Source organism: Megalobrama amblycephala, linkage group LG2 (assembly GCF_018812025.1).
Source record: "Megalobrama amblycephala isolate DHTTF-2021 linkage group LG2, ASM1881202v1, whole genome shotgun sequence".
Classification (NCBI taxonomy): domain Eukaryota; kingdom Metazoa; phylum Chordata; class Actinopteri; order Cypriniformes; family Xenocyprididae; genus Megalobrama; species Megalobrama amblycephala.
This window is the reverse complement of record NC_063045.1, coordinates 58,033,792-58,177,970: the sequence shown is the minus strand read 5'-3', so window position 1 is coordinate 58,177,970 and position 144,179 is coordinate 58,033,792. Positions and strand designations below refer to the sequence as shown.

The 144,179-nt window shown below is 38.2% G+C and overlaps 10 protein-coding genes, 1 long non-coding RNA gene and 1 pseudogene across 16 annotated transcripts in view; 10 read left to right on the top strand and 2 right to left on the bottom strand.

Annotated features, from left to right (window-relative positions):
- The window catches only part of ccdc62 (coiled-coil domain containing 62), a 13,358-nt gene extending 9,673 nt beyond the window's left edge, over positions 1-3,685 (bottom strand). Inside the window, 5 exon segments of the mRNA XM_048181209.1 lie at positions 213-379; positions 1,336-1,528; positions 1,679-1,798; positions 3,145-3,185; positions 3,268-3,685. Coding sequence (XP_048037166.1) covers positions 213-379; positions 1,336-1,528; positions 1,679-1,798; positions 3,145-3,185; positions 3,268-3,328 — 582 coding nt within the window. The 5' untranslated portion in view covers positions 3,329-3,685.
- Positions 3,686-3,846: 161 nt separating this feature from the next.
- On the top strand, positions 3,847-9,292 carry denr (density-regulated protein). 3 transcript variants are annotated; one of them, XM_048181213.1, is made up of 8 exons: positions 3,847-3,958; positions 4,830-4,940; positions 6,973-6,992; positions 7,140-7,224; positions 7,371-7,478; positions 8,560-8,676; positions 8,767-8,906; positions 8,987-9,292. In XM_048181213.1, the coding sequence occupies exons 2-8, from the start codon at positions 4,841-4,843 to the stop codon at positions 9,029-9,031; spliced, it is 615 nt and encodes a 204-aa protein (XP_048037170.1). In that variant the 5' UTR covers positions 3,847-3,958; positions 4,830-4,840; the 3' UTR covers positions 9,032-9,292. The 3 variants fall into 3 exon arrangements, with proteins under 3 accessions (XP_048037170.1, XP_048037168.1, XP_048037169.1); XM_048181211.1 differs by having other exon boundaries at positions 3,897-4,062; XM_048181212.1 differs by having other exon boundaries at positions 3,919-3,943.
- Positions 9,293-10,541: 1,249 nt separating this feature from the next.
- LOC125262443 (hydroxycarboxylic acid receptor 2-like) lies at positions 10,542-12,899 on the top strand. Its single transcript, XM_048181210.1, has one exon. It carries the CDS (start codon positions 11,341-11,343, stop codon positions 12,271-12,273), a length of 933 nt encoding a protein of 310 aa, XP_048037167.1. The 5' UTR covers positions 10,542-11,340; the 3' UTR covers positions 12,274-12,899.
- A 6,792-nt stretch (positions 12,900-19,691) lies between these two features.
- On the top strand, positions 19,692-21,476 carry LOC125262437 (hydroxycarboxylic acid receptor 2-like). Its single transcript, XM_048181204.1, has one exon. The coding sequence runs from the start codon at positions 19,995-19,997 to the stop codon at positions 20,982-20,984; it is 990 nt and encodes a 329-aa protein (XP_048037161.1). The 5' UTR covers positions 19,692-19,994; the 3' UTR covers positions 20,985-21,476.
- Positions 21,477-21,992: 516 nt separating this feature from the next.
- On the top strand, positions 21,993-29,722 carry LOC125262438 (annotated as a pseudogene).
- LOC125262440 lies at positions 28,903-33,597 on the bottom strand. The gene is made up of 3 exons (XR_007183563.1): positions 33,502-33,597; positions 29,235-29,313; positions 28,903-29,034 (listed from the first exon to the last, which is right to left on the bottom strand). It is a non-coding gene; the product is annotated as an uncharacterized LOC125262440 (long non-coding RNA).
- LOC125262439 (B-cell CLL/lymphoma 7 protein family member A-like) lies at positions 32,931-40,972 on the top strand. 2 transcript variants are annotated; one of them, XM_048181206.1, is made up of 6 exons: positions 32,931-33,149; positions 34,223-34,304; positions 34,395-34,488; positions 35,364-35,513; positions 39,798-39,898; positions 39,986-40,972. In XM_048181206.1, exons 1-6 carry the CDS (start codon positions 33,058-33,060, stop codon positions 40,055-40,057), a joined length of 591 nt encoding a protein of 196 aa, XP_048037163.1. In that variant the 5' UTR covers positions 32,931-33,057; the 3' UTR covers positions 40,058-40,972. The 2 variants fall into 2 exon arrangements, with proteins under 2 accessions (XP_048037163.1, XP_048037164.1); XM_048181207.1 differs by lacking the exon at positions 32,931-33,149 and adding an exon at positions 33,547-33,676.
- Positions 40,973-45,895: 4,923 nt separating this feature from the next.
- Positions 45,896-47,496, top strand: LOC125262989 (granzyme B(G,H)-like). Its single transcript, XM_048181825.1, has 5 exons — positions 45,896-46,099; positions 46,195-46,345; positions 46,456-46,600; positions 46,891-47,142; positions 47,228-47,496. Exons 1-5 carry the CDS (start codon positions 46,039-46,041, stop codon positions 47,381-47,383), a joined length of 765 nt encoding a protein of 254 aa, XP_048037782.1. The 5' UTR covers positions 45,896-46,038; the 3' UTR covers positions 47,384-47,496.
- Positions 47,497-57,455: 9,959 nt separating this feature from the next.
- Positions 57,456-92,504, top strand: LOC125262435 (mast cell protease 4-like). Of its 3 annotated transcripts, none has more exons than XM_048181201.1 (5): positions 57,456-57,815; positions 90,556-90,706; positions 90,825-90,972; positions 91,603-91,854; positions 91,941-92,504. In XM_048181201.1, exons 1-5 carry the CDS (start codon positions 57,755-57,757, stop codon positions 92,091-92,093), a joined length of 765 nt encoding a protein of 254 aa, XP_048037158.1. In that variant the 5' UTR covers positions 57,456-57,754; the 3' UTR covers positions 92,094-92,504. The 3 variants fall into 3 exon arrangements, with proteins under 3 accessions (XP_048037158.1, XP_048037157.1, XP_048037159.1); XM_048181200.1 differs by lacking the exons at positions 90,556-90,706; positions 90,825-90,972; positions 91,603-91,854; positions 91,941-92,504 and adding exons at positions 65,157-65,307; positions 65,433-65,583; positions 65,845-66,090; positions 66,176-66,412 and having other exon boundaries at positions 57,461-57,815; XM_048181202.1 differs by lacking the exon at positions 57,456-57,815 and adding an exon at positions 90,211-90,437.
- A 3,174-nt stretch (positions 92,505-95,678) lies between these two features.
- LOC125262436 (cathepsin G-like) lies at positions 95,679-97,267 on the top strand. The gene is made up of 5 exons (XM_048181203.1): positions 95,679-95,825; positions 95,926-96,067; positions 96,193-96,337; positions 96,689-96,937; positions 97,023-97,267. The coding sequence occupies exons 1-5, from the start codon at positions 95,762-95,764 to the stop codon at positions 97,173-97,175; spliced, it is 753 nt and encodes a 250-aa protein (XP_048037160.1). The 5' UTR covers positions 95,679-95,761; the 3' UTR covers positions 97,176-97,267.
- A 15,720-nt stretch (positions 97,268-112,987) lies between these two features.
- On the top strand, positions 112,988-127,648 carry LOC125262432 (mast cell protease 4-like). Its single transcript, XM_048181196.1, has 5 exons — positions 112,988-113,136; positions 126,199-126,349; positions 126,478-126,622; positions 126,889-127,137; positions 127,223-127,648. Exons 1-5 carry the CDS (start codon positions 113,013-113,015, stop codon positions 127,376-127,378), a joined length of 825 nt encoding a protein of 274 aa, XP_048037153.1. The 5' UTR covers positions 112,988-113,012; the 3' UTR covers positions 127,379-127,648.
- A 4,428-nt stretch (positions 127,649-132,076) lies between these two features.
- LOC125262433 (mast cell protease 4-like) lies at positions 132,077-134,479 on the top strand. The gene is made up of 5 exons (XM_048181198.1): positions 132,077-132,196; positions 133,204-133,354; positions 133,480-133,630; positions 133,905-134,147; positions 134,232-134,479. The coding sequence occupies exons 1-5, from the start codon at positions 132,136-132,138 to the stop codon at positions 134,385-134,387; spliced, it is 762 nt and encodes a 253-aa protein (XP_048037155.1). The 5' UTR covers positions 132,077-132,135; the 3' UTR covers positions 134,388-134,479.
- Positions 134,480-144,179: the final 9,700 nt, after the last annotated feature.

Here is a 144,179-nt window from a genome sequence, read left to right as displayed (position 1 = left end):
CACTTTCAAGGCCCAGAAAGATACTAAAGACATCGTAAAAATAAGCTCAGATTTCGCTGTACCTTTCTCGGATTTCATCAAAAATATCTTACTTTGTGTTCTGAAGACGAATGAAGGTCTTACGGGTGTGGAACGATATGAGGGTGAGTAATTAATGACAGAATTCTGATTTTTGGGTGAACTAACACTTTAAAAAAAGATTTGAACTTCACCTCCAAGTCCTGCTCATGTCTGCTGGTGTTCATCTGTCTCTGGCTCAGCTCGTGTAGTTGCTGTTGGGTGCTGTTGAGCTCTCTGTGTGAGTCTTTCTCTCTCGTTTCCGCCAACTTCGTCCGCCTACTGAGAGTTCTGATCACCTCATTACGCTTCTCCAGCTCATCTAGGTAACCACGAACAGTCAAATACAATATACAGGTGGAGAAATGACTTTTAAATGATACTTTTATTCAGCAAGGATGGACAAAAATGATCTAAAGTAATAGAGGCATGACATTTATAATGTCACAAAAAATTCTATGTTAAATAAATGCTGTTCTTTTGAACTTTCCATTCATCAAAGAATCCTGAAAAAAATGTATCACAGTTTCCACAAAAATATGAAGCAGCACAACTGTTTTCAACATTGAAAATAATCAGAAATGTTAAGATATTAAGATATTTTTGATAAAATCCAATGGCTCAGTGAGGCCTCCATTGCCAGCAATATAATCAACACTTTACAGGTCCAGAAAGGTACTAAAGACATATTTAATACAAAAGTCAAAGTCATGAAAAAGTCAAAGAAACACTTATGACGTAACATTTACTGAAATCACGTGACTTTGGCAGCTTGAAACACGCTCCGAACCACTGATTCGAAACAAAAGATTCGTAAAGCTTCATGAAACAGTGTGTTGAAATCACCCATCACTAGATATTGTTGAATAAAGTCATTATTTTGTTTTTTTGGCACACAAAAAATATTCTCATCGCTTTCATAATCATTAAGGTTGAACCACTGTAGTCACATGAACTGTTTTAAATATGTCTTTAGTAGCTTTCTGGTCATTGAAAGTGTTAATTATTTTACTGTCAATAGAGGCCTCACTAAGCAATCGGATTTTATCAAAAATATCTTAATTTGTGCTTTGAAGATGAACAAAGGTCTTACAGGTGTGGAAAGACATGAGGGTGAGTAATTAATGACAGAATTTTCATTTTTGGGTGAACTAACCCTTTAATACAGAGGTCTTAAAGGTACAGTACCAAAAACAAGGAGAGAAAAAAAAATGAAATGGTCATTTAAAACTACATAAGTGTTTTTGGTGCAAAATTATACACTGGATTCACTGTCACCTTCCAGTCGGGTACATCTCTGTTCCAGGATCAGCACTCTCTGACGGTCCTGCTCCCAGGACAGCAGCTGCTTGTGATGGGCGGCTGCCATGACATTGAGCTCCTGGTCGCGGTCCTTTAATTCTGCTATGAGAAGCTGCAGCTCCAGCCGCTGCCTCTGCATGGTGGAGGCCTCCAACCCATTATCTGGTGTCTAATAACGTCACAAAAATGAGCCAGTACTTAATTAATAAGCCACAAATCCATCCAAACCAGTTTTAAAATGAAACGGGAATTATCAAGCAATAAGCAGCAAATGTGGGAAATCATTTTAAGCCATTTCAAACAAAATGTGTTACTGTACCTGGAAATTCTGCGTTAATGAAAAAGAGGACGTTGGTTTTGAGAGATCATGCAAACTCAGCGCTGCTGGTCTCGTTCTGGTGTAGGAAACATCTGGGGTCTCGTTAGCAGCAAAAAGATTCTAAAGAAATGAGTATCATAACAAGAGCATCGAATCTCTGTAAAGTTGTAAAGTTGAATTTGAAATGCAACTGCTCAACAAGAAATCCCAATTACAATAAATACAAAGAACATTTACACATTGCAATATAGAAACAATCTACAATGTGCAATGTTAAAGGGTTAGTTCACCCAAAAATGAAAATAATGTCATTTATTACTCACCCTCATGTTGTTCCACACCTGTAAGACCTTCGTTCATCTTCAGAACACAAATTAAGATATTGTTGATGAAATCCGATGGCTCAGTGAGGCCTCTATTGAGAGCAAAGCAATTCAAACTCTCAAGATCCATAAAGGCACTCAAAACATATTTAAATCAGTTCATGTGAGTTCAGTGGTTCAATATTAATATTATAAAGCGACGAGAATACTTTTTATACACCAAAAAAAAACAAAATAATGACTTTTCAACAATATCTATATGGGCTAATTTCAAAACACTGCTTCTGAGCTTTATGAATCTTTTGTTTCGAATAAGTGATTCGGATATCCTATCAAACAGTTTAACTGCTGAAATCATGTGACTGGCGGTCTGAATCACTGATTCGATTCGTAAAGCTCTGAAGCAGCGTTTTGAAATCGGCCCATCACTATATTGTTGAAAAGTCTTTATTTTGTTTTTTTGGTGCACAAAAAGTATTCTCGTCGCTTTATAATATTAATATAGAACCACTGAACTCACATGAACTGCTTCACATATGATTGTAGTAGCTTTATGGATCTTGAGAGTTTGAATGACTTTGCTCTCAATAGAGGCCATAGGATTTCATCAAAAATATCTTCATTTGTGTTCTGAAGATGAACGAAGGTACTACGTGCTGTAGAACGGCATGAGGGTGAGTAATACATTACATTATTTTCATTTTTGGGTGAATTAACCCTTTAACAATGCAAACAGAATGTAAAATACACATTAAAAGTGTAAAAAATATGCAAGATTTACAATAAAAGTTGGGGAAACTACTTTAGAGTTTTTTTCCCATAATATAGGCCACTACTCATTTTTAATTATCTCTAATTTCCACATTTTAGAATAATCATAAATGCATCAAAACAATGAAATAACACAAATGCAAGGGAAACATATAGTGACTAAAAATGTCCAACAAATGAATACATATTATTTTAGCTTTTTCAAAGCTGACATCCGTTGTCTATATTCATTCTGTACACCCTCTCGACCAACATCATGGGATGCTTTTAAAATAGGATTGAAGGAGTTCAGGTGGTCCTTCACTATACACCCACCTCATCCAATAATGAGTGATACTGTACATAAAACAATTTAAAAAACAACCAACCAACCTTTTTTACAGGAGTACTGTGCCAGGGCTCCTCTGGATATCCTGTAAAATCATTAAGTTACTTAATGTAATCTAATAATCATCATGTTTTGAAATTCACTATTGTTTGCATGACGTTTATCACCTTTTGATATCGAAAAACTTCCAGTTTTAGAGTTTCTTCTGTCTTGTAAACCCTCCATCATCACATCTCACACTGGACAAACTAATAACACTGACAGATATCTCAAATTACATCTAACTTCACTTTAAATGAACAAAACATCAGCGTCAAAATCATGCCGATGCACAATATCACAGAGTTCAGTCTAATTGTTTTTAAAGATCCATAATTTAAGTGTAAACAAGACACTCGAGATTAAAAATAAACAAATAAATGTAATTTAAACATTTTAATTCCTAATACAGACCACGATTAATTTATAAAAATTAACAAAAAAAAAATGTTTAGTCAAAAAATTTAACTCAGAATCACTTTGAAATGTATATGTGACAAGACGCGGGTGATTATGTTCAGAATTCTCAAACTGCATGTTGTGATCTGCGCTGAACGAGGTGACCACCGCGATGCCTGGTTTAAAAGATTCCTTCAAAAATAACTTTATACGTATTAATTTTATGAAATTACATAAAATGGCTTATCAAAACAATATCTTGCATATATTAAAATTATTTATTCACTATAACCCTAAAACACCCCACCACGAAGTGTGTGCGCAATACGGCATAGGCACAAACGCAGTTGTTGCTGTGCCTCAGAGAGGCGTTGTCAGGACCCAAAGCCAAATCAGACAGTGAAGGTGTGCTGAGCAACAGTCAGTGAAACTCTTTCACCCTTTAAAGAACATCCGCACGAGTTAATGTAATAATGATCAAGGTGTTACTCAAAAGCAAGTTGTACTGAGATTATACCGACGGGGTATGTATGAGCTTGAGCGCGTGGCGGCTGTAGGAGAGCTGTGATTAGCAGTGGTGGCTAATGAATGGGAGCTCAGTGGTGTGGATGGATGATCATTGTGCGGAGGCTTCATGATTTAAGTCACTGTCAGTGGCTCTAAATGATTTTAAAACTATATCTGCATGCGTTTATTAGTGTAATAAGAAGAAGCTTTGATCAGACCCATTGCATCTGATCTGAGTTTGCTGGATAGTATCTCTGAAGCACCACTAGGGTGCTGCTATTACATGACATTTTATATGTTTACATGCGCTTGAATGCTTTTTGTGTGATATTATGAACCAAAATAGGATGTTTTGAGAGTTTAATGAATTTAAAACTATTATAAGATTTACCCAAGGTTGATAAATAGTGCATATGTGGAAGATCTCTCTGCTGTCAAATGGGCCTTTTGTAATTTAGATGGACAGATATGCTCTTTTTTTGGTTATGGCAGGTTTTACTTTAAACCCAACAGCTTATGCCTGATGTGTAGTTAGTTATATCTGTTGTAAATTAAGTATAATCATCATTAGACAGACCACATTTCTGTATGCATAATGAAGGCACCATATTGTTGGTTTTGACCATTTTTTTGCAAACTAAACACTTTCCTCAAGCTGTATGTGATGAGTATGTGTTTTTCTGTCTTTCTTAGAATTTAAGCTATCATCATGTATCAGTTTGTTGGTCACTGTGCATCAGCTGGTTGAGTTATGTGAAATAACCCTTCTGTATGGTTTGTGCAGATTCATGTAATATGGCTACTACTGAGAATGCAGAGTCAGGTTTACCAGAAAATAAAGGGGATCGGGCCGACCCAGATGCAAAATACCCACTGAAAGTTCTCTACTGTGGAGGTAAGAAAATACATAATACCGGTATTTTGGGAAAATGCACTGCATTTAAAATGCTAATTTTTAAATTAAATGTTACTCTCTTAAAGGGATAGTTCACCCAAAATGTAAAATTATCCCATAATTTATTCATCCTCAAGCCATTCTAGGTGTATATGACTTTCTTCATGTTATATTATATAACATCCTGGCTCTTCCAAAGCTTTATAATTGCATTAAATAGTGCCTAAGTTTTTGAAGCTCAAAAAAGTGCATCCATCCATCCATCCATCCATCATAGAAGTAATTCATACGACTCCAGTGGGTTAATAAAGACCTTCAGAAGCAAAGCGATGGGATTTTGAAAGGAAAAAATATCTATATTTAAACTTTATAAATGATAATCACTGGCTTCTGGCTAGTGATCGACCGATTATTGGTGGTGGTTTTTTTTTTTTTAGAACCGATACCGATAATTTGTGTTTATGCAAACCATTTTATTTATAACAATCACTCCCTCCTTGCATAGAAAACAAATCTTATTTAAAAAGCATCAGCAGCAACAATAGGCAACAATAAGCAAAATCAATGTAGAATGTGTAATGTTTTCAAATGGAGCAAATAAATTAAAGACAGGAGTCATATCAACTTTGTAGAAATGCAATACTTCATTTTAAACTACAGTTTTAGTAGATTTATAAGCTGTTTAATAGGCTAAAGAGTGAAGAATAATTTGCTGGATTATGTTAAATAACTGAATAATCTGTGGAATATTGGAATATAACAAACAAAACATCGTATTTTATTGCATTTCTCAACTGGTATGTTATATCAGAATTATTAATAATATTTTTGTCCTTCTAGATCATGAAATATCTGCTGACAAAGCGCTGGCGCTGTTTATGCATTTATGCAGAACTATACTCAAACTGTGATCGCTCAGAGATAATAAATAATTTTCATAGAGTCGTGTTTATTTGGATGTTTATGAATGATTAATGGTTATATAGTAAATGTTTATATATTTATGGTGTTTTAACAAGATTCACTCATTTAAAAGTTACATGCGGTGGCCGTGGAGCATTTCCTGAGCATCAACCCGCTGAGTGAACAGCAAAATGCAGATGACTTCAGGAGACTAATGATGAGCACAGACAACAGAGAGAGAATTAAATTCAGCACTTTTATTTCCAACATGTGCTCATTCATGGCTGTATTATTTAATTCATGCAAAGCTATATCTGTATTGGGTGAGGACTTGATGGATTATCTTACGTGAATCTGTGAGCTTGTCTCTATTTCTTAGAGACGAGCTGCATAAACTAGCTACATTTCAGGCATTAATGTAACACATCTAATTTGTGCATTAATGGCTGTTATGTTAAATAAAGTTTACTAATTACAGCAAAGCAGGTAAGTATACTTTACATGTGCACACCGTTGTCTCGTCTCCCTTCAGATGCGCTGTAATGGCGATCCTGCACGCAATTCTCAAAACACCCACAAGATGGCGGTGTTTATCGGTAAATCCGATATTACAAAACCGATCTGATTATGATAAAATGCTTAAATATTGGGGAAAATATCGGTAAATCGTTATATCTCTAAAAAATGTCTATATTTAAAACTTTATAAACTGTAATCGCTGGCTTCTGGCAACGGTGGTGCACGAGTCTAGATAAAACAAATGAATGTTCAATTATTCACTTAGTCTATTATTATTATTATTATTTATTAACAGTCAATCAAGTGTAAGAAATTACGTTCAGTTGGTTTTATTATGCACTAATTTAATTTCTTACGCATTATATAGCAAGCTATGCATATTTTAAATGAATATTCATATATACTCAAGATAATCAACTGACAGTTTGTGGAGACCCGATTTCGAGGGAGGACCCGATTTGTCATGACACTCGTAAATGCGCATATGGCCGTTGTACTTGGAGCTTCAAAAACTCGGGCACTTTTCAGTGCCATTACAATTATTGGGTGAACTATTCCTTTAATATTTTGGTTTCACAACGGTGTAATTTCTGTCTTCTTTTACTTGCAGTGTGTTCCCTGCCTGTAGAGGTGAGTACATAACACGTTAAAAATGATGACTTATTTTTTATTACTTCATTCTTGACGTAAAGTTTTTAGAAATTATTCTGTGAAATCTTCATACGAGTATGTTGGTAGGAAGTGAATTAATAAAACATTTCTGCTTCGCTCTGCTAGTACTGTGAGTACATGCCTGAGCCAGCCAAATGCAAACAGTGGCTTGAGAAGAACTTTCCTGATGTGTTTGCAAAACTGACTCTTGGTAAGTCGATTTTCTTTCACAGCAATCTCTGAGTGTATTCTTTTTCATATTGGACATTGAGGGATATTTGGTCTGCATCTTTATGACATGCACTGCTGTATCAGTTTGCCAGTATTTTGACAACTGAAGTCACTGCTGTTGTGTAGGTACAGCACCCAAACAGGAAACAAAAGGAGGAGGAGGAGGAGGAGGTGGCGGCGGTGGAGAGGCGCCCCCTGCAGGAGAGGAAGAGGAGAAGAAGAAACAGAAGAGAGGTTAGACATTTATTTTTATATATAGACATCTATAAACATAAGCATTTGCATGTGCTCATGATGGTGCTCCCAAGTTTGAATCTGCATTATTTTTTGGATCCACATTCAGAACTTAATCTCTTAACTGTTCAATTAAAACATTTATTAAGCCACGTTTCCGCTGCAGGAACTAGGGACTTTGGGGTGGTACTTGGTGTGGCAGGGACCAGGGTCGAAATGAAGTTCCCGGTAAAAAATTTGCCCCCTCAGAAAGTCCCTGCTCACGATGTAGTCCTTTTTCAAAGTTTAGGAACTTTCAGGGGTGGGACTTGGGTGCTGAACATACTGATTGAGTTCACGCAGCATTTTATTTCAACCACCATTTTTAAAACGTCTGTTGCAGTTACAGTGCGTGCAATAAGAGTTGTTTGCTCTTCGATTCAACAATGGAGTTGAAAAAATACGACGATGGGCCGACGACAAGGTTCAGGCTTTATTAAGCTTACATGCGGAGGACGAAATCCAGCGGGAACTGGAAAGTCGCGCGCAGTCCCATGTCACTTGCCTAATCTTCACGGTATTTTAGACCGCAATGGAAACCCAGACAGCAACAGGTCTGGGGGAAAAAAAAGTTCCTGAGACAAATTGTTCCAAGTAATTTTGGGGGAAACGAGGCTATAGAATTTTTTTTTAAAGTGTATTTTGGTTTTATGTCATTGATTATAGATATGATCTTCATTACTAGGCTACTTTTAATTTTTATGTCAAGATTAATTCAAGCATATCTCAGTGTTATTTTAGTATTATTTATATACGATTTATGGATTTTTTTTTTTGATATATATTTTCAGTTTACTTTTAGATTAAGTACGTCATTTTGCAATTATTATTTTTTAATTTCTATTTATTTTTATTTCATTTTTAGTACTTAAACTAAACTTAAAACATTTCTAAATCAGTTTTTCAACTAATTAATATATTAATATTTATTTCAATTACTGAAAATAGTTTTTAATAGCAAAAGCAACACTGGCATTTGGCATGATTTTTTTTTTTTCTGGCTATGAAAGTCTTTATTATTATTTTTTGTTCCCTTTGCAAGGTGGAAGAGGTCAAATCAAACAGAAAAAGAAGACCGTCCCTCAAAAAGTCACGATAGCAAAAATCCCAAGAGCTAAAAAGAAATACGTCACGAGGGTGTGTGGCTTGGCCACTTTCGGTAAGGCTGTGATTGTAGCAAATAGTCTGTCTTAATGTTTGTCATGTATTTTTACCCTGTGGTAACATGTTATTCTGTGGTCCACATCAGACATCGACCTTAAGGAGGCGCAGAGGTTTTTTGCTCAGAAATTCTCCTGCGGTGCCTCAGTGACAGCAGATGATGAAATCATCATTCAGGGAGACTTTACAGATGACATCATCGACGTCATCCAGGAAAAGTGGCCTGAGGTGAGCAAACATCCCAGCGTTAAATCCGACCAGATGAACCATCATCGCAGCTTTTCTTGACATATTCTCTAACCCGACAGGTGGATGACGACAGCATTGACGATCTTGGAGAGGTCAAAAAGTGAAGCCCCATATGCACTTTTACTGAAACTGATGCGACGTGACACAGCAAACCTGGCCAAATGTACACATCGACATAAAGCCCTTTTATATCTATTTTATTTACTGTATAGAATTTCCATGGACTCGGCTTCATCCTTGGGGTTTTTCAGTTCTTGATAGCTGCTTTGTCACTAGGTTGGTTGCCAAATGTCTGGAATGATGTGACTCAAAGCATTTCACACATGCAAACAATAGACTAATAAATTTCGGTCTCATTCGACACACTTCTGTTGTGTATCGTTTCTTTTATCATCGCATCCAATGCAACACTGTGGCCTTTAGTTTGATTTATAAATGCATTTTGAAACTGTATTCATATGTCATGTTTGCTAAAAAATAATAATAATTTACTCACCCTCATATTCCAAACCCATTAGACTTTCTGCAAAACACAAAATGGAGATCATTTAAGGAATATCCAGTAGGGTGAATTCAATACAATGTCAGTACACTGTGTGTTACAATTGTGACTTACTTTACTGTTTCATTAAACACCCAAAAGTGTCTGCAAAATATCCATGTGGCTTGCTGATCATTTCCCAAGTGCTCCAATCGGTTCTGTTGAAAAACAATGTGATGTTTAAGCCATAGTACAGAAAAATCACAGCGGCTGCCATTTCTCTTCTTCGCTTTAGTCCAGTAGGTGGTGAAAATCCTTTTATGTTTGCCAACATCCATTTAAAATGTCAAAAATGCCATATATAACACACGCTGAACCAAAGTTCTAACACGCACATATAACTCCTATACTCCTCCAATGCTACTAGTGCACAGCTGGTACAGTAAGCAGTTCAAAGACCCCCGCTGATTAGATTCATACACTCCTGCTCAGTCTGACGGACTCTCAAATCCTCTGGTACCAATTTATTCACAATGTTCTCCATTGGGAGCAGGTCCTTCAGCGCAACGGCCCCTAGATGCTGGAACCCTCTCCCCCTGCATCTCCATAAAATCTCCTGCCTTCACAACTAAACAGAAAACATTTGTTTTCTTGGTGATGTTGAAATGTTCTGTCTGAAATTTTGCCTTGTTTTGTTTCATTTGTTGTTGTTTATTCTGCTTATTTTCTTAAATTTCTAGTATCTATGTCATGTACTTTCTCTTTTTATTTCTCTTCTAGTTGTTGCAGTTTTCCTGTTCTTGGGTTTGTAAAAGGTGCTATATATATATATATATATATATAATTATTATTAAGTATAATTAAACCAGATATGAGAGATCAGTTGATCTAATAAAAAAAATTATTTGGTTGGTGAATTTTTGGATGCATAGCAAACAATTTTTATCTTTTCCCTACTAAAAGCCTTCAAAAGAACAAAACCTATTTTGCATTTAAGATTTTTATGAAAAAAATGTCAATAATGGCCCTCACAAATTTCAGTAGCATATTGTAATGCAAAAAAATCTTGGTTCTTATTATAATATGAAAAAATATATATTTAAAAATAAATATATATTTTATTTAAAATATATATTTAAAAATGTTTAAAATACATATTTAAAAATAAAATCCCTTGTTATATTTCGCCCCCCAAAATAAAAAGAGCTACATTTACTTACAATAATGTCAGTAATGGCCCTCACAAATTTCAGTAGCATACTGTAATGTGAAAAAAAATGTTCTCATTACTATATCAAAAAAATATGTTTCAAGTACATTTGTAAAGAACAATTGTGTACATCATGATAGTATTTGTACTTTAGTATCTGCTTATTTTATAAAATATTTGCTTTTTTATAAAAATTGTCATTAATGTTACAATGCAAAAAAAAAAAAAAAAAAACCTTTCTAATCATAAAAGTTATTTTTATTTTAAAAATATATATAATAATTTTGAATTTTAAAAAAAATATAACCTGGACATTTCTTTGCGAGATTCATCCAAACACTTCCATCAGGAAAAACAAAACGTGCAAAATCATGTTCAACAAAAACAAAAAGTTCTTTGTTAATTGTATTGTTCAGTTTTTCATTGTATGCCCAAGTGTAAAGTATCCTACACATAATCACTTTAATGGTGCTTTTGGAGAGTCCCAACTTGCAGCGCGATGTGATTATTAAATTCATAAGAGGCAAAAATTCCTCTCGAGACCATTTACCCATCACACCTGGGTTTTTTGTTGTCCATGTGCATGCTTACAGCTACACCATTCGCATGTGAGCAAACATCTTAAGAACAAGTCTCACGGGAATCATTGCCATATGAGGCGAAACAGTGAAAAGATCTGAAGTTCTCCGACTTTTGTCTAGTTTCACAGCAGCATCATAATCATGAACAACACCTCAGTGTGCTGCACTTATGAAACACCCATGCTGGACCAATACCTTCCCCCTGTAATGTTCACGGAATTCATATTGGGCCTTATGGGGAATGTCCTCGCCCTCTCGATGTTCTTCTACCACAGGGACACCTGGAAGCCCAATTCTATTTATCTTGCCCATCTAGCTCTGGCGGACTCATTGGTCCTTTTCTGCCTTCCATTCAGGGCCGACTACTACCGCAGGGGCAAGAACTGGGTCTACGGAGACGCTTTTTGCCGTATTTTGCTGTTTCTTTTGGCCACCAACAGAGCTGGCGGTATATTCTTCCTCACTGCCGTCGCCGTGGATCGGTACCTGAAGATCGTCCACCCTCTCAACCGCATCAACCGCATGGGTCTGCGCTACGCCCTGTGGGTGTCTCTTGGCCTTTGGGTTCTTATCATAGCCATGACTGCCTACCTGTTAACAGATGAACATTTCTACTATCTAAACAACCACACGCAGTGCGAGAGCTTCAACATCTGCTTTGGGAGTAATTCACGGTTCACCTGGCACAATGTGTTCTACGTTATCCAGTTCTTTGTACCCACGGCCATTGTAATCTACTGCACAACCTGCATTACATGGCAGCTGAAGAGTAAGACGGTGGACAAACAGGGCAAAATAAAGAGGGCGGTGCAGTTTATTTTAGCAGTGGCTGTGGTTTTCATTATATGTTTCTTCCCGAGCAACATCTCACGTATCGCCATGTATGTGCTGAAGCTCTGGTATAATGAGTGCCACTATTTCTTTGAGGCAAATGATGCATTTAAAACCACTGTCTGCTTTACCTACTTCAACAGCGTGCTCAATCCCATCGTCTATTACTTTTCAAGCCCCGCGTTCAGTGGATCCTTTCGGAGAATCTGCATGAAACTTTTAGGAAAGAAAATTGAGGAATAATTATAGTTCTGTGACAATATTCAGGTAGACACTGTCCCTGTCCCAAATCCTAAGATCTCGCAGTTCATCAAAAAGTCCACAGTTTGGCAAAAGTGCTGGTGAGCATGTTACTAAAGCCTAAAATGACACATTGGACACTCTACAGTCTCATGGACTTATACACTTGCACGCAATCACAAAAAAAGTGAACATAAAGGGTGCCGTTTGGGACAGGGCCACAGTGTGGTTTTGACATTATACAGTAGGATATATATTCATTTAAATGTAAACGATGCCTGACAATATATATTCGTGTAACGCATCTATGTGAGACAACCTTCAAAAAATGTACTAACCAAAACGGTACACATTATATATATATGAATTTTTCATCACAATGAAGGAAAAAAAAAAATATATATATATATATTATATATTTATATTATTTCTAAACATTTATTGGATATTTTTCACTGTCTGTTTGGAATACTGACTTGTTTCTGGTTATTCAATGCTCCATAAATATGATTATCACTTTATATAGCCTTTTCAGTGCAGTAAACATATTTATTTGTAATAATCTCCCTAAGCTTATGACTACATTAAAACATTTTCTACTGCATAGGCAAAATAAATCAATAAAGCTTTTAATAAATGTCTTCAATTGCCTTCTTGGTTTTGCTGTGATCTCAGTGTTTTAAACTGCCTTTTTTTTTTGGGGGGGGGGGGGGGGGGGGGGGATATATTATTATATTAGAATATTCTTCTCATTAACTGATGAACCAGTTTCAATTGCATGCTCTTTAGACAGATATCTAACAAAATTGCAAAGAAACTGTTGAATGAACAAACATTTGCAGACATAAAATGACTGTTTATGTTGTACAATTTTGAAATTTGAAAGTCTGGCTTTGATCAAATTTCAGACACTTTTCTGATCTCATGAAGAACAAATTTGTCTCCTATATCCATGATGTATATCTAATCCACAAAGTTTTATGCAGAGTTTGTAATCAGTATGAGTGTATCCATGTCCTACCACTAAAATCCAGAAGAGGGCGTGTCACAGACAGATTATGAGCTTTGAAAGGCTGAGAGCAGGTGGATCCTACAGGGTAATCATGCAATTATGAATTCATGTTAAAGCAGATAACAGAATAGAGAAAGTGTTTCAGAGGAAAACATGAAAAATATATATAATATATTGCAAAAAAAAAAAAAAAAAAAAAAAAAAAAAAAAAAAAAAAAAAAAAAAAAATATATATATTGCAAAACTTGATGTGAGTGTTAAATCTGCATTAAATTTCCTACATCTTTCTGTTTCTCTCCGAAGAACCTGCAAAAAGCATTTTGTATATAAACTATTTTGGATCCAACTTACTTCATTGGAGAAATGTACATGTTGTCTTGAGCTGTCTTTTATATAAGGTTTATAAGTTATTGTTAAAGCATAGACAAAGAGATGGACGACGCACCTTCACTCTCTTCCATTGTAGAAAAGTGAAGCCACCAATGTCCCAATATGGCACCGGCATCTTGCGTTGATTTGGGACTGCAGTAGTGAGCGAAGTGGAATCGCAGTATCAAGGTCCCGTCCACACTCCCGCAAAGTAAATCGCAAGCAAGATCGGTTAGTACAGTTTACTGCAGAACAGCCCATTATGTCGCTGTGAAATAAACAGTTATGGAAAATGTAGAAATTAAAGTTATAGCTCCAATCTCCTCCTGAATGCCCCGAAAAAGTATGTTGGTGCCTCAGTTTGCTTAGAGAAGCTGTCAATCTCAGCTGTCAATCATGACGTCACACTCCCGTTTTCATAGCATCAAATAATTAACTAAAACCAACTTAATTTAAAAAAATGAACACTTGAACTTACATCAACGTGATAAAAACTACATAAAATGACAAATCATCTTTGGAAAAAAATTATTTGAAGAGTAATTTAATTGTTTAGTTTGTCTCATGTCCCATTAGATTACAAGGAGAGAGTGGGGTTTATGACCTATACTGGGACCAGCCACCTGAGGGCGATCAAAACGTTTTGGCTTCACTTTTCAGGACTTGGTTAAAAGTCAGTTCCCTTTCATAGGTTCACTCAACACTGCGTACCATCGCTATGGGAACACCTCCGGTGTGACAAATGTCTGAAGCCCTTATACCATCAGGCCATTTATTGGCACCGCACGAGACGGATGCTTGGGATGACGTTTGCGAGCCGGAGCACATGGAGAGTAAGCAAACGGAATTTTCTCCCTTTCTCTCACTCTCTCCAGGCCACTTAGACGAGCGCTGAATAGACCCAGTTGTCTTTGCTAATGATGATTTGTGGCCTAATCCCAGAAGCTCGTAATTCGATTTATTTGGTTTGTGAACCATTTGATGATGACGTGCTGTCAACAGTGGCCTCTAATTCTGAGGAGCTTATGTGTGATTTGTGCAGTTCTCTCCCTCCAAGTGGACAAGAGAAACGCACTTCCCCATCTTATAACGAGTTGTAGGATATAATAAAATGGGACAGCGAGCCAACTCAAAATCAGGCCCAGTCGAAACTGGATGACCGATTTTTGACTAGCCGCACCCCCTTAAGCCTCTACCCTTCTTCCAAGATCTCCACCAAGAGGTTTCAAAGTTTTGGAAGCAGCCCTTTTCAGCACGTATTACACATCCCATTGTTTCCAATATGGCGGAGCATGGCTACATGGTGATGCTGGAAGAGACTCTGGAAGAGACTCTGAAGGCCCATCTTGCGCCAAATTCGGCTCCAGCTTGTGTAGGATTACTTATGCTTTAGACTGGAAATCCTGCATGGCCGCTGGACATTCCTCATTCTGTGGCTGTGCTCCAAGCTTATTTAGCAGACGTGCTGGATGAAGGAGAAGGCCTGACTCCAGAGCCTGTTAAGGAGCTCAGATGGGCTACTGACTTGGCGCTTAGAGCTACAAAGCATACTGCTCGGGCAATAGGCAGGTCCATGGCGGGAATGGTGACAGTTGAGCACCATCTTTGGCTTACTCTAACTGACATTGTAACGAGGTTAGTAGATATGGGAAGAAGGAGGCGGGAACCGGCGAACATTCAACAAAAGTTTAATTCAAAATAAACAAAGAACAAAACGAAAGTAATGCCGGCAGACCCTCGCGGACGTCTGCCGGCCACACAAACATAATAAAACATAAAATAAAGTCCAGGCCTGGTCCTCTCTCGTCCTCCACGGTCGTCGCTCCTCCTTTTATGCTCCCGGAGCTCCTCCGTGAGGGAATCAAGGCCGGTGCGCCTCCCAGGTGTAGCTCGTTAACTCTCGCGCCACCGGCCTCGCGCCGTTCCCTCACGGCTCTCGCCCGCCCTGGTCGCCACAGACATCAAAGAAAAGGACAAAACGTTTCTTTTAGATACCCCCATGTCCAAGAACAGCCTGTTTGGAGAATCCGTTACTGCTGTGGTGGAAAAATTTCCAGCAGCCAAGCAACAGCCTGCTGTTTTTCGCCAGCTCATCCCACGCAGGTCTAGAGAGGTTGAGCGGCAACCACCTGCAGCTCATTTGTGCTCCTCTTCTCTACAGCATCCCCGTGAGGTGCAGAGGAGTGAGCCATTGCCTATGGAACCCCCTCGCAGGGACTGGGGTCCTAGGTCTCATCCACAGCAATGGAAATGGATAGACCTGAGTTTGACAGCCAAGATCTCTCGTTCTCAGGCCCCCAGGATCTCCTCCTTTCAGCGAGATTCTTCACACAACGGTGTCCTTGGGCAGTCTCAGCTCTGAGTCAGGAGATTGTCACTCCTAGAGAAAGGAACTATAGAAGAAATACCCCCACTCAGATGGAGTTGAGCTTCTACAGCTGTTATTTTGTTGTGACCAAAAAGGATGGTGGTTTGTCACCTAAAACTTGCGCTCAAGAGTGAGCAAATTCAAGATGCTGATGTTAAAGTCCATTTTGTCTAGTATACGAACCAGAGACTGGTTTATGACTATCAATCTAAAGGATGCATACTTCCACATCCAGATAGTCAAGAGACACAGGAAGTTCCTCAGGTTGCTTACAGGGGGAAGGCTTACCAATCCTGTGTTCTTCCATTCAGACTGGCTCTGGCTCCTCGAATGTTCACAAAATGTATGAGCGGCTCTGGCCCCGTTGCAGCTCTAGGGCGTCTGGATTTTGAATTACCTGTACGATTGGCTGATATTAGCTCAATCACAGGATTTGGCGATTCCTCATCGAGACTTGGTACTCGATCATTTGAGGAGCCTAGGATTATGCGTAAACCTGCAAAAGAGTGTACTGCTGCCACATCAGTAAATGACTTTTCTGGGCGTAGGATTCTCGCACAATGCAGGCACATCTGTATGTTCAGTCATTACGGACCTGAGTCAGTTCAGAACAGGGCGTCTAGTCCGCGTAGGTTTATGCCACAGACTGATGGGTCTTATGGCAGCAGCATCCCCTGTGGCTCAATTGGGCCTGCTCCACGAGGCCAGTCAAAAGATATCACCTCATTGCCACCTGTTCCACAGAGTTATGAGACCTTTGCGTACATGGACAACGCTCCATTTCCTTCGCAGAGGAGTCCAGCTGGGGGCATTTTGTCATCGCAAGAGTATCATGACAGACACATCCCTCACAGGCTGGGGGTCTATCATGGATGCCCGACCTTTGGAGCTTGGACATAGGTACATCAGGGCTGGCACATAAATCGTTTGGAGATGCTGGCAGTGTTCCTGGCACTCAAACAGTTCTTACCCTATCTGAGTGGTTATCACATATTGGTCAGGACAGACAACATGACTGTAGTTTCGTACCCGAATCGCCAAGGGGGACTACGTTCTCGCCCTCTGTGCAGACTGGCGAGGCATGTTCTTCTTTGGGTGGAGACCAAATTTCTGTCAGTCAGAGCAATTCATCTCCCAGGTCATCTGAACTCCCAGTACACGTTAATGTGTACTGGGAGTGGACCTACTCTCGAGGCAGGGCCTGGAGCCCAGAGAATGGAGGTTACACCTTCAGGTGGTGAGCCTCAAATGGTTCGGCCGAGTGGAAGTGGACTTGTTTGCTTCGAGCATGACTATGCATTGCCTGCTCTGGTTCTCCCTGTCTCCTCCGTCACCTCTGGGACTGGATGCTCTGGCTCAGGAGTGGCCCAGGACCAGACTTTATGCCTTCCCGCCGATCCGTTTGCACTCAGTGGTTATGCACAGAGTACAGACGGACGAAGTGAAACATTTGTTGCTGGTGGCCCCGTTCTGGCCCACACAGATGTGGTTCTCAAACCTGGTCAGTTTACTAGCCAACCCTCCTTGGGAGATTCCCCTTAGGCACGCCCTGCTAACTCAGGCCCGGGCTATGATTTGGCATCCCGTCTGGATTTATGAAAACTATGGGTGTGGCCCCTGAGCGGAATGCGTTAATATGTACTGGTCTCTCGGCTGAGATTCCCAACACTATTCGTTTTTCGAAGGCAGCAGCCCCTGCCATGGATCCCGGCTCCCAGGTTTTATCTGCTTGAGCGGACGCAGCTTTGAGTGAACCTATGAAAGGGAATGTCTTGGTTACATATGTAACCTTGGTTCCCTGAATAGGGATGAGCCGCTGTATCACCAGCCTTTCCCATACCTTTCGATAAGTGCTTCCTTTGTACAAAGAAATCTGATGAAATCATGCATAGCACGCTGATTTGAGCATACGTGACATATTTCTTGGGGCTGTGCTAAGTGCTACTGGCCAATAAATGGCATGAAGACATTCGTAACACCGGAGGTAGCAACGGTGCGCAGTGTCTCGTTGCCTATTCAGGGAATCAAGGTTACATACGTAAGCGAGACATTTCCCTATGGAGAAAGTTTTTACTTCCGAAACCCGACTGTTACACTCTATTCATTCATTTAGATGTGATTAGGTTTCTTTCCCTACATGAAAACAGCAGTTAAAACAAAAAGCTAATTCCTCTCCAGTGAAGATGGAGAACAGCTGTAGCACAAGCCTGACATCAGAGGCCACTGCTGCTGCTCACACTAATGGAAACAAGTGGAAGGAGAACATACGGCATCCCCTGACAAAGATACAAAAAACATGAACAGATCACATATGATTAATAAATCCATAAGAGGCACAAATGTCCCTTGAGACCATTTACCATCCACACCTGGGTTTGTTGTCCATGCGGATGCTTACAGCTACACCATTTGCATGTCAGCAAACCAGTGACATTACAAGGATGCCACCCAGGGTGGGCAATAAAAGTCTTGTATGCTTGTTAAGAAATAAATTTCCAATAACATTTTGGCAGGAAAAACTACTTTCTTTTATTAAATTAATTTTGTGTGGATTTTTGTCTTAATTTTTTTAGGACAGACACAGTGTGAGAGATAAGGAACACTACCATCACAATTAAAATCGCAGTGCAATGCTTGGGCATCGCATCACAAAAATAAGTCTGTTTTTATTAGGCTTATTAAAAAGCATTAAACTAAAATAAATATTTTCGTGATTGTTTATTTGATTATAATGAGTTGATGATCATGAGTTTACACAAAACCGGTTAAGATAGCGCGTCTGATAAAAGCTTAAAAAATATTTTTCGGAATCTATATCGAGTCGACTAATTCAAATGACAAGAAATCAGTAACCTAATCAATTTAAAAGAGCATGATACTCATCTCAGGAACACACATATACATGTGACAATACACATACATAAGACAATACAATCATTGACACACTGGTTTTACAGTAAAAGCTGTTTTCCCTCTAGTATAAAACTGTTAGTATCAGAATCAGAAATCAGAGAGAGCTTTATTTCCAAGTGTGCTTGCACACACAAGGAATTTACCTTGGTATTGAAGCTTCCACTGTACACATATAAATATAACAACAAGACATATAATTAAGATGAAGAATAAAACAAAAAATATAAAAAGTATGAGACACAGATGATGTCAAAATATTTACAGATTATGAACATATTTATAGTAGGGGTTTTACTCAAAAGTAAAGTTGCTAGTAATGTGTCTTCAATAAAATAAGCCTGTATAATAATCTTATTACTATTTTAGTCATTAGTAATCTGTAATGGATTTTTCTGAATAACTTACCCAACCATCTGCCACAGACAAAGCAACACGTCCAGCACTGATTACATCATAACCTAACCAAATAAAACATTAATTAGAACTTAACTAAATATTCTTGCTTCAAGGAAACAAGAAAAATAAACAAAAACTGTCCATAGCATTACCAAGCGATGGGTAAAGGAAGCATATGCCACCACCGTGGTTATGCACAATTCAGATTTTCATGGCCAAACCTACAAAAAAAAGTATACAACTAAAGTAAATTGAAAGAAGAAAAAATGTATCAATAAGACTAGACATTCAACAAAAATAATTGTGTAAACTATGTTGGAAGGTTTTAAAATAAGTGCACGGTCTCCCTGCACATTTGAATGAAAAGGTTCTGTGCCCGCATTAAACGGTGACTGCTCAGGTTCCCGACTACGCCTCTTCTACGCTTGAGACTTAAATAGCCAATAATAAACCAGAAAGAGATATAATCTAAGCTAGAATTTTAATTTGACTGATTTTCAATTGGATGGGCACTGCCCACCCTTGCCCACACGTAGCCACGCCTCTGGAGCAAACATCTTTAAGACCAAGTCTTGGGGGAATCATTGGCATATTCAGTGCGGAGACCAAACAATACAGATCTGAAGTTCTCCGACTCTCGGCTGGTTTTACAGCAGAATCAGAATCATGGACAACTCCTCAAAGTGCTGCGCTTTTGATGCACCCATCTTGGACGAAGTCCTACCTCCTATACTATTCGTCGAATTCATTTTTGGTCTTATGGGGAATGTCCTCGCCCTCTCGATGTTCTTCTTCCACAGGGACACCTGGAAGCCCAATTCTATTTATCTAGCTCACCTGGCTGTGGCGGATGCTGTGGTCCTTTTCTGCCTTCCTTTCAGGGCCGACTACTACCGCAGGGGCAAGGACTGGGTCTACGGAGATGCCTTCTGCCGTATTTTGCTGTTTCTTTTGGCCGCCAACAGAGCTGCTGGTATATTCTTCCTTACTGCCGTCGCTGTGGACCGATACCTGAAGATCGTTCACCCTCTCAACCGCATCAACCGCATGGGTCTGCGCTACGCCCTGTGGGTGTCTCTTGGCATTTGGGGTCTCATCATAGCCATGACTGTCTACCTGTTAACAGACAAACATTTCTACTATCGAAACAACCGCACACAGTGTGAGAGCTTCAACATATGTTTGGGACGCAATGCATTGTCCGACTGGCACAATTCATTCTACGTTATCCAGTTCTTTGTGCCCACGTGCATTGTTAGCTATTGTACAGCTTGTATTACATGGCAACTGAAAAGTAAGACGGTGGACACACAGGGCAAAATCAAGAGGGCAGTGCAGTTTATTTTAGCAGTTGCTCTGGTTTTCATTATATGTTTCTTCCCAAGTAACGTCTCTCGTATCGCAGTGTGGGTGCTGAAGAGCTGGCATAACGAGTGCCACTATTTCACTGATGCAAATGTGGCTTTTTACACCACTGTCTGCTTTACCTACTTCAACAGCGTACTCAATCCCATCGTTTATTATTTTTCCAGTCCTGCGTTCAGTGGATCCCTCAAGAAACTCTACATGAAACTTCTAGGACAGAAAATGGATGAGGATGAGGACAATGAGAAGAACAATCATAGTTCTGTTACAGTATCAGCTAATGTCTCTTAAACAAGTGAAAATACACTATGTAGTTTTGACATTAAAAAGTCACAGTTTATAATTCATAATATTTATTCTGATGTAAACATTAGCTACTGCATATTCATGTAAGCATCTATTTGTGACAGCCTTTATAAACATTTATAATATTTAGCAATATTCTGTGTCCTTGGTGTTTGTCTATGCTGCCTATTTAACATAATCAAAATCCACAGATGAATTTAATGCTTTAATAAATGTCTTTAATAGTTCTTTATGTCAGATAGGCAAATCTAGTTCTCTATGTCTAACACTATATGCAAATATTCAATGAATTCAGTTTTTTATTGACTGTAATAGGGCCATTCAGTGATAGAGATTACAGTCAATAAAACAATTGTCATTGTTTATGTTGTTGTCATATTTACTGCATTTTTCCATGATAAAACACTATTTTATGTCACAGTTACTACATAAAAAGTTACTTAATAAATTTTGATTTTTTTTTTAATATGCATTCACTTTTTAAGTAAACATTTAATTGAACTATAGTTAAGTCTTTGTGTGTTTGTGTATAAGAAAACATTAATATTGCTAATTATTATATTGCATTAACATAACAATTAATATTGATTAGTAATTATATAAAATAAAATATTATTATGGATTTAGTGTTATTATTTATCATATTAATTTAATTGAATACTGTGAAGTTATTGATAATATCAATAATTGTTATGATTGTTTAAAATCGTATGTAGACATATAAAATGCCTATGGATATTAACATGGATTTTAATAGTAAAAACTGAAATAGTAACATGTAATTATGAAATATTGAATTTCATTCAATGTTTTATAAACGTATTGTGTTACTAACAAAAGTAGCTACCAAATGACAAACCTATACATTACAAAGAACCTTTTCAAGAAAAACACGCCAAAAGAACAAAAGACTTTGAATGAGTTTTTGTAGGACTCGCTCGTTGTGTATTTGGCGCAGGCGCGCTCCCGGCCCAGCGGCCACTGTATGCGAGTGTGCGCGTGAACTGCCGGCGAGAACGTGCGAAAATGTTACTGTAAGATCGCGGGAAAAGCCCTGTTTGTTCCACAGGAGAAAAATGCGCTTGTGGGGGAGAAGAGAAAAAGGACAGAGAATGAATTGATATGGGTCATTTTTGTGCGCAAATTCTAAGTGAACTCGAGCGCACGCCAGGTGTTGTGCGCGCACCCGACACCATGCACTAAAAATGACTGTTTTGAGGGTGATTTCAAAAGTTTTTGATGAAGATGAAGTGGGTTGAACCGATGCCGTTTCTCTCTTTAGTTTGGTGCACTGTGATGGGTAGCATCTGTGCGTTTTAGGGGATGAAAGACTAGATAAACTCACCTGTGCACGCGAGAGTCACAGTCGCTGTAACACACGGTGAGTTGTAATGCAGCTCTTTACATCAAATAAAATTGAACCACTGTTGCCAACTAATTTTCAGGGGAAGTTGATAAAGGCAGGCCGATTTGTTGCTAAATGATGTTGTCATGTCATTGCATGATGGCGTCACCGCGTAACCATGACGCAAAACGGCATTATTGCGTAGAATACAGGGTATGCATAGACGTCACTTTCCCGCCAGAACGCGCTCCCTCAGCTGGACTGAGTGGCAAAAGAACCTGCTGCATGACTGGATTTAATAGGGGAAACTGCGAAAACGCGAGTAAAACAAACGATTACACTACAAGTTGGACTCGAAAGTTTTTCTTACAACTTGTCAAATAAACCTAATCGATGGATATTGACATGCAGCCAGGAATCGTGTTTCCTGACATTTATATGTGCCTGATTTCGACGCGGGGGAAACACATAAAGCAAATCTGCCTGTGAATATTTTATATAACTACAATATAGGTAGGTTTAAATCCGAGTAATCACTTATATCAATGTTATATATATCGTCATATCGTCCAGCCCTAAAACTTGTATAGTTTTTGTCAGTGTTTATTTAAAAACACACAATTATGCAGAATATAAGATGGTAAATATTTAATTGATGAGTTGTCAACACAATACAATATGTGATTTTACCTCAAAATCCAACAATTTGACAAAATGATAAATGCAAATCCATGTTTCTCTGCCTGGAGTCCAGCCGTTTCTGTGAATTGCAGTGATCCATTTGCTTCTTTTTTCTGTAGCTTTCGGCAGTCTTTAAATATACCTCAGGTTTTGTGTCAAAGCTATTTGAACAGTCAATCGCAAAGCTCTTTCCCGTTTTGGAAGTGTTTTGTGTGTTTTTCGCTACATTCACGCTGAAAACCAATGCTGCCTGACTGTCTTTGTGCCACTCAGTGGGCGTGACCGCAGTCGTAACGGTCGACGGTGACGTCATGTGCATACCCTCTATACACAAAAAATTATGATTTGAAACATATAAATTTAGATTTGTTCATTATATATATATATATATATATATATATATATATTTTTTTTTTTTTTTTTTTTTTTTTTTTTACTATTATTATTGAGAAATTGCAACTAGCAACTAGCTCACTAGATTAGCTCACTTTCAAATTAAAATTTCCTGATAATTTACTCACCCCCATGTCATCCAAGATGTCCATGTCCTTCTTTCTTCAGTCGAAAAGAAATTAAGGTTTTTGATGAAAACATTCCTGGATTTTTCTATATATTGTGGACCTCACTGGCCTCCAAATGGTTGAAGGTCAAAATTACAGTTTACAGCGATCCCAGACGAGGAATAAGGGTCTTATCTAGAGAAACCATTGCTCATTTTCTAAAAAAAATAAAATAAATTGTATACGTTTTAACCATAAATGCTCATCTTGAGCTCTCTTCTTCTTCTTCTTCTTCTCTATTTGAATTCCAGCAGTGTAGACACTGTATTACTGCCCTCCTCAGGTCAAAGTTTGAACTAAATTGTCACATTCAATGTGCTAGTGCAAGTATATAACAATTAGTTCAAACTTTGACCTGTGGAGGGCAGTAATACACTTAGCAGTGTCTACACTGCCGGAATTCAAATAGAGAAGAAGAAGAGAGCTAGTTCAAGATGAGCATTTATTGTTAAAACTTCTTTTCGACTGAAGAAGGACATGGACATCTTGGATGACATGGGGGTGATTAAATTATCAGGAAATTTTAATCTGAAAGTGAACTAATCCTTTAATTCACATTTGATGTGTGTATATTAGGCATCTTTCTCTAGCTGATAATATAGGCAGTAACACATTTGATGTATAATTTTGGTAATTGGTTGTACTACAGAGATTTCTGTGATAAATTTAACTTTCAGTGCCCATTTAGAGAATATAATAGAGTGATAAAGGCCATCCCGGCACCCATGAAAACAATGATTCAACAATCTGTTATGCACTCTGACATTATATCAGAAATGAGACCACTCTGCAAACAGTTCACAAATAAGTTTATCAGAAATGTGTTATCCATACCTAGTCAAATTAAAAGAAAATATGCTCTTCAAGATTTCACGGATGAAGAGGCTAATTTACCCATCCAATTGCTTTTAAATTCCTGTATGATATTACGCTGAAATAAACTGCAAAAGCATACTGTAGTTTGCATAGTTTATTTCATACAGAAATAATCTATGCAAAAGTGGCAGCCCTTCTGGCGCACCGAATTTATTCACTCATTTCATGCACTCCTTCAAGTGGACTATATTAGTGGAGTAATGTTGGGAATAGTGAATAAAGATATAGGGGGTGGTTTTGAAGACAGCTCTTCAGGATTACTAGAAAGTTGCAGGTAGGTGTTTAATCAAGTTTGGAGGTAAATTCTGCAGTAAAGTTGATTTCAAGAACCAGATTTGAGAATCCCTGCTGGTATAGATGGTATTCGAAACACTGTATCTGAGTTCTACCAGCTGAAATAAATCTAAGGAATCATGGTTGTGTTTTATTTTTACAGGGAATTTTAACTCCACCCCTTCAAAGACCTCAACAAGGAAACATTCAGTTATTAGGGGAGAAGGAGTCACCTTCAGACACCTCGACAAACACTCAGGTGAAAGCATCACTTACCTTCAAAACAGAAGAAAATAATTGAGACAGGAAATGACTTGAGAAAATGACAAAAGTGTTTCAGAGGAAAACTGAGAAGTGAACAAAATTATCATAGAAAAACTCATCACAAATGAAATATAGAGAATACAATCTTAATTTCAAACTTTGATGTGAGTGTTAAATCTGTATTTAAAGTGCCCCTATTATGGATTTTTAGTGTGTAACATAGCTCTAAGTGAATGAAAACATCCTGCAACGTTTTAAATCTGAAAGCGCGCCGTTATTGTCTCTCAAAAGTAAGAGTAGACTCTGAGTCAATTAAACGAGTCGTTTGTTGTGACGTCAAGATGAAACATTAGCATATTGCCCACCCACTTATTGCGTGCGCAGACACCAGGGAAAACTTGAACCCCCTCAAACACTGCAGCGTGGATACTGGATAGCATAATGTCGAGAAGACGCTGTGCTCTACAATGTGAAGGTAAAACAATTTTTTTCAGTGGTTGAAGTTCATCTTTACAACGATACCACAGCAGTAAGCCCCAACCTTGTGCTGTGTTCCCGTCATTTTACTGACAACTGCTTCTTCAACCTAAATGCGTTCAAGGACGGATTCGCAAGCCGGTTGTTATTGAAGGATGGGTCAGTACCCAGTTTATTTGGACCAGCTTCTTTCTCCTCCGATTCACAGCCTCTAAGTATGATTAATAATTGTTGCTGTTATGTTCCCTGTAGCATGCCAAAGACTATAGAATAGACCCTTTTCACATTTCCGGGTTTCTCAGAAGCGGAAGTTGTCATAGTTGGGTAAAATTCCATGGTGGTGAATGAGAGAATACATATATTTTTTGTGTTCCCATGTTCTCAAATAGCAAAAGAAAAACTCAACAACAGTGTTTTCACAACTTTCAAAAAGATAAAAAAAAAAAAAGGGATCGATTGATAACGACAGTCAGAAGAAAGAAAGATGTCAACTTTACCGTCACTCCCATTATAGCCGCTGTATTAGAAACACCCTCACAGCAGCGTTAACTAGTTTTTTGTAATTTAATGAAAAAGTAATACAATACTAGTATAGTGTTATAAATGTAAATACTTAAAAAAAAAAAAGAAAACATAAAAAACTTTGCAAGATCTACGATGCTGATGACTGTTAAAACGCATCTTCACAGTCCGTGAAAAGGGTCCATAATACAAGACGTATCACTCTTGTATTGTTTTGAATGGGAGAAAGTGCAACATGCAATATGGCGGAATAAGTCCCGCCTTCTAAACAAGAGCCAATCGCCGATTGGTAAAGTCATCGAGTCACTGCAGCGGCCGTTAGAAGCTCCGGTTCCTATAGAAACAGTCAGACGCGCGCCTCCAAAATGAGACAAGAGACGTGCAATTTAGTATTTCGCATGCACATTAGCTTGATCCAGCCTGAAGAATACCGTTTTTGTCATGATTCGAGCGTTTAGAAACAAACTTTATGAGACAGTTGTTGTCAGATTTCATTGGTGATTTCAAATATGAAATTTAATCGAAAGCTTGGCAAACAGCTTTGGAGAATTTGATGTTTCCCCATTCAAAGAGATAGGAGCTGCACTTGAATGCCCGAGAGGCGTTTCAAAGATGGCCTCTGAGTGAAATGACTTGTCTTAAAGGGATTTTCAGCATGCACAATACGCATTTAGTTGTGTCTGTTGTGTATGTTCCGCGTAGCTTGTAGATCTCCGGCTAACCAGCTAACAGCAATAGTGTTCGCTCGGAGTTTGAGTGACAGGCGATCTAACCAATCGTAACTCCGAATCCGCCATTTTGTCCGACAAAGCAGTCAGGGAAGTTAGCAGATTAATGTAGGTGGACTTGAACTTGAAAAATGGTGTGTACTGACGTCTTTCCACGATTGAAACAATATTCTTTATGATGTTCAAATCATGTTTATTTGATGCTATAAATGAACTAATAGGAAGAGATGATCGGTTCACAAACCGCTTGAACTGAGGCACTACAGCGATCTGTCATGACACAAAACAGTATTTATTGTTTAAATTTCTTTTACATTTTTTCAAAATTTGAAATTTGAGACTTTGTTTTATATCAAAAGTAACCTGCTCTGTCTTGTCTGTCGAACTCGTTGTCAGTGTCCTCTCTGCTCCGCGATATATTTTTCACTGTGAGAACATGATGTGTGGAGAGACATCGGCATGGCTTGTCGGACATAGCAACAGTAACTAAAGTCTTTGCGAATGGTCAATTGTCTAGAAATGTGTCAAATGTTTGTTGCTGTTTTTACTTGGAATTATGATAAAGAATAGAGCAATATGTTGGTGTACAACTGCAGTGCTTTATCAATACGAACAATCACAGCAGATTAGTGTCACACAAAGGAGGGGTCTGGAAAAATGAATTGTTGAGCGAATCGCTTGGGAGTCGTTGAGCAAATAAGGTAAAAATAAATGCATATTATAAGACAATGAAAGTGTTTTTTTACCTTGCATGCATGTAAACCTGTTGTTGGGGACTCCTAAAACAAAATAGGAACCTTTCAAATGCCATAATTGGGCACTTTAAATTCCTGTTGATAACATTTTTTTTTTTTTTTTTTGTAGGTTTGGTCTCATATATGAGGATCCACTCATGTATGGTTTTAAGGGTTTAAAATAAGCGCACGGTCTACCTGCACCATTTGAATGAAAGAGAGACCAAACAATAAAGATCTGAAGTTCTCCGACTCTCGGCTGGTTTTACAGCAGAATCAGAATCATGGACAACTCCTCAAAGTGCTGCGATTTCAATACACCCATCGTGGACAGAGTCCTACCTCCTATACTATATGTTGAATTCATTTTTGGCCTTATGGGGAATGTCTTCGCCCTCTCGATGTTCTTCTACCACAGGGACACCTGGAAGCCCAATTCTATTTATCTAGCTCACCTGGCTGTGGCGGATACTGTGGTCCTTTTCTGCCTTCCTTTCAGGGCCGACTATTACCGAAGGGGCAAGGACTGGGTCTACGGAGATGCCTTCTGCCGTATTTTGCTGTTTCTTTTGGCCGCCAGCAGAGCTGCTGGTATATTCTTCCTTACTGCCGTCGCTGTGGATCGATACCTTAAGATCGTCCACCCTCTCAACCGCATCAACCGCATGGGTCTGCGTTACGCCCTGTGGGTGTCTCTTGGCATTTGGGGTCTTCATCATAGCCATGACTGTCTACCTGTTAACAGACAAACATTTCTACTATCGAAACAACCGCACACAGTGTGAGAGTTTCAACATATGTTTGGGACGCAATGCATTGTCTGACTGGCACAATTCATTCTACGTTATCCAGTTCTTTGTGCCCACGTGCATTGTTAGCTATTGTACAGCTTGTATTACATGGCAACTGAAAAGTAAGACGGTGGACACACAGGGCAAAATCAAGAGGGCAGTGCAGTTTATTTTAGCAGTTGCTCTGGTTTTCATTATATGTTTCTTCCCAAGCAACGTCTCTCGTATCGCAGTGTGGGTGCTGAAGAGCTGGCATAACGAGTGCCACTATTTCACTGATGCAAATGTGGCTTTTTACACCACTGTCTGCTTTACCTACTTCAACAGCGTACTCAATCCCATCGTTTATTATTTTTCCAGCCCTGCGTTCAGTGGATCCCTCAAGAAACTCTACATGAAACTTCTAGGAACTCTAAAAAAGAATACAGTGGCTTTGTAATCATCAAGGAATCTGCAGAAAATTATAATTCATTTTAATTTTTATTACAATTATTTATGAAAAAACATAATGCATTATAATGTACATAATGAATACCTTTAAGTAAAGTGTTACCAATATTTCACAAACCTGTTGCTTATCGTGACCAATGCTTTCTTTTAAATGAATAAATAAATACACAGTTTAGATTTTATTATACATTCATATAAAATAGCTTCATACAAAAATAGCAAATTTAGCTAAAGGTTTCCGAGCAAGGTTGTCTGGTTCCAACTCTTGGTCCCTGGCATTGAATGCCATCGGCTGCTTTTTTGTTTGAGTGACAGGTCCACACCTGCATTATCCCTTTGAAGGAACAGACATAATCATGTAATGCTGCAGATTTAATGAGTGATTCTCAGAGAAAATCTAAAGACATATTGCTTCTACCATATCAATATGAAGGTTATATGAATTGAAAACAGATATGTTATTTGTCCCAGATTAAATTATTAAAGTGTTTAATTGTTTAAATCTCAGTAAAAAAGGAGAAAGGAGAGACCAACCAATGCTCTGTTCTCTGTCAGTTGGGACCTGGGCTGAATGCTGCTCTGAGCTGTCTGGTTCAGGTGAGAACTGACACACCTGTTGATAGATCAGACAATGTGCTTCTTAGACTAAATCTGAAGACATATCTTTATCATTTTGAAATATAATATAAAAGGATTCCGAAAAGAGGACTTAGAAAACATGCTTCTCTGCTCCACGGGCACAGTCTCTTACTCCTACTGGGAATGGGTGATCCAGGAATGGACTGTGCAAAAGGACTTTGTTGAACTCTGCCGAGGACTTTACATCTCAGGCACAAGAACCAGCGCTGATACGGTGGAAATGGGATAACAGACCAGTTGAATTACTTTTAAATGTTTAATTTTTACTTCTAAAATGTTTATTATATGAATTTAAAGGTAGGCAATATTGTATACACGTTAGAATGGTATAAAATATGCTGTATTGCTGTACTCATCGAGAATAAAGGCCAATGTCATGTGTACCTGTGGAGTGTCTTTTACAAAGGTGAATAGTAAATATTACTCATAAATATTGTTTTTTAAATGTTTACCCACAATTATTATCTACTGTTTGTATTTGTTATCTATTTGTTATGGTACCAAATGCAGTAACTCAGATCTACTTATTTGTTTTACTTACAGGTGCATCTCAATAAATTAGAGTGTCATGGAAAAGTTCATTTATTTCAGTAATTCAAATCAAATTGTGAAACTCGTGTATTAAATAAATTCAATGCACACAGACTGATGTACTGTAAGTCTTTGGTTCTTTTAATTGTGATGATTTTGGCTCACATTTAACAAAAACCCACCAATTCAGTATCTCAATAAACTAGAATACTTCATAAGATCAATTTTTTTTTTTTTAAAAAAAGGATATTTTAAACAGAAATGTCAGGCTTCTGAAAAGTATGTTCATTTCTATGCACTCAGTACTTGGTTGGGCCTCCTTTTGCCTGAATTACTGCATCAATGCGGCGTGGCATGGAGTCGATCACCCTGTGGCACTGCTCAGGTGTTATAAGAGGTTGCTTAGATAGCGTCCTTCAGCTCATCTGCATTGTTGGGTCTGGTGTCTCTCATCGTCCTCTTAACAATACCCCATAGATTCTCTATGGGTTCAGGTCTGGTGAGTTTGCTGGTCAATCAAGCACAGTAACACCATGGTCATTGAACCAGCTTTTGGTACCTTTGGCAGTGTGGGCAGGTGCCAAATCCTGCTGGAAAATGAAATAAGCATCTCCATAAAGCTTGCCAGCAGAAGGAAGCATGAAGTGCTCTAAAATGTCCTGGTAGATGGCTGCGTTGACTGTGGACTTCAGAAAGCACAGTGGACCAACACCAGCAGATGACATGGCAGCCCAAATCATCACTGACTGTGGAAACTTCACATTGTACTTCAAGCAACATGGTTTCTGTGCCTCTCCACTCTTCCTCCAGAGTCTGAGACCTTGATTTCCAAATGAAATGCAAAATTTACTTTCATCTGAAAAGAAGACTTTGGACCACTGAGCAACAGTCCAGTTCTTTTTCTCCTTAGCCCAGGTAAGACGCTTCTGACGTTGTCTTTGGTTCAGAAATGGCTTGGTACGTGGAATGTGACAGTTGTAGCCCATTTCCTGAAGACGTCTGTGTGTGGTGGCTCTTGATGCACTGACTCCAGCTTCAGTCCACTCCTTCTGAAGCTCTCCTAAGTTCTTAAATCGGCTTCGCCTGACTATCTTCTCAAGCCTGCTGTCATTCCTTTCACTTGTACACCTTTTCCTACCACACTTTTTCCTTCCACTCAACTTTCCATGAATATGCTTTGGCACAGCACTCTAAACCCAGTATTTATACCCCAAGAATGGTAATTTTAATAGAACTTGAAATTAAATATTCTAATAATTTGAGATACTGATTGTTACGTCCCCCTGGCGTCTAGAGGATATGGAGACGTAACATGAGAAAAGATTAACTATTAAAAAGCTGTTAAAAGAATGGACTCATTTATTAAGGAGATGTGATGTGTGTAGTAAAGAAACAGGCAGAGAAGAACTAAATTTGTAGTTGCTTTTAGTAAGGGAAAATAATTCAATGTAACAAAACACCCAATGATACAAAAAGCAGTGAACCAAACATACATCCAAAACAAACAAATACCTATTTACAAATTATATACAAAAGTAAAATAAACGATAACAAAGTGAGGGACGAGAGCGGTGCTAAAACAAAGAAATCAATAAAACAAAACAAGTTAACTAAACCCCAACAAATTCTAAAACTAATCAAAAGAAAGCAAGGAAAATAACATCTTCAGTGTAGAACACCGCTATCTACACTAACTAACAAACATAAATACATAAATTGGCACCCGCTCCTAAACTAGTGTGTTTAAACAACTTTACTCTAAGTGCTGCGAGGTGTAAGTCACGTGACATACTAACCTGGTCCCATCACTATGTATCGGAGAAGGACTTGAACAAACTCTGGAAAAACCGAGAGTCGAGTCACGCCATAATCACAGTATCAGTAGTAAAGCATGATGAGCAAAGTTTCAAATGAAGAAAACACACAATAAACAAATCAAACTAAACAAGAGCAAAAATACAACAGCAAACGCAGGAGAGCAAACAAAAACAAAGCAAGCGCTTCTCCCGCGCTCGTGTCACATTCCATTTTTGATTTTGATGAGCAGCAAGCTGTAATAATCAAAATGAAAACAAAAAAGTCAGGAAATATTTTACTTTATGTCTAATAAATCTACAATATATTTTAGTTTTACTTTTTGAATTAAATTGCAAAAAAAACAAACAATTCATGATATTCTAATTTATTGAAATGCACCTGTACATTTACTCAGTTCATAGTGCAGTATAAGAAATTGATTTCACTCCTTTAAAATTTACTCAATATTTTTAAGTGTAAAAATTTGACATTAAAAAGTCTATTTGTGACAACCTTCATACACATTTATAATATTTAGCAACATTCTCTGTCAATTTATCTAAAATAATCACTTCAATAATACTTAAATAGATGTCTTTTCATAGTTATGATCATTTAATTGTAAAAATCAAAATGAAATAAAATTAACACTATATGCAAATATTCAATGACAATATTTTTTATTGACTATAATCTCTACAGGCCCTATGCTGTTGTTGTTGTTGTATTTACTGTATTTTTCCCATATAACAACTATTTTAAATCACAATTACTACATAAAAAGTTACTTAAATTCACTCTTCACTTTTTTAAGTAAACATATTGCATTGAAGTATAGTTTGTCTATAACAAAACATTAATATTGCTAATTATTATTTGTATTGTATTAATATTGCACTAAATATTTTATTAAATATAAAATAAAATATTATTATGGATTTAATATTAGTATTTATTATATTAATGTTAAAAGTTATTGATAATATCAAAAATATCAATAATTGTTATGATTGTTTAAAATGCCAAATGCCTCTGGATATTAATATTGAATATTTAAATAGTAAATATTTTATGAAATGCCGAATTAAAATCACGTTTTCATTTAGTGTTTTATAAACGCATTGTCTTACTGATAAAAGTAGCTATCAAATGACAAACCTATACATTAAAAAGAACCTTGTACAAGATTTCGTTAATTATGACACGCAAAATGTGCAGATGAAAAAACACGCCAAAAGAACAAAAGACTTTGAATGGGGTTTTGTAGGACTCGCTCGTTGTGTATTTGGCGCAGGCGCGCTCCCGGCCCAGCGTTCACTGTACGTGAGTGTGTACGCGCATTGTGTGTGTGAACTGCCGGCGAGCTTAAAAATATTATCGAGCGGCGGGAATGTCTGGCAGGTCAGTGCGCGCGGAGACCCGGAGCAGAGCCAAAGATGACATCAAACGCGTTATGGCCGCTATTGAGAAAGTGCGAAAATGGTAAGATCGCGGGAAAAGCCCTGTTTGTTCCACCGGAGAAAAAAATGCGCTTGTGGGGGAGGAGAGAGAAAGAACAAACGAGAAGGACAGAGAGTGAAATTATATGGGTCATTTTTGAGCGCAATTTCCAAGTGAACTCGAGCGCACGCCAGGTGCTGTGCGCGCACCCGACACCATACACTAAAAATGAATGTTTTGAGGCGGATTTCAAAGGTTTCTGATGGAGATGAAGTGGGTTGAACCCAGAAGCCATTTCGTTGCAGTCACATGAAGCCATTTCTCTCTGCAGTTTGGCGCACTGTGATGTGTAACATCTGTGCGTTTTGGGGGATGAAAGACTAGATAAACTCACCTGTGCACGCGAGAGTCACAGTCACTGTAACACACAGTGAGTTGAAATGCAGCTCTTTACATCAAATAAAACTGAACACATGGAGCGCTGTGGGGGCTGGGACAGGGAAGTTAGCGACGGCATGCCTGATATTTCATTATCAACATTAAAGCAACATTTAAAAGATGTCTTTTATGTAAGATTGTTATTTTTATACATTTAAAATTAATGTTTGCTTGTTTTTATTTTCATTTCATATGAGAAAATATTTCAATCGGGTTTCAAAGTGCAAACATTTGATGATATTGCATCTTGTGCAATAATGTAATCATGCATTTTGATTACATATTTTATATATATATATAGGATGACTTTTTAATTTGCTATTTTTTTAATTATCCAATTTCATTTTATATATTATTTGTGTTGCATATGGCTATCATCATATATTATAATATGGTATGCTATTTTAACAGTACTTCTGTATCAAAATAAAAATGTCATGTTTATTAAAGTGCATTTTACTTAAAGTCAATGCAAAATCAATAATGACTCATTCACTTTCTTAATACGCAATGAAAATATTTGCCTTTTTAAATCAGAATGTGAGTTAATCTTAATGATTTTCCTTTTCCGCTGATGTTACACAACCATTGGATAATGTTTACCAGTAGTCAAATAGCTATTTTGCCATCAAAGTACTTGTTTCTGTGTTTCAGATCTTTATTTTTTAAATTCACAGGGAGAAAAAATGGGTGACGGTTGGAGACACTTCACTACGTATCTTCAAATGGGTCCCAGTGACTGAAACGAAGTCAGATGATGTAAGTGTGCGACTGACTATTGTGTATTGCTTCCTTTTATGAAGTTGTAGTTCATCGATATTCTTTCTGGCCTCTTTTCCCGCTCTACAGAAGAACAAAAAGAAGAAGGGCAGAGAGGAGAAATACGGATCGGAGGTGACGACTCCAGAGAACAGTTCCTCTCCGGGAATGATGGACATGCACGGTCAGTCAGAGGAAGCGTTTCTTAAAGGGTTAGTTCACCCAAAAATGAAAATTCTGTCATTTATTACTCACCTTCATGTCGTTCCACACCCGTAAGACCTTTGTTCATCTTCGGAACACAAATTAAGATATTTTTGTTGAAATTCCGATGGCTCAGTGAGGCCTCCATAGCCAGCAATGACATTTCCTCTCTCAAGATCCATTCATGTACTAAAAACATTTAAATCAGTTCATGTGAGTACAGTGGTTCAATATTAATATCATAAAGCGACAAGAATATTTTTGGTGCGCCAAAAAAAACAAGAATAACAACTTATATAGTGATGGCCGATTTCAAAACACTTAAGGAAGATTCGGAGCACAAATGAATCAGTGTATTCGAATCATGATTCGGATCGTGTCAAACCGCCAAACTGATGAAATCACGTGACTTTGGCGCTCCGAACCGCTAATTCATTATGCTCTGAAGCTTCCTGAAGCAGTGTTTTGAAATCGGCCATCACTATATAAGTCGTTATTTTGGCGCACCAAAAATATTCTTGTTCGCTTTATAATATTAATATTGAACCACTGTACTCACATGAACTGATTTAAATATGTTTTTAGTACATTAATGGATCTTGAGAGAGGAAATGTCATTGCTAGTTATGGAGGCCTCACTGAAGCCTATCGGATTTCAACAAAAATATCTTAATTTGTGTTCTGAAGATTAACAAAGGTCTTACGGGTGTGGAACAACATGAGGGTGAGTAATAAATGACAGAATTTTCATTTTTAGGTGAACTAACCCTTTAACCATGCCAAGATTTTAAGAATGTGCGTACCATAATTTGACAGTATTGACCCTTAAATGGCAAGCTGCGTTTTCTTTTATAGATGAGAACAGTAATCAGAGCTCAATAGCCGATTCCTCTCCAGTGAAGATGGAGAACAGCTGTAGCACGAGCCCGACACCAGAGGCCACTGCTGCTGCTCACGCTGATGGAAACAAGTGCAAGGCAGAACATACGGCATCCCCTGACAAAGGTGCGAAAACCACTGTGATCACACAAATAAATCTCATGCTTACACAAATCAGTGTATTAAGGCTTTTGGAGATGTCCTCTAAGGCTGTGTTCAGACACAATATTAAAGGAGCTTGACTTTGGTTATTTATTCGTATAGATCAGGTGTTCTCCGGCCCACTTTTTTGCAGAATTTAGCTCCAACCCTAATCAAACACCTGAACAAACTAATGAAGGGCTGTGTCTGAAATCGCCCCCTATACCCTTAAATAGTGCACTATTTGAGGGGACAGCCATTTGTAGTGGTGTCCCAAACTATAGTGGACGTTATCAAGTGCACTCATTCAATCCCATAATGCAGCGCAATAATGAGTGTACAACTGATGTACACTCAACGACTGCATCTGAAAACTGAAGGAAGGTAGAAATGCATCAAGAAACATCCGAATGCAAAGTTAGCTTCACTTCCTGTCTCCTGAGATACCTGATCGATTTTTGAAGGCAGCATAGATGTATCCTTCACTGCCTTTGATATCCCACAATCCTGTGCTTTCCATTCTGTGAGAGTTGAGCTAAAAAATAAAGATGGTGGTCAGTTTGTGTGTAAGGCCGTGTGTCCACTAAAGCATTTTTTCCAGTGGCTAGCATACTTTTCCAATTGTTTTCAATGGGAGCGTTGCGTTTTTTTAAACGGCAGGAGCGTAACGAGGCGCTGAGCATTTTTTACCAGTTGCCTCGAGTTGAAGAATGTTCAACTTCATGTAAAACGCTGCGCTCATCACTGTAACTTTTTAGCCAGCCGTCCAATCAGAGTGGAGGAGGGGCGGTACAAATACAACACCGACCAACTGTCACAACATTCTTGGTGTAAAATATTGGATATTATATAAAATAACGGAATATTGAATAGATGGCAGGGTTTTAGTTTTGCGCTCCTCTTTATCTCTGGCTCATAGCAGACTAACGGTTGGAGGGGATTGTTTTAAGCGCTTTCAACCCAAGCCGTCAAACTGACGTCATCAGAAGAAGGAACGTCATTCCAGACCGGAAGTAACTTTTCAGATTTTTATTAAAGATTAACACGACAAACAAATTTTTTCTGTGTATTAACTTGCATGGATTAATTGTTCACCAACAAAGACCAGTAATATGCGCTAACAAAGTAAATAGGGTCAATTTTGGATTTCATTACGACTTTAATGCATTTTGGCCATTCATTTACACAATAACAGCCGGTTTGAGTGCCTAAAAAAAATGCAAGCTTTTGAAAACAGGTTTCAATAGTGCAAGTTTTTAAAAACAGTCTCCGAAAACAACAAAAACGCGAATCATGCACATGCATATTGCATATTCAGTTTTTGGTGTTTCATCGCCATCTAATGGCCTTGGCAGCAGAATACAGCGTTTTTAGTCATTTTTGCAGATCCGTGTGAATAGGGATCATTTTGACAATGGAGTTGTCTGTACGCAGAAAACTCAAAGGAAAAACTTCTCCAGTTTTAAGCATATTGTTTTCGTGTATAATTAGTCTGAAACAAATTATCTGGAAATCAGTTACAAGTAACAGTGCCATGGATATTCCATATCATAGCAACAAAGCGTCTCAACTGAAAAAAGAAAAAAAAATGCAGAGCATCTAGTGTCAGCTAGCTAAAAATTCTTTGGTGGACACGGGGCCTAAATGTACGTTTTTGACCATTGTTTTTCACTTTTGATGTCATTTCTAGCGAGAAATTACTATTGTAGTAATTAAATATTCGCTTAGTTATCACCTCAATCAGCTAGCACTATTTTGCAGTACATCATTAAACCTGATGCAGAAACTTGAGAAAACGAGATCCAGCCAGATGATAACGTTGATGAAAAATTATTTATTCATTACAATTAAATTTTGCCTCACACGCAAACTTCAATCGATAATGGAAATATTTAATAAAACCAAAAGGTAAATTAACGTTCTAAAATCTGAGTATTGTATCTAAAAGATGAAGTTCAGAATATACAAAAAGGAAGAACAATAATTAAAGGTGCCCTAGAACTTTTTTTTAAAAGATGTAATATAAGTCTAAGGTGTCCCCTGAATGTGTCTGTGAAGTTGCAGCTCAAAATACCCCATAGATTTTTTTAAATTAATTTTTTTAACTGCCTATTTTGGGGCATAATTAGAAACGAGACGATTTCAGGTTGCGGCCCCTTTAAATCGTGCGCTCTCCGCCCCCTCCCGAGCTCTCGACTCTATCACAGCATAAACAAAGTTCACACAGCTAATATAACCCTCAAAATGGATCTTTACAAAGTGTTCGTCATGCATACTGAATGCATGCGTCGGATTATGTGAGTATTGTATTTATTTGGGTGTTTACATTTGATATTGAATGAGTTTGAGGCTATGCTCTGTGGCTAACGGCTAACACTAACGTTACACTGTTGGAGAGATTTATAGAGAATGAAGTTGTGTTTATGAATTATACAGACTGCAAGTGTTTAAAAATGAAAATAACGACGGCTCTTGTCTCCTGTGAATACAGTAAGAAACCGATGGTAACTTTAACCACATTTAACAGTACATTAGCAACATGCTAACAAAACATTTAGAAAGACAATTTACAAATATCACTAAAAATATCATGTTATCTTGGATCATGTCAGTTATTATTGCTCCATCTGCCATTTTTCGCTGTTTTCCTTGCTTGCTTACCTAGTCTGATTGATTCAGCAGTGCACATCCAGACCTCCTGCCCTTGTGTAATGCCTCAATCATGGGCTGGCATATGCAAATATTGGGGGCGTACACCCCGACTGTTACGTAACAGTCGGTGTTATGTTGAGATTCGCCTGTTTCTTCGGAGGTCTTTTAAACAAATGAGATTTATATAAGAAGGAGGAAACAATGGAGTTTGAAACTCACTGTATGTCTTTTCCATGTACTGAACTCTTGTTATTTAACTATGCCAATATAAATTCAATTTTTAATTCTAGGGCACCTTTAAGACATTTGCAGATAAGAGAGAAGAAGCAGAAGCCCAGGAGAGCAAAGGAAGACAAAAGCTGAATTATCAACAACTCAGTCCATATTATACCATAAGCATACAGGGAGATTCCCAACCCATTCAAACTGATGTTTTTGTTAAAATGAAAAAGGTTAATTTCACCCTATTACGTCGTCCACTGGTCCAGTGTCAAAAATAGTTGTTTTAACCCTTAGGGAATTTTGCAAATGTCAGCAGACATATTTTGATCAGATTCAAATGAGCAATAACTCTGAAAAACATCACTTCTGCAGTACTTGGCAGGCGTCCAATACCTAACCACAAACGTGTCAGTGTGACCTGTCAAACCGGAACACTTTGAAGAACAATTGAACATAACAAGCATACTCTTAAATATAAAATAAGAATAACCATAAAGGTACAATAACTAGTAAATACTTGAAAATATGATAAGAATTAATAAAGTATGAGTACATAAATATAGGAAATCAAAAGTAAAACTGATAAATCATAAGCCATAAATGATTAAAATAAATATTAATAAAAAGGCATGAATATGAATATTGACCATTTCGGATCCACCAAAAGCGTTAGGCTGTCCAAAATGAGGTGCCTTCATGCCCAAACGCTGCCTACAACAAGTAGGCAACAAGACAAGTCAGCTGACTAAGTTTTTCAGATGCAGCCAATGGCTAGAGAATACCCATAATGCACTGCGAGAGTCGTGCTGAATGAATCCCCACGTCTCGCCAGAAGATGGCGTCTGAAATCCATTTTCTAAACTGCTGGTCCAATGTGGATACAGTATAATGTCATATAGGTATAAATTCCTTTTTACTTGGTTATTAAATTGTTTAATTAAGGTTTAAACATGCTAGTTTCCATGACAGAGTTCAAGATAAATCTTTTCATTACTACTGGAGCTGCCAGTTTGCTAAGTTTCAAATGATTATTAAACAGCAAGCACAAACTATGCAAAGGTGGCAACCCTTCCGGTGCACTCATGTGTCCCAAAATTCACTCACTCATTTTCATTCACTCCTTCAAGGTGAACTATATTAGTGGACTAATGTTGGGAATAGTGAATGAGGGTATAGGGGGGATTTTGAACACAGCTAAGGTCTTCAGGATTACTAGAAAGTTGCAGGTAGGTGAGTTTAATCAAGGTTGTGGGTAAATTCTGCAGGAAAGTGGATTTTGAGGGCCAGAATTGAGAATCCTGCTGGAATAGATGGTATTCGAAACGCTGTATCTGAGTGAAATACAGCTGAAATACAGTAAATGTAATGAATCACGGTTGTGTTTTATTTTCACAGGGAATTGTAACTCCACCACTTCAGAGACCTCAACAAGCAAAAAAGATACTCAGTTATTAGAGGAGAAGGAGTCGCCATCAGACACCTCGACAAACACTCAGGTGAAAACATCACTCACCTTCAAAATAACTGAGACTGGAAATGACTTGAGAAAATGACTAAATGTTCAGTTTGTTTGTGTATTTTAGGAAAGTGAAGATGGTTCTCCACCCACAAAGAAAAGCAAAGTAGAATCATCTTCTCAGGACTTGGATGACTAAAGCTGACTAGTTTGCCCCCACATATTTTAAACACGTCACTGTCGCAAACCAATGAGGAAAAAGCGTCCCACTCAACAAACTATTCCTGATCTTCAAGTAGAGCTTCACCCTGTTCTTCATCTTCTCACCTGGAGTGGAAGTTTGCAGACGTCACTGTGCTGGTGAACTGAGGCCGAAAGACTGACCTGATCCTGTGAGACACCTCCAGCCTCGCTCCATCAAACTCATGCGCGACATCCAGCGTTAGTTTAACAGTAACGAGAGTGAATGCACTGCATAGATTTGTCAAGATGAAAGATGGATTTGCTGCTGTGATCATCTTTGTTTTAAGTCATTTATTATTTAATTCAATGAGTCTACTAGTTCTTTTTCTAACTACTTCGCAAAGGTTGTTGTATGGTTATAGTGCAGGTGCTTGGTTTGTTCATAGATTCTCTACTGGTTTGTGTGCCTTCTGGCTCCATGATGCGTGTTTTTTTTTTACTTTTTAAAATTTTAGGTGTATGTTTTTTTTTTTTTTTTTTTTTTTTTTTTTTTTACGCTTTTGAAAAGCATCACTGCTTTTTACCATCGGGGGAGGAAGAATATTTTGTTAAATGTCAAAATGACTCAATATATACCTCATTTCCAAACCAGCTGAGCTGGAACTTAATTCTTGATCGATGGATGATAAATCAACTTCACTGAACACAATCTGGCAGTATTTAAACAATGTCATTTTTCAACTAAATCCACACTGATTTCAATCTGATGTACAAAGAACTCATGATGATGAAATACTCTAGATACATTGGGACCATGTTTTCTTGAAATGATTTTGTCTTGTACAGTTGATTAATTTTGCTTTTATTTATTCCATCATTAGTGCTTGTTTTTAGCATATTCAATTTGTTTTAATAAAAAAAAAAACTTTAACACATCGAAGTCTGTTGAGTTTATAGTATTTTATTTTCTGTAGTTTAGTGTTTGTATGCTTTTTGTTGGTAAAAAAAAAATCAATTTAAGATTAATTGAAGAATTGAAAATGTTGAGAACGTTTTATTCAATACGAGACCTATATTTATTTGATATTGCACGCCCCCTAACGACATTTTACCGCATTACTACGGGCAATCTTGTACACAGCATTAATTGTCACCGAAATGTTTTTGATACAAACATAATTTAAAGCATTTGCCTTACACATAAAAGTAATAGAAAGTGAAGAGAGGTTGATCAAATATAAGATTTATTTCACCATAACTAATTCGTTGTACTGAATTCAAATGATGCGCCTGTTCAGGTACGGTCCAACCGCTGAAATCACCTTTGGGAAATCTTTCGCCACGAAAAACAGCTTAACAACGATAAATGTGACCACACTTTAAAGGGATAGTTCACCCAAAAAATGAAAATTTGATGTTTATCTGCTTACCCCCAGCGCATCCAAGATGTAGGTGTCTTTGTTTCTTCAGTAGAACACAAATGATGATTTTTAACTCCAACCGCTGCCGTCTGTCAGTGGTATAATGCAAGTCAGCGGGAACTTGGACTATAAGAGTAAATAAAACACGACAGACAAATCCAAATTAAACCCTGCGGCTCGTGACGACACATTGATATCTTAAGACACGAAACGATCGGTTTGTGTGAGAAACCGAACAGTATTTATATCATTTTTTACCTCTAATACACCACTATGTCCAACTGCATTCATCACTCGATTCGTTTGGTCTGATCGCGCTCTGACAGCGGCAGTGATGTCTCGCGCATATACTTCAATTGTCTTAGGACATCAATGTGTCGTCACGAGCTGCAGGGTTTAATTTGGACTTGTCTAAGCAAGTTTTATTTACTGTTATAGTAGAAGTTCCCATCCACTAGCATTATTTGACTGACAGACGGCAACGGTTGGAGTTAAAAATCATCATTTGTGTTCTACTGAAGAAACAAAGACACCTACATCTTGGATGCTCTGGGGGTAAGCAGATAAACATCAAATTTTCATTTTTGGGTGAACTATCCCTTTAAATCCTAAATGTTATAACATTACTATGTTTCCATAACTTTTAAAAGCTACTGATGTAAGTCGCCGTGAAATGTCTTACCTCAGTGGGTCTACAAAAAATGACTGGTAGGCTACTGTTTTTATTAAGTGTTTGATACACATTTCACGATTTCAGTTCATAAGATTGCTATTTGATTTATTCTCTTGTTTAATAAAGATTAATTTGGATTATCATCAGGTACAGTAGCCATATGTTAATTTTTCTCAAAGGAAAAATCTAATGCTGTAAACATACAAGGAGCCATATTAGCTGGTAGACCTATATTATTAAAAGTAAAAAATTAACAACTCAAATGAATATAACCGCGTTTTTTTATATAACCAGGGACGTGCACAGATATTTTGGGGGGCAGGGGCTCAAGTGGAAAAAAGGGCACTTCTCATAATTACTTATTATGAGAAATATATTAAGACAACCTGACTTCCCTCACACTCACGCAATTGTTTTATACTCCACAGATTTCTACAAAATAATCAGTTCACACAGAGACCATGGTCTTCTTTAGTATTCACTAGGTTTATCACAAGAGCAACAGCAACTATTTTCAAGTAGCTATATTTAGAATAAATGACTGCACCAAGGAGAGGGACATAGTTTCACTAATAATTTGTTTATTTTGCACAAATCAATACATTTTTTAATTCTTTTGGTTATTGGAATACTTCTTTTATGTAGCGGACAATTTTAAGATTTTGGTCTATTTTTGCTTTAATGTCTACTTTTACTGTAATGGAAAGAACTTAACCCTAACCCTACGCATTTGTTTTAAGCCTACTACCATCCGTCTATTTGCATCTGTAGATTTCTTGTAAATTAACCAAAACAAGCCAATCTGCATATTTAAACACATCAAGAGTTTTTTCCCCTGAAAAGTTAAAATTACATTATATAATATAACAAATGCCTGCAGAGGGCACCAAAAGGGGGCCTGCTGATTTTTGTTGTTACACAGCACAGCACAGCACGATCAAATCTATGATCAAAGCCAACCACCATAATTAAAAATATTATTATTAGTTAAATTATAATATTCGGCCATTATATTAATATATATATATATTTTTTTGATAGAAATGCTACAGCCACTGTAATTTCTTCAACAAGAATATATGGTCATCAAACATGCAAAGACAGAGCAAGGGTTTAAACTTTTATTCATGTATTATCCTGTGTTAGTGTAAGAATAGCATTATGTAATGCTGTATTATCATTTTTAAATAGTTTAAATAAATTGTGCATCCTTAGAAAACTGTCTAATAATGCGGTTCATGGATGCTCTTCTTCTGGTATTGACAGCCCTACAGATATCTTTGCCATGGTTCAAAACACAATGCACAGCACAATAAAATAATTGAAATTATAATATGACATTAATTTAATTAGTATTAAATCAGGCAGATGTGTTGATGGTGGTCAAAAAATTAATGCAGCGTTAAATGTATAAATAACCCTTAAACAGCCAAAACTTTCAGGTTTGTGAACATAGGCTAGCCTACCTGAAAGAGATGCACGGGATGGATTCATCTAGGGCTTTTTCCTTTTTCGTTTCTCATCGCCAGACAGCAGTTGTATTTTCCCGGGAATAGTTGTCACAAGCTTTCAGCCAGCAGCAAACATGAGTTGGGGTGGGGCGCGCGCGCGTGCGGGAATGAATGGCGTGTCACGGAGGGAGGGCTGCTGAACACGACAAAGCCGACCTGATAGTATTTTTTAATTTGTTTTATTAAGTAAATATATATTTGTTTCACAGGAAAGCTGTGTGCAAACAGGAATATATATTCATTTATTTAAAAAAAAAAAGGGCACTTTCTATCGAGGAAGAAAAGGGGCAGGTGCTCAAGCCCCTTTTTTGTCTATGTGTGCACGATAACGTTATAATATTTGTAATGATACGAGTAATATATTGCATATTTAGCCAATGGTTAATTTTTCTAGCTAACATGCTATGGTCATTAAATGGCTTTCCTGAGGTAGATGTAACATTGACGTGACTGATCAATTACATAATTACATTTTGGTAAGTTGTACTGTATTTTTCAACATTATAACCAGTAGCGGCTCCTGACCATAAATTTAGGTATATATATATATATATATATATATATATATATATATATATATATATATATATATAGTTCAGGAATGGTCTGAGGAAACTAAAGAGATTAATGTGTTGCCTTGGCCTCCAAATTACCAAGATTTTGATCCAACTGAAAATGTATTTAAAGATCCAGGCCCCACCTGATAACTATATATATATATATATATATATATATATATATATATATATATATATATAAAATGTATAAGGCTAACTAAATGTAATGTATGGTCTAAATGTGATTTGTATAATGCCCTGAAGCCTTGAAGCCCTGAAAACTGATAAAAGAACACATGTTATACATACATTTGATATTTAATATTATCAGTTAATTACATTTGATAGATTTCACTTTCAATATAATATTTGCAATGAGTTTAAAAAAAGATGTTTTTTATGCATCTTTGGCCTGAGTTTTTTGTTGCATTTACACTGTTCTGACCAGCAGGTGTCACCAGCGTGTGGTGTTTGGAACGCTTAGTTCGAAACTGAAACATTTTGCGAATTGATTCGAAGCTTTGAAAGGAGTAATTTTCTCCCACCACTAATCGTCGAAACGGGCTTTCTTTCTCTCTCGCATATGAAATGTTAATTGAGTTAAGTTCCTCAATTCTTCAGTATAACTTTCAATAAAGTATCACATGGCAAGCATTAATCATTCAAAGTGTCTTCATTGTCAAAACTATATTACAATATTACATGGGGGGCACAAAAGTCATTTCCATTTTTATTACACCATCAATTTTGATTTATGCAAGTATGGCTCATATCTATTTGAATGTTGAAAGACTGTTGGACACATATGGTAAATTCAGCTTCTTTAGCTCAAACTCAAAGTCTACAAAATAAGTCTTATGCTCTGGGCAGTTACTTTGACACGTACCACTACCTAAAGATTGTTGCAGACCACATACACTGCTTCATGGCAATAGTGTTCCCTGATGGCAGTGGTCTCTTTCAGCAGCATAATGCATCATGCCATACTGCAAAAAAAGTTCAGGAATGGTCTGAGGAAACTAAAGAGATTAATGTGTTGCCTTGGCCTCCAAATTACCAAGATTTTGATCCAATCGAAAGTTTGTGAAATGTGCGGGACCAAAAAAAAAAAGATCCAGGCCCCACCTGGTTAAAGTTCCATAGCGGTGAATGGGAGAATAGATTAAATATATTTTGTGTGTTCACATTTTCTCAAATAGCAAAAAAAAAAAGAGTCAACAACAATGTTTTCACAACTTTCAAAAAGGTGAAAAAAAAAAAAAAATAGAGATCAATTGATAACGACAGTCAGAAGAGAGAAAGATATCAACTTTACCGTCACTCCCATAGCCGCTGTATTAGAAACACCCTCACAGCAGCATAAACTATTGTTTTGTAATTTGATGCAAAGGTAATATTAAGTATAGAGTTATAAATGTACATGCATAAAAAAAATTGAAAATATAAAAAACGTTGCAAGATTTACTATGCTGATGACCGTTAAAACACGTGTCATCACAGTCTGTGAAAAGGGTCACATTTTCATATTGTCCTTCTATTTTACCACCTGTTTTTTTTTTCTTTTCTTTTTTTTAGGTGCAAAACATATTTTGTAGTTCAAATAAGTTTGTACACTAAGTTAATGATATATGCTTACATTCTTAATTCTTATCATTCAAACCGTCTGTAGCTTCAATGAAACCACAATGATTAACAAGAACAATACTTCTAATCGTGTTGATCATACTACAATATTAAAAAAAGAAGTAAGTAACAGTCAGCTCAGTGACTCCACCCACCTTTGAAGTATATTTATACCATGTTTAGCCAGTGAGAGCTCACTGATCGTCTTCATCATGACCATCATCATCTCTCTGCTCCTGTTGGCCTCTCTGCTGCCACACCTGACCTTCACTGGTGAGACTGATTTTTCTGTATTTAACAGCATATTACGATGACTTTTACAAGTGTTTAATTGAATAAGTTGACTAACAGCACTATCTCTCTCTCAGCTCATGAGAATGTGGGTATAGTGAATGGCAATGAAGTCAGACCCCACTCCAGACCTTACATGGTTTCTCTTCAGACATATGGGCACCATATCTGTGGAGGATTCCTCATTTCTGATCAGTTTGTCCTGACTGCCGCACATTGCTGGAACGGGTAAGAGATTGTTTAGCGTGAACTGCAATGTTTTGACTGATAAGGACTGAAGTGCAACCTGTATATCAGTTATGACATAAATGACCATTTCCAATACGCTCTTTCAACAGATATGATATTCTGATGGTTGTTGTTGGTGCTCATGACTTAAGGGACAGCAAGAGTTCAGATCACATCAGAGTGAAGTCCTACATCCCTCATCCAAACTATAAATCCAATCCTTATCGAATTGATGCTGACATCATGCTTTTGAAGGTAGCAATCTGTAATACATTTAGTCTTTCGAAATACTATCCAGTTAGGAAACAGTAGCACAAACCACTATGTTTGGATTTCTATCGCAATTTCTTGATTTAAAAATTACTGAAGGGATTTAAATCATTTCTGTGTAAATGGCCAAGTGCCTCTTTATGTCTGTTTTCTACATTATTGATTAATTTCTCTGTTTAGCAACAAAAAATGCCTTTTCAGCAATAGTATAACCTAATAAATTTCAGTCATATAAAAGATTATTTATTAAAAATGGTTGTATTTTTTAATTACAGCTAGAGAAAAAAGTCAATCTAAACAACAAGGTTGGAGTGATACCATTACCAAATGAAGGAAAAGACGTCAAACCAGAGGCTGCCTGTAGCGTTGCCGGCTGGGGAAGACTGATGACTGATGGCTCAAGGAGCAATGTTCTAATGGAGGCAAAAGTGTCCGTAATGAATAACACAGAATGTAGAAATAGATGGGGACCATCATTCTCAGTCTCACAGATGATCTGTGTATATGGACGTGGTGGAACCTGCTTTGTACGTTCAAAAGATGATTCACAGACTTTATGGTAATGTATGAAATGGTTTCACTACTGATGTGTTGATCTGTGTTTCTTAACAGGGGGATTCAGGAGGTCCTTTGGTTTGTGGAAACACTGCTGTTGGTATCACATCTTTCGGTCAACCTGGTCAATGTAATTCACCTGAGCGTCCTAATGTGTATACTAAGATTTCAGCATATATTCAATGGATCCGTACAGTAATTGGAAATGTATAATGACTTCATGGAAACTAAAGAAGGAAGAAATGTTATTCTTGAATTCTTCCATAAACCTTCTTTCAATAAAAGTATCAAATGGCAAGCATCAATTATAGTCAAAGTGTTCTCATTGTCACAACCATATATAATTTAGGCAACACCCTCATTGAATGGGAAAAAAAATGAAATATCCAAAACTGTTGGTCAAAGTTACAGTAATAAAAAAAAACATTTTAAAACAGAAATATCATCTTAAACTGTGCTGTTTAAAAAAAAATTCTGGTAAGCTCTCAACTGATTTCTCAATCTAACAGAATTTATAATTAAACATGGATTGCATCACACATGGGGCAGATTAAGTGTAATATATATATATATATATACACACACACACACACATTTATGCACATATATGCACACCACTCGGTTTCTCTGTCGAATCAGAACATCTTTATTTGTCCATTTATAGATAACCAGGCACATATACACGTCATCAGTATGAGGGCACACCCATTACAAATGTTAACACCCCCACTTTCTCTCATTCTGTACAGTACTGTATACAATAACATGTTTAAGTTTCAAGTTTACTATATTTATAAAGCACATTTAAAACAACCTTGGTTGACTAGTGCTGTATAAAGTTACCCATGTCCATCACCAAAAATTAAAAATAGACATTCACAAGACGTTAAACGCACAAGAAAACAGATTTTACTTTTGAACTCAGACACTGTGGGTTCTGATTTGATAGATAAAGGCAATTTGTTCCACAACTTTGGGCCAGCTACTACCAAGGCTCTGTCCCCCCTGAATCGCAGTCTAGATCTGGATACCCGTAATAGATGACTGGTCTGTGATCTGACTGGATTATGCTCAGTAAACAACTCTGACAGGAATTGAGGAGCGATATTGTTTAAGGCTTTGTAGACAAACAAATTTTTTTTTAATTCAATTCATATAAAGTCCATGATATGATATGATATGATATGATTTATTGCAATATAAAAAAAAAAAAAAGACTTTGTTTGAAACAGTTTTCATAATAAGGAAAACATATTAAACAACCAATAAAAAATAGTAGTAAGGGGGAAAAAAAATCAAATTTGGAATACAACTTATTTAGATTTATGGCTTTGATTTTCTAGCATTTTTAGAGTTCAACGTTTCATAAAATATATATAAATTTAATATAAAATAATGTTCATAAATCATTTTAATAATCTTAAACCACTAAAACTTTTCATCCAGTTTCACAGACAAGGCTTAAGCTAGTCCCAGACTGAAATGTACGTTTGAGATGTTTTAACTGAAAGCAACGTGTACTGACAGATCTTAAAATCTGTCAGTGCCATTGTTTTGTCTCAAGATGCACACCAGTTTATAGGGTACATTTATAAAAGATACTTAAATGTCCTAATTGAACTAAGGCCTAATCCTGGCTTAGTCTAAGCCCTGTCTGTGAAACCAGGCCTTTATGTTTCACTTTTTAAACTTTTTTTATTTCAACAATAATCTGCCAATGGTCTTCTTTAAAATGAGACCAAACTTAAGTCTGTGCTCCCAAGCTTCAAATGACAGTTCCCTTTCGAGGAAACTCACACTGCGTCCAGTAAGAATGCATTGGGAACGCCCTCAGCGTGAAAGCGTCTAATGCACGTATGTCATCTAGTCCAATGGCGAGACTGAACGTCACGACCAGGAAAGGATAAACACATCCAGTAAGACAGGCTTTAGCTTTTGTGCCTCAGCAAAGCGCTCTATGTGAAACTGTCCTTGTCTATTTATTGTTGTCTGTCCCGATTTAGCACAGCTCAATATTTACAGTATTATGGCGACACAAACATTTAAGCAGTGTGTTCCTCCCTACCCTCGTTTTCTAATAGGTGGGGATACACATGACGTATGTGTTATGTGTTTGGGAGTGGAGCATGCTCTGTCAGCCGTCGAGGGGGCTGACTGCAAGCATTGTGAGAGGCTGCCGCTTCGCACGCTCCACACTCCCGCCTGACACTTTTCGAGAAAAGTGATCAGGCTAGCATTCCCCATGGTTCTGGACCCGCCGCTGCTGAGGCAGCACGGAAGAAAGAAATCATGGGGATCGCAAATGGATCTGTTGGAGGGGTTTGAGATGGGCGGGAGCGCTCTTTCTCTGCCTTCACCCAGCGGATCCATGGCTCAATCTCGCTCTCCCGCCCAGGGAGAAAGACCGTCGTTTCAACACTCCAGTTCTGAGAAATTGAATGTGCTGAGCGTCAGAATGGGGGAAGATGATTCGCCATCTCTTTCCCCAGCATATGAGGAGCTGGTGGAGGTGATGACTCATGCTGTGTCAAAGTTAAACATCGACTGACCAGCCAAGAGAACTGGCGCTCGTCCAAAAAGCAAACTAGATGAGCGCTTTTTAACACCAAGCACAACACCTTCACCACGTCTGGGCCTTCCTTTCAAGGAGGGTTTTTCCGATCTGCATAATGTGTTGGCAACGAAGAGACATCTGTGGCTCAATTTATCAGATATAAAAGATAAAGACAGGGCTTTTCTCTTTGACGCCCCGCTTGGACCCTCTGGCCTCTTCGGCGACTCCATTAATACAGTCGTCGAGAGGTTTCAAGAGACCAAAAAGCAAGTGGAGCCTTTTAAAAAATTTCTACCACGCCGCCATCCATCCTCTGGGGCTGATGGGTATGAGCAGCCCCAGCCGTATAGCTCCTCATATCGAGCGCAGCAAAAAGAGAGTGTCGCATCTCGTGCTCCACCTCAAACATACGGTGGATCGGGACGACACTCTCAACCAAAGCCTTCGAAGCCAAAGACTGATCTGAGGGTCATTCTTCAAGCTAAGAAGGCTCGGGTCGGGTGAAAAGAGGTCCTGACGCCAGTGGTGTTAGACCTCTGAGGGCAGCCCCCCGCAGGGCGGAACGGTGTACACCTCATCATATGGGGACCGTTCCGTCTCTGCCCTCAGGGACCGTTCTGCCAACCCCGACCCTTGGTGCTTCGGGGGCAGCGGTCTCCAGGAGTTCGGGATTTAGCGCTCACAAGACACTGTGTCACTAGACACTGCATCACACTCGCAGCCTCTGAGGAGGTTAAAAATGCAGTCAAATCGGTTGGTTCCTGCCAGTATGTCTCAGGTCACAGAGATGGCTGCTCTCAATACACCAGAGGCCAGCCTCGAGAGGCTGGTTCCCTTAGTAGATTATCTGGCAGAGTGGAAACGTCTACCAAATGTGTCGCTATGGGTGCTGCATATTATAGAAAAAGGGAACAAAATCCAGTATGCGGTTTCTCTATACAACGGGGTGCGACTAACTTTAGTGCACGTCATCTAAATCGTTCGGTTAGAAAACTGAAGTTCAAGATACAAGATTGAGTCAAATCGTGACTCAAATCAGGTCTGAGGACTGGTTTGTCACGATAGATCTAAAAGGTGCACACTTCCATGTCTCCATCCTTCCACAACACAGGAAGTTCCTGAGGTTCGCTTTTGGGGGCGAAGCTTACCAATTTCAGGTCCTTCTGTTTGGCCTAGGTCTTTCACCCCACACATTCACGAAGTGCGTAGATGCAGCACTTGCCCCGCACAGGCTGCAGGGCATACACATTCTGAATTACATCGACGACTGGTTGATTTTAGCACAGTCAGAACAGATGCCGGTTCGGCATCGAGATGTCATTCTCGCACACATACGGAAAATGGGGTTGAGGCTGAACGCCAAGAAGAGTGTGCTTTCTTCAGTACAGAGGACCACTTTTCTTGGGGTGGTATGCGATTCAGTGACGAGGCGGGCCGTTCTCTCACCCACTCGTATAGCTGTTATTCTATCAATCATGAAAGAAATGAGACTAGGCCAGTCACTCACTGTAAAACAGTTTCTCAGACTATTGGTTCTGACGGTAGCAGCGTCCAACGTGATACCTTTTGGCCTGCTGTACATGAGACTCAGGACCAAAGGGTTTTCCCCAAGGGGGAACCCACTTCATATGATCAAGATCACACAGCGATGTCTCCGCGCCTTGGTTATATGGAAGAAAAACTGGTTCCTGTCCCAGGGTCCTGTGTTTGGAGCTCAATGACGTCGAATCACACTCACGACGGACGCTTCTCTCACAGGCTGGGAAGGGGTAATGGAAGGCCGCTCAGCTCAAGGTCTTTGGAAGAGTCATCATCTCTCGTGGCACATAAATTGCCTGGAGATGATGGCGGTCTTCAATGCGTTGAAGTATTTCCTCCAAGACCTGAGGGGCCATCATGTGCTTGTCCGCACAGACAACACATCAGTGGTTTCTTACATAAATCGACAGGGGGGTCTGCGTTCGTGTCCAATATGTAAACTGCCACACAAGATCCTCCTGTGGTCCCCTGGGAAGATGCTCTCCTTGAGAGCAATCTATATTCCGGGGACCCAGAATATAGGAGCAGATATCCTGTCGAGACAGGGGCTGAGGAAGGGGAATGGAGACTTCAACCCGAGGCGGTGAACCTCATCTGGGAGATTTATGGCCAATCGGAAGTGGATCTGTTTGCGTCTCAGGATACGATGCACTTTCTACTTTGGTTCTCCCTAACACATCCAGCTCCTCTGGGATTGGATGTCATGATACAGATGTGGCAGAGGCTACGTCTGTACGTGTTTCCCCCAATTGTTCTGCTCGCAGGAGTTCTGGAGAAAATTCGCCGGGAGGGGATAAGTCTACTGCTAGTAGCGTCTTACTGGCAGACTCGGATATGGTTCTTGGACCTTGTATCTCTCCCCGAAGGCTCACCTTGGAAGATTCTGATCAGGAGAGACCTTCTATCTCAGGCGGAGGGCATGATATTTCACCTCCGCCCAGAAATGTGGAACCTGTGGGTTTGGCCTCCATGGGGAAACAAACTTATAAATCATACAGAATGAGTTTTTTTCTGAAAATGTAAAAATGCAGAAAGTTTTCTGTGATGAGTAGGTTTAGGAGTAGGGGTAGTGTAGGGGGATAAAAAAACACAGTTTGTACAGTATAAAAACCATTACGCCGATGGAATGTCCTCAGATAGCAAAACAAAGCTGTGTGTGTGTGTGTGTGTGTGTGTGTGTGTGTGTGTGTGTGTGTGTGTGTGTGAGAGAGAGACAGACATTTCCACTTTTTTCTTCAGTTCTCTAAACTCTACACCACCAAAACCACAAAAGAGTCTTCACAATCCCAGATCAAGGGGAAGAGATTGGCCAAAGGTTTTCCCACCGGTTGATCGTGGGAAACACTGACAATTTTGGTCACAAAAGAGACTATGACTAAAATTGTAGCTGTAAGGTGTACTTCATTCTGTAAGAATTATGTTGTTTTTTTTGGTGCTTTTAATACAATTCAAGCCAATACAATTCATCTTTTAGCTAACACATTACTGTAGGGTTGTCAAAAGAAAGTCAATACTTAATTTTTAATTCCACATTCTTCACAACTTCCCATTTTTGTCTCCTCTTATCGCTAGTAAAGCAGTGAAGACTTACATCTCTTCTCTTGTTGCCCTTTGACTGAAAATTACAACCAAAACTGCACAATGAGGCATTGTATATTATATTCCGAGTTGTGTTTCAGTAAAAATAGCAACAGGGTAGCGTCAGTAGCTCACCGAGTGTAACCATTTGACCTCATCGACATAGAATGCACTGTGCACCTAAACAAAATGGCGCTCCATTGTCCAAAATATGTCATGGATTTTTTAAATAATGTAAATCTTTCATGGGTTTTCTACTACATATTTCAGTAAGAGAAATCATTTACATTTTATTAAGCCATACAAGTCTTAATACCCGGGGTTCCCTTTAAAAATGTAACAGGACCAGTCTTTCTACAGTAGTATTGAATATCGGGTCAATCCGGTACCCGTTGATAGGCGCTGCTTTCAAATGCTCAAGTGCGTATTTGTGTGAGCGTGCTGTGAAGACCCTCAAACGGATCTGTTTACAACATGTTTTTGCAGCATTGTAGCCAATATGTTTGTTGAGCACGTGAATGCAATGGCCAATCTCTTATTCATAACCAACAAAGTATAATGACAAAGTAAATAAGAGTTTCATTGTAACAGGAGTTTTCACTCAGTCAGTGAGCTTGCGCTGCAGCTGAACTGAAGTGATATCAGCTTCATTGATTATAAAGCCAGCGCTCTTTATTCGCTTTCTGTATATAGCCCATTCATAATTTGAATAAAGGTTTATTTTTCATTCTGCATAGTACACACTTCAAAGATTTGAGAGTGATAACTGTTTTAAAATGAGAGATTGAACTGGAACTGGAACATGCAACTGGACAATGATCTGAAGATCACAAGCAAATCTACAAAAGAATGGCTGAAAAAGAAAAAAATCAAGGTGTTGCAATTGTTCAGTCGAAATCCAGACCTCAAGCCAAATGAAATGCTGTGGCGAGAGCTGTGCATAAACAAATTCCCACAAACCCCAAAGTGCCCAAAAAGTTCTGTAGGCTATTGTTACATGCATGCATTATGTATTTGCCTGCCCTCTAGGGGTAGGAAAAGCGTGATTTACCTTTGTCCTAATTCAGCAGATCCTTTACACCTGTGGACTATTTTCCCGTGCTTAAAGGAAGCCAAGTTGCCACACTTTGGCAGCGGAACTTGAGCGGCCGTCCCGAGATGGAGCTGCGCTCTCTTTTGTGTTTATCCCTTTATTTTCCTGTCTAATTTCTCCCACTTGTTGTTATATTTTGTCTCATTAATAAATTCCCATTTTTGACCGAGCCGTTGTGTCATCCCTCTTTTGAGCTTTCCTGTAGCTCAGTGGTTAGAGCGTGGCACTAGCAAGGCCAAGGTCATGGGTTCGATCCCAGGGATTGCACGTACTCAGATATAAATGTATAGTATAATGCAATGTAAGTCGCTTTGAATAAAAGCGTCTGCCAAATGCATAAATGTAAATGTGTTATGGCAGTGGCTGTAACAGCTATAAACAGCTTGTGAAAGTGAAAATAGGCCTATTAAATTCAATAATACATGTTAAAAAGCTTTGTTAAATGCTGTTTTATTTATCTTATATTTATGTTGTTTTATTTTTGTAATGTGATTTTGTAAAGTCGTACTTTTGCTATAACATAATAGGCATATTGTTTTTATAATGGTTACTATTAGTTTAATAGTTTTTTGGTGAATTGTATTAAAACCAGACCAAAAATCCTAATAATAAATTAAATCATAATAAGTATTAATGTTGGCTAATAATATAGGGAACCCAGAACAATTAAACAAAACAATTCAAAAATGTATTGTCCCTGTTTTTTAATTAATAGATAATAACAAATGAGATTTCGGTGAATTGACCACTCAAATAGGAAATGTCCCCGGTTTCCATTTCAGAAATCCTTATATTAGCTGCCTGGTAGACCCATATTATTAAAGGTTAAAATTAACAACTCAAATGAATATAATTCGGGTTTTTTTTATACTAATAAAGTTATAATATTTTTAATGATATGACTAAAAATATAACTATGTAATATAGTGCATATTTAGCCAATAGTTCATTTTTCTAGCTAACATGCTAAGGTCATTAAATGGCTTTCCTGAGGTAGATGTAACATTGACGTGATTGATCAATTACATGAGACTGACATTTTGGTAAGTTGTATTTTTCCAACATTCTAACCAGTAGCGGCTCCTGACCGTAAACTTAGGAAGGTGTTTTTATTTATTTATTTATTTTTAATGTATAAGGCTAACTAATTGTAATGTATGGTCTAAATGTGATTTGTATATTTTAATGGTGTATGAATGTAGGTGTATTGAACATGTAATTGTGTGGGAGCTGATTGTTTATTAGACCACTGTTTTTCCCAGTGTTCAAAGTTCATGTATGTGTTTTGTTTTGATTTTCCTATGTGAATATGGTATAGTTTATATGTTTTGTTTTTTCTTTCATCTGGCTGCTTTAGGGGGGGGGTTGTTGTACTAGATGAGACAGTAGGGGGTGGTGTGATGCAGTGATAAATAGTCTCTTATTGCCCTGTTTAGCTGAGCAATATGAAACAAACAAAACAAGCTCTGATACTTGATAAAAGAACACAGATTATACAGACACTTGATATTTAATATTATCAGATGATTAGTTAATTACATTTGATAGATTTCACTTTCAATAAAACATTTGCGATGGGTTTATAAAAGATGTTTTTAATTCAATTCAATTCAATTCACATTTATTTGTATAGCGCTTTTCACAATACATATAATTTCAAAGCAGCTTTTCAGAGAATGCATGTCAACATCACAATTTAAACAATGCAGTTAGCAAATGTAATAATTTAGGCAATTAATTTTACAATCACTGTTAGCAGTTTAACTGAACGTAGAAGCAATGAGCTCCTGTAAAAATGAATTACATTAACAATAATTAGGATATAGAAATTGTGCAATGTGCATGTTGATCCAGATGATTGCGTCTTCTGAAATCCTCGCAGGAGTTGGCGCCATCTCTTCATAGGTGTTGGTCATCTGAGGTCTTCTTAAGAGGCTGGATCCAAACTGAAGCTGATGTCCTCTCTAGTCTAAAACAGAAAAGCAAATGGAGAATAAGTAGCGTAGCTGCTGTTCATAACATTAAGCAAAGATAGTCATGTGCAATATTATGCATCTTTGGCCTGAGTTTTTGTTGCATTTACACTGTTTTGACCAGCAGGTGTCACCAGCGTGTTGGGTTTGGAACGCTTAGTTCGAAACTGAATCATTTTGTGAATTGATTCGAAGCTTTGAAAGGAGTAATTTCTCCCACCTTAATACCAGGTCGAAACTGTCTCAAAGTAAAAGGAGTGGCCCACCTCCTGTCCTTAAAATGTTTTTTTGAGAGCTGCTAATCCTTTGAAATATTTCAAACTTTTCTGAGAATGTGAAGTGGAACAATTGTAGTAATTGTATTTTCTCAGTCAACATTTGTACTACACAATTTTCCACTAAAAGTACAAAACAGGGTTACACTATGAGTATACACTGATCAGCCACAACATTAAAACTGACAAAGTGAATAACATTGATCATATGAAAGCGCTATATAAATGCCTCATTCATTCATTCATTCATTCATTCATATCATTACAGTGGCACCGGTGGAGGGATATATTAGGCAGAAACTGAACAGTCAAGACTCGGGAGGCAAGATAACGTAACAATGATATTTATTAACAATCAGCAAGCAAAATATGGTAAGATAAAGTTCTTTGGCGTAGGGCCCGTCCGTAGCTCACATCCTGACTGGTGCGGACTCTGCATTTTCTGACTGAAGATGAAGGCAGGGGTGTAGCCGACCCCCTGGGAGGTATGGACAGGGACCATCCTGGTGGTGATGGGGAGGATGGAGGTGAAGGTTGGCGTCAGCATCTGCGAACTCAGACATGTGTAAGTACTGATCTTTTATACTCCAAGTGTTAGATAATGATTGGTTAGATCTAAACTAGTAAGTGTCAATAGCCAAAAGTGCCTACGACGGGCATGTCAGCATCAGACTATAGTGTGATGGAAGAAGGTTGCCTTGTCTAATGATTTATGTTTTCTTTTTGATCATGTGGATGGCCGTGTGTGTGTGTGTGTGTGTCATTTAGGAAGAGATGGCAGCCGGATGCACAATGGGAAGAAGGCTGGCAGAGGCAGTGTTATGTTCTGGGCAATGTTAGATTGTTACAGACCACATACACCCCTTCATGGCAATAGTGTTCCCTGATAGCAGTGGCCTCTTCTTTGCACCATGCCATACTGCAAAAAAATTGTTCAGGAATGGTTTGAGGAACATAAAGAGTTCAAGGTGTTGCCTTGGCCTCCAAATTCCCCAGATCTCAATCCAATTGAAAATTTATGGGATGTGTAGAACCAACAAATCTGACCCATAGAGGCCCAACCTTACAGCTTGCAGGAGTTAAAGGATCTGCTGGTAAAGTCACGAGGGGGACCTACATGATATTAAACAGGTTGTCTTAATGTTGTGTGGCTGATTAGAGTATATAACTGTACATAAGTGTTTGCTGTGGTTCATGAAAGCCAATTTTGATGAACTTCACATTTTCATGTTGCCTTCTATTTTACCACTTTTATGTTTTTGTTTTTTTTTTTTTTAAAGGTGCAAAGCACATTTTGTAGTTCAAAATAAGTTTGTATACCAACATTATATCAGTTAATGATATATACAGTTATGATCTTTAAAATATTCAAAATGCATGTTTACATTCTTAATTCTTATCATCCAAACCATCTGTGGCTTCAATGAAACCACAAAGTTTAACAAGAACAATACTTTCTTATCATGTTGATCTACAATTTTTTTTAAGACGTAAGTAACAGTCTGCTCAGTGACTCCACCCAGCAGTATTACACCATGTTTAGCCAGTGAGAGCTCACTGATCGTCTTCATCATGACCATCATCATCTCTCTGCTCCTGTTGGCCTCTCTGCTGCCACACCTGACCTTCACTGGTGAGACTGATTATTTAACAGCATATTATGATGACTTTTACAAGTGTTTAATTGGTATGTGCTGAATAAGTTGACTAACAGCCAGGGTTGGGGAGTAACAAAATACATGTAACTTAGTTACGTGAGTTCCCTTTCAAAGGCTACACACTAAGCTGCGTTTTATCCAGCGCTGTGGGAACGTCTTTAGTCGTGACCAGCTGTGAATATATGTGTAAAACAACGTCAATGAAATTGACCTATATTTATAGCCTTACGTGACGTCATTGGAATGCGGCGTGAGCGAGGCTATAATTAGATGTGCCACCTGTACATCAGCAGGTCTTTTGTCTTCAGAGGCCACTCTGTGAAGTTGTGTGTGAACTATTGTCTCAAAGCATCTATCATTTCTCTCTTTCCCTCTTGTCAGGAGTTAGATTTGATAGGCAGAGTGCAGAAAACTTTCTCTCATCTGTTCCTCCTTTCACTCTGCAGTGCAAGTGAAAGTGAACGTTGCATATATCATATATATATATATATATATATATATATATATATATATATATATATATATATATATATATATATTATTATTATATTATATTATATTTATAGAGAGAAAGTATGACTGAACAAGGCAGACGATGTGTTCCTCCGTGTTCGCGTCCGATCGCTGAAACGGACACACATCCGTACTGTTTTGTTTGTTTGGGGGAAGAGCACGCTGTCCTTGCGTTGGAAGGCGGCGAGTGCGAGCATTGTGAAATGTTCACAGTTAAGATGCTTCGTGCTCGTCTCTCTTTCTTCCAGGGATCAGCACTCGCATTACGATCGTGGGGCTCGCAAATGGATCTCGCTGACGAACGGGAGACGGGTCCTGCCCTTTCGCCCGATTTGTCACCTGATCCATGTATCTCCTCGCGCACTCCTGTGCTTCTTCAGCTCACGTGGGGGGCAATGATTCTCGTCTCGAGTTTTCTGCCTGTGAGCGTTCCTCACATGATGATAAAGCCGTTGAGGAATTACTCGAGGTAGTAACTCGAACTGTGGCTAGATTACAACTAGACTGGCCACAGGAAAAAGAGACCCCGAAACCATCTAAGCTTGAGGATAGGTTTTTGTCCGTGGCAGAGGGGAGGGGCCACAGCGCCAGTCTCTCCCCTTCTTTGAGGACCTCCATGACGAGTTATCTAAGTCATGGAAAAAGCCATATACTTCCCGTGTTTTTGTGCCCTCGACGTTGATTTATTCGACTATCGTGGGTGCTGAAGCACGGGGGTATACGATGATGCCACAGGTTGAAGAGATGCTGGCGAGCTATCTCTCGCCTGTGTCAGCATCATCGTTAAAGAAACCTACCCTCCCCACAAAGCCCTGTAGAACCACCTCAGCGCTTGTGGGAAAAGCTTTCCAAGCTGCAGGTCAGGCTGGTGCTGCGCTGCACACTATGGCAGTGTTACAGGCGTACCAAGCTGACCTGTTGAAGGATCTGAGTGCTGGCACTACCATCACAGAGGAAGCGTTCACAGAGCTTCGTCGAGCCACAGATCTGTCTCTCCGTGCCACCAAGCAGACGGCACATGCCATCGGCCGTTCTATGGCTGCTATGGTTAGCACGGAGAGGCACCTGTGGCTAAACCTTATGGGCATCAAAGATAAAGATCGTGTATTCCTGCTTGATGCCCCAGTATCACCTTCTGGCCTGTTCGGAGACTCGGTCAACACAGTCGTGAGCAGGTTTCAGGAGGTGAAAAAATCAGAAGAAGCATTTGTGAAGTTCCTTCCTCACCGTACTCAGGGGGAGGGGCCGTCAGCCACCCAACCCCAACCCGGTCCTTCTAAAAGAGAAGTTCAGAAATAGAGTGTGGCGAGCCGAGCTCCCCCTCGTAAAGACTGGGGACCGTCTCGCTGCCCTGCACAACCTCCCAGGCAGGACCTCAGGACTATTCTCCAAAAAAATGAAGAAATCCTGACGGTCTTGCGCCCAGCCCTGTGGAGATGGCCCCCCTCGGGACGGGGCGCGTATTACATCTAAAACTCGCTCCTTCTCGACATCTCCACAAAAACCCTCCTTCCCCACCACCTCTGGTGCTTCGGGGGGCAGCGGTTTCCAGTGAAATGTTAGGTGTTCCGTTAGCTCCTGTAACACATCAGGACGCGGAACACCTAGTATCCCCTCAAAAGGAAGTGTCAAAATTAGTGCCCATTTCAGAAAGCCTGGCAGCGAGGAAACTACTGCCAGGGATTTCTGCGTGGGTTCTAAAGACAGTAGAATTCGGATACAGAATCCAATTTTTCCGTCGTCCTCTGCGTTTCAACGGCATGGTCTCCACTACCGTGAAGCTGGGTCAAGCGACGTTACTGTCACAAGAGCTGCAAACTCTTCTGGAGAAAGGGGCCATAGAACGTGTTTTTCCTCTACAGAGAGAGTCAGGTTATTACAGCCGATACTTCCTAAGGACGGGGAGCTGCATCCAATTTTAGATCTTCGAGGCTTGAACCGTTCAGTCAAAGCTCTCAAGTTCAATATGTTAACAGTAAAGATTATCGTGTCGCAAATCCAACAGTGCGATTGGTTCGTCACGATCGATCTCAAGGACGCATATTTTCATATCGAAATATTGCCACAACACAGGAGGTTCCTGAGGTTCGCTTTCGGGGGCGAAGCTTACCAGTATCGGGTTCTTCCATTTGGCCTAGCCCTCTCACCTCGCACATACACAAAATGCATGGATGCAGCACTGGCTTCGTTGCGACTCCAGGGCATTCGCATTTTGAATTACATAGACAATTGGCTAATATTAGCGCAGTCAAGAGAGATGGCATTAAAACACAGAGATGTCGTTTTAGTTCATCTAGTTTCTCTAGGGTTGAGTCTCAACGAGAAGAAAAGCATTCTCTGTCCAACCCAGAGAACGACATATTTAGGGGTCATTTGGGATTCGACCACGATGCGGGCACAATTGTCTCCCGCTCAAGTCGAGACCATTCTACACACCCTGAAAAATGTCAGGCTAGGCCAAGATTGTACTGTTCTACAGTTTCAGAAAATGTTAGGTCTCATGGCATCAGCGTCCTCGGTAATTCCTATGGGCCTGCTGCATATGAGACCGTTTCAGTTGTGGCTCAAAGCCAGGGGGTTTTATCCAAGGGCCAAACCCCTGAGGCAAATAAGGGTTACGCGCCGGAGTTCGCCAACAAGGGACTTGCCTCTTACTGATAGCGCCGCATTGGCCGAACAGAATATGGTTCTCGGAGATAATATCTCTCCGCGACGGCTCGCCTTGGGCGATACCGAGCAGGAGGGACCTTCTGTCTCAGGCGCAGGGGACAATATTTCATCCCCGGGCCAGAGATGTGGAATCTTCATGTTTGGCCCCTGAGGGGAACCAACTGAGGGACACAGGGCTTTCACCTGAAGTTATCGAGACTATTTTGAATGCTAGAGCTCCCTCTACTAGAGCAAGTTATACCAATAAATGGGGTGTCTTTGAAAGATGGTGTACTGCACACAATGCAGATCCAGTAAACTGCCAAATTGCAACAGTTCTGGACTTCCTGCAGGAAAAGTTATCGACAGGTACATGCCCCGCCAATCTCAGGGTTTATGTGGCCGCTCTCTCGGCTTTTGCATCCTCATCCTGACTATCTGCCTAAAGTTACTTTCTCGAACTTGCATCCGGTCACTCCTTGAAGCCTTCTGCCCTCCGCCGTTCAGTACGCCGGAGCAGGAGAGACTTCACAGACTGTGTCCAGTCCGTGCTCTTCAGAATTACGCCACTGGCTGGTGCGGTGGACATAAGTCAGAGCAACTGTTTGTTTGTTATGGCGGCCATAACAGGAGTGCAGCCGCCACGAAACAGAACATGTCACATTGGGTGAGAGATGCTATTGCCCTTGCCTATGAGGTGCATGGTCACACTTCGCCAACGGGTATTAGGGCTCATTCCACCAGGGGAGTTGCCTCTTCTAGAGCTTTGGCAGGGGGCGCTCCCTTGCAACATGTTTGTGATGCGGCAGGATGGTCCTCTCCGCACACATTCATAAGGTTTTATAGTTTGGATGTTCATGTTACTCCGGGCTCTCATGTCCTTGAAGTCGACGTCACAAGCTAGTGTCTGAGACTCTCTGTGCTTTGTGACACACTTCACAGCCAGGGGGCCCGGACACACAGTGCGGCAGCGTGGGTATTCTCGTTCCCACAGCGCTGAATAAAGCGCAGCTTAGAGTGTAGCCTTTGAAAGGGAACGCCCTGGGTTACATCACTGTAACCCTGTTCCCTGAAAAGGCGGGAACGAGAAGCTGCACTTCATTGCCACACTGAGTTGTCCCTGGACTCTCTTCAGACAAAATATCTGCTGATGTACAGGTGGCACATCTAATTATAGCCTCGTTCACGGCGCATTCCAATGACGTCATGCAAGGCTAAAAATATAGGTCAATTTCATTGACGTTGTTTTACACATATATTCACAGCTGGTCATGACTAAAGAGCAGAATAAAGTGCAGCTTCTCGTTCCCGCCTTTTCAGGGAACAGGGTTACAGTGAATTAACCCAGGGCGTTAAAATTTGAGTAACTGTATTTCATTACAGTTACATTTTAAATGGGTAGTAATCAAATCACAGTTAGATCCAAAAAGTATTTTAGATTACCAGAGTGATTACTTTGAATTTTAATATCATTTACAAAACCAATTCCAAAAAAGTTGGGACACTGCACAAATTTTGAATAAAAACAGAATGCAATGATGTGGAAGTTTCAAATTTCAATATTTTATTCAGAATACAACATAGATGACATATCAAATGTTTAAACTGAGAAAATGTATCATTTTAAGGGAAAAATAAGTTAATTTTAAATTTCATGGCATCAACACATCTCAAAAAAGTTGGGACAAGGACATGTTTACCACTGTGTGGCATCCCCTCTTCTTTTTATAACAGTCTGCAAACGTCTGGGGACTGAGGAGACAAGTTGCTCAAGTTTAGGAATAGGAATGTTGTCCCATTCTTGTCTAATACAGGCTTCTAGTTGCTCAACTATCTTAGGTCTTCTTTGTCGCATCTTCCACTTTATGATGCGCCAAATGTTTTCTATGGGTGAAAGATCTGGACTGCAGGCTGGCCATTTCAGTACCTGGATCCTTCTTCTACGCAGCCATGATGTTGTAATTGATGCAGTATGTGGTCGGGCATTGTCATGTTGGAAAATGCAAGGTCTTCCTTGAAAGAGACGACGTCTGGATGGGAGCATATGTTGTTCTAGAACTTGGATATACCTTTCAGCATTGATGGTGCCTTTCCAGATGTGTAAGCTGCCCATGCCACACGCACTCATGCAACCCCATACCAAAAGAGATGCAGGCTTCTGAACTGAGCGCTGATAACAACTTGGGTTGTCCTTGTCCTCTTTAGTCCGGATGACATGGCGTCCCAGTTTTCCAAAAAGAACTTCAAATTTTGATTCGTCTGACCACAGAACAGTTTTCTACTTTGCCACAGTACATTTTAAATGAGCCTTGGCCCAGAGAAAATGCCTGCGCTTCTGGATCATGTTTAGATATGGCTTCTTTTTTAACCTATAGAGTTTTAGCCAGCAACGGCGAATGGCACGGTGGATTGTGTTCACCGACAATGTTTTCTGGAAGTATTCCTGAGCCCATGTTGTGATTTCCTTTACAGTAGTATTCCTGTATGTGATGCAGTGCCGTCTAAGGGCCCAAAGATCACAGGCATCCAGTATGGTTTTCCGGCCTTGACCCTTACGCACAGAGATTGATCCAGATTCTCTGAATCTTTTGATGATATTATGCAGTGTAGATGATGATAACTCTTTGCAATTTTTCTCTGAGAAACTCCTTTCTGATATTGCTCCACTATTTTTGGCCGCAGCATTGGGGGAATTGGTGATCCTCTGCCCATCTTGACTTCTGAGAGACACTGCCACTCTGAGAGGCTCTTTTTAAACCCATTCATGTTGCCAATTGACATAATAAGTTGCAAATTGGTCCTCCAGCTGTTCCTTATATGTACATTTAACTTTTCTGGCCTCTTATTGCTACCTGTCCCAACTTTTTTGGAATGTGTAACTCTCATGAAATCCAAAATGAGCCAATATTTGGCATGACATTTCAAAATGTCTCGCTTTCAACATTTGATATGTTATCTATATTCTATTGTGAATAAAATATAAGTTAATAAGATTTGTAAATTATTGCATTCCTTTTTTTTTTTCACAATTTGTGCAGTGTCCCAACTTTTTTGGAATTGGGTTTGTATTTAATTTAATTAATGTTAACAGGAATTGGTGATTCTCTGGCTCTGACACTGCAAAAGCATCCTAAGCTACAGTTCTGCTCGTAAGTTTCATACCCCTTGCAGAATATGCAATATTTTAATAGTTTAAACAAAATAAGATGCATGTTATTTTTATTTATTTATTTTATTTTTTGCATGTTATTTTTATTTAGTACTGAATAAGCTATTTCAACAGATGTTTACACAAGAAGAAATGACAGAATTTATAAAAAAAAAAATTGCCCCATTCAAAAATGTACATACCCTTGAATCTTAACTGTTTGTCAACTATTTTCATGTTTTGTAATTGTCTTGTCTTAATTTTTTCTTGTAATTGTAAAAAAAAAAAGTTAATTGTGACTTTTTATCTCATAATTCTGACTTTTTTCTAGAAAATTGTGAGTTTATTTCACAATTTATTTCACAATTCTGGAGAATTTTGTGACTTTTTTCTGAGGAAAAAAAACAGATGTGAAAGATAAAAACTCTTACAAAATAAAAATGTGTTTTTTTTTCTTGTGTCATGAGAACTCAGGCTGGAGATGTGAGATTATTACAGGCAGAGCTCAGGAACAAACAGGAGCAGCAAAGGACAGGCACTGACGGTAGGTCAAAAGGCAGGTGATATCACTCACAATTACAAGGCAAGGATCAGGACAGGCAGAGGATCAATAAAAAAAAAAGTCGAGAACAGACAGGCAAACAGAATAAACGCTGAAATTGAAAGATGTTAAAAACTTCCCAGTGAGGTGGTGTGAGTGGAAGTCTTAGTCCTGATAATGAAAGCTGGGTGTGGTGATAGTGTGGTGTGCTAGGGTGGATGTGGCAACAGGTGATTGGTGTGATTGAACATGTGACTGACAGGGAGGACTTGGGAAGTGTGTCCGGGAACTGACAGGACAGATGGTGATCGTGACAACTTGTTAGTATTCCAAAGTATTCTAAAGTATTTAGATTAAGTAATAAAACTTGGGTAATCTAACGAAATATGTTACAAATTACTTTTTAAAGCATGTATTTTGTAAAAGTAACCTACCCTGCCCTGCTAACAGCAATGTTTCTCTCAGCTCATGAGAATGTGGGTATAGTGAATGGAAAAGAAGTCAGACCCCACTCCAGACCTTACATGGTTTCTCTTCAGAAGAGTGGGAAACATTTCTGTGGTGGATTCCTCATTTCTGATCAGTTTGTCCTGACTGCCGCACATTGCTGGAAAAGGTAAGATCTTGTTTAGAGTGAACTGCAATGTTGAGTTAAAATTACTTTTGACTAATAATGACTGAAGTGCAACCTGTATATCAGTTATGACATAAATGACCATTTCCAATACGCTCTTTCAACAGACGTAATATTCTGATGGTTGTTGTTGGTGCTCATGACTTAAAGAAGAGCAAGAGTTCAGATCACATCAGAGTGAAGTCCTACATCCCTCATCCAAACTATAGGCCTACAAATAAACCTCATCATCATGATGCTGACATCATGCTTTTGAAGGTAACAATCTGTAAAATATTTAGTTATTCAAAATAATATCCAGTCAGGAAACAGTAGCACAAACCACTATGTTTGAATTTCTATTGCAATTTCTTGCTTTTAAAATTACTGAAGGGATTTAAATAATTTCTGTGTAAATGACCAAGTGCACAAATAAAAAACCTCAGCTTCTGTAATGACCTCAAAAACAACAGTATAATCAACAAATGTCAGTCATATAAAAGATTGTTTATTAAAAATGGTTGTATTTTTTAATTATAGCTAAAGAAAAAAGTCAATCTAACCAACAAGGTTGGAGTGATACCATTACCAAAGAAAGGAGAAGACGTCAAAGCAGCCTGTAGTGTTGCCGGCTGGGGAAGTCTGATGACTGATGGTTCAAGGAGCAATGTTCTAATGGAGGCAAAAGTGTCCATAATAAATAACAACGAATGTAGAAATAGATGGGGAGAATTATACTCAGTCTCAAAAATGATCTGTGTATATGGCCGTGGTGGAACCTGCAAAGTATGCAAAAAAGATGACTCACAGACTTTATGGTAATGTATGAACTGGTTTCACTACTGATGTGTTGATCTGTGTTTCTTAACAGGGGGATTCAGGAGGTCCTTTGGTTTGTGGAAACGCTGCTGTTGGTATCACATCTTTTGGTTCACGTCGTCACTGTAATTCACCTAAGCATCCTAATGTGTATATTAAGATTTCACAATATATTCAGTGGATCCAGAAAGTAGTCAGAAATGTTAAGTGACTTCAAACTAAAGAAGGAAGAAATGTTATTCTTGAATTCTTCCATAAACGTTCTTTCAATAAAAGTATCACATGGCAAGCATCAGTTATAAAGTGTTCTCATTGTCACAACCATATATAATTTAGACAACACCCTCACTTTCCAGTCATGCCTGTAGACTCATATCTCTTTGAATGGGGAAAAACTGAAATACCCCAAACTGTTGTAAATTAAAGTGGTGCTCTTAAAGTGCTGATTCTTTACTTATTAAACATTTTTAATTTATAACTATTAACAATAAAGCCCAAGAATAAAAACTGTGACCAAAACAATATATAGAAGGATACATCTCAAGATACCAAAATATTTGATAAAATCTCAATAAGGTCCAACCAAAATTGTATGGTCTTTCTGGTAATTAAAGTGGTGCTTGTTACCCTCTTGTTTCATGTAGTTACAGGGTAAGTACAATAAAAACACACAATTTGATATCACTGACACCGAAACCTTTATATGAATAAACAAACTTCATTCAGAACAGGTTTACAACACTTCTTATTCATTTCTCTTGCTTGGCTTCCTCCTCCTCTTGTTCCTCTTCTATTTCCACTGATGAATCTTAAGAAGGAATCCCATGTCTTTTGCTATTATGTTTATTCTGTATGTGTTAAAAGAAAATACAGTAGGTTACACCCAGAAATGTTCTCATGGTTTACTCATCTTTTCGCTTCTAACCAACTGTCACCAGCGTGTGGATGAGAGTCAACGTGAAGCTTCAAGCTTTCATGACGTTCTTGTGGGAGTTTCATGTGAAACTCGCACGAGATCTGCCATCTCTGTTCTTCTGTCTTGTTTGTTTCTCATTATTATTATTTCTGTTATTCTGTGTATTTTGTTTGAGCATTATTAAAGAAAAAAAACGGATGGCATCCGACATCTCTGACTTTTCGCGCGAGTTTTCTGCGCACTTACGACACGCTTCAGCATTACATAATGCTATTCTTAAATTACGCTTACACAGGATAATACAGAATACAAGTTTAAACCCCCCGCTCTGTCTTTGGATGTTTGATATCCACATAGCCTATTTTTGTTTAAGAAATTACAGTGGCTGTAGCATTTCTATTAAAAAAAGTGCCCGAATATTATTATTTAACTAATAATATATTTTTAATTATGGTGGTTGCTTTGATCGTGGATTTGATCGTCTGTGCAGTGTAACAAAAAAAATCAGCAGGCTTTTGCGCCCTCTGAGGCATTTGTTATAATATTTAATGTAATTATAACATTTCAGGGGGAAAAAACTCTTGATGTGTTTAAATATGCAGATTAGCTTGTTTTGGTTAATTTAGAAGAAATCTACAGATGCAAACAGACAGATAGGCTTAAAACAAACACCATCTAAATGTGTAGGGTTAGGTTTAAGTTTTCTTTCCATTAGAGTAAAAGAAGACATTAAAGCAAAAATAGACCAAAATCTTAAAATTGTCCACTACATGAAAGAAGAATTCCAATAACACCAAAAGAATTAAAACGATTTATTGATTTGTGCAAAATAAACAAATTATTAGTGAAACTATGTCCGTCTCCTATAGCTACTTGAAAATAGTAGTGTGGAAAACATGCACTCTGTCGCATAGTTTCCTTTGCTGTTTTCTGCTCTTGTGATAAACCCAGTGAATACTAAAGAAGACCATGGTTCTGTGTGAACTGATTATTTTGTAGAAATCTGTGGAGTATGAAACAATTGCGTGAGTGAGGGAATTAAAATAAATTGATAAGGGAGTCAGAGTTGTATTAATATATTTAAGGGTTTATTATTTGTTAAATAAATAATTATGAGAAGTGCCCTTTTTTTCCACTTGAGCCCCTGCCCCCCAAAATGTCTGTGCACGTCCCTGTAGGGAGCTGATTGAGACATTCCCTTAGTCAGCTGGATGTGTTTCTCTGTCACTTAAAACATTTCATCCCTCACACAGGTAGCTTTCTCACCATGTCATCTCTTTTCCCACAATGACATCACAGGATTTTTTATTTGTTTTGAAAATGGCAGAAGAGATTTGGATAAAAGTATTTAAAAATAATAATGTTTGAAAATCTTCTAGTGACTCACATTATTAAAAGCCATTTAAACTCAAACTACCAACAATGTTGAGCTATTTTGCATAATTTTTGTTTTTCTTAGAACTCCTTTAGTTTGTGCCACAAGAATATTCTAGATAGTTCTTCTGTAGTTTTTTCATCAAATCATTAGGACTTCCTTCCATTTCCTGTGGTTCCACCTTAAAGTGGTGAAAGGGGTGAAGAATCACTAGCAAGTACAGAGCAGCTGGTGAGGTGAGTACGGTTTTGTAAGTCAGTAATATCTGATCTGTAAAACTCTAATCTAAATGAGCATATAAGTATGTGATTTGTATTAAATATATTGAGTACTATATTTAATAAAATATAAATATTATTGTTTAATAATACTGAATATTGTCTTATTTTCCTCATTTATAAATTAGTTTGGATAGAAGCATCTGCTAAATGAATGAATGTTTGACTAATAATATATGATATTTACAGGATAATATAGAGCACTTTGGACAACATCAACTCAAGCAAAATGAATGAGTCTTATTACCAATAAACGACATGAACTCAAGTGGATTTGATTTCAAGCGAGACATACTCAGTGTCTCCAGATTGAGGAATTCTATGAGGGTGATTTCTCTGGTCGTCTACAGCCTGACGTTTCTCCTCGGAGTTCCTGGAAACATTCTTTGTTGTGTACATTGCTGGAATGAAGATGAAGAGGACCTGTTAATACAATATGGTTTCTCAATCTAGCGACAGCTGACCTCCTGTGCTGCCTTTCCATACCGTTCAGTGTAGCGGAGATCCTTCTTGACCATCACTGGCCGTATGGATCCGTCATGTGCAAGATTCTCCCCTCTGTTATAGTTATTAACATGTTTGCCAGTGTTTTCACCTTGAAGCTTGATTAGTCTAGATAGGTTCACCCAGGTGATTCACACCGGTTTGGGCTCAAAATCATCGCAATTTGTTCTTTGCACGGCTGTCCTGTGTAGTGGCCTGGGTTCTGGCTTTGGTGCTCAGCTTGCCCTTTATGATATTAAGACATACTTTCACTAATGAGCATTTGAACAACACATATTGCACGTTTCTTGCTGATGAAGAAGATGCGTCAACATCTGGATTGTTGAGTATCATCAGATTTGTGTTTGGCTTTTTGATACCTCTCATATGCATCACATCATGCTATGGAATCATCGCACACAAGTTAGGCAGCAGTCATTTTCACTCTGGCAGAGCGTTTCGCATCATGTTGGCTGTTATTGTGGCATTTTTTCTGTGCTGGTTGCCGTATCACATGGTGGACTTAATAATATGGTACGGAGAGGATTCAAGTTTTTTAATGGCTTTGGCAGTGGATCCATTGGCCATCTCTTTGGCGTATATCAACAGCTGCCTGAACCCCATTCTGTATGTCTTCATGGGGCAGGATTTTAAGAACAAAGTTAAACTTTCTCTAAGACGTGTTTTTGAAAGGGCTTTCTCTGAGGAAGGAATGCAAATGCCGTGATCCACCCAGTCACAGCAAATGATTTACTGTAAAAATGTTTCTGTAACAGCTGCCAAAAATAGTATAGGCTATAGCTCCACTGTGGTTTATGATTTATTTTCAAGGGGGAAAAAAAAAAAAAAAAAAAACTTTTTAAATCATCCCCAATTTAATGTATACATAATATATATATATGTTTCTGCATTATTCTCAGAATTATTTTCTTTACCAAAATACTCTTGTAATGTACCTTGACAAAAATATTTTGCCTTTGTTATTTCTTTTAAAAAATAAAATTTAACCCTCTATGGTACGCAATATAATATCATTGATGAAAAATATTATTTGTGTTGTTTTTCCTGCTTAAAATTGGACACTTTAACAATATCAATAAACATTTTCATAATTTTTATTTTTATTTTATTTATTTTTATAAGTTTTATTTTATTTTTATAAAATGGAAAAATTTAAACATTTGGCATTTTCATGTTAATTAAAAAAAAAAAACTTACTGAAAACATCAATTTCCTTAACTAGACACTTGAACAAATTTATCCAGTTTTTAATGTATTAAAAGCTTCATATTTAATAAAAAGTAACATTTTATTGCAGCGGTTGCTCTTCAGTCAACATTGTACCATAACACAAGTATTACCAAACCATCATATTATTATGTTATTAGGCTATATCAAGTTATCATATCCATCTTCATCCTCATCTCCATCTTCTCTCTCACCCTCACTCTCTCCGTGACGGATTGTCACTATGATTTTATCTTCCTCATCACAGTATGACCCCTCATCTCACCCTCATCAACTGCCAGTGCTACTTGTGTTTTATACCTTTTCTAAGTGCTATAGAAAATGTGAATATCATAATAAATGCAGATATAGTAAGTAAATTACTATTCTTATAACGTGAATTACAAAATCATGTGAAAGTGCAAATATATTTAGATAATTCTTACTCTTTTCCTTACAAATATAATACATTTATACTGAAACCTATTATGCCTGTATGGCCTTATGCAATTCCATTATGGTACAATGTTGCCTTGAGGCAGCACAGTTTTTTGTTATTTTCTCTAAAACACTAGATGATATATAATGAAAAGTTCTTGAAAATACTTCTCTACTTGCCAGTAAAGGTGACTCGTATTTTTGTGGGTGATTAAATGGATACAAACAAGTGAAAAAAGCACTTTTCATTGGAGAAAATATGGAGCCATGTGACGTGCTGAAACAGCCCCCTGTTGGTCATGTTTTGGTCTTTTTATACTTTTATTGATTAGTATTTGAGTTATTCTGTCCTGAGATATGTTTGATCAATCAATTGATGCCTTATTTTATTAAAAACATACTAAAATAGACTATGTTGCCCTGAGGCAAGCAAAAAAAAAAAATATTTTGGGGTTGACAAATTTTTCTATTTTTTTTTAATCAATAAAATGTTCCCAAATGAACCAAAAAATTATGTGGAATATTTTTTTTTTTTTCATGTGCCATCAACATGGTTGCAGTAGAGGGTTAATGGATGTTGTGATCATGGTTCTGATGCACAAAACATAAATTGCACGAGCCAACTCATACTAATAACAGCCTAATAACACCAATAGATGTTTTGAAAAAGAAAACAGTTGTTTAATGAATATTTCAGCATAAACTGTAGTGATGTTGTTGTGATGTTTCAGGATTGGGCACTTCTGGTGTACACGATATACTAATTAATGACCTAGGGAGCTAATAGAGGGTATGCTTCGACGTCACTTTCCCGTCGAACGCGCTTTCTCAGCTGGACTGATTCGCAAAAGAACCTGCTGCATGACTGCAAAAACGCGAGTAAAATGATTACACTAAAGGTTGGACTCGAAAGTTTTTCTTACAACTTGTCAAATAAACCTAATTGATGGATATTGACATGCAGCCAGGAATCATGTTTCCTGACATTTATATGTGCCTGATTTTGACGCCATAAAGCAAATCTGCCTGTGAATATTTTATAACTACAATATTGGCAGGTTTAAATCCGAGTAATCACTTATATCAATGTTATATATATCGTCATATTGCCCTAAAACTTGTATAGTTTTTGTCAGTGTTTATTTAAAAACACACAATTATGCAGAATATAAGATGGTAAATATTTAATTGATGAGTTGTCAACACAATATATAACAATACAATATATACAATATATATATAGACTTTACCTCAAAATCCAACAATTTGACAAAATGATAACTGCAAATCCATTTTTCTCTGCCTGCAGTCCAGCCATTTCTGTGAATTGCAGTGATCCATTTGCTTCTTTTTTCTGCCGGTTTTCTATCAGAATTAGTACTAGCTGCAGATAAAGTCCTTGTTGTTGGTGATTTTAATATCCATGTAGATAATAAAAAAGACTCATTGGGATTGGCATTTACAGACATTCTAACGTGTTAGACAACATGTGTCGGGACCCACTCATTGTCGTAATCATACTTTAGATCTTAATATTGTCACATGGAATCGATATTGATGCCGTTGAAATTCTGCAGCAGAGTGACGACATCTCAGATCATTATCTAGTCTCGTGTATACTACATTTAGTCAAAGAGGCTAAACTGCCTCCCTGCCATAAATATGGTAGAACCATCACTTCTACCACTAAAGATCGCTTTATAAATAATCTTCCTAATCAGTTTCATCACCTTAGCATACCAGACAGCTTAGAAGACCTCGATGTTGCAACAGAAACTATTGCCTCTGTCTTTTCCAGCACATTAGACTCAGTTGCTCCTTTGCTTTTAAAAAAAGATTAAGGAAATTAATCCAACGCCATGGTACAGTGAGCACACTCGGGCCCTAAAAACAGCAGCTAGAAAAATGGAGCGCAGCTGGAAGAAAACAAAACTAGAAGTATTTTCGCATTTCGTGGAGAGAGAAAATGATTGAGTACAGAAAAGCCTTAAAAACTGCTAGATCTGCCTATTTTTCAAAACTTTTTGAAGAAAATAAACACAACCCTAGGTATTTATTTGATACAGTGGCTAAATTAACAAGAAATTAAAGCTTCAACTTCTGATGTTTCCAAAGAGCATAGCAGTAATGACTTTATGAACTTCTTTACTTGCAAGATTGATAATATTAGAGAGAAAATTATAACCATGCAACCGTAACTACAGTATTGTGTCAGACAGTGCATTGTAGTGTCCCTGAAGAAAAATTCAATTCATTTTCTTGCTTTAGGAGAGGAAGGAATTGTCTAAACTTGTTAAATCATCAAAATCAACAACATGTATGTTAGACCCTATACGGACTAAGCTATTGAAAGAGATGCTTCCGGAGGTCATAGATCCTCTTCTTAATATTGTTAATTCATCTTTATCACTAGGATACGTACCAAAAACTTTTAAGCTGGCTGTTATTAAACCTCTTATTAAAGAACCACTTTGATCCTAGAGAATTAGTCAATTACTATCATTAGTCACTTTTCTATCAAAAATACTAGAAAAAAGGCAGTTTCATCACAACTATGTTCCTTTTTAGAAAGAAATAGTATCTGTGAGGATTTCCAGTCAGGATTTAGACCATACCATAGTACTGAGACTGCTCTCATTAGAGTTACTAATGATTTGCTCTTATCATCAGATCGTGGTTCTATCTCTCTATTAGTGTTACTGGATCTTAGTGCTGCATTTGACACTGTTGATCACAATATTCTTCTAAATAGACTTCGAAAACTATGTTGGCATTAGTGGAATTGCATTGGCATGGTTCAAATCATACTTATCTGACCATTATCAGTTTGTAGTAGTAAACGATGAGATGTCATATCAATCACAAGTTAAATATGGAGTACCGCAAGGCTCAGTACTAGGACCATTGCTTTTCACTCTGTACATGCTACCCTTGGGAGATATCATTAGGAAGCATGGCGTTAGTTTTCATTGTTACGCTGATGATACTCAGCTCTATATTTCTTCACGCCCTGATGAAACTTACCAATTCGCTAAATTAACAGAATGTATAGCTGATATAAAAAACTGGATGACCAGTAATTTCCTACTACTAAATTCAGAAAAAACAGAGATTCTAATTTTTGGACCGAAAACTACTTCACGCAATAACCTAGAATACTGTCTAACACTTGATGGCTGCTCTGTTAAGTCTTCATCGTCAGTTAGGAACCTGGGTGTGCTCTTTGATACCAATCTTTCATTTGAAGGCCATGTGACTAGCATCTGCAAAACCGCATTCTTCCATTCTTAAAAATATATCTAAACTACGACATATGCTCTCAAAGAAAAATGCAGAACAGTTAGTTCATGCGTTCATGACCTCAAGGCTAGATTACTGTAACGCTCTACTGGGTGGTTGTTCCTCCCGCTTGATAAATAAACTACAGCTCGTACAAAATGCAGCAGCTAGAGTTCTTACTAGAACTAGGAAGTATGACCATATTAGCCCAGTTCTGTCATCACTGCATTGGCTTCCTTTTAAAATCTTGCTAACTACTTACAAAGCACTTAATGGTTTAGCTCCCCAGTACCTAAGCGAGCTCTTAAATCATTATAATCCTTCACGTTTATTGCGATCTCAGAATTCAGGCCAGCTGATAATACCTAGAATATCAAAATCAACCGCAGGCGGTAGATCCTTCTCCTATTTGGCACCCAAACTCTAGAACAATCTTCCTAGCATTGTTCGGGATGCAGACACACTCTGTCAGTTTAAATCTAGACTAAAAACACATCTCTTTAACCTGGCATACACATAACACATTATCAATTTATATTTTAAAATCCGTTAAAGGATTATTAGGCTGCATAAATTAGGTCAGCCGGAACCAGGAACACTTCCTATAACACCAGATGTACTTGGTACATCAGAAAAAGAATGGCATCTACGCTAATATTAGTCTTTCTGTTTATCCCGAGGTTTACCGTAGTCAACCGGATCCGGGCCGTATCCAGCTGAGACCAAGGACCTGTGCCTTGACACGACCACAACACAGCCCTGAAGTATCAGCAGAGATCGAGTCGACTAGATCATCCATTGTGAAGACATCATCAACACGACAGCCAGTGCCACAGTTCCTCAACAAACCGACCATACCGGCGTGATGAATACGATCCTCAACTGGACACGACCACAACGCAGCCCTGAAGTATCAGCAGAGATCGAGTCAACTAGATCATCCACTGTGAAGGCCTCATCGACACGACAGCCAGTAGCCACAGTTCCTCAACAAACCGTCCATACCGGCGTGATGAATACGATCCATCAACTGGATGGAACTGAAATAAATACTTTGATTGTTGTGATCCTATCAGACTTATGATAGCAACCTGATTCGTAACAAAGCACTGTTCGCCAAAGGAGAACTGGCCCCCCGACTAAGCCTGGTTTCTCCCAAGGTTTTTTTTTTCTCCATTTTAACACCTGTTTGCCACCTGATGTCACCTGTTGGAGTTTGGGTTCCTTGCCGCTGTCGCCTTTGACTTGCTTAGTTGGGGACACTTGACATTTGACTTGACATTTGATATTCAACAGTATTCTTGACATTTATTCAACAGTGCTTTGATCTGCCTGCATTGACACTATTCTTTAAGAGCTGCTGTGCAGCAAAAATTTTGTACCAGTTATCAATGTGAAGCTGCTTTGACACAATCTGCATTGTAAAAAGCGCTATATAAATAAAGGTGACTTGACTTGACTTGACATGACAAAAAAAAGTATTTTTCAGGCTGGATCAACCTAATGCGCACGCGCAGTCCTAAATGCGCGTCTCTTGTGCCTCATTTCGGAGGCACACGTCTGACTGTTTCTATAGAAACCGGTGCTTCTAACGGCCGCTGCAGTGATGCAATGACTTTACCAGTCAGCGATTGGCTCTTATTTTGGAGGTCGGGACTTATTCCGCCATATTGCGCGTTACACTTTCTTCCATTCAAAATAACGTTCGACACCGAGTCGACTTCGTCGACAACGAGTGACACGTCTTGTGTTATTCTATAGTCTTTGGTGTCGCTTCTTGTTAGTTCTTGTTAATTCTTGTTAGTTTCTTTGCTTAAAGTCCCTATTGTTTGTTACCACGACAACCGCTTGAGCTTCCGCACTTCACGCACTTCTCATTAGCTTAAAATGCCCTTGAATCTAGCACAGTTAACTCTGTTCATTACAGTAGAGGTGGTTCGCCAAAGATGAGGCGAATCTGTTATAGCTATAGTGCTGCAAGTCAAGAGCACGTGATTTATTTATTTTCAATTATTAATTACAATAAATAAATACAAATAGGCCTATTTTGATTTGGCACATTGCCTATCTTGTTTATTTATTGACTTATTCCATTACTTTATTTAATTCCATGTGGTGTACCCAAATGATTACTGCGGGAATCCAACATAATGAACCGAAATAAATCGTAGAGTGCTCTTGACTTGGAGCATGAGTAGCTATATGAAATATATAGTAGGCTTCTACAAACGAGAGCTAAAAACCTAACCATTTTTTTTAATGAAGTGAATTATTTTCGCTTGGTAGTCTTTTTATCTTTCATGCTTGACATGAAGGCCTTGGCAAGCGTGCCTCCGTCTGTTGCCTATCCCACTGAAAATAAACTGACCAAGACTAGGCTATATTAATAAAAAAGTAATAATGAATAGGTAGCTAAATATAAACAAGCTGGGCAATGTGGCAAATCAGCCAGGCCACTGGGATTTCACTTTTCCCGGCTGCTTGCGATGGCCAGTCCGAGACTGCCCTAGCACAGTTAGGCTATTAATAATAAAAATTATGCACTTTGGGTCATCCTCTGTGTTCAGTCTTTTAAACTACTCCTCAGCATGCGTGTAGTGTAAATAAAGCAGTTACATCAATGAGATGATAGTAGTCCACGGCCACACCACCGTGCTAATGGTACATCCCACAGCACAAATTACAAGACAAAAAAAATGGAAAAACATTTACATTTACATTACAGTTACATTTCATTTATTCAAATGATTGTTTCCAAAGTCATAATTTAGCAAAAGTAAAATTGACAAAAGGCAAATATTTACTGATGAATGTAACTGAAAAACAAGAAAAATTAATGCTTCGTTTCAATTTTTCATTTTTGCATTTGAATTGTATGGTCTGAAAACTGAATTGTGAAGCATTACATGAACCAAAGAACAAAACATTTAAAGATTTAATCTCGAAAAAAGATAAAATAGTATAAATAATTGACCAGCACACAGTAGAATTTACAGAATAATGGAATCTGGTCTAAAAGGTCTTTGGTCAAAGTGACTAAAACATTACGAAAGCAAGACTTGCAAGATGCAGAGGAACTGAAGCTAGAAAACATGATATCAATCAACAGTCAGAGAGGAGTGATAAGAGCAGAGAAATGACTAGTCTCAAAAAGCAGAACGAATTACATATTGACAAACACACAACAAAAAGACAGGCAGAACAGAAAAATAGGCAGTGCTGTCAGTTTAAAGTGTAACAGGCTGTTTGTTGGAGGAAACTGTGTTATGTGAATGTTTTGGAGAATATATATGGTTGTACGGTCCAGCTAAAGATAAACCTAGGTGTGAAAAGGATCTTAAGAGGCTTCATTTGTCCATCCATAATCAAAAGTTTTAAGCCTTTTTTACAAATTTTTCAATTGAAGTATCTGTTTTAGAGAGTGTTTACTCATTTTGAGCCTGTTTTTAAACATTAACTATCTGTAATGTAATTTTTCATGTGTGGGAAAAAGCAACAAAACTAAACTAGCCAGTCAGATTTCTTTTCACCCAAATCCCCCACGCCCACCCATGCACGCACATACACAAATTTGACTTTACAACACACAAATGCACACTCTCAATATGTTATGATTGTATGCAGATAGATTTTAATAATTCATTTAAAAAATATGTATAAAATAAAAACGGCATCAGCACCCTCTCATGGTACCAGTTGATTCATAATGGCCTTTTTTATCAACACCAAGATTATAGGTTTTTATGAACATAGCCTATAGGGAAAGTATGCTATCTCAGGTCCTGCGAATGGTCACCATTTAATAAATTAACCATTTTAAAAACCATTTTACCATCTTAACAGTCGTCCTGCAGTGTACTAATATTTCAAAGTCTCTCAATATGAGCTCATAAATGCATGATATTTAGGCTATAAAGGGATTAGCTGTTTAAAATAGTTTTAGATGGGGTTTAGCATTTCACACTACAGGATATGTCAACTTTTGCAAAAGTAAAACTATCCAAAAATCAACCTTAAAGGGATAGTTCACCCAAAAATCATTCAGGATCAATCATGTACTCACCCTCAAGTTGTTCCAAACCTGTAAGAATTTCTTTCTTCTGCTGAACACAAAAGAAGATATTTTGAAGAATATGGCAAATAGACTTCCATAGTATAGAGGGAAAAAAAATACTATGGAAGTTAATGTGGCCAATCAACTGTTACCAACTTCAAAATATCTTCTTTTATGTTCAGCTGTTCACACATCACTGTTTACTCCAGTCCTGATATAGATAAATTAACTAAATTAATAACTAGTTTCTTACATCGGAATGAATCAATACTGAATTTACTTAACCCTTTGATGCATAAGCTATGAAAACTCCTTCTAATGCACAACATGGATCAAAAATGACCCGTATTAATTTCCTGTGTAATTTCAATCATGGTTGAGTGTTTCTTTGCTGAATCTTAAAAAAGAAATGCATTTTATCATTCATTTATTCCAGGTATTCCTTAAAGGGATAGTTCACCCAAAAATTAAAATTTGATGTTTATCTGCTTACCCCCAGTGCATCCAAGATGTAGGTGTCTTTGTTTCTTCAGTAGAACACAAATGATGATTTTTAACTGCGACCGCTGCCGTTTGTCAGTGGTATAATGCAAGTCAGCGGGAACTTGGACTATAAGAGTAAATAAAACACGACAGACAAATCCAAATTAAATCCTGCGGCTCGTGACGACACATTGATGTCTTAGGACACGAAACGATCGGTTTGTGTGAGAAACCGAACAGTATTTATATCATTTTTTACCTCTAATACACCACTATGTCCAACTGCATTCATCACTCGATTCGTTTGGTCTGATCGCGCTCTGACAGCGGCAGTGATGTCTCGCGCATATACTTCAATGAGAGCGAGCCATCACTGTCGTTGTCAGAGCGCGATCAGATGAATGCCGTTGGACATAGTGGTGTATTAGAGGTAAAAAATGATATAAATACTGTTCGGTTTCTCGCACAAACCGATCGTTTCTAGTTTTATTTACTCTTATAGTAGAAGTTCCCATCCACTAGCATTATTTGACTGACAGACAGCAACAGTTGGAGTTAAAAATCATCATTTGTGTTCTACTGAAGAAACAAAGACACCTACATCTTGGATGCTCTGGGGGTAAGCAGATAAAGATCAAATTTTCATTTTTGGGTGAACTATCCCTTTAAATATCTTGTTTTTGATTGTCAAAAATCATTATGTTCATTTTTTTCTTTCTTTCTTTATAAACAAACACAGTTTTTGTATGTCTACATCAATTTTACACACATGGGTCAAAAATGACCCGTATTCATTTCCTATGTTATTTCAATCATGACTGAGTGTTTCTTTGCTGAATCTTTGAAAGAAATGTATTTTGTCATTTATTTATTCCAGGTATTCCTTAAATATCTTGATTTTGATTTTCACAAATCGTGTTTACTTTTTCTTTCTTTTTTTATAAACAAACACAGCTTCTGTATTTCTACGTCAATTTTTCACACATGGGTCAAAAATGACCCATATAGAAACCTTTGCAAATTTTCGCAAGTAGGAACATATTTATTGCAGAAAACTTCATCCACCACACATTTCACGACTCAACATGGCTGCTTTTGTATATTTGATGGATGAAAGTCATATTATATTTCATATTATAGGCTATATAATATATTTCAGAATTTTTATTTTTTGTCATAAACCAATGCTACTGGTCACCTTTTACATCTATCAGTGTTCCTGAAAAGTAACAGTTTTGAACAAGGTTTCTGTCCAACAGTGAAAATATATAATAAGTGTATCGATCAACGGTTTGATGTGTATTTGAAAATATTATTGTGCTTTTGATTTTCTTTATCTAGAGTGTTAGTGGCTGGTCCTCAACAGAACTGAGATGGATGATGACATCACTGTAAAAAATGCTGAAAGTATACTTTTCGCACAGTCGAACGCAATTTAAATGTGTATGTGCAGGTTGCACATACACAGTTACAGAAATCAGGCGGAAATTATAAAAAGTTACAAAATCTGTATGCTGACCCTCACGTACGCATAAAAAGTTAAGTATACTTTGGCCTTTAGAAAGGTAATGACACAAAAAAAATTATTTCAAAAAGAAAGGAAAAATTAAAATGAAGATTTGTTTATTGAGTAATACCTGGAATAATGAATGATGAAATTAATTTATTGTTATATATGCGATATAGAAAATAACTCATTCAGGTCACTTTAGACCCATGCTGTATATGTCCAAAACTGTAAACACTGACAGACTTAAAGGGTGACCAATTGCATTGATTTATGACAAAAAATTAAAAATTACGAAATATATAGCCTAATATATTAAATATAATAAGACTTACTTCCATCAAATTTACAAAAGTAGCCTTGTTAAGATGTGAAATGTGTGGCTATTGGCTGTATGAATTGAAATTGAATGAAATCGATACCTGTTTAATTTTTCACAGACAGCATACGAAGTTCAACAAATAAAGCTCTTCATCGCTGGCAAACAATAGGATGCATTTGCAGATTTGTTTTTAATTGACTGTGATCCGTTTGTTGATAAGAATGGCCCTTGCTGAGCCTGGATTTCCCAAAGTTTTTTTTTCCCCCATTTTCACCTATGGAGTTTGGGTTCCTTGCCACTGACTGATGATTATGGTGTACAGAATTTTCCAGATCAGCAGAACTTGTAGTTTTAATCCAACATAAGCCAATTGAGAAAGAGTGGCTCGTTAACATACGTGATTATTTCACCATACGGTGTCAGTCCTCTAAACTAGTGACTAATGCATACTTTCATCCTGCCGTATCAGTCTCACACATGCTTTCCTCAATTCTTTTGTGTCGGGGAATCATGAAAACTGAGGTAAGGGTGTCGTCATTTAGAATTAGCAGCAGACACGCTGCAGTAACATCGACAAGAGGATTCGATTGCGTTGCGATGGGACCGGAAGTAACGATACACTGCTTCACTTACCAGATATAGGAAGTGTGATAAAGGTCTATGAAACCATTTTATGCAAACTGAACTGAGCTGGACGATGACATCACTGTTTTTCCAGAGCTGTTATAGATAAATGAATTAAATGAATAACTAATGATTGAACAGTGAAATAAATCCACTGAACTTTCTTAACTGACAATGCCACCATTAGAGCACATCTTCTAGAGCTGTGTACAGCCCATTATTTTCCTTTTCCTGTAAACCTGCTTTGAAACAACTCATTGTAAAAAGCTATATAAATAAAGGTGACTTGACTTGTGACGGGTAGGTTTAGGGTTAGGAGACAGAATGTACAGTTTGTAAAAATCATTATTTTGGAAAGTCCCCATAAACACGGAAAACCATGTGTGTGTGTGTGTGTGTGTACATGTTTTTCTATCCAAACTCTGAAAACCCAACAGAAAATGAGATATTCTAAACTTTTGCCGTTTTTGCCATTTCCAGATGCTGTATTTTAAGAAACTCCTTCTAGAGCTTTAATCAGATCAACATCATATTTGGTCAGTCTAATCTAAAGGCCTTTGCAAAGTTAAATTGCGAAGATCTTGAGTTTTTGCTGAAAAGCGCGACCATAGCGGCCTGATAAAATTTGATGTTTCATCATGAAACAGGAAACTTGGGCATACAATGTCTAATCTGCCCCAAACTTCACATGTTTTATTAGATCCTGGCCTGAAGACATCTACATGACAATATTCAGTTACAGTCAAAGCGCCACCTGCGGGCAACAGGAAATGTCATGTTTTACACTGTGATTAACTCTGAGATTTAACCAGAACAACATCATATTTGGTCAGTCTAATCTTATGGCCTTGATAAATTGCAAACATTTTTGCCATGAAAGAGGAGGTTGTTGTAACTCAGGCATACAATGTCCAATCTGCCCCATACTTGTGTGATAAGAGTTCTGGCCTGAACACATCTACATGCAAATATTCAGTTAGTCAAAGCACCACCTGCTGGCAGTAGGAAACGTGGCACATCAAAATGACTTATTATGCCATATTTCCCTTATATTTACACACTCAATTGTATGTCTTGCCCATTGTTCACTGTGTTCCTAAGGCCAGGGGGTGGTGGTGGTGGTCCCAGGTGAGAGGACCCTTTCAACCCTGCTTGCAGCTTTAATTAGTGCCAAAGCCCTGAAAGGGCGAAGGCCCTATTGTTTTTCTAAGGACTATTATATTTTTCAACCATCCGGGGCATTTTGGGGGCCTTAACGTGCTCAAAAACTTTTGAAAATGGGCACACATATTGAAATCTGCGGCCATTAGGACGCCACAGATGCTGGGACCCAGGCATGGGATGAATGGGATCCGAAAACTATCAAACACGCTTGCATGTATTAGTATGAAACTCGGTACACATATAGACCTCATTGGGCCGAACAACTTTCATGCTCTAAGTTATACGCCGACTCAACAGGAAGTCGGCTATTATGGGTTGTTTAAAAAAATGCATGCTCTGGAATTTGATATACTCCGCCTATGCAATTAATTCGATCACCACCAAACTCGGGCAGCATAAAGTCATTGAAGATGCTAAATTGCGAGCGGATTTTTTATATCTTGAACGGTTTGGCTGTGGCGAGGCAACAAATTTATGGCGAGATAAGGGAAACAGGAAGTGTGTTATAACTTCTGCATACATTGATTGATTTTTATGAAACCTCAGCTGTGTATTTGTTGTAGGAGGCCGATCACATGGATGGGGCTATTGTGAGTCAAAGTTATAGCACCACCAACCGGCAGCACGAAGTGTGTCACTATCAAAATACTTTGAGATCACCCTCCTTTTTTTTACCCAATTTGCTTCAAAATTCGTTGGAAAAATGTCAAGACACAGTGAATGTAGACCTGTGAAAAGATTTTTGATATTATCAAACACTGTTGCCACAGCAACAGATCAAACTTTAATATTTGTTTTGGCAGATTTTTGAGACTCTCAGCATGCTTCAAATTGCATGAAACTCGACACACACGTCAGGACTGTCATCCAGTAGACATGGGCAAAGAAACTGGTGACGAGGAGGGCCTCTATAACGCCACCTTTTGACAAAAGTAGGGGGTCAGTTTACAGTCACCAAACTCGGTACACATATTGTTCTCATTAAGCTGGACAACTTTCTCATTTACAGTCATTAGCTCCGACCAATAGGAAGTCAGATATTTTGGTGGATTTTTGACTGTGTATTTTTTTCTCTCTCTCTCACTCAGAAGAAAATAATTGAGACTGGAAATGACTTGAGAAATTGACAAAATGTTCTGTTTTTTTGTGTGTTTTTGGAAAGTGAAGATGGTTCTCCACCCACAAAGAAAAGCAAAGTAGAATCATCTTCCAGGACTTGGATGACTAAAGCTGACTAGTTTGCCCCCACATATTTTAAACACGTCACTGTCGCAAACCAATGAGGAAAAGCGTCCCACTCAACAACCCTGCTTTGCAGCTTTAATTAGTGCCAAAGCCCTGACATCCAGCTCCATCAAACTCATGGACATCCAGCGTTAGTTTAACAGTAACAAGAGTGAATGCACTGCATAGATTTGTCAAGATGAAAGAAGGCCCTATTGTTTTTCTAAGGACTATTATATTGTTTCATAGTGCAGGTGCTGGGGTTCATAGATTCTACTGGTTTGTGTGCCTTAACGTGGCCCAGCATTGGATTTGCCTATTCCTTCTGACCGAGGAAGACTCAGTTGACGAGCAACCCATAATCAGCCGCAGACACACACGGTCTCTTACATATACCTCATTTTCATTTCCTCAGCTGGAACTTAATTCTTGATCGATGGATGATAAATCAGCTTCACTGAACACAATCTGGCAGTATTTAAACAATGTCATTTTTCAACTAAATCTACACTGATTTCAATCTGATGTACAAAGAACTCATGATGATGAAATACTCTAGATACATTGGGACCATGTTTTCTTGAAATGATTTTGTCTTGTACAGTTGATTAATTTTGCTTTTATTTATTCTATCATTAGTGCTTGTTTATAGCATATTCAATTTGTTTTAATAAAAAACAACTTTAAAGGTGCCCTAGATTGTTTTTTTACAAGATGTAATATAAGTCCTAGGTGTCCCCTGAATGTGTCTGTGAAGTTTCAGCTCAAAATACCCCATAGATTTTTTTTAATTAATTTTTTTAGCTGCCTATTTTGGGGCATCATTAACTATGCACTGATTTTTTCAGCACGGCCCCTTTAAGAGATGCGCTCCCTCTGCCCCACGAGCTCTCGATTATATATACATCGCATAAACAAAGTTCACACAGCTAATATAACCCTCAAATGGATCTTTACAAGATGTTCGTCATGCATGCTGTATGCATGCTTCGAATTATGTGAGTAAAGTATTTATTTAGATGGTTACGTTTGATTCTGTGTGAGTTTGAGGCTATGCTCTATGGTTAAAGCTAACATTACACACTGTTGGAGAGATTTATAAAGAATGAAGTTGTGTTTATGCATTATACAGACTGCACATGTTTAAAAATGAAAATAGCAACGACTCTCGTCTCCGTGAATACAGTAAGAAACGATGGTAACTTTAACCACATTTAACAGTATATTAGCAACATGCTAATGAAACATTTAGAAAGACAATTTATAAATATCACTAAAAATATCATGATATCATGGATCATGTCAGTTATTATTGCTCCATCTGCCATTTTTCGCTGTTGTTCTTGCTTGCTTATCTTGTCTGTGCACAGATCCAGCCGTTAATACTGCCTTTCCTTGTCTAATGCGTCGAATGGGCTGGCATTATGCAAATATTGGGGTCATACATATTAATGATCCCGACTGTTACATAACAGTCGGTGTTATGTTGAGATCCGAGTGTTTTCCAGAAGTCTTTTAAACAAATGAGATTTACATAAGGAGGAGGAAACAATGGGGTTTGAAACTCAATGTATGTCTTTTCCATGTACTGAACTCTTGTTATTCAACTATGCTGAGGTAAATTCAAATTCTGATTCTAGGGCACCTTTAACACATCGAAGTCTGTTGAGTTTATAGTATTTTATTTTCTGTAGTTCTGTAGTAGTATTTGTATGCTTTTTGTTGGTAAAAAAAATCAATTTAAGATTAATTGAAGATCGAAAATGTTTTATTCAATACGAGACCTATATTTATTTGATATTGCATGCCCCCTAACGACATTTTACCGCATTACTACATGCAATCTTGTACACAGCATTAATTGTTACCGAAATGTTTTTGATACAAACATAATTTAAAGCATTTTGCCTTACACATAAAAGTAATAGAAAGTGAAGAGAGGTTGATAAATATAAGACTTCTTTCACCATAACTAATTCACACATTTCACGATTTCAATTCATAAGCTTGCTATTTGATTCCGATCTTGTTTAATATTGATTAATTCAGATTATCATCAGGAACAGTATACAGTATGTTAATTTTTCTCAAGGGAAAAATCTGTCAACTAATGTTGTAAACATACAGGGAGCCCTGTTAGCTGGTAGACCTATAGGCTATTGTTAAAGGTTAAAATTAACAACTCAAATGAATATAACGCATTTTTTTATACTAATAACATTATAATATTTTTAATGATATGAGTAAAAATATAATAAATATGTAATATAGTGCATAATTTAGCCAATGGTTAATTTTTCTAGCTAACATGGTCATTAAAGGGTTAGTTCACCCAAAAATGAAAATTCTGTCATTTATTACTTACCCTCATGCCGTTACACACTCGTAAGACCTTCGTTAATCGATTTAAATATGTTTTTAGTACCTTTATGGATCTTAAGAGAAGAAATGTCATTGCTCCCTATGCAGGCCTCATGGAGCCATCGGATTTCAACTAAAATATCTTAATTTGTGTTCCGAAGATTAATGAAGGTCTTACGGGTGTGGAATGGCATGAGGGTAAGTAATAAATGACAGAATTTTCATTTTTGGGTGAACTAACCCTTTAAATGGCTTTCCTGAGGTACAAATACATTGATGTGATTGATCAATTACATGAGACTGACATTTCGGTAAGTTGTACTGTATTTTTCCAACATTCTAACCAGTAGCGGCTCCTGACCATAAATTCAGGTATGTGTATATATTAGGGCTGTGCTCAGAATATCGATACAACGATACATCGTCATGAACTCCTGACGATGCGCGTATCGATACAGCAGCTGCCGTATCGAGTCTGTCTTGCTTTTAAATCTAGCCAATCACGTGACGTCACGTGATGCTCTCGAACGGAGAAACACGCGATCTCCAAATCATCGATCAAAGCATGCTAACGTTTTAGGACAGGTCGATGGTATATAAATCATGGCCGAACGTTAGCGTTTGTCAATCAAGCCAAACCGTCCATTCAGAAACCGAGAAATTTGAAGGCCGATCTCTCAGGTTGAGGCGCGAGCTGGCTTGACTGACGTTTTCGTGAGGATATAGTTTATGGACTGTTTTGATTTCGGTAATTACATCTAGAAAGTTAAAAACAGTGATGGCATATATAATAGAGATATCTGAAAGCGAAACGAAAGTGATATTGGCCTCGTCCAGTGGGGAGGACGCACGAGAGGAGACCTGCGCATTTAATTAGTATGTGTATACTAATACAGTAACAAATGTATTGCTCATGGTTGGTTCATGTTAATACATTATCTGATGTTTAATAAATGAACCTTAGTGTTAAGTGTGTATTGTAAACTCATGTAGCCCATATTTTGTAGACCACGTTAATAAAAACGTGTTGTTCTAGAACATATTTTTAGTTGATATCCAAAAAAATCATTTTTACAGATGAAAAAAAAAAAAAAAAAAAACAGGCAGTATAGACATTATTATAATATTATAGCCGATATAATTAACTAACTTAGTTTTCTTACAAGTCAACTTACTGTTGCAAGTGAAATTAGTCATTGAGCTTTGTTGATATGCTTCAGTGTCACTATAATTGTCAATTCAGTTACTGAGGGTGTGACTTTAAAAGCAAGCTTTTAAAAGAAGCTTTTTTTGTGACTTTTTTATATTTAATTTAAATCATTGTTTTTTTTAATGACAAAAACAAAATAGTTTTTTCAGTTATCATGACTGTTATAACACTGGTTATTCAATAAACACATATTACTGTTACTTTAAAGAAATTTAAATTCTAAATTGAACCATATCGTGATACGTATCGTATCGTGGCTTTAGTATCGTGATGCGTATCGTATCGTGACATTGTTGGTGATACACAGCTCTAGTATATATATTTTTATGCATCTTTGGCCTGAGTTTTTGTTGCATTTACACTGTTCTGACCAGCAGGTGTCACCAGCGTGTAGTGTTTGGAACGATTCGAAACTGAATCATTTTGCGAATTGATTCGAAGCTTTGAAAAGCGTAATTTCTCCCACCACTAATCTTAAAGGTGACCTATTATGCCCTATTTAACAAGATGTAAAATAAGTCTCTGATGTCCCCAGAGTGTGTATGTTAAGTTTTAGCTCAAAATACCCCCAGATAATTTTTTATAGCATGTTAAAATTGCTTACTTTTAGTGGTTGAGCAAAAACGAGCCGTTTCAGTGCGGTCCCTTTAAATGCAAATGAGCTGCTGCGATCGTGCTAAGAGGGCGGAGCTTCAAGAGCTGATTCTCCAGTGACAGGATTCAGTCAGGATACAGTCTATGGTCAGGACGCACTATAATGTAAGAAACTGCAAATATATGCTGCATGGAGATAGAACAGGTATAGTTTAGTTCAATTACGATTGTCTTCTTGTTTTTAATCTACTATATTAGTACAGGCCTGTTGTACCGTCCGAATGATGGCCAAAACTTTACCGATGAGTTTTATGACGTTTATTGTGCTTCACACAAAAGATGAAGCGTCTGTTTTCACTCTAGAAAATCACTGTAAGAGCTTAATAAAACACTGCAAGTGTGCATTAAAATATTATCCATAAACTCTCTCTCTCTTTCCCTTGTATTATCATCACCAACATAGCAAATAACACAGAAAAACTCGTTAAAACTAACAGTAAACAAATATATAAACACCTTATGCCTTTCGGGTGGTGCTTGATAAACTTTATACCCGTAAATAAGCTCAGATGAACTGTAATAAAGTGCTCTCACCTTCATTACTGCCGTATCCAGTATCAATCTGGAGACTGTAAGCTGGATCACGAACAGTTTTTACTTGTATATCCTTGAGTAGCACATTTTTAGCACAGTCTCTGTTTTGTATTGTCTCTTTGTATTGATATTCGTTCACTAAGCAGTCCGGTGTGAAATCGCGCAGACATAAACGAATTTCGGCAGAACTGAGGGAGCATTTTCCTGGAAAACTAAGTTAATCCACCTCGGTTTCAGCAGCTCAGATTTAGGTAGTAAATGGAGAGAGCTATGTGGATTAATCCATCCAGCTATAGAACACCTAAAACGCTTGGGAGGCGTTCTCGTCAGTGCAGCAATGGCGGACTCGCTATGAACGCGCTCAGGGCGGGTCTGTGTTCAAACTTCAGTGTCAGTCAACACTGTGGGCGGGACATGTGGCTTTTGTGACGTCACACTGTCAGGGATCTGGAAACGGCTTGTTCTGAGACACTGCTTATGATTTATGGGGATTAAAAAAAAAGGAGTGGGTGGATTTTTATCACAATAGGGTGGTTGTGTACACACACTGCCAACACACATTTATGTCCAAACACGATGCAAAAGTGAATTTTGCATAATAGGTCCCCTTTAATAGCAGGTCAAAACGGGCTTTCTTTCTCTCTCGCATTAGAAATGTTAAGTGAGTTAAGTTACTCAATTCTTCAGTATAACTTTCAATAAAGTATCACATGGCAAGCATTAATCATTCAAAGTGTCTTCATCGCCAACCATATTACAATATTACATGGGGGGCACAAAATTAATTTCCATTTTGGCCAAGTGAATTATTTTGGCCATTTTGGTTACACCCTCAATTTTGATTCATGCAAGTATGGCTCATATCTATTTGAATGATGAAAGACTGAAAACTTCAAAACTGTTGGTCAAGATTAGGAATAAAATTAGACACATATGGTAAATTCAGCTTCTTTAGCTCAAACTCAAAATCTACAAAATAAGTGTTATGCTCTGGGCAGTTACTTTGACACGTACCACTACCTAAAGATTGTTGCAGACCACATACACTCCTTCATGGCAATAGTGTTCCCTGATGGCAGTGGTCTCTTTCAGCAGCATAATGCATCATGCCATACTGCAAAAAAAGTTCAGGAATGGTCTGAGGAAACTAAAGAGATTAATGTGTTGCCTTGGCCTCCAAATTATCAAGATTTTGATCCAATTGAAAATTCATGAAATGTGCGGGGACAAAAAAAAAAAAGAAAAAAAAGAAAAAGATCCAGGCCCCACCTGATAACTTGGAGGAGTTAAAGTATCTGCTGCTGAAGTCAGGAGGGGGACCTGCATGATATTAGACAGGTTGTCTTAATGTGTGTGCTATGGTTCAGGAAAGCCAATAGACCCTTTTGACATTTCCGGGTTTCTCAAAATGGAAAGTTGTCATAGTTGGTTAAAATTATGTAGCGGTGAATGAGAGAATACATTAAATGTATTTTGTGTGTTCCCATTTGCTCAAATAGCAAAAGAAAAACTCAACAACAATGTTTTCACAACTTTCAAAAAGATGAAAAAAAAAAAATAGAGACTAATAACATCAGTCAGAAGAGAGAAAGATGTCAACTTTACCGTCACTCCCATAGCCACTGTATTAGAAACACCCTCACTGCAGCATAAACTATATTTTTGTAATTTGATGCAAAGGTAATGTTAAGTATAGTGTTATAAATGTACATGCATAAAAAAATTGAAAATATAAAAAACATTGCAAGATTTACAATGCTTCTGTTAAAACGCGTCATCACAGTCTGTGAAAAGGGTCTATTTTGATGAACTTCACATATTCATGTTGTCCTCTATTATGCCACGTTTTTTTTTAAAGGTGCAATTTTTGTAGTTCAAATAAGTTTGTATACTAACATATAAGTTAAAGATATATGCTTACATTCTTAATTCTTATCATCCAAACCATCTGTGGCTTCAATGAAACCACAAGGATTAACAAGAACAATACTTCTAATCGTGTTGATCATACTACAATATTAAAAAAAGAAGCAAGTAACAGTCAGCTCAGTGACTCCACCCACCTTTGAAGTATATTAATACCATGTTTAGCCAGTGAGAGCTCACTGATCGTCTTCATCATGACCATCATCATCTCTCTGCTCCTGTTTTCCTCTCTGCTGCCACACCTGACCTTCACTGGTGAGACTGATTATTTAACAGCATATTACGATGACTTTTACAAGTGTTTAATTGGTATGTGCTGAATAAGTTGACTAACAGCACTATGTTACATGTTACAATACAATGTTTCTCTCAGCTCATGTGAATGTGGGTATAGTGAATGGCAATGAAGTCAGACCCCACTCCAGACCTTACATGGTTTCTCTTCAGGCATATGGGCACCATATCTGTGGAGGATTCCTCATTTCTGATCAGTTTGTCCTGACTGCTGCACATTGCTGGAACGGGTAAGAGATTGTTTAGCGTGAACTGCAATGTTGAGTTAAAATGATTTATAATGTCTGAAGTGCAACCTGTATATCAGTTATGACATAAATGACCATTTCCAATATGTTCTTTCAACAGACTTAATATTCTGATGGTTGTTGTTGGTGCTCATGACTTAAGGGACAGCAAGAGTTCAGATCACATCAGAGTGAAGTCCTACATCCCTCATCCAAAATATGAAGAAAAAATTCCTTATCAACCTTATGATGACATCATGCTTTTGAAGGTAGCAAGCTGTAATTTAGTTTTTCAAAATAATATCCAGTCAGAAAACAGTAGCACAAACCACTATGTTTGAATTTTTCTTATTTTAAAAATCTCCAGGATGTCTTGAGCATCCAATCATATGACTTATGAATCAAACCTTAACATGTATAGCATTTCAAGAAATATAATAACAAATAAGAAATGTATGTGCGTTAATGTGTGTGTGTATCTTCAACTTCTGGTTACGTGTGAGAGTGTCAGTGTGTCCAAGGACTACTACTTCTTGCTTTGTCTAGGTAGGTGCATGATGTGCACAATGGAAAAATCCCAAGACACAGAGAAAGTCAAAAAGTGAAGCCCAAGAAATAGGAAATTATTTAACAATGGCCAAGTGCCTCTTTAAGTTTGTTTTCTACATTATTGATTAATTGCTCTGTTTAGCAACAAAAAAAAAAAAAAAATGGGCAAAAAAGACAGAAAACATGAAAAATTATACACAGCATAAAATAAAGAGGCAAATAAAAAAATAAAAAAAACTCCACTTTGCCTTTTCAGCTTCTGTAATAACCTCAAAAACAACAGTATAATCAACAAATTTCAGTGATATAAAAAATTGTTTATTAAAAATTGTTGTATTTTTTAATTACAGCTAGAGAAAAAAGTCCAACTAAACAAAAAGGTTGGAGTGTTGCCATTACCAAATGAAGGAGAAGATGTCAAACCAGAGGCTGCCTGTAGTGTTGCCGGCTGGGGAAGACTGATGACTGATGGCTCAGTGAGCAATGTTCTAATGGAGGCAAAAGTGTCCGTAATGAATAACAACGAATGTAGAAATAGATGGGGACCATCATACTCAGTCTCACAGATGATCTGTGTATATGGCCGTGGTGGATCCTGCCAAGTACGTTACAAAAGATGATTCACAGACTTTATGGTAATGTATGAACTGGTTTCACTACTGATGTGTTGATCTGTGTTTCTTAACAGGGGGATTCAGGAGGTCCTTTGGTTTGTGGAAACACTGCTGTTGGTGTCACATCTTTCAGTGCCCTACGCTGTAATTCATCTGATCATCCTAATGGGTATACTAAGATTTCAGCATATATTCAGTGGATCGATATAGTTACTAGAAATGTATAGTGACTTCATTGAAACTAAAAAAGGAAGAAATGTTATTCTTGAATTTTTCCATAAATCTTCTTTCAATAAAAGCATCACATGGCAAGCATCAATTATAGTCAAAGTGTTCTCATTGTCACAACAATACAGTATATAATTTAGACAACACCCTCACTATCCAGTCATGTCTTTAGACTCATATCTCATTGAATGGGAAAAACTGAAATACCCAAAACTGTTGGTCAAAATTACAGCAATAATAATAAAAAAACATTAATATATATAAAAAAAAATTCAAAACAGAAATATCATCATAAATTGTGCAAACTGTGCTGCTTAAAAAAAATTCTGGTAAATCCTCCAGAATTTGAGTTGTAAAATAAAGAGCTTTGTAAAGATCTAACCACAGATAGTCAGTTTTACTAAGCTCTCAATAATAAGGGACATATTTACAAAGCATTTTGAAAAAATATTATATATAGTAATTACATACGTTTTTTCTTTTTACTTTTATTGTGAGAGCCAGTAATAGCATCTGCAAACGGAGCACTTTAATCAAATAATGAACTGATTTCAATATGGCTGGGCAAACTAATGGCCCCTTAATTGTTATGGAAATTGTTTCCTATAAAATGGCCAAAATCCTTCGTTTGGTGTCATAATATGATGCCCATATATAGTTGTCAGTCGGATTTAATGGGCGGGATTTATGGTAATTGAGAATGAGCGTGCACGCGCATCCCATTTACGACTGATTGGAATTCATTAACACACACACATTTCACTATCACTTCTGACGTTTACGAAGTATTTGTGAATCAGGAGAAGAGTTTTCGGGAAGGTCTCTTTACGCACAAATCACTCACATATTTACTCGTATATTTACCAATGTTTCATGAATGAGACCCAATGTGTCTAAAAACAATTATACAAAAAAATTCTGATCTTTCATGTCTTTATTGAACACACTCATTCAACATTCAAAATGGCAGTGGAAAAAGTAAGTGAACCCTTAGAATTAATAACTGGTTGACCTCCCCTTGGCAGCAATAACCTCAACCAGGCGCTTCCTGTAGCTGTGGATCAGACCTGCACATCGTTGAGGAGGAATTTTAGCCCATTCTTCCTGGCAGAACTGCTTTAGCTCTCTGTCATATTCTTTGGACGTCTCATGTGTATGGCCCTCTTCAAGTCAATCCATAGCATCTCTATTGGGTTGAGGTCTGGGCTCTGACTTGGCCACTCCAAAAGGAGGATTTTGTTTTTCTGAAGCCATTCTGTTGTGGACTTGCTCCGGTGTTTTGGGTCGTTGTCCTGTTGCATCACCCACCTTCTACACAGTTTCAGCTGACGTACAGACGTTCTCACATTATCCTGAAGAATTGTTTCATCAGCCCACAAAACATTTTGCCAATACCGCTGTGGAGTGTCAGTGTGCTCTTTTGCAAACTTCAGGCGTGCAGCAATGTCTTTTTAGTAAGCAGTGGCTTCCTTTGTAGTGTCCTGCCGTGGATACCCTGCTTGTTCAGTGTTTTACGTACTGTAGACTCATGAACAGAGATTAGCAAGTTCCAATGATGCCTTCAAATCTTTGGCTGTCATTCGGGGTTGTTTCTTTACCTCATTGATGAGTCTTTGTTGTGCTCTTTGTGTCATTTTGACTGGGAGCCCACTAAGATTTTTAATGTTTTTAAAAGAAGTTTTTCTTGGTAGAGTAGCAACAGTCCCAAAGCGTCTCCATTTGTAGATTGTTTACCTAACTGTAGACTGGTGAATTTCTAAAGTCAAGAATTTTTATTTTTATTTTTTTTTTGAAATAACTTTATAACCCTTTCCAGCTTTATGTAAAGCAACAATTCTTGATCGTAGCTCCTTTGAAAGCTCTTTTTGGAGAGGCATGGCTCAAATATATATATATATATATATATATATATATATATATATAAACCCTGAAAATTGATAAAAGAACACATATTATACAGACATTTGATATTTAATATTATCAGATGATTAGTTAATTACATTTGATAGATTTCCCTTTCAATAAAATTTACAATGAGTTTAAAAGAGATGTTTTTATCCATCTTTGGCCTGAGTTTTTGTTGCATTACACTGTTCTGACCAGCAGGTGTCACCAGCGTGTTGGGTTTGCAACGTTGTTCGAAACTGAATCATTTTGAATTGATTCAAACTTTGAAAAGTGTAATTTCTCCCACCACTAATCTTAATAGCAGGTCGAAACGGGCTTTCTTTCTCTTCATATGAAATGTTAATTGAGTTAAGTTCCTCAACTGAACTTTCATAAAGTTCACATGCGCATTAATCATTCAAAGTGTCTTCATTGTCAAAACCATATTACAATTCATGGGGGGCACAAAAGTCATTTCCATTTTGGCCAAGTGAATTATTTTGGCCATTTTGGTTACACCCTCAATTTTGATTCATGCAAGTTGGCTCATATCTATTTGAATGATGAAAGACTGAAAACCACAAGATTAGGAATAATAGACACATATTATTCAGCTTCTAGCTCAAACTAATCTACAAAATAAGTGTTATGCTCTGAGCAGTTACTTTGACACGTACCACTACCTAAAGATTGTTGCAGACCACATACACCCCTTCATGGCAATAGTGTTCCCTGATGGCAGTGGTCTCTTTCAGCAGCATAATGCATCATGCCATACTGCAAAAAAAGTTCAGGAATGGTCTGAGGAAACTAAAGAGATTAATGTGTTGCCTTGGCCTCCAAATTACCAAGATTTTGATCCAATTGAAAATTTATGAAATGTGCGGGACCAAAAAAAAAAAAAAAAAAAAAAAAAAAAAAGATCCAGGCCCCACCTGATAACTTGGAGGAGTTAAAGTATCTGCTGCTGAAGTCAGGAGGGGGACCTGCATGATATTAGACAGGTTGTCTTAATGTGTGTGCTATGGTTCAGGAAAGCCAATAGACCCTTTTGACATTTCCGGGTTTCTCAAAATGGAAGTTGTCATAGTTGGTTAAAATTATGTAGCGGTGAATGAGAGAATACATTAAATGTATTTTGTGTGTTCCCATTTGCTCAAACAGCAAAAGAAAAACTCAACAACAATGTTTTCACAACTTTCAAAAAGATGAAGAAAAAAACAGAGACTAATAACATCAGTCAGAAGAGAGAAAGATGTCAACTTTACCGTCACTCCCATAGCCACTGTATTAGAAACACCCTCACGGCAGCATAAACTATTTTTTATAATTTGATGCAAAGGTAATATTAAGTATAGTGTTATAAATGTACATACATAAAAAAATTGAAAATATAAAAAACTTTGCAAGATTTACAATGCTAATGACCGTTAAAACGCGTCATCACAGTCTGTGAAAAGGGTCACATTTTCATGTTATCTTCTATTTTACCACCTGTTTTTTTTTTTTTTTTTAAGGTGCAAAGCATATTTTGTAGTTCAAATAAGTTTACTAACATAAAAGTTAATGATATATGCTTACATTCTTAATTCTTATCATTCAAACCGTCTGTAGCTTCAATGAAACCACAAGGATTAACAAGAACAATACTTCTAATTGTGTTGATCATACTACAATATTAAAAAAAGAAGTAAGTAACAGTCAGCTCAGTGACTCCACCCACCTTTGAAGTATATTTATACCATGTTTAGCCAGTGAGAGCTCACTGATCGTCTTCATCATGACCATCATCATCTCTCTGCTCCTGTTGGCCTCTCTGCTGCCACACCTGACCTTCACTGGTGAGACTGATTATTTAACTGCATATTACGATGACTTTTACAAGTGTTTAATTGGTATGTGCTGAATAAGTTGACTAACAGCACTATCTCTCTCTCAGCTCATGTGTAGGTATAGTGAACGGCACAGTAGCCAAACGCCACTCCAGACCTTACATGGTTTCTCTTCAGGCATATGGGCACCATTTCTGTGGTGGATTCCTCATTTCTGATCAGTTTGTCCTGACTGCCGCACATTGCTGGAACGGGTAAGAGATTCTTTAGCGTGAACTGCAATGCTGAATTAAAATTACTTTTGACTGATAATGACTGAAGTGCAACCTGTATATCAGTTATGACATAAATGACCATTTCCAATACGCTCTTTCAACAGACTTAATATTCTGATGGTTGTTGTTGGTGCTCATGACTTAAGGAACAGCAAGAGTTCAGATCAAATCAGAGTGAAGTCCTACATCCCTCATCCAAAATATAATTCCAATCCTAATCGAAATGATGCTGACATCATGCTTTTGAAGGTAACAATCTGTAATATATTTTGTTTTTCAAAATAATATCCAGTCAGGAAACAGTAGCACAAACCACTATGTTTGAATATCTTGCTTTAAAAATTACTGAAGGGATTTAAATAATTTTTCTGTAAATAGCCAAGTGCCTCTTTGAGTCTGTTTTCTACATTATTGATTTATTGCTCTGTTTAGCAACAACAAATGGGCACACACAGCATAAAATAAAAAGGCAAATAAAAAATAAAAAAACTCCACTTTGCCTTTTCAGCTTCTGTAATAACCTCAAAAACAATAGTATAACATAACAAATTTCAGTGATATAAAAGATTGTTTATTAAAAATTGTATTTTTTAATTATAGCTAGAGAAAAAAGTCCAACTAAACAACAAAGTTGGAGTGATACCACTACCAAATGAAGGAGAAGACATCACACCTGATACTGCCTGTAGCGTTGCCGGCTGGGGAATGCTGACTGATGGCTCAAGGAGCAATCTTCTGATGGAGGCAAAAGTGTCCGTAATGAATAACAACGAATGTAGAAATAGATGGGGAGAAGTATACTCAGTCTCACAGATGATCTGTGTATATGGCGATGGTGGAACCTGCTTTGTACGTACAAAAGATGATTCACAGACTTTATGGTAATGTATGAACTGGTTTCACTACTGATGTGTTGATCTGTGTTTCTTAACAGGGGGATTCAGGAGGACCTTTGGTTTGTGGAAACACTGCTGTTGGTATCACATCTTTCGGTGCCCAGCACTGTAATTCACCTGTGCATCCTAATGTGTATACTAAGATTTCAGCATTTATTCAATGGATCCGTACAGTAATTGGAAATGTATAGTGACTTCATGGAAACTAAAGAAGGAAGAAATGTTATTCTTGAATTCTTCCATAAACGTTCTTTCAATAAAAGTATCACATGGCAAGCATCAATTATAGTCAAAGTGTTCTCATTGTCACAACCATATATAATTTAGGTAACACCCTCATTGAATATATATATATATATATATATATATATATATATATATATATATATATATATATATACACACACACACACACATTTATGCACATTTATGCACATATATGCACACCACTCGGTTTTTCTGTCAAACCAGAACCTCTTTATTTGTCCATTTATAGATAACCAGGCACATATACACATCATCAGAATGAGGCCACACCCATTACAAATGTTAACACCCCCACTTGCTCTCATACTGTGCAGTACTGTATACAATAACATAAAACATGAGGACATTTAAAACAACCTTGGTTGACCAGTGCTGTACAAAGTTACCCATGTCCATCACCAAAAATATACATTCACAAGACGTTAAACGCACAAGAAAACAGATAGTTTTTCAAAAGACTTTTGAACTCAGACACTGTGGGCGCTGTTTTGATAAATAAAGGCAATTTGTTCCACAACTTTGGGTCAGCGACTACCAAGGCTCTATCCCCCCTGCATTGCAGTCTAGATCTGGATACCCGTAATAGATGACTGGTCTGTGATCTGACTGGATTTTGCTCAGTAAACAACTCTGACAGGAATTGAGGAGCGAGATTTTTTAAAGGGTTAGTTCACCCAGAAATTAAAATTCTGTCATTAGATACTCACCCTCGTGCTGTTTTACACCCATAAGACCTTCGTTGATCTTCGGAACACAAATTAAGATATTTTTGTTGAAATCCGATGACTCAGTGAGGCCTGCATAGGGAGCAATGACACTTCCTCTCTCAAGATCCATTAATACTAAAAACATATTTAAATCAGTTCATGTGAGTACCGTGGTTCAATATTAATATTATAAAGCAACGAGAATATTTTTGGTGCACCAAAAAAACCAAAATAACTTATTTAGTGATGGCCGATTTCAAAACACTGCTTCAGGAAGCATCAGAGCGATATGAATCAGTGTGTCCATCGGATTTCAACAAAAATATCTCAATTTGCATTTTGAAGATTAACGAAGGTCTTACCGGTGTGGAACGGCATGAGGGTGAGTAATTAATGACAGAATTTTCATTTTTGGGTGAACTAACCCTTTAAGGCTTTGTAGACAAACAATACAATTTTAAATTCAATTCATATAAAGTCCACGATACGATATTTATTGCAATATATATATAAAAGGAACTTACAGTGTAGTGTTTTTAGTTTTCATAGTGATTCATTACTGTAGTTATTGCTGTATGTGCTGTTTGATGCTTCAGATTTTAGGAACACATGAGCTTGCATTATAAAGCATTCCCAGAGATTATTTATTTTTCTAAAAACCTTTGTTTGAGTTCATCTGAAGAAGGAAAGTTGTACACATCTCAGATGGCATGAGGGTAGAAGATGAGTAAATGGTCAGGATATTTCTGGGTGTACTGTATTTTTTTTAATGTATACAGAATTCAAAGAAAGAAAAATAAGAAGAGGAACAAGAGGAGGAGGAAGCCAAGCAAGAGAAATGAATAAGAAGTGTTGTAACATTAAATCTGCTCTCATACGTTTCATTTTATTTCATTTGGGTAACAGAAAGATTTTCTATTCAAAGATTCTTTATTTGATTTCCCTTACTATGTCAATCGCATGACAATTGTTTCAACTGAGTTGAACTGTTTAACCTGCTGATTCCAAGTGCCTAGAAAGTTCCAAAGAGCAATAAGAGGAAACATTGTAATGCTGTGTTCACACCAAACGCGAATAGAGCGTCTGGCGCGAATGTTTTCAATGTTAAGTCAATGTAAAGACGCCCTTATGCGCGTCTGGAGGTCTCGCGGCGCGGAAGACGCGAATTCGCCTCATACGCGCGAATGGTGCTTTTTGTGCATTTACGCGTTTGACGCAAATTCGCGTCTGACGCCCGAGTTGAAAAATTTGAACTTAACCAATCAGGAGCCTGCTTGCTGCTGTGGCGGCAGGCCCGCCCGGAGTCACTCATTCAAAATGGAGGAACGACTGATATTATCAGTGAGCAGTCACCCAGAGATTTATGACACAAGTTCATACTTCTATAGAGACAGAAATAAAAAGGACCTCGCTTGGAAGAGTGTCGGTGAGGAGATTGGGCAACCTGGTAAATTGTAAATACACATTTCACTTTTGAGTCACGTACACGTTTATCGACCCGCGAATACAAAGCGGTAGCTCTCTCGATGAACGCACGATCAACACCATCTTGCAAACAGACAACCGCATAGCACTTGCCCCTCCCACAAGAAGCGGATTTCTCCTCGGACGCGCGTCAATTTCGCTTCAAACGCTTGTTTTTTACGCGCGTCTATTTCGCTCTAGACGCGCATTTGAATGCATTCAAAATGTTCAAGCGGCAAACTAGACACGGTAGACGCGAATTTGACGCTCTATTCGCGTTTGGTGTGAACGCAGCATAATTCATTTTACACTGTCAGATTGTAAACATATGCGATTCATTTATTCAAAGAAAAACAAGAACCATTTTCTATTATAAAATCCAGCTTTATTCAGTTAAGAGGCTCAGTGTTGGTTGTTCACTCACCTGCTGTGTTACCTTCCTCTCTCCAGTAGTCGCACCTTTCTTCTGATCAATCGGCCCATATTGAATATTATACTAGTGTGACACGCTAAACACGTTCCACGCTACACATACTTAAACTATAACTACATGAAACAAGAGTATATTTCCCTAGACTAAAAATATTGCTATAGTTGTAGTTTTAATTGCCTCAAAACAACTTAATCAGTGCACCTTTGCTATAAAAACAAAATACTGTGTAAATGCACTGTTCTCTTTCGATACTTCACTCGGACTGTGTATGGGGGAAAGTCTCCTTTTTCCCCGCTACTGAAGCCTTTTTCAATAACGCAGTGCAACTGCACCGTCATTGGTTCACTCATAGACAAGTTGTTGAACCAACGGCGCGGCTCAGCCGCGCGGCCTATGGCGACAAAGCACGTGAATATTCCCGCCGAAATGGGTGGGGTTTAGGGCTATATAAGCAGGCGTTTCGCCATAGGATTTCAGTTCTCTCTCCTTCAGTGACGACTGCAACTTCTCCTCGCTGATCTCCGCCTGAAGCCTTCACCGCCTGGGAAGAAGTTGACTGGAAGGACGCTCTCCGCCGCCATTGAAGAGGCCCGCTTCCCGCTTCCAGCTTCCCGCCAGCACATCTCCTGCCGCCATCCGGCGCTTCTATTAGAGCATCTTTCCCGCCGTTTATTACCGCTCTAAAAGAGCTTCCCTCGTGGTTTTCTAACCGCTCTAAAAGAGCTTCCAGTGGCCCTCGCCGCTCTAAAAGAGCCCCTCAAATGCCGTTTTCACGGCGGCGGCGTTGCTTCAAATGCCAAGCCACACTTGTGGCACATGCAGAGCCCCTCTGCATGAGACTGATGGGCACGGTGAGTGCGTCGGCTGTCTGGGCCGACTACCTCCTCCGTTCTCACTGCGAGAACATGAGTCTCACCTCGTTGCGCTCGCGGATCGCCTTCTTCGCTGAGGGCGGTCCTGCTGCTAGCACTCTCCCGTCTCCTTCCTCCAGCGAGCCGGCTAGGAAGAGACAGCGGGGTAGAGAAGTCCAGCGCCCGGAGATGGATGAGCTCACGCCGGCCCAGCTCCCGCGTGCCTCACCTTCTCCCCCATGAGAGCAGTCCCCCGTCTTGTTCTCCCGCCCCGACCTGCGTCCCTCAGCTGATGCGAGCGACCTCGTCTCCTTCGGCGGTTCAGAGGACGAGCCGCTAGATGACGACTCCATGTATCTCGCGGCCTCTGAGAGGAATGGGCCGGTGACTCTGAGGAGAACCCCGCCCATTTACCATCGCTGGAGCCCATTGATTCTAGACCCAGGATGGATGCCGAGCTGTTCCGCATCGTCTCAAATGCGGTCGAGGAACTGAATCTTCAATGGGCCCCGCCTGAAGATCCAGCGAGTAGCAGGTTAGATGAGTGGTACCTGCCGGGACGTCGTCAGGCCCCTCGCCAACGCGCTGCGCCCTTTTTTCCCGGGGTCCACGAAGAGCTGACCAGGTCGTGGCACGCACCCTACTCGGCCCGCTTATGTACCTCGCAACAGGCGGCTCCCACCTCGGTTGACGGATCCTCAGAGAAGGGTTATGACTGCCTTCCTCCCCTGGACGAAGCGGTAGCAGCTCACCTCTGTCCCCCCGCGGCTGTGGGGTGGAAAACCAAGAGGACCCTCCCGTCTAAGCCCTGTAGGACTACCTCCTCCCTGGCTGGCAGGGCTTACACCTCCACTGGCCAAGCTTCCTCCTCACTGCACACCATGACCATACTGCAGGTGTTTCAGGCCAAGCTCCTCCGCGCACTGGACGAGTCTGGTTTTGATGCACCCGCCTTCCGTGATCTACGCAGTGCCACGGATCTGGCCCTGCGCTCCTCGAAGGCCATGGCCCAGGCCATTGGGCGTTCCATGGCCAGTCTGGTTGTGCTCGAGCGCCATCTTTGGCTCAACTCCCAGGCTATGCGACACTTCTTGCCGAAGCGTTCCAGTTCCACTTCTGCTTCCAGCCGCCCCAGGACTGTGCCGGCTCAGTAGAGCAAAGCTGCTCCCTCTACCGCCCAGGCAGCTCCAGCTCCAGCTCAAAAGGAACAGCGCTGCCGAGCCCGCCCGAGCGCCAGACGCTCTTCCTTCCCGAGGCAACGGCAGGGCCCCTGGCCCAAGATAGAGCTGGATCCGAGGCCTCCAAAATCTTCCTAATCCCTGTGGAAGGAAGAGGAAGGGGTTAAAGGGCACCTATTATGCCCCTTTTTACAAGATGTAATATTGGTCTTGGGTGTCCCCAGAATGTATTTGTGAAGTTTCAGCACAAAATACCCCACAGTTAATTTATTATAACCATTTGAAAATGTCATTTTTGGGGCCTGTTTTAAAAAGAGCTGTTTTGGTGTATACCACCTTAAATATAAATGAGCTGCATATCCCCGCCCTGCCTTTGGATGAGGGCGTAACTTGCATACCTATGGCAATAAACAGTCGATAGAAGCAGAATGGCTGAGAGTGAGAGACCCGCTGTTTTGTATGGCATTCAGCCGTACATGTTTGAACCGGAATCAGACCCAGATGATGAAGAGACTCCGGCAGAAGAAACACAATTGAGAATGGAGCAGGACGTCTCTGAATGGTTATTTGATACATTTATGTACTTATAGAGTTTTAATCGCGTCCCCTTTGCAATTATGGATGTGCAACACACACACACACACACACACTGTGATAACGTTCGCGCAATTTTTTGAAACTACAAACACAAATACTGTGATAACGTTTGCTAAGTACAAACGAAATTATATTTATGCGAGGGAACGGTTGCGTCATGTTGACATTACTTGTCGTACAGGTGCTTATGTGGCAAATGTGAGAAGATGGCTACAGAACCAGAAAATATATGCTGCAGGGAGATAGAACAGGTATTAATTTATTTACATTTGTAATTGTTGCAAAAAATAATACGTGACATAAAACTGTCTGACGCTATTTGTTGTATCAAAGGTTACAAGACGGATGAAACAACTTCAAGTCACTCCATCATGTATGGTAGACCATCCCGGAAAACATACACAGTTTTTAATACAATATCTTTAAAAATATATATATATACACGTGTCGATACACACTATACAAACAAGGTTTAAATTATATACACAGACATTCTACGACGACAACAACAACTTTAGACGCATTTGTTATTGAACTGGCTGACATCGACTGAAATGACTATTTGCTCAAAAAACATTAAATACACTTACTTCTTCTGGAGGTGACGTTGGATCGCGAACAGTAGGCAACGATCCACACTTGAGGATTAACTTTGAAGCAAGACCTGCTTTGAATTGACCCTCGTTCTCAAAACAGTCAGTCAAAAAATGATTCGCGCAAACATAAACGTATTTTGGAATTTTGAGTGGCGCCTTTCCTTCGTAAATAAAATCCATCCACTGCGTTTTCAGTGGCTCTGATGTCGGAAGTAAGTGAAAACTACTATGTTCATTATTACATCCCACAACAGAACATATATGTTTATTAGGAGACATTACCGGCTGTCGTTGAAACAATGGAGGATGGTTGACAGATCACCGAGGGCGGGGTCTATGCCAAAACCAGATTGTCAATCAAACCACGTGGGTGGGGTTTAGCGCAATTCTACGTCACAGTGAGAGCAATCTTAGAACAGGGCGTTCTGAGTCAGTGCTTATGAATTATTGAGATTGTAAAAAAAACACTGGGTGGATTTTTCTCATTCTAGGGTGGTTTTGCTCACACACTGCCAACACACATTTATGGTCAAACACCATGTAAAAGTGAATTTTGCATAATAGGTGCCCTTTAAGTCCGGCCGAGGCCGGACCACCCCAAAGCTCTCTCGTTCTCTTTCCCCTCTGCCTCGTTCAGTTCCGGGCATGGGAACCAGTTTGTGTGTTCTGCGACCAGGGTCCATTGTTGTTGCCCCCAAGCAAAACGCCGTTTTCACGGCGAACACAAAAAATATTTTACATTCTCAAAGAAAGAGCAATTTTCCTCTTCCTCTCTCACCAGCATACAGTCCCCCTCTAGGCGGCCTATCGCTTGGTACCATTCAACCCCTCGCTTCGCAGGTCGAGGCCTGGCAGGCCATCCCCGGAGTGTCAAAATAGGTTCTGGGGATAATATCTCACGGTTACTCACTCCAGTTTGCTTGCAGACCCCCGCGTTTCAGTGGCATTCTTCCCACTTCAGTAAACACGGACGACGTGCATGTCCTCCGATCAGAAGTGACGTCTCTGCTGGAGAAAGGGGCCATAGAAATAGTGCCTCCCTCAGAGAGCGAGTTGGGCTTTTACAGCCGCTACTTCCTTGTCCCCAAAAAAGATGGCGGTCTCAGACCCATCTTGGACCTCAGAATTTTGAACCTTTCCCTCATGAGACGGAAGTTCAAAATGTTAATGCTGAAACAGATCCTCGCACAGATTTGTCCCGGGGACTGGTTCTGCTCTCTGGACCTGAAAGATGCGTACTTTCACATCCAGATAGCCCCCCATCACAGGCGATTCTTGAGATTCGCATTCGAGGGAGTGGCTTATCAATACACGGTCCTCCCGTTCGGCCTGTCCCTAGCTCCTCGCACTTTTACCAAGTGCATGAACGCGGCTCTTTCTCCTCTGAGACAGATGGGAATTCTCAATTATCTCGATGACTGTCTCATTCTAGCCCAATCTCGAGATGAGCTAGAGCACCACAGATCCGTGCTACTCAGCCACTTAGAATGCCTGGGTCTCAGGGTCAAATTTGCCAAGAGCTCACTGCTCCCCAGCCAGCGTATAACATTCCTGGGTGCAGTTCTCGACTCAGTCCGTATGACGACTATAGTCTCACCAGAGCGCGCTCTGGCTATTCAGCAGCTCGCGGCTTCTGTCAAGAAAAGAGCCTTTCTCCCTCTGAAGTTTTTCCAGAGGATGCTAGGGCTGACGGCTTCCGCCTTCCCAGTTCTGCAGCTCGGCCTTCTTCGAATGCGGCCTCTGCAATACTGGTTGAAGTTCCGGGTCCCTCCTCATGCCTGGCGGCGTGGCCGCCTGCATCTCAGGGTCAATCAAGCCTGCTTGGCAGCTCTCAAACCCTGGATGAACCCCACTTGGTTCAGTCTAGGAGTACCCCTACGAGCAGTGTCCAGAAGGACCGTGCTCTCGACAGACGCATCCAACCTAGGACTGCAGCTGAACTTTGCGAGGGAAGGCCGGCCTTCGGCTCGTGGTCCCACGAGGAGAGCCATCTGCACATCAACTGTCTCGAAATGCTAGCAGTTGTGCGAGCCCTTCGGGCATTTCAGATGCATCTGACAGGACGTCACGTCTTAGTCCAATTCGGACAGCATGACAGTGGTGTCATACATAAATCACCAGGGCGGTCTTTCGTCCAGCCGCTTATGCGCTCTGGCGACACGTCTTCTGGAATGGGCTCTACCGAGGTTTCAGTCGCTCAAGGCGACTCATATACCCGGGAAAATGAACTTGGGAGCAGACATGCTATCTCGGAGCAATGTCCCCTCAGACGAGTGGATGCTCCACCCACAGATAGTTCTCAGAATTTGGGAGTTCTTCGGGAAGGCAGAGGTTGACCTCTTCTCCTCAAAAGACAACTCTCACTGCCCAATTTATTTTTCGAAAGAGGACGATGCGCTAGCCCATGCCTGGCCCAGTGCTCTCCTGTACGCTTTTCCCCTGATCGCTCTGATCCCTCAGGTCATCAGGCGGATCGAGGAAGACAAACACAGAGTCCTCCTAGTGGCGCCGCTCTGGAGGAGCCAGGTTTGGTCCTCAGAGCTGTTCAGGCTTTCCACGAAAGCCCCGTGGCCAATTCCTCTGAGACAGGACCTCCTCTCTCAGGCAAACAGGATGATCTGGCACCCTCAGCCAGAACTGTGGGCTTTGCACCTTTGGTCCCTAGATGGGAGCCTGCTAACCTCCCAGGGGACGTGCTAAATACTATTTCTCATGCTAGAGCGCTGTCCACGAGATGCCTTTATGCTCAGAAATGGTCTGTCTTTGTTGGCTGGTGCTCTGCACGCAACATAGACCCAGTGGAGTGTGACGTATCACCGATACTGTCTTTCCTCCAAGAGCGTTTGGATATGGGTCGCGCCCCCTCAACGCTCAAAGTCTACGTAGCAGCCATTGCATCGTTTCATGCTCCTATTGCTGGCCAGTCAGTGGGACGAAACAACCTTGTGGTGCGTTTCTTGAGAGGTTCTAGGCGGTTAAATCCTCCCCGTCCTCTCACTGTCCCTACCTGGGACCTCTCTCTGGTCCTCAGGGCTCTCAAAGGACCTCCCTTTGAGCCACTGCGTTCAGCTGACCTTAGGCCTCTGACGCTGAAAACCGCTCTGCTACTCGCTTTAGCAAGTGAGGGGGCTTCGGCCTCCTCACTTGCCCACTGGTTCCCTATCGGTGCCCAAGGCAAGTCCAGTCGTTCCCAGCCGTGGCACGGTGTGGTTGAATTCGTTCCCCCATACGCAGTACGAGTGAAGTATTGAAAGGGAACGTACTCGGTTACTAACGTAACCTCAGTTCCCTGAGATACGGAACGAGTACTGCGATACATGCCGTGCCACGAGGCTGCGGCTTCAGTGTCGTCGCTTCAGTCGAATGACCTGAAATCCTATGGCGAAATGCCTGCTTATATAGCACGAAACCCCGCCCATTTCGGTGGGAATATTCGCATGCTTTGTCGCCATAGGCCGCGCAGCTGTGCCGCGCCGTCATTGGTTCAACAACTTGTCTATGAGTGAACCAATGACGGTGCAGTTGCACTGCGTTATTGAAAAAGGCTTCAGTAGCAGGGAAAAAGGAGACTTTCCTCGTTCCGTATCTCAGGGAACCGAGGTTACGTTAGTAACCGAGTACGATATGTAGCCTACCCCATAATTTAAAAAAGCTTTTATATATTTGTATACTATTATTACAAAAAGGTGCCTAGTGTATATTCTCGCTAAGTTGCTCCCAAACGTAAGATTGTTGTCTATCATAACAGTATAATTACCCCTTTGTTCTGAAATACTTACAGTATAAGTAAATTGTTATTTTCCTGGTTGTTACCCATTTATTCCCAAGACTTTACCTATATTGTTCCCTTATACTTACACATACTTTTTATGTAAATCTAGTGTTTTGCACGTTTCTGTGATGGGTATAGGTTTAGGGTTAGGGTTAGGCCACAGGAAATAACAGTATACTATTTAAATATCATATATTAATTTATTGAATATAAAATCAGTGGGAGTCTATGCAATGTCCACATTAATATAGTGAAACAAATGTGTGTGTGAGTGTGTGTGTGCCCTACATTATGCGAAGAAAAGATGCCAATATATGAAATACTTTTCCTTGTGGGGACATTTTTTGGTCCCCATGAGGAAAGGAGCTTACAAATCATACTAATAAATCAAATGATGTTTTCTGAAAATGTAAAATGCAGAAGGTTTTCTGGGTGTGCTCTTTGATACCAATTGTTCATTTGAAAGCCACATTTCTAGCATCTGTAAAACCGCATTCTTCCATCTTAATAATGTATCTAAACTATGACATATGCTCTCAATAACAAAGTTAGTTCATGCGTTCATGACCTCAAGGCTAGATTATTGTAATGCTCTACTGGGTGGTTGCCCTGCACTGTTAATAAACAAACTCCAGCTGGTCCAAAACGCAGCAGCTAGAGTTCTTACTAGAACCAGGGAAAATTACCATATTAGCTCGGTTCTGTCAACACTGCATTGGCTCCCTATTAAACATTGTATACATTTTAAAACCTTCCTAAATTCTTACAATGCATTAAACGGTTTAGCTCCCCAGTACTTGAGCGAGATCTTATTGCATTATTGTCCTTCATGTCTATTGCAATCTCAGAATTCAGGCCAGTTGATAATACCTAGAATATCAAAATCAACTGTAGGCAGTAGATCTATAGATCTATAGATCTGAAAATAAACAATCCACAACAGGGCTTCACTCCAAGATCGGTATAAACAATCCACAATAGGGCTTCTCTCCAGTGCTGTTGTCGTGCTCAGTGTTTCGGTCAGCAGTCCCTCTCTCTCTCGCACACTCCTGCTTCTCCTGGCGTTTTATCCTGTCTCCGCGCCAATTACTGGAATGAGAAACAGGTGTTCGTAATTTACATTTAACCCACTCGCTTACCACGCGTCTCCCGACGCTCTCTCCAGTTGCAGACCTCGCTGAACCACGCCCCCCTCGCCACAGTCATCTACACTAATATTAGTCCCTCTGTTCATCGCAAGGTTTACCATAGTCAGCCGGATCCGGGCCGTATCTAGATCAGATGGAGGACCAGCACCCTACATATGACCCCAACACATCCCTGAAGTGTCAGCAGAGATTGTGTCACCTAGACTATCCCCTGTGAAGGCCTCACTGACATAACAGACAGTAGCACAGATCCTCAACAAACCTGTCTTCATACCAGCAAGATGAATCCGATCTTCAACCAGATGGTACTGGATTAAATATTTTGAATGTTCCGACTCCAAGCTGACTTCTGACCTGTAATGCTGCCTGAATTATAATCATGCACTGTTCGTTTGTTGGTCAGAACTGGCCCTATGACTGAACCTGGATTCTCCCAAGGTTTTTTTTTTCCCCATTCTGTCACCTGACAGAGTTTGGGTTCATTGCCATTGTCGTCTCTGGCTTGCTTAGTCAGAGACACTTAATATTCAACAATATTACTGCCTGCATTAGACCTTTATCACAGCAGAATTAGTTACCGGCAGTGCTTGTCGAAGTGGTGTACTTATTCTTCTAGTTATGTATATCTTCAGTGTGTGTCGTAATCACCTAGTTGAATAAATGCCTCTTAAAATGAGCATCCACAGGATGATTTCAAAATCCGGACATTTTCAGAGACAGAAGAAGAGATGATTACGGTGTACAGAATTTTCCAGACTCAAAACTTGTAGTTTTAATCCAACATAAGCCAATCTGAGAAAGCAGTGGCTTGTAAACATATGTGATTATTTCACCATATGGTGTCAGTCTTCTAAACTAGTGACTAATGCATACTACACATGAACATACTCCTGCGTATCATTTTAGAAGAACTTTCATCCTGCTGTATCAGTCTCATGAAAACTTAGGTAAGGGTGTCGTCATTTAGAATTAGCAGCCGGACACGCTGCAGTAACATCGACGAGGATTCAGCCATTAGTTTTGATTGCGTTGCGATGGGACTGGAAGCAACGATACACTGCTTCACTTACCAGATATAGGAAGTGTGATAAACGTCTGTTGAAACCATTGTATGCAAACTGAACTGAGCTGGACGATGACATCACTGTTTTCTCCAGAGCTGCTATAGATAAATGAATTAAATGAATAACGAATGATTGTACAGTGGAAATAAATCAACACTGAACTTTCTTAAGCTGGACAATGCCACCATTCTAGAGCACATCTTCTAGAGCTGATGTACAGCCCAAAAACAGCCCATTATTTTCCTGTTATCACTGTAACGCTGCTTTAAAACAATCTGCATTGTAAAAAGCTATATAAATAAAGGTGACTTGTGACAGGTAGGTTTAGGGTTAGGAGACAGAATATACAGTTTGTACAGTATAAAAATCATTATCTCTATGGAAAGTCCCCATAAAACATGGAAACCCATGTGTGTGTGTGTGTGTGTGTGTGTGTGTACATGTTTTTCTATCCCGGTGGGGACTTCAGTCTGAATGACCACAGACTCCTGGGGACTCATGTCACCGTGGGGACCTAAATTGAGGTTCCTATGGGGAAACAAACTTATAAATCATACAGCATAAGTTTTTTCTGAAAATGTAAAAATGCAGAATGTTTTCTGTGATGAGTAGGTTTAGGAGTAGTGTAGGGGGATAGAATGTACAGTTTATACAGTATAAAAACCATTATGCCTATGGAATGTCCTCAGATAGCAAAACAAACCTGCGTGTGTGTGTATCCGGTATGTGCATGTTAAATGCTCACGTGCGTATTTGTGTGAGCGCGCTGTGAAGACCCTCAAACAGATCTGTTTACAATGTGTTTTTACAATGTGCAGCATTGTAGCCAACATGTTTGCTGAGCATGTGAATGCAATGGCCAATCTCTTATTCATAACCAACAAAGTATAATTACGAAGTAAATAATAGTTTCATTGTGCAGCACAGACAGATTTTTCGAATATAACAGGAGTTTTCACTCAGTCAGTGTGCTTGCGCTGCAGCTGAACTGAAGTGATATCAGCTTAATTGATTATAAAGCCAGCGCTTTTTGCTCACTTTCTGTATATAGCCCATCCGTAATTTGAATAAAGGTTTATTTTTCATTCTGCATAGTACACACTTCAAAGTTTCATGAGTGACAACTGAATTAAAATGAGAGATTGAACTGGAACTGGAACATGCAACTGGACAATGATCTGAAGATCACAAGCAAATTTACAACAGAATGGCTGAAAAAGAAAAAAAATCAAGGTGTTGCAATTGTTCAGTCGAAATCCAGACCTCAACCCGACTGAAATGCTGTGGCGAGAGCTGTGCATGAACAAATAACCACAAACCCCAAAGTTTCTTCAGAATGATGTGAAAAAATGATAAAGTCATACAGAAAATTATTACTTCAAGATATTGCTGCTAAAAGTGGATCTACAAGCAATTGGATTGACTGATTTGGCTCATTTTCCTGTGGACCCCATCTCTCACAAATGTCTCCATGGTTGCAAGGCACGCTCCCTGTGCAAGCAGGGGGTCACAGGCGGTGCGTAATATCATTGCGCTTGCTGCACCCATGGTACGGCAGCAAAGTTCCTTGATCATTACGCCATAATGAGAGTATAGTTGTCACGGATTGTACAGAGACAAACTGGTAAGATCCATGTGCAGCATTTAATGGGGAATTCCAGAACGTAATCCACAGACAGGCAAGGGTCAAAATCCATAAAGTCAGCCCATACAAAAAACACAAAAACCAAAACAGAGACCAGGAGAACCATACATGAAAACACCATAACCAAAGTAGAAAACAAACCGGGTATAAATAGGCAGACACTAATGATGAAACACAAAACAGCTGGGTGCAATGAACGGGATAATGAGTCCGGGAAGTGGGTTATGGGAAATGAAGTCCAAGGGGTGAAAACAAGAGTCCGGGTTGGAGTGCCCTCTAGTAGCAGACAAGGGCACTCCCAGTAATGATCATGACAATAGTTCCATATCGGCCTAGAAAATCGGCCTCAGTGTAGAGTGCCATTATCATCAATTATAAAAAGAAACATCGTTATCGTTATCAACTTTCAAGGTAGTAACATACTAACTATTCTTGTTAAATTAGAGTAATATGGTTTTGTGTTTTATAACAGGGCTTCAACAGGGTGCGGGATTGTTTTGGACAATTTTAAATGTCCCCAGTCACAACGTTTGAACTGTATGTGAAGTTACACTCGGATATGAATAAATAAAAAAATAAAATAATAATACACTTGCAACTTAGTGTTTAAAATGAGTCTAAAATGCAAAATAATACTTAAAATTAGTTAACAGTTTAAAAATTTGTAATTTCTGTAGGCTATAAACAGCTTGTGAAAGTGATAATTCTATTAAATTCAATAATAAATGTTAAAAAATGTTTTAGATATCTTATATTTATGTTGTTTTATTTTTGTAATGTGATTTTGTAAAGGTGTACTTTTGTTATAACATAATAGGCATATTGTTTTTATAGTGGTTAATATTAGTTTAATAGTTTTTTGGTGAATTGTATTAAAATCAAAAATCCTAATAATAAATGTAATAATAATAGTTATTAATGTAGGCTAATAATATGGGGAACCCAGAACAATTAAAAAACAAAAACATTCAAAAAAATGTATTGTCCCTGTTTTTTAATGAATAGATAATAACAAATGAGATTTCTGTGATTATTTTGACAACTCAAATTAATATAATCCGGGTTTTATGCTAATATTTATTTATTTATTTATTTTTAATGTATAAGGCTAACTAATTGTAATGTATGGTCTAAATGTGATTTGTATATTTTAATGGTGTATGAATGTAGGTGTATTGAACATGTAATTGTGTGGGAGCTGATTGTTTATTAGACCACTGTTTTTCCCAGTGTTCAAAGTTCATGTATGTGTTTTGTTTTGATTTTCCTATGTGAAAATGGTATAGTTTATATGTTCTTTTGTTTGTTTGTTTTTTTCATCTGGCTGCTTTAGGGTGGTTGTTGTACTAGACCAGACAGTAGAGGGTGGTGTGATGCAGTGATAAATAGTCTCTTATTGGCCTGTTTAGCTGAGCAATACATGAAGCAAAAGAACACATATTATACAGACACTTGATATTTAATATTATCAGATGATTAGTTAATTACATTTGATAGATTGCACTTTCAAGAAAACATTTGCGATGGGTTTATAAAAGATGTTTTTATGCATCTTTGGCCTGAGTTTTTGTTGCATCAGGGTCATGGGGTCCCACTGGGGAGCAAAGGCTAGTCTATCATGTCCAATCACACAGAAGAGCTACTGTAGCTCAATTGCTAAAAAGCTTGATTCAGAAATGTGTCAGAGCACACAGTGTATTGTAGTTTGCTACACTGTAAAAAATGCTGGGTTGTTTAATAAATTTGGGTCAAATGTGGACATGTAATTTAAAATGTAATTGTAATTTAAAATATGTGACCCAACAGCTGGGTTTGTCCATATTTGACCCAGATTTGGGTTGAAACAACCCAGCTTTTTTTAGAGTGTATACATATGCGTAACCGCAGACCAGTAAGTGTCTACAGCCTACAACGGGCATGTCAGCATCAGACTATGGTGCAATGGAAGAATGGTGCAATGATTCATGTTTTCTTTTTGATCAGGTGGATGGCCGGGTGTGTGTGTGTGTGTGTGTGTGTGTGTGTGTGTGTGTGTGTGTGGGAAGAGATGGCAGTAAGAGATTACCAACTTTATGTTTTTTTTTTAAAAGCTGCAAATCACATTTTGTAGTTTTAATAGGTTTGTATACTAACATTATATCAGTTAATGATATACAGTTATGAACTGTAAAACATTTAGAATGCATGTTTACATTCTTAATTCTTATCATCCAAACCGTCTTCAATGAAACAACAAAGTTTAACAAGAATGCTTTCTTATCGTGTTGATCTACACTTTTTTTAAAAAGCAAGTAACAGTCCGCTCAATGACTCCACCCAGCAGTATTACACCATGTTTAGCCAGTGAGAGCTCACTGATCATCTTCATCATGACCATCATCATCTCTCTGCTCCTGTTTTCCTCTCTGCTGCCACACCTGACCTTCACTGGTGAGACTGATTATTTAACAGCATATTACGATGACTTTTACAAGTGTTTAATTGGTATGTGCTGAAAAAGTTGACTAACAGCCAGAGTTGGGGAGTAACGAAATACATAATTTAAAATAAAAAATTTGAGTAACTGTATTTAATTACAGTTAGATCCGAAAAGTATTTTAGATTACCAAGGTGATTACTTTGAATTTTAATATCATTCATTTAATTTAAACATTATTGTAAACTGTGACAGGCAATTAATGTAAACGGGAATTGGTGATTCTCTGGCTCTGACACTGCAAAAGCATCCTAGGCTACGGTTCTGCTCGTTTTCAGCTCGTTTCAAGTTTCATACCCCTTGCAGAATATGCAATATTTTAATAATTTAAACAAAATAAAAGGGATCATAAAAATTGCATGTTATTTTTATTTAGTACTGTCCTTAATAAGCTATTTCAACAGATGTTTACATAAGACAAAATGACTGAATTTATAAAAATTGCTCCATTCAAAAATGTGCATACCCTTGAATCTTAACTGTTTGTCAACTATTTACATGTTTTGCAATAGTTGTTTGTGAGTCCCTTGTAATTGTAAATAAAAGGTAATTGTGACTTTTTCTCTCATAATTCTGACTTTTTTCTAGAAAATTGCAAGTTTATATCTCACAATTTTGACTTTTTTTGCAACTCTGACTTCTTCTGGAAAATTGTGAGATTATTGCTCACTGACTGTATAACACAATTCTGAGGAAAAAAGTCAGATTTGGGAGATAAAAACTCTTACTGTTACAAAGTAAAACCAATTACTTTGTTCCCTTTCATGGGAACATCAACACTGCGTCGAGCGCTTTGGGAACGCCTCTGCGTGATTGCGTCATGAAGCACTTGTGAAATCGAACCAATAGGGTGACGGGACATCAGAGCGGGTGACGTCACGGACCAGGAAACTATTAAACACTCCTGAGAACAAAGAACGCCAGCTTCTGTGTCTTCAGAAAGCGCTCTGTGTTATTGTTTGTCTTTCGTGTGCGGTTTCCAGTGATCCTCCAAGAAGAAGAGGTTGTAGAGCGGTCAGTTCAGATGTTCCCTGCCGGTTCGCCGTTTCAGGGCACTGGTCTGACCGTTCATCCCAAAAAAAAAAAAAATGTTGCCATCCGTGCTTCCCCGCAGAAAGCTTGGGGACAAGTCTTTGTGAGGTAAGACAGTTCTGCAGACTGTTATTATCACCGTTATCAAAAACTACCTGGTCGCCATTTGATTCGGTTGTTCCCTGCCGGTTCGCCACTTCAGGGTGCTGAGTCGAATGCTCAAAAAACACCAGAGGCCAGACTGGTTCACTTAGTAGAATTTCTGGTAGAATGGAAACTTCTTCCAAATATTTCACGTCTGTCTCCTGCTCGGGTGAATTCCATTGGGGTGAAATTAGGCCAGTCACTCACTGTCAGAGACTGTTGGGTCTGATAGCAGCTGTGTCCAACGTGATACCTTTTGGCCTGCTGCACATGAGACCCTTACAGTGGTGGCTCAGGACCAAGGGGTTTTCCCCGAGTGGAAATCCTTTTTGCATGATTAAGGTCACGCGGTGATACCTTCGTGCCTTAGTCATGTAGAAGAAGCCTTGGTTCCTGTCCCAAGGACCTGCGTTGGGGGCTCCTTGTCATCACGTAATGCTAACGACAGATGCTTCCCTCGCTGGTTGGGGGGCGATCATGAGTGGTCGCTCAGCTCAGGGTCTTTGGGAGGACCATCTACTTTCCTGGCTCATAAATTGGCTGGAAATGATGGCAGTATTTTGAGCTCTCAAATACCTCCTCCCAGACCTGAAGGGCCATCACGTGTTAGTCCACACGGATAACATGTCGGTGGTCTCCTATATCAACCACCAGGGGGTCTGAGGTCTCGCCAGTTGTGCGAGTTAGTCCACTGGATCCTCCTGTGGGCCCAGGGGAAGCTCCTCTCGCTGAGAGCAGCTTATATCCCGGGGCATCAAAATGTGGGGGCAGACATCCTGTCGAGGCTGGGGCTGAGGCCCGGGGAATAGAGACTCCACCCCGAGGTGGTGGAGTTCATTTGGAAAAACTTTGGTCGTGCAGAAGTTGACCTATTTGCTTCGAAAGAAACATCTCTTTGCCCACTGTGGTTCTCTCTGACTCATCCAGCCCCTGTCGGGTTGGATGCCATGGTGCAAACGTGGCCGAGGCTACGTCTGTACGCATTTCCCCCGATCGCTCTGATCCCAGGAGTTCTGGAGAGGGTTCGCTGGGACAGGGTCCATCTCATACTGCCTCGTTCTGGCCGACCCAAGTTTGATTTGCAGACCTAGTGTCTCTTCTAGACAGCTCCCCCATGGAGATCCCCTTCAGACAGGTCCTTCTGTCTCAAGCGGGCGGCATGATAATTCACCCCCGCCTGGAGTTGTGGAAACTGTGGTCCTGGCCTCTGAGGGGGGGGTTGGCTCATAGAATCCGGTCTCCCAACTGAGGTTGTCGAGACCATACTCCACTCACGAGCTCCCTCCACGAGAAAGCTATCCGCATATAAATGGAAGTTGTTTTCTACTTGGTGTAGACAATGTCAGCTGGACCTGTTCCACTCCTCTATCAGTCTTGTGCTGCAATTTCTCCAAGAAAAATTCTTGGATGGTTTATCTCCTTCTACCTTGAAGGTTTATATAGTGGCTATTTCTGCTTATCATGCTCCTGGTTATATGCTTTCTCCCCAGAGGCTGAGGCCTTCTGTGCGTACAAGAACTCCGGCCTGGGACTTGGCTATTGTGTTAGCTGAGGCTCCCCTTGAACCATCAGAGGAGGTGTCTGAGAGATTCCTCATTCTTAAAACTATCTTCCTGTGCATCTTGCTATAGCCAATCAGAAGCTGACGTTCTCTGTTCTCAGGAGTGCTTTATAGTTTCCTGGTCCGTGATGTCACCTGCTCTGACATCCCGTCACCCTATTGGTTCGATTTCACAAGTGCTTCACGATGCAAACATGCAGAGGCGTTCCCAAAGCACTCGACACACTGCCTTGTTCACTATTCAGGGAACCAGGGTTACAGACGTAACCCGAGACGCTTTTGTGTTACATGCTTATTAGTATTCCAAAGTATTCTAAAGTATTTAGGTTGTTTCAGAACTTCAGTAATCTAATGAAATATGTTACAAATTACTTTTTAAAGCATGTTGTTGGGGATAAACAGTTTAGGACCCTTGAGACCAGATATGTTGAATAAAGACCCGGAGTCCAAGTTTAAAAAAATTAATAAATTGAAGAAAAATGTAATGAAGAATAGTTTGCAGTTTCATCAGCAGAAGCCAGCTTCAAGTCTCACAAGGAGTTCGTAGGCCGCTCTGCGTACATTCACATTTCCACAATAATTATACTCTAACAGAGTCAACTAACTACGTCATTACTTCAGGTTGAATGATTCTGATTGGCTAAGAAAAATAGACAAGATTAGAAATTTTCCTCACGTGGACAGATAGTAAGAAGCATATCTCCCTTTGTCACGGTGATGACGAGGGGACCCTGGATTTAGGTACCGGATGTCCTTTTTGGGTCATGACATGGTGTCTGCTGGTCTCAAGCAGAATGCCAGTTGTCCAGTACAAAGGGACCTGCACAGAACACTTAGCGCACATACATGATTCACAGCTTCTTCAAGGCTGAAGTTGATCTGAGCTCTGCTCTGAGCAGGAAACTTTCCCAAAACATACTGATAACATGTTCTTTTCTCTCAGTGAGAGGTACAGAGGAAAATAGATGCTTTAACATACATTGAAGAAGTCATTCAAATATTTTAACAATATTTTAATATAAATGTTGATTAATAACTTAAAAGATATATATTGAAGCGGCAGTGGATTCCAGAATCCACCCCTTCAGTCCCCCCTTAAAAGGCCGATGTGAAGTCTTAAACACCACATCTGATCTTAACAATTTAGGCCGCTTCAAAATTTAACATTGCTCACCCATGCTCCCCTGGCAGGTTACAATTGTACAAAATAGACAATAGGTTTTCCCTCGAAGGACTTAACTAGAACAGAATATTTTACAGAGCACATAGTGCATTATTGACCTTCAGTCCTTACACATAGTCGTCTTTATATCAATCTTTGTGATTTGGTTTATCATCAAATTCCTTGACTACAAAGCAAATATTTATTCTCTGGAAACCGGGCTAAATGAACAAGCGCTGTTACTGCATTCCTGGCATGGGCCAGACCCTCAGTCACTACTCAGATACTAAATACAGAAATTGCCTGTAATCATAAACACCAGGATCTATACACTGGTTTTTAGAAAAATATAACTTCCAATTCATTATATATTACAAGGTAATGGATCGTAAATCCACTCATTTCACTATATCCTTATAGATAATTTTTAATATTAAAAACAAAATTGTGGTCTAATTCAAAATAAACAACAACAAAAAATAAATAAATAAGACCCATCATAATCCATCTTAAGTATCTTAAGTTTCTTAAATCATTGTTCAGTTTACAGTCTATAGACATAGCATGTACCACCTTAATTGTAGAACATCTTTTAAATCTCTTTTTTTAAACACCTTTAAAAATAGAAATAAAAGAAAACAAATTTACATAACCATAACCATTTCAATTATCCTTTTCAATAAAACATAAAATTGTTACTTTTACTTAATAATCCTTTTGTTAAGATTTCTTTTCACAACAGATCCATTATAGCCCACAAAAAATAAACAATATAAATAAAAATAAACATAAACCTAAACCTTTGAATTTTAAAACATTTCGTTAAAAACCTTTCATCAAAATGAAATAATCATCAAAACATATAAATTTAGTTAGAGTAACAATTTCTTTGTCTTGACTGATATCTTTATCATGACATTCACTGTTAATAATACTTAATACCTAATTATTATTAATCTGAAACTCAATTTTCACAACATTTCACAGTATTGAGACTGTCAAAAGTACAGCATTCAAAATAATTTAATAATAATTAAGACTTCCTTTAAAGTCAGTTTTAAACTTTCTTGTCAATTATAACTGCATAGGCTGACCAAAATCTTAATGACCCAAATCTTAACCCTCTTCTTTGGCAGGGATCTTTTTCATTATTACTCACTGCACCAAAATTGTCAAACAAAAACACAAATGGACAGATTTTCTTCCATAACACTTATAAATTTTGTACTATAAAATTTGTACTATAAGACATTATCAATTTCTTTAAAGCTGTTTTTGAAACAGTTTCTCTTTTTTTTTTTTCATCACAATAATTTCAACTGCTTATAATTTTGTCACTCTATCCCATCAAATTGTTAGTCTGCAGATCTAAAAATATATTATCGTTACTGTCTCAGTCCCACTTATCTCTATTGTTTTGCAGAAACCAAATTGTTTTTCTCAAATCCCTAGGTTGCACAAACAGCCTGATAGCTTCTTTCACCTTCAACCCTTATTACATAAATTGTATTTCTCTAGACATCTAATGTCATGCATCCATTTAATGGATAAAAAAAATAAAATAAAATAAAATAAACAATAATCAATAATAATACTTTTATCAATTATATTCACTCCTCCTTTGTTTGCCCACCGGCCTTCCATAAATTTGAGGGGTTTCTCTGGATAATTTACTAGTGATTTAGCCAATGTGTCACTTTGTCTCTGCCGTCAAAGCTTATAACATTTACATTTATCATTCTGATCAAACAAAGAAGACAGTGTATAAATTTAGACAAGGGTTTTTAACCCATGGATGGCAATCTTCAATTCCACAATTCCAATTTATATAAATGTTCTTAAAAATACAAATCCAGAGAATAATTAAAATCAACATCGTAAATGACAAAAGTCATAATTACCATTAGCAGACAGAGCTGGATATCCAATCCACTTAAAGCTCGTCCCATGTTCTGTATTGTCTTTTCATAAGATTCAATCCGAAATATCGGCTTGTCAAAATTTGTCATTTCACTTAACCCATCTGTAATGATAAAACACTCATTCCAGAGGTTAATGACATACACACTGAGGACCAGGCACGTGCACAGGGCTCAACCTCACATGCCCTTTTTGTCCTTACACTCCGAAGTGCCCTTTTTTTGGAGGTGTTTTATTTTATTTATTCATTTTCTTTAATAAATCAATGCTATTGGTCACCCTTTAAGCATGTCTGACTGATTTACAAATATATTTAGCCTAATAAAAGGTATTAAAAAGAGCTTGTGACAAAATCGTTTTGGTTCCGCTCAAACTGTCAGTCAAACCTCTTAACTCCACCCCCTGAGTGCCGCGAACTGAAGTTCCACAGCAGAGGAGCTGAACGTCTTGCAACGGTAAATAAATATCTTGTTGTTTGAATAATTAGGCTACAAGTCGTTGTCTTTACGAAAGAAACACTAGTATGTCTATAAAGTTTCATATTTTATGCATTTGAAGCCTGAGACCGGCGGCGGAGAGAGAGAGAGAGAGAGAGAGGGGGCTAGCATTTGCCATCTAAGTTAGTCATAGCCAATAGCCTACAAATAGCCTTAAATAGCCTGTGCATACAGTAGTATTACATCTTTTATAAATTGAGATTTTGGCCAAACGTATTTTACAACAGGAAAAACTTAGCGCTCATAACCTATTGATGATGACGTAGCCTAATGTGATGATGTTTTTGCACATTGCACATTTCCACACATATAACTGCATTTGACTTTGACACAAAGCGAGTGATCCTCGTCAGCTAGGTAAAATATATTTCTAAGAAATTTCTTATTTGATTTATGATGGCTATCTGCTGATAAACTTAATTCATTAACATTTAATCATATTATATATGGTCACACAGTATGGTTCATGTTTACGATGTTAAGTATTTGCTCGCTAGATATTTTTTTAATCTTGTATTGTATACTACTCCCCGCTTGTCTTCACATGTATAAACATAGAAAAACATGGTTTTACTACAGTAATGTTGTAGTAACTAAAAAATATTACAGAATCATCAGGTCACTGTGCTTCTTTATATTTTATCATGCAGAATGTAGTCTGTGTATTAATGTGTGTTGAGAGGGACATCCCAGTGGATCACATTGAAGTCATAAACGTCTTCAAGCACATGGCTCACAGAAGATTGCTGTTGTAATTAGTTTTAAAGAAGCCCTGCAACCCTGTGTATATATATATATATATATATATATATATATATATATATATATATATATATACACACAGACACACACACATACATACATACATACATATATATATATATAAAATCTATATAACTGTCATTAATAGTGAATAAATATAAAGCTTTTGATACTATTATTTTGTGTTATTTATTGGGGTTGGGGGGGGGGGGGGGTGCCCTTTTTTAGTTTCGGCACATGCCCCTCAAAAGGTCTGTGCACGGCCCTGCTGAGGACAGATTATTTCCCCAAACTAACACATACAAAACATAAAGTTCAGTCAGCCTCACACACACTAGACACATGAATATGAACCTGTTCATTGTCAAGGTTGGCTTTTTGTTTTTATTCTAAAAACACATTTAAATTTCCCATTTTCCTGTAGGTTTTACTCTTATGCAGTCTCAAATTATGTCTCTTCACTATAATTTGTTTTCAGAAAAGTCAGCTGGGTTGTTTTGGTTCTAATCTCATTGCTTTGTTTAAGCTTTAGCAGGCTGATAACAGACAGAGCTCCACCCTTTTCCTCCACTCAAGCAGTCTCTCTCTCTTACTGCACTAATAATCTTTTCAACAGAATCACAAGTCTGTAACTTAGACAGAATTTAATATTAAATTATTATATAGAACCCTTTGTTTTTTGCAAAGGTTAAAATGTAAATGTTTAACTTTCAAATAAAAACCATTACCACCATCTAAAATATGTTATGCTAGTAGCCATTTTTGAGGTTATCTTACTTGAAATGCTAAATGCACTTATCTCTCTCTTGACTCTTCAAAATCAGTCTTTATCTTTAACCACCACCATGTCTACGAATTATTCTCTGCCATGTCCAATGACCTGCAGGAGTAAAAACTATAATACAGACACATTAGTTCAAAATCAACACAGCCTCATTGATTTAGTGATAAATACTGTTGAATATAAAACTTCTATACAGTTCTTGCCAACAGGACAACCAACATTATGTTACTAAACTTTACTCTGGTCTCCCCAGAAATTACGGACAATCACCTCATGGTCTCAGTCGGCTCCTGAAAGCTCATTCCCATCAGCTCTTTATCAATAATCTTGTTCTCCTCAGGGTCTTGTCCCCTGGAATAGTTGCATCAAGTTGTGGGCTTGTCACAATGAAAAACAAGCCATCTTAGGAATGCGGTTTCTGGTGAGTGGTATAGAGGAGCATTTTTGGGGCAGACTGCTGTGCCTTTCACAGCTCCCCCCTTAATGATGCTGCTGGCCTCACAGACATCCTGCTCAACTCTCATACCCATCTCACATAAACACCTCCCTCCAGGGTAGATGCCCAGTGGCGGCGGTAACCCCCTGCCTTAGGTTGTCCTCGTCTGGCCAAAGAGGATCTTACCCGTCATTGAGAAATCACCTCGTGCACACTGGTACCCGCTCTTTCCCATCATTAAATCTTTGACAGTTTTCTTCAAACATAATTAGGTGTTTTCTGCATCTTCGGGAAGTTGCATTCAAGTAGTGTTAATTTCGTCAGACGAGACGAGACGAAATATGTTCGTCAACGACCTTTTTTTTCATGACTAAGACGAGACGATGACAAGACTGCACCACTGTCCAAAAACGCTGACTAAGACTAAATTAACATGCATTATTGTTGACGAAAAAAGACGAGACGAAAATGTTTTGTATAAAATAAAAACTAAGATAAAATCTCTCTTCATTTTCGTCTACAATCGTCTCTGCTTTTTCATCAGCAGTTACGCCTTTAAAATATTCAGAACGAGTTTGCGGCTTCGCGCTTTAAGCCTCGTTGAAGCCTTGTTTACACTGCATGCGTGTGTGGCTCGTTACGGCTCCGGCAAGGTGTTGTTCCGTCCTCTGCGCGATGTCAACTCAAACAAAGAAATTTCAAGTTTTTCAACTTCGAATCTCTTGTTGTCAGTTTCTAGTGATGTAAAATATGAGCGGGAGTTTACACAGGGTGATTATTTTGACTTTGTTTTGTATTTGAACTGCGCGTCTTGGAGGCGAGGCGCCTATCTTTAGCGAAGCGGCGCGTCGAGCCGCTTCTCAAACGCACCGCGGCGCGGCTGGTGTAAACACAAGCATTGACTAGAGTGGCCGTGTATCAGCTTCGGTAGCCGCGTCGCAGCCGTAACGAGCCGCACACGCGTGCAGTGTAAACGAGGCTTTACAGGTCTCATACGCCTGTGGCTGCAACACGAAACTGCTGAACACACAACACCCAATGCGAACAAGAGTGACGAGCGACGACGACATGCTAGCTTTTGAATTGTGTTGGTTAAAATAAAATACTCTTCAGAACAGGTTAATCATTTGTGAATGTGTCTCCTAAATCAGAAATTGAAAACCAGACACGTTTAACATTTGCATTCAACAGAAATCTTTCAACAAGTGTATTTTGTCAGGTAATTATGACATTTAACCAATGTTTGAGATATGTGAAACACTTTTTTTACTGAAATGTTTATCAGTAATAATCTCAGTAATAATGTGTTATTTTTTAAAAAAGACTACAATTTTTTGACTAAAACTAGACTAAAATTAAAAGACTTTTAGTCGACTAAAACTTGACTAAGATACCTTGAGTTTTCTTTTGACTAAAACTAGACTAAAATGACGAGACGTTTAGTCGACTAAAACTTGACTAACAAAAAAAGATATGTGAATGACTAAATATGACTAAAACTAACAAGGACATTTGGCACAAGACTAAGACTAAGACTAAATTAAAAATAGGTGATGAAATTAACACTACATTCAAGAGCCACCAGAGCCATTGGACTGCCTAATAGTGTTAAAACATGGAGACAGGTTAATAACAGCAGTATTTAATCGCTGAAATCATTTGACTGTGCATTCTCTGAGCAGCAACATATTAGTGCTGAGACTATTCTCAGTGAATTTAATTCTCACTGTCCATTCAGTGTAATGTTCTGTCACATCTGTAACTGGAGCCATCGGCCCTGCACATGGTGGTGACAAAGATCAGACAAAAAGTTACTGGTCATAGAAAAAAATCATCAAAATAGTCACTTCTATCATTCAAGGTCTGTATTACCATTTTAAAGACATTACTCTCATTAAGTTTTACTTTGACACATTAAACAACAAATGGCCCTCTTTATGGCAATCGTTTCTTTTAACATCTCTGTGTCCATGATTGTCAACTTAGACACTGTGCTTCACTATAAATAGCTTATCACTTATGACACAAGCTCAGATAGCAGCATTTAGCTGACTTTGAGTGAGAGAGACTGAGGGTTTCAGGACTGGTCCTCTGCCTTTTATAACTTTTAACATCAAACTTTATTTACTGGCCCAGCTTAAGACTTTGCCAGAAATTAACATGTGTTTTCAAATAAACATTATTTTTATATTTGTCTTTCACCCATATATTAGGAAACTTAGACATGACAAACTTCCGATCAGGTTGAGTCTCTGTGACACTGGCAGTCTCATTTTTGCCATTTAAACCTTCTGTCACTTTGACCATCAAAAATCAAATATTTAGAACTTAGAGGTCCTACATCATTTAGTTATTCACATTCACAGTAGTGATGTGCACATCACAAGAAAACATACTTAATATTGAACCATCCCTCAGTTACTTCTGGGATTTTTTTTTTTTTTTTCATCCAGGGTTAATGACACTCCGCCCATTTTACAAATTGGTTTATAAGCACAAACAACTAAAAAGTTAAATTTTTCTGGTTCTTTCTTTGTTTGTAGCCAGTCTGGTTGTTGTTTAACTTTCCAATCAGAATCAAAACCCTGACTAACCATTTATTTTTGTTGTTTTTTTTTTAATAGTCTTTGTCTGTCACGGTTCATGAATCCGCTGTCTCATTCTGGTGTCTGTGTGGTTCTGTGGTGTGTCACCTGATTGTTCGTGTGGGCGTCGCCGCTGATTATCTGATCAGCGGCAGCTGTTCGCAATTACACCTGCCTATATAACGCCTTGTCTTTCGTCTCATGTTTGTCAGATCGTTGTTTGGAGTCCTGGTGTTAGTGTCCTGTGTTTGCTCGTGTTTGTATGTTCCTTGGATTGGATTTCTCGTCATTGTTTCCTGTTTCCTCGTTGGATCATTCTCTGGATTTCACCCAAGGATTCACTCGGCACAGTTTCACGGACACACTTCACCAGTCACCATTCATCAGGACTCTCATCGCCCATCGAGGTCCCTGCGTCACCACTCTCCTGCTGTGTTCGTTGTGTCTTACCTGTGACTGACCATCTGTGTGTGAAGCTCTTAATAAAGAGATTAACTTGCAATTGCATCCGTCATTCTTTACGTGACACTGTCTTTGAAGTGAGAGCTTCAGAGCAGAGCTGCTTATAGCATTTTGCTCTCTTCAACCTCATTATCTGTATCAGGACTGATCAAGTTTACGGATCAAGTTACTCAATTTGTCAGCCATATTTTAGTCAAAGTTAATACTCACCTGAAAGAGATGGAGGCGGCGATCTTTAAACAACACAGCTTTGGCTTCTGCTTGATGAAACTGCAAGGTATACTCCAAAATCACAGTTACATACTGGTCCAATCCAATTAGGGTCATAAAGTTTTTACTTTTCTCTGAATCGTTCTAGATGCATCCCAGGCAAACAAGAAACCCTATATCTATTTAATATTTCTTTTTATTTTGTAATTAACTAATAGCTTAATCCCTAACTGTCTGAATCACTAAGTTCGGGGTACCCCTATCTGATGTGGAAGAGACAGAGTTAGGTTCACGGTGCCACTGGACCTTCTCAATCCAGTGCCTTACACTCCCTGTAGGGGTACCTCTGTACACCACGCCGTGTATTAATCACTGTATGTGTCCCTGTATTGGAGTGCGTTCGATGCGCTGCCTGCCGTCACGTGGCTTCAGCGACTTCTTATACTATCAAATTCAATGATCATCAATATCATAAAGCTAGTATAATTAGTGTACCTCCCCGGCCTCCAAATCCGGTTCTACGTTACTCCTCACTCACGTCTGAGTGAAGCTCTGCCGCTCTCCTGCCCCAATCTCTTCCACTCAGACAGCCCTAACCAAATAATAAAACAGCTTCCTACCTTGTTTGTTGTTTAGCCAGGGATGTCACCGAAGAATGATTGCCTGCATAATCCTCCACCATAAACTGTTGGGGATAAACAGTTTAGGACCCTTGAGACCAGATATGTTGAATAAAGACCCGGAGTCAAAGTTTAAAAAAATTAATATATTGAAGAAAAATTTAATGAAGAATAGTTTGCAGTTTCATCAGCAGAAGCCAGCTTCAAGTCCCACAAGGAGTTCGTAGGCCGCTCTGCGTACATTCACATTTCCACAATAATTATACTCTAACAGAGTCAACTAACTACGTCATTACTTCAGGTTGAATGATTCTGATTGGCTAAGAAAAATAGACAAGATTAGAAATTTTCCACACGTGGACAGATAGTAAGAAGCATATCTCCCTTTGTCATGGTGATGACGAGGGGACCCTGGATTTAGGTACCGGATGTCCTTCTGGGGTCATGACATGGTGTCTGCTGGTCTCAAGCAGAATGCCAGTTGTCCAGTACAAAGGGACCTGCACAGAACACTTAGCGCACATACACGATTCACAGCTTCTTCAAGGCTGAAGTTGATCTGAGCTCTGCTCTGAGCAGGAAACTTTCGCAAAACATACTGATAACATGTTCTTTTCTCTCAGTGAGAGGTACAGAGGAAAATAGATGCTTTAACATACATTGAAGAAGTCATTCAAATATTTTAACAGAAATATAAATGTTGATTAATAATTTAAAAGATATATATTGAAGCGGCAGTGGATTCCAGAATCCACCCCTTCAATGTATTTTGAAATCTGTAGTGAAATACATTTTAAAAGTAACCTACCCAGCCCTGTTAACTGCCCTATCTCTCTCTCAGCTCATGTGAATGTGGGAATAGTGAATGGAAAAGAAGTCAAACGCCACTCCAGACCTTACATGGTTTCTCTTCAGAAGAATGGGAAACATATCTGTGGTGGATTCCTCATTTCTGATCAGTTTGTCCTGACTGCCGCACATTGCTGGAAAAGGTAAGAGCTTGTTTAGAGTGAACTGCAATGTTTATAAAATAAAATTACTTTTGACTGATAATGACTGAAGTGCAACCTGTATATCAGTTATGACATAAATGACCATTTCCAATACGCTCTTTCAACAGACGTAGTTTGATGGTTGTTGTTGGTGCTCATGACTTAAGGAACGGCAAGAGTTCAGATCACATCTCAGTGAAGTCCTACATCCCTCATCCAAACTATGAAGAAAAAATTCCTTATCAACCTTATGATGACATCATGCTTTTGAAGGTAACAAGCTGTAACATATTTAGTTTTTCAAAATAATATCCAGTCTATGGATATTATTAGTAGCACAGTAGCACAAATGTACATGTTTGAATTTCTATTGCAATTTCTTGTTTTTAAAATTACTGAAGGGATTTAAATAATTTCTGTGTAAATGGCCAAGTGCACAGCATAAAATAAAGCGGCTTTTTCAAAAAAACAGTATAACCTAACAAACTTCAGTCTTCTAAAACATTGTTTATTAAAATGGTTGTATTTTTTAATTACAGCTAGAGAAAAAAGTGAATCTAAACAACAAGGTTGGAGTGATACCATTACCAAATGAAAAAGAAGACGGCAAACCAGAGGCTGCCTGTAGTATTGCCGGCTGGGGAAGACTGACTGATGGCTCAATGAGCAATGTTCTGATGGAGGCAAAAGTTTCCATAATAAATAACAACGAATGTAGAAATAGATGGGGACCATCGTACTCAGTCTCACAGATGATCTGTGTGTATGGACATGGTGGATCCTGCCAAGTATGTTCAAAAGATGATTCACAGACTTTATGGTAATGTATGAACTGGTTTCACAACTGATGTGTTGATCTGTGATTCTTAACAGGGGGATTCAGGAGGTCCTTTGGTTTGTGGAAACACTGCTGTTGGTGTCACAATTTTCAGTGAACTTGGTCACTGTAATTCACCTAAGCATCCTAATGTGTATACTAAGATTTCAGCATATATTCAGTGGATCAACAAAGTTTCTGGAAATGTATAGTGACTTCATGGAGAGGAAGAAATGTTATTCTTGAATTCTTCCATAAAGATTCTTTTAATAAAAGTATCACATGGCAAGCATCAATTATAGTCAAAGTGTTCTCATTGTCACAACCATATATAATTTAGGTAACACCCTCACTATCCAGTCATGACTGTAGACTCATATCTCATTGAATGGGGAAAACTGAAATACCCAAAACTGTTGGAAATTAAAGTGATGCTTTTTTGTGATTCTTTATTTATTAACATTATTAATTTTATAACTATTTACAATAAAGCCCAATTATAAAAATAAGTAAATAAAATAAGTAAATAACATGACAAGAAAAATAAAATAAAACTGTGACCAAAACAATATAGATAAAATATATGGTATTTTTCTTACAAACCCTTATCAATTCACTTCAGAAGACATTGATTCATCCATTGGAGTCATATGGATTACTGTAGTTATTGCTGTATGTGCTGTTTGATGCTTCAGATTTTAGGAACAATCCTATATTTCTAAAAACCTTTGTTTGTGTTCATCTGAAGAAGGAAAGTCGTACACATCTCAGATGGCATAAGGGTAAAAAAATGAGTAAATGGTGAGGATATTTCTGGGTGTACTGTACTTTTAATGTTTACAGAATTCAAAGAAAGAAAAAGAAGAAGAGGAACAAGAGGAGGAGGAAGCAAAGCAACAGAATTGAATAAGAAGTGTTGTAACATTATATCTGTTTTGAAATAAGTTGTTTTTCAAATAAAGGTTTCCAAGTGTAACTTAGAACTTGTACTTACCCTGTAACTACATGGAACAAGAGGGTAACAAGCACCACCTTAATGTACAGCCAGCAATGTCATACTTACACTGTAATTATATGGAACAAGAGTATATTTCCCCAGAAATTGCTATAGTTGTAGTTTTAATTGCCTTAATCAGTGCCCCTTTGCAATAAAAACAAAATACTGTGTAAATGCACTGATATGTAGCCTACCCCATAATTTAAAAAAGCTTTTATATATTTGTACACTATTATTACAAAAAGGTGCCTAGTGTATATTCTCGCTAAGTTGCTCCCAAACGTAAGATTGTTGTCTATCATAACAGTATAAGTATCCCTTAGTTCTAAAATACTTACAGTATAAGTAATTTGTTATTTTCCTTGTTTTTACCCCTTTATTCCCAAGACTTTACATATTGTTCCCTTATACTTACACATACTTACTTTATAGTTACACTATAATTACCGGAAGTTACGCTGTAAATACATTGTAATTATGCAGTACTTTCCGGGCTGTAATCTAAAGCGTTACTGCTAATTGTTTATAACTTTACAGTGTAAGCATCATAACAAAGTATGTTAAAGCGGAACTCAGTAAGATTTGCGAAGCTCCCTCTACAGGTTCCTTCAGTGAATCACACTGTCGTAAATACTCCAAGCGCAGCTCTGGACTACGACTACAAGGCTCACCAGCGCAGTAGTTTTGCAAATACAGTACAAGAAATCTCGATGGAGGTGGGTAATTTTCGAAATTGTCTTATAAAGTCATAATATATTCATTGTTTTTGAATTACCGTAAAGCATTTTGTCACTCTCGCGTGAACGTGAACATGAGGCGAGATTGTGTCGATGTTGTGATCGGCGCAGCTCAACTTGCAAGTGCTGTATTCTGGCGTAGATGTGCCAGAGGGGGTTAGTGCACACCTCAAACACACCACTACAAGTCAATTAACCATTGTAAGGACTTATAAAACTATTTATGAAGGTAAAAAGTTACTTAGTTCTGCTTTAATACAATATGGTTGTCAATGCATATTGTTGTAGATCAGGCCTAAAATGCAAAACTCAGTTTTAAAATGCATTTATAGCATCTGTAAAACTGCATTCTTCCATCTTTATAATGTATCTAAACTATGACATATGCTCTCAATAACAAAGTTAGTTCATGCATTCATGACCTCAAGACGATATTATTTTAATGCTCTACTGGGTGGTTGCCCTGCACTGTTAATAAACAAACTCCAGCTGGTCCAAAATGCAGCAGCTAGAGTTCTTACTAGAACCAGGAAAAATGACCATATTAGCTTGATTCTGTCAACACTGTATTGGCTCCCTATTAAACATTGTATACATTTTAAAATCTTCCTTACAATGCACTAAATGGTTAAGCTCCCCAGTACTTGAGTGAGATCTTATTGCATTATAGTCCTTCATGTCTATTGTGATCTCAGAATTCAGGCCAGTTGATAATACCTAGAATACTAAAATCAACTGCAGGCAGTAGATCCTTCTCCTATTTAGCACCTAAACTTTCTTCCTAGCAATGTTTTCAATGCTTCTTGCAGCTTTAATTAGTGCCAAAGCCCTGAAATGGCGAAGGCCCTATTGTTTTTCTAAGGACTATTATTTTTTTCAACCATCCAGGGCATTTTGGGGGCCTTAACATGTTAAAAAACTCTTGAAAATTGGCACACATATTGGAATCTGCGGCCATTAGGATGCCGCAAACTCTAACACATCAAAATCTGTTGAGTTTATAGTATTTTATTTTATGTAGTTTAGTATTTGTATGCTTTTTGTTGGTAAAAAAAAAAAAAATCAAATTGATCAAAAATTTATTTGATATTGCACGCCCCCTAACAACATTTTACTGCATTACTACGTGCAATCTTGTACATAGCATTAATTGTCACCGGAATGTTTTTGATACGAACATAATTTAAAGCATTTTGCCTTACACATAAAAGTAATAGAAAGCGAAGAGAGGTTGATCAAATATAAGATGTATTTCACCATAACTAATTTGTTGTACTGAATTCAAATTATGCGCCTGTTGAGGTACGGTCCAACCGTTGCAAAATCACCTTTGGGAAATCTTTCGCCCTCTGGATTCTGTCAATTCCACCCACAAAAAAATCACCTAACAAACATAAATGTGGCCACACCTTCACTCCTAAATGTTGTAACATTACTAAGTTTCCATAACTTTTAAACGCTACTGATGTAATTCGCCGTGAAGTGTCTTACCTCAGTGGGCCTACAAACAATGACTGGTAGGCTACTGTTTTTATTAAGTGTTTCACGATTTCAATTCATAAGCTTAATGATAATGCTGTTTGATTCCAATCTTGTTTAATATTGATTAATTCAGATTATCATCAGGAACAGTAACTATATGTTAATTTTTCTCAAGGGAAAAATCTCTCAACTAATGCTGCAAACATACAGGGAGCCCTGTTAGCTGGTAGACCTATTATTAAAGGTTAAAATGAACAACTCAAATGAATATAATGTATTTTTTTACACTAATAACTTTGTAATATTTTTAATAATATGAGTAAAAATATGATAAATGTGTAATATAGTGCATATTTAGCCAATGGTTAATTTTTCTAGCTAACATGCTAAGGTCATTAAATGGCTTTCCTGAGGTAAATGTAATGTTAACATGATTAATGAATTACATGAGACTGACCATTTCAAGTTTAGGTAGGTGTTTTCATTTATTTATTTATTTATTTATTTTTATTGTATTAGGCTAACTAATTGTAATGTATGGTATAATTGTGATTTGTATATTTCAATGGTGTATGAATGTAGGTGTATTGAACATGTAATTGTGTGGGAGCTGATCGTGTATTAGACCACTGTTTTTTCCAGTGTTCAAAGTTCATGTATGTGTTTTGTTTTGATTTTCCTATGTGAATATGGTATAGTTTATATGTTTTGTTTTTTATTTCATCTGGCTGCTTTAGGGGGGTTGTTGTACTAGATGAGACAGTAGATGGTGGTGTGATGTCTCTTATTGGCCTGTTTAGCTGAGCAATACATGAAACAAACAAAACAAACAAGCCCTAGAAATTCATAGAAGAACACATATTACAGACACTTGATATTTAATAATATCAGATATTAGTTAATTGCATTTGATAGATTTCACTTGCAATAAAATATTTGCGATGGGTTCAAAAGTGCCTACGACGGGCATGCCAGCATCAGACTGGTGCAATGGAAGAAGGTTACCTTGTCTAATGATTCATGTTTTCTTTTTGATCAGGTGGATGGCCCGTGTGTGGAAGAAATGGCAGCCAGATTTACTATGGGAAGAAGGCTGGCAGAGGCAGTGTTATGTTCTGGGCAATATTAGATTGTTACAGACCACATACACCCCTTCATGGCAATAGTGTTCCCTGATTGCAGTGGCCTCTTTTTTGCACCATGCCATACTGCAAAAAATTGTTCAGGAATGGTTTGAGGAACATGGAGTTCAAGGTGTTGTTGGAGTTAAAGGATCTGCTGGTAAAGTCACGAGGGGGACCTGCACGATATTAGACAGGTTGTCTTAATGTTGTGGCTGATTAGAGTATATAACTGTGTACATAAGTGTTTGCTGTGGTTCATGAAAGCCAATTTTGATGAACTTCACATTTTCATTTTGCCTTCTATTTTACCACTTTTATGTTTTTTTTAAAAGGTGCAAAGTACATTTTGTAGTTCAAAATAAGTTTGTATACTAACATTATATCTGTTAATGATATATACGGTTATGAACTGTAAAACATTCAGAATGCATGTTTACATTCTTAATTCTTATCATCCAAACCATCTGTGGCTTCAATGAAAAGACAAAATTTTAACAAGAACAATGCTTTCTTATCGTGTTGATCTACAATTTTAAGAAATAATAACTAACAGTCTGCTCAGTAACTCCACCCAGCTTTAAAGTATTACACCATGTTTAGCCAGTGAGAGCTCACTGATCGTCTTCATCATGACCATCATCATCTCTCTGCTCCTGTTGGCCTCTCTGCTGCCACACCTGACCTTCACTGGTGAGACTGATTATTTAACAGCATATTACGATGACTTTTACAAGTGTTTAATTGGTATGTGCTGAATAAGTTGACTAACAGCCAGGGTTGGGGAGTAACGAAATACATGTAACTTAGTTACATATTTAAAATAAAAAATTACTATGAAATACAACTGTATTTCATTACAGTTACATTTTAAATGGGTGGTAATCAAATTACAGTTAGATCTGAAAAGTATTTTAGATTAGCAAAGTGATTAATTTGAATTTTAATATCATTCATTTAATTTAAACATTAATGTAAACTGTGACGGGCAATTAATGTTAACAGGAATTGGTGATTCTCTGGCTCTGACACTGCAAAAGCATCCTATGCTACAGTTCTGCTCATAAGTTTCATACCCCTTACAGAATATGCAATATTTAATAGTTTAAACAAAATAAGATGCATGATATTTTTATTTATTTATTTTATTTTTTGCATGTTTTTTTTTTATTTAGTACTGAATAAGCTATTTCATCAGATGTTTACATAAGACGAAATGACTGAATTTATAAAAAATTGCCCCATTCAAAAAAAGTACATACCCTTGAATCTTAGCTGTTTGTCAACTATTTTCATGTTTTGCAATAGTTGTTTGTGAGTCCCTTGTAACTGTAAAAAAAAAAGTTAATTGCGACCTTTTTATCTCATAATTCTAACTTTTTTTCTGGAAAATTGTGAGATTATTGCTCACTGACTATATAACTTGCAATTGCAACTTTATATCACGCAATTCTGAGAAAAAAAGTCAGATTTGGGAGATAAAATCTCTTACTCTTACAAAGTAAAAACAATTACTTTGTTTTTTTGTTACATACTTATTAGTATGTATTCTAAAGTATTTAGGTTAAGTTGCAAAACTTGGGTAATCTAACAAAATACGTTACAAATTACTTTTTAAAGCATGCATTTTGTAATCTCTAGTGAAATACATTTTAAAAGTAACCTACCCAGCCCTGCTAACAGCACTGTCTCTCTCTCAGCTCATGTGAATATGCGTATAATGAATGGAAAAGAAGTCAGACCCCTCTCCAGACCTTACATGGTTTCACTTCAGAAGAGTGGGAAACATTTCTGTGGAGGATTCCTCATTTCTGATCAGTTTGTCCTGACTGCCGCACATTGCTGGAAGGGGTAAGAGGTTGTTTAGAGTGAACTGCAATGTTGAGTTAAAATTACTTTTGACTTATAATAACTGAAGTGCACCCTATATATCAGTTATGACATAAATGATCATTTCCAATACGCTCTTTCAACAGATATGATAATCTGATGGTTGTTGTTGGTGCTCATGACTTAAGGGACAGCAAGAGTTCAGATCACATCTCAGTGAAGTCCTACATCCCTCATCCAAACTATAGGCCTACAAATAAACCTCATCATCATGATGCTGACATCATGCTTTTGAAGGTAACAACCTGTAATATATTTAGTTTTTCAAAATAATATCCAGTCAGGAAACAGTAGCACAAACCACTATGTTTGAATTTCTATTGCAATTTCTTGCTTTTAAGATTACTGAAGGGATTTAAATAATTTCTGTCTAAATGGCCAAGTGCACAGCATAAAATAAAGAGGCCTTTTCAGTTTCTGTAATAACCTCAAAAACAACAGTATAATCAACAAATGTGAGTCATGTAAAAGATTGTTTATTAAAAATGGTTGTATTTTTTTTTAATTATAGCTAAAGAAAAAAGTCAAACTAAACAACAAGGTTGGAGTGATACCATTACCAAAGAAAGGAGAAGATGTCAAAGCAGCCTGTAGTGTTGCCGGCTGGGGAAGACTGACTGGTGGCTCAAGGAGCGATCTTCTGATGGAGGCAAAAGTGTCCATAATAAATAACAACGAATGTAGAAATAGATGGGGAGAATTATACTCAGTTTCAAAGATGATTTGTGTATATGGACGTGGTGGAACCTACAAAGTACGCAAAAAGATGATTCACAGACTTTATGGTAATGTATGAACTGGTTTCACTACTGATGTGTTGATCTGTGTTTCTTAACAGGGGGATTCAGGAGGTCCTTTGGTTTGTGGAAACACTGCTGTTGGTATCACATCCTTCGGTTCACGTCATCACCGTAATACACTTGAGCGTCCTAATGTGTATACTAAGATTTCAAAATATATTCAGTGGATCAAGAAAGTAGTTGGAAATGTATAGTGACTTCATGGAAACTAAAAAAGGAAGAAATGTTATTCTTGAATTCTTCCATAAACGTTCTTTCAATAAAAGTATCACATGGCAAGCATCAATTATAGTCAAAGTGTTCTCATTGTCACAACCATATATAATTTAGACAACACCCTCACTATCCAGTCATGCCTGTAGACTCATATCTCATTGAATGGGAAAAAAACTGAAATACCCAAAACTGTTGTAAATTAAAGTGGTGCTCTTAAAGTGCTGATTCTTTACTTATTAAACATTTTTAATTTATAACTATTTACAATAAAGCCCAAGAATAAAAATAAGTAAATAACATGACAAGAAAAAAATTAAACTGTGACCAAAACAATATATAGAAGGATACACCTCAAGTTCTCAAAATATTTGATAAAATCTCAATAAGGTCCAACCAAAATTGTACGGTCTTTCTGGTAATTTAGGTGGTGCTTGTTACACTCTTGTTTCATGGAGTTACAGAGTAAGTACAATAAAAACACACACAATCTGATATCGCTGACTCCAAAACCTTTATATGAAAAAACAACTTCATTCAAAACAGGTTTACAACACTTCTTATTCATTTCTCTTGCTTGGCTTCCTCCTCCTCTTGTTCTTCTTCTTCTATTTCAATCTTTCCACTGATGAATCTAAAGAAGGAATCCTATGAAAACGGATGGCATCCAACATTTGCCTTACTTTTCGCGTGAGTTTCTCTGCGCACTTACGATACACAAGTTACGTCAAGCGCGAACTTTCAATCTCTCATGTACACGCAGGTGACAGCTGGTCGGAAGCATTAGTCTACAGTTTAAAAAATTAAAATATTTGGTATTTTTCTTACAAACCCTTATCGATTCACTTCAGAAGACAATGATTCATCCATTGGAATCATATGGATTACTGTAGTTATTGCTGTATGTGCTGTTTGATGCTTCAGATTTTAGGAGCACATGAGCTTGCATTATAAAGCATTCCCAGAGATTATTTATTTTTCTAAAAACCTTTGTTTGTGTTCATCTGAAGAAGGAAAGCCGTACACATCTCGGATGGCATGAGGGTAAAAGATGGTGAGGATATTTCTGGGTGTACTGTATTTCTTTTAATGCATACAGAATTTAAAGAAAGAAAAAGAAGAAGAGGAACAAGAGGAGGAGGAAGCAAAGCAACCGAAATTAATAAGAAGTGTTGTAACATTAAATCTGTTTTGAAATAAGTTGTTTTTCAAATAAAAGTTTCCAAGTGTAACTTAGAACTTGTACTTACCCTGTAACTACATGGAACAGGAGGGTAACAAGCACCACTTTAATTTACAGCCAGCAATGTCATACTTACACTAACTACATGGAACAAGAGTATATTGCTCCCAAATGTAAGATTGTTGTCTATCTTAACAGTATAAGTTACTCCTTAGTTCTGAAATACTTACAGTATAAGTAAATTGTTATCTTCCTGGTTTTTACCCCTTTATTCCCAAGACTTTACATATTGTTCCCTTATACTTACACATACTTACTTTATAGGATACACTATAATTACCGGAGGTTATGCTGTAAATACATTGTAATTATGCAGTACTTTTCAGGCTGTAATCTAAAGCGTTACTGCTAATTGTAACTTTACAGTGTAAGCATCATAACAAAGTAATACAATATGGTTAATACAATATGGTTGTCAATGCATGTTGTTATGCAAAACTCAGTTTTAAACAGTCCTTATTTACCACAAAAATGCATGTTTTCTTCCTCATCTTGACAGAGGTGAGAACCTGACAGTTGTGGTTGGAGCTCATGATGCTCTAACCGCATGGATGCCAAGTTCTATCCACCCTGAAAGTCTGATAAATGACATCAAGCTACCTCAGATAAATGACTAAGCTCAGTTTTGCAGGGCAAACTGCAATAAAACATTTGTAACGTTAGTGTACTGAACCCAAGTGCAGTTTATTTAACCAAAGTGTGAACCAAATACAAAAAGAAACACAGACTTGACATGATAAAACTATGAACATAAAAATAAACATTGACTTAACTTGACATGGACTCACCAAAAAGCAGTTACAGGGACAAAGCTAGACAAGATACAGTTCTTCTTCTTCTTCTTTAGGGTTTAACAGCAGCTTTCATCCATTAGCATTGCACAACGGTTTATTTTCCTGTTATGTCCATTACATCATATTCTCCCAGTCCTTGGTAAAAAAAAAAAAAAAAAAAACTGCAAATACTCCTTCTGCCTTGTTCATTCTCACCACTTTCCTTCACTTCTGTCCCTGTTAGACCAACTTTTCCTAACTCTCCATCATCTTTTTCCTCTGATCATCATATTGTCAGCAACTCTTAATCACATGCTCTATAGTTTCTGAAACCTGACAATAGCCACAGAAAAAGACATAGTAATGACAACTGAGTAGAGAGGATGTTTTACTGGTCCTCACTATTTAAAAATGCTTATAAATCAGCCAAAACATGTTTTTATTTAAATCTAGTGTATTGCACGTTTCTGTGATGGGTATAGATTTAGGGGTAGGGTTAGGCCATAGGAAATATCGTTATACTATTAAAATATCATATATTAATTTATTAAAATGTCATATAAAATCAATGGGCATCTATGCAATGTCCACACTAATATAGTTGTGGTATGGATACATTATGGGAAGAAAAGATGGCAATGTATGAAATACTTGTCCTTGTGGGGACATTTTTTGGTCTCCACAAGGAAAGGAAGCTTACAAATCATACTAATAAATCAAGTGATGTTTTCTGAAAATGTAAAAATGCAGAAGGATTTCTGGGTGTGCTCTTTGATACCAATTATTCATTTGAAAGCCATTTCTAGCATCTGTTAAACTGCATTCTCCATCTTAATAATGTATCTAAACTATGACATATGCTCTCAATAACAAAGTTAGTTCATGCGTTCATGACCTCAAGGCTAGATTATTGTAATGCTCTACTGGGTGGTTGCCCTGCACTGTTAATAAACAAACTCCAGCTGGTCCAAAACGCAGCAGCTAGAGTTCTTAGAACCAGGAAAAATGACCATATTAGCTCGGTTCTGTCAACACTGCATTGGCTCCCTATTAAACAATGTATACATTTTAAAACCTTCCTAAATTCTTACTAGGGGTGACCCTGAATAGTCGACGATTTGAATCTTCGATAGGAGGAGCCTGATTCGACTACCAATCTCACAGTCGAATCGTTGCAGAAGTGTTATGAGAAGAGATATGGGGGTGCTCAATATCTGATTTTTCATAGACATACTGGTTCTTTCCCAGTAGGTTAATATACAGCCTATTATGTTAATACCATAAATAAAAATGTGAAAAGAAAGAAGCTTTTAATACATATTTTTAATGTGCGTGAATAAATCCAACCACCCCTGTGACCGATTTAAGTTTCACTTCCATGATCCGTGACCGGCAGAGGAGCATCTTTGCGGCAGGTATTAAATCTTTAACAATGTCTGGGATAAAGTGTACAATTGGATGCACTGTGAAATGGTAAAAGATGTATGATGCAAGTTGTGCCAACAACTCATGTCCTAGAACTCAACAACGACAAACACTGCGGCGCGTTTATGCCGGCCAACGAGCTGATGTTAGCTGACTATAGCGCGTTATTTAAAAAGACTCAAATGGACACAGGCAGATCGCGTGAAAGACTGGATTTTTCTCTCTCAATCAGGTAGGGTAGCTACAAATGATTTCAAACTATTTAGTCGGATGTAATTTGATTTTTGAATGTTTAGCTAAAAAGACTGCCTCTCCAGTTCAGCGTTTATTGTCTCTGCAGTTAAAAAGACAAAGTTGACAATTCTGGCTATACTTTCATTATTTTAATAATTTCTTTAATTTTAATTTATTTATTGATCACTCTGGGTTGTCTGATTTAATTATTTGTGGCTTATAGAATTTTTTTATTAAAGTAGACCTAATTTAATTTTTTGGTGCATCAATGTTGCGCTGTAGAGTTAAAGCTTGCTTGCACAGACAGTTTAGCCGATGTAATTTGATTTGCTGACATATGAAATGTATATCTGCAGTGTGGCTTTTCTGCAGTTATTTATATATATATATATATATTAAGGTTTATTGATGCAAAATGGTTTTATTCGTTTTCTTCTATATCTTTGTGTGGTGTTCCATGGCCGCGGGAAGTGGGGGTGCTGGGGGTGCTGCAGCACCCCCTAGTGACGAGAGGGAGATTTAAAAAAAAAAAAAAAAAAAAAATGTAGGCCTATTAAAATATTTTGCACAATTTATAAATTCCTTATGAATATTTTAGAAAATGATTTTGACACACGTAGGCTATTACGTATATTTTGGATTTTAATTTCATATTTTGAGGCCTAATCAACACAGGTTCGGAAGTTACGTTGTCAATGTCAGGCAGGCAGGTTTGGTCGCCGAGTAAAGAGGTTTCCCGCTCGTTCCATGCAGAATACATCCATCTTTGGCAGCAGCTGACTAGTAAATTTACATAGTTTAATGACAAAAACGAGGAGAAAATATGTCACAGAAACGGATTTTGGATTTTTTTGGAAAACCACCAGCGAAGAAATCTAATACCGCAACCATGACAACGGAGTCTGTCCGCCTGCCTCTGCCTGCAGTTGAACCGGCAGGCCCAGCCCCAGCACCCGCAACCGTCGGAGATTATTTCCTTGTGGTTTGTGTAAAAAGGTTGGAGATGGAGACAGAAAGCTTTATACTGTGCGTGTGTTCTTTGCGTAATGGATGTGGAGAACTGTTCAATAAACAAATTGCTTAAATAGTCAGAGATTATTTCCTTGTGGTGTGCGTAAAAAGATTTTGGAGTTAATACAGTTGCGTGTGACATAAACGTGCAGTGACTCAAGCCAGCTGACCAAATCGATTGCATTGTTTTAGCGTTATTGTGAAGTTTGATTAATATTATATTTTGTTGTAATATTATTTGTTGTATCTAAATAAGTTGCATGTATGTATAGGCTATCTGAAATTGTAATGAAAGTAATTATTTCGTTTTCTTTCGATTATTAAACTATTATTTCTGATTCTGCTTCTGCTTCAGATTAATAGCGCATTGCGCATATCTGAGAACTGATGTCTGTGTGTTTCAGACCCTGGCTGGCTGTGCACTGAAGTGTATATGACAATAAAGTAGTAAATCTCAATGTATTTATTTTTAAAATGTATTTTAAATAGGCCTATAGGCTCATAGGTTTTTTGTCAAAAAAAAAAAAAAAAATTCACAGCACCCCCTGTTCAAAATTACTTTCCGCGGCCCTGTGGTGTTCTGTACATAGTGGCTGTGAATGTTTATCCAGACTGCCTTTCATTTGTTTAAAAAAAGATAAAATCATTGTCAGTTTCGTCTATCACTTGACATGTAGTTTGGTCTGTTTATTAGAAAGACGTTTCTCTGTGCTGTGTGTGAAAGAAAATAAAAGTTGTCTTAAGCCGCGCCCGCGGGTAGGCTATAGGCCTTAGTCCTACTTCATCCCCCCCCCCCCCAACATATATATGATTCGACTATCAGTCGAATACAGGCAATCGGATTTGAATCGGATTCGACTATGTAAATCCGTAGTCGAGGACACCCCTAATTCTTACAATGCATTAAATGGTTTAGCTCCCCAGACTTGAGTGAGATCTTATTGCATTATAGTCCTTTATGTCTATTGCGAAGAATTCAGAATTCAGGCCAGTAGATAATACCTAGAATATCAAAATCAACTGCAGGCAGTAGATCCTTCTCCTGTTTAGCACCTAAACTTTGGAACAGTCTTCCTAGCAATGTTTGGGAAGCAGACACACTCTGTCAGTTTAAATCTAGACTAAAAACATATCTCTTTAACCTGGTATACACATAATACATGATCAATTTCTATTATTCAAATCAGTTAAATGATTGTAAGGCTGCGTAAACTAGGTCAGCCAGAACCAGGAACATTTCCTATAACACCGCTGTACTTGTTACATCATAAGAAGAATGTCATCTACACTAATGTCTCTCTGTTTATCCCGAGGTTTACCGTAGTCAGCCGGATCCGGGCCGTATCTAGATCAGATGGAGGACCTGCACCCTAAATATGACCCCAACACATCCCTGAAGTGTCAGCAGAGATTGTGTCAACTAGACTATCCCTGTGAAGGCCTCATTGATATAACAGACAGTAGCACAGATCCTCAACAAACCTGTCTTCATACCAGCAAGATGAATCCGATCTTCAACCAGATGGAACTGGATTAAATATTTTGAATGTTTTGACTCCAATCATAATCATGCACTGGGGGTTTTTTTGTTGATAAGAACTGGCCCTATGACCTGGATTGTCCCAAAGTTTTTTTTCCCCCATTCTGTCACCTGATGGAGTTTGGGTTCCTTGCCACTGCACTGATGATTATGGTGTACAGAATTTTCCAGACTCAGCAGAATTTGTAGTTTTAATCCAACATAAGCCAATCTGAGAAAGCAGTGGCTCGTAAACATACGTGATTATTTCACCATACGGTGTCTGCCCTCTAAACTAGTGACTAATGCATACTACACATGAACATACTCCTGCGTATCATTTTAGAAGAACCTTCATCCTACCGTATCAGTCTCACCCATGCTTTCCTCAATTCATTGTCGGGGAATCATGAAAACTGAGGTAAGGGTTTCGTCATTTAGAATTAGCAGCCTGGACACGCTGCAGTAACACTGACAAGAGGATTCAGCCATTAGTTTTGATTGCGTTGCGATGGGACGGGAAGTAATGATACACTGCTTCACTTACCAGATATACTGTAGGAAGTGTGATAAAGGTCTGTTGAAACCATTGTATGCAAACTGAACTGAGCTGGACGATGACATCACTGTTTTCTCCAGAGCTGTTATAGATAAATGAATTAAATGAATAACTAATGATTGAACAGTGGAAATAAATCAACACTGAACTTTCTTAAGCTGGACAATGCCACCATTCTCACATCTTCTAGAGCTGCTGTACAGCCCAAAAACAGCCCATTATTTTCCTGTTATCACTGTAAAGCTGCTTTGAAACAATCTGCATTGTAAAACCGCTATATAAATAAAGGTGACTTGACTTGTTACGGGTAGGTGTAGGGTTAGGAGACAGAATATACAGTTTGTAAAAATCATTATCTCTATAGAAAGTCCCCATAAAACATGGAAAACCAATGTGTGTGTGTGTACATGTTTTTCTATCCCAAAATCTGAAAACCCAACAGAAAATGAGATATTCTAAACTTTTGCAGTTTTTGCCATTTCCAGATGCTGTATTTTAACAAACTCCTTCTAGAGCTTTAATCAGATCAACATCATATTTGGTCAGTCTCATCTAAAGACCTTTGCAAAGTTAAATTGCGAAGATCTTGAGTTTTTGCTGAAAGGCGCAACCGTGGCGGCCTGATAAAATTTGATGTTTCAACATGAAACAGGAAACTGTTGTAACTTGGGCATACAATGTCCGATCTGCCCCAAACTTCACATGTTTTATTAGAGTCCTGGCCTGAAGACGTCTACATGACAATATTCAGTTAAAGTCAAAGCGCTACCTGCGGGCAACAGGAAATGTCATGTTTTACACTGTGATTAACTCTGAGATTTAACCAGAACAACATCATATTTGGTAGTCTAATCTTATGGCCTTGATAAATTGCAAAAAAATTTGCCACGAAAAAGGAAGTTGCTGTAACTCAGGCATACAATGTCTGATCTGCCCCAAACTTGTGTGATAAGAGTTCTGGCCTGAACACATCTACATGCGAATATTCAGTTAGTCAAAGCACCACCTGCTGGCAGTAGGAAACGTGGCACATCAAAATGACTTTTTATTTCATATTTCTCTTATATTTACACACTCAATTGTATGTCTCGCCCACTGTTCACTGTGTTCCTAAGACCAGGGGGTAGTGGTAGGCCGGGGTGAGAAGGCCCTTTCAATGCTGCTTGCAGCTTTAATTAGTGCCAAAGCCCTGAAATGGCAGAAGCCCTATTGTTTTTCTAAGGACTATTATATTTTTCAACCATCCGTAAGCATTTTGGGGCCTTAATCGTCAGAACACAAATTAAGACATTTTAGGACGCCACAGATGCTGGCTCTACAACACCCCCTTGAATGGGTCCAGAAATGACTTGGTCCGTATATCAAACACGCTTGCACGTATTAGTATGAAACATCGGTACACATATAGACCTCATTGGGCCGAACAACTGGTTCATGCTCTTTATACGTCAGCTCAACAGGAAGTCAGCTATTATGGGTTGTTTGAAAAAATGCATGCTCTGGAATTTGATATACTCCTCCTATGCACTTAATCCGATCACCACCAAACTCGGTCAGGAACATTCGGAAGTCATAATGACACTCAGTGTATGCTAAATTCTGAGCGGATTTTTGATCACGTCTCGAACAGTTTGCCAATGGCTGAGGCAACGAATTTATGGCGCTCCGAAAAGGAAAACAGGAAGTGTCGTTATAACTTGTACTGCATACATGTGATTCCGATTTTTATGAAACTTCACCTGTGTGAAATCTGTTGTAGGATTGGCCGATCACATGGATTGGGACTATCTGTGAGTCAAAGTTATAGCGCCACCAACCAGCAGGAAGTGTGTCACTATCAAAATGCTTTGAGATCACTCTTATTTTTACCCAATTTGCTTAAAAAAATCAATTTAGATCAAAAATCAAACTGAAAATCAAAAAGGTTGACAACGTTTTATTCAATACGTAGACCTATATTTATTTGATATTGCACGCCCCCTAACGATTTTTACCGCATTACTACTGTAAGTGCAATCTTGTACACAGCATTAATTGTCACTGAAATGTTTTTGACATGAACATAATTTGAAAGAATTTTGCCTTACACATTAAAAGTAATAAAGAAAGCGAAGAGAGGTTGATCAAATATAAGATTTATTTCACCATAACTAATTTGTTGTACTGAATTCAAATGACGCGCCTGTTGAGGTACGGTCCAACCGCTGAAATCAACTTTGGGAAATCTTTCGCCCTCTGGATTCCGCCCATGAAAAATTGCCTAACAAAGGTAAATGTGACCGCAATTTAACTATTAAATGTTATAACATTACTAAGTTTCCATAACTTTTAAAAGCTACAGATGTAATTCGCCCTGAAATGTCTTACCTCAGTGGACCTACAAACAATGACTGGTAGGCTACTGCTTTTATTAAGTGTTTGACACACATTTCACGATTTCAATTCATGAGCTTGCTATTTGATTGATCTTGTTTAATATTGATTAATTTGGATTATCATCAGGTACAGTAGCTATATGTTCATTTTTCTCAAGGGAAAAATCTTTCAAATAATGCTGTAAACATACAGGGAGCCATGTTAGCTGGTAGACCTATAGGCTATATATATTTATGAATATAATACGGGTTTTATACAATAACTTTATAATATTTTTAATGATACGAGTAAAAATATAAATAATATAGGCTAGTGCATATTTAGCCAATAGGCTAGTTAATTTTTCTAGTTAACATGCTATGGTCATTAAATGGCTTTCCAAATGTAATGTTGACATGATTGATCAATTACATGAGACTGACATTTTGGTAAGTTGTACTGTATTTTTCCAACATTCTAACCAGTAGCGGCTCCTGACCGTAAATTAAGGTAGATGTTTTTATTTATTTATTTATTTATTTTTAATGTATAAGGCTAACTAATTGTATGTAATGTATTGTCTAAATGTGATTTGTATATTTTAATGGTGTATGAATGTAGGTGTATTGAACATGTAATTGTGTGGGAGCTGAT

Bases quoted from the DNA above. Each gene is read 5' to 3' on its own strand.
- LOC125262432 (XM_048181196.1), top strand. From the start codon at position 113,013: ATGACTCCACCCAGCAGTATTACACCATGTTTAGCCAGTGAGAGCTCA. The intron at 113,137-126,198 runs GTGAGACTGATT...TCTCTCTCTCAG, and splicing joins GCCACACCTGACCTTCACTG to CTCATGTGAATGTGGGAATA. The intron at 126,623-126,888 runs GTAACAAGCTGT...TTTTAATTACAG, and splicing joins ATGACATCATGCTTTTGAAG to CTAGAGAAAAAAGTGAATCT.
- denr (XM_048181213.1), top strand. From the start codon at position 4,841: ATGGCTACTACTGAGAATGCAGAGTCAGGTTTACCAGAAAATAAAGGG. The intron at 8,677-8,766 runs GTAAGGCTGTGA...GGTCCACATCAG, and splicing joins GTGTGGCTTGGCCACTTTCG to ACATCGACCTTAAGGAGGCG. The intron at 8,907-8,986 runs GTGAGCAAACAT...CTAACCCGACAG, and splicing joins TCCAGGAAAAGTGGCCTGAG to GTGGATGACGACAGCATTGA.
- LOC125262436 (XM_048181203.1), top strand. From the start codon at position 95,762: ATGACCATCATCATCTCTCTGCTCCTGTTGGCCTCTCTGCTGCCACAC. The intron at 95,826-95,925 runs AGACTGATTATT...CTCTCAGCTCAT, and splicing joins ACACCTGACCTTCACTGGTG to GTGTAGGTATAGTGAACGGC. The intron at 96,338-96,688 runs GTAACAATCTGT...TTTTAATTATAG, and splicing joins CTGACATCATGCTTTTGAAG to CTAGAGAAAAAAGTCCAACT.
- LOC125262439 (XM_048181206.1), top strand. From the start codon at position 33,058: ATGTCTGGCAGGTCAGTGCGCGCGGAGACCCGGAGCAGAGCCAAAGAT. The intron at 34,305-34,394 runs GTAAGTGTGCGA...CCCGCTCTACAG, and splicing joins CTGAAACGAAGTCAGATGAT to AAGAACAAAAAGAAGAAGGG. The intron at 39,899-39,985 runs GTGAAAACATCA...TGTGTATTTTAG, and splicing joins ACACCTCGACAAACACTCAG to GAAAGTGAAGATGGTTCTCC.
- LOC125262433 (XM_048181198.1), top strand. From the start codon at position 132,136: ATGACCATCATCATCTCTCTGCTCCTGTTGGCCTCTCTGCTGCCACAC. The intron at 133,355-133,479 runs GTAAGAGGTTGT...CTCTTTCAACAG, and splicing joins GCCGCACATTGCTGGAAGGG to ATATGATAATCTGATGGTTG. The intron at 134,148-134,231 runs GTACGCAAAAAG...GTTTCTTAACAG, and splicing joins GACGTGGTGGAACCTACAAA to GGGGATTCAGGAGGTCCTTT.
- LOC125262989 (XM_048181825.1), top strand. From the start codon at position 46,039: ATGACCATCATCATCTCTCTGCTCCTGTTGGCCTCTCTGCTGCCACAC. The intron at 46,346-46,455 runs GTAAGAGATTGT...CTCTTTCAACAG, and splicing joins GCCGCACATTGCTGGAACGG to ATATGATATTCTGATGGTTG. The intron at 46,601-46,890 runs GTAGCAATCTGT...TTTTAATTACAG, and splicing joins CTGACATCATGCTTTTGAAG to CTAGAGAAAAAAGTCAATCT.
- LOC125262443 (XM_048181210.1), top strand. From the start codon at position 11,341: ATGAACAACACCTCAGTGTGCTGCACTTATGAAACACCCATGCTGGAC.
- LOC125262435 (XM_048181200.1), top strand. From the start codon at position 57,755: ATGACCATCATCATCTCTCTGCTCCTGTTGGCCTCTCTGCTGCCACAC. The intron at 57,816-65,156 runs GTGAGACTGATT...TGTTTCTCTCAG, and splicing joins GCCACACCTGACCTTCACTG to CTCATGAGAATGTGGGTATA. The intron at 65,584-65,844 runs GTAACAATCTGT...TTTTAATTATAG, and splicing joins CTGACATCATGCTTTTGAAG to CTAAAGAAAAAAGTCAATCT.
- LOC125262437 (XM_048181204.1), top strand. From the start codon at position 19,995: ATGGACAACTCCTCAAAGTGCTGCGCTTTTGATGCACCCATCTTGGAC.